At 40.5% G+C, this 144,179-nt stretch overlaps 1 protein-coding gene across 8 annotated transcripts; it reads left to right on the forward strand.

Moving 5' to 3' along the window:
• Positions 1-2,866: 2,866 nt before the first annotated feature.
• Positions 2,867-108,717, forward strand: ENPP2 (ectonucleotide pyrophosphatase/phosphodiesterase 2). 8 transcript variants are annotated; one of them, XM_059671824.1, is made up of 27 exons: positions 2,867-3,101; positions 26,529-26,631; positions 37,429-37,584; positions 41,352-41,477; positions 46,108-46,168; positions 48,615-48,712; positions 48,919-48,998; positions 49,705-49,824; positions 57,015-57,070; positions 62,922-62,987; positions 63,764-63,836; positions 68,280-68,435; positions 70,614-70,722; positions 73,787-73,912; positions 77,708-77,739; positions 78,437-78,564; positions 81,460-81,547; positions 81,707-81,794; positions 82,848-83,032; positions 85,010-85,061; positions 93,412-93,486; positions 94,811-94,947; positions 96,125-96,260; positions 97,112-97,189; positions 100,549-100,681; positions 102,647-102,803; positions 108,119-108,717. In XM_059671824.1, the coding sequence occupies exons 1-27, from the start codon at positions 3,081-3,083 to the stop codon at positions 108,287-108,289; spliced, it is 2,811 nt and encodes a 936-aa protein (XP_059527807.1). In that variant the 5' UTR covers positions 2,867-3,080; the 3' UTR covers positions 108,290-108,717. The 8 variants fall into 8 exon arrangements, with proteins under 8 accessions (XP_059527807.1, XP_059527804.1, XP_059527806.1 ...); XM_059671821.1 differs by lacking the exon at positions 2,867-3,101 and adding an exon at positions 26,177-26,316; XM_059671823.1 differs by lacking the exon at positions 2,867-3,101 and adding an exon at positions 26,177-26,316 and having other exon boundaries at positions 82,848-83,020.
• The last annotated feature ends 35,462 nt before the right edge of the window (positions 108,718-144,179 follow it).

Consider the following 144,179-nt stretch of genomic DNA (forward strand, 5'->3'; position numbering starts at 1 on the left):
GGAAGGGTCTCTTTGAGGTTATTTTAAGGCAGGTTCTGAAGGAAGGAGCCAGCCTTGACCCATGGGAAATATGTTTCAGGCAGTGGATACATGTGTTGTGTATTACAAGGAACAGCTGCAAAAATGAAGTTCATTGTATGGGAGAGACTACAATGTGTTTGTAGGTTGTGATGCTTTAGTTATCCTTTTATGTCCAGAATCCAAGATACTGACTGTATGTGGTTATTTTATAAATGTTAACTGAATAAGTGAACTAATGAGATCAGTAGAGAAGAAATGGAAAGTCAGGGGGATGGTTGATGAAAGATTGTTCTAGAGCAGTGGTCGGCAAACTGCGTCTCGAGAGCCACATGTGGCTCTTTGGCCCCTTGAGTGTGGCTCTTCCACTAAATACCACGTGCGGGCGCACATGTACAGTGTGGTTGAAACTTTGTGGCCCATGCGCAGAGGTCGGTATTTTGTGGAAGAGCCACACTCAAGGGGCCAAAGAGCCGCAGTTTGCCGACCACTGTTCTAGAGGAATTGGATGAGAGAGAGAGTCCATAGCACACAGAAGGAGGGGCATCCTGAGCTGAGAGGGAAAGAACAGAGACTGGAAGTAAGTTTTCCTGCAGGGCAGGAAGCAATGTTCCCTTCTGATGGCCACTGTGCTTTCTGCTGGGGAGAGTGAGTTACGTTGCTTGCTGAAACAAGGCCAGCTGGGAGTGGGCTCCGTGTTCTGAAGAGGGGGTAACAGTGACTTTGTGTAACTGCAGAGGCGGCTGCCCAGGGACACTTGTACAGAATACAGTGGTGCTGGGCACCCAGCCAAGGCTGCAGACCACACGGAAATGGTAGTGACAACGGACACGGTTGTGTGATGCTGTGCAGCTCTTCCAGATAGCTACCTCTTGGGCAGGGGCTTTATAGGGGTCTATGGCAGTGGTAAGACAGGAAATGAATAAACTGAGGTGGGAGGAGAGAAGGATTAAAACCGATGTGAAAATCTAAACTGGGACATAAAGGAAGCAGTGTCTCAAAGGAGCTGGACAATAAGTGGAAGAAACAAAGGACAAACTCTAATGAGTCAAAAGCCAGAAGTATGGTAGGAAGAGAGGAGTGAGAAAAGTGGAAAACCAGAGGGATTTCCTTGTTACTCCATGTAGGCACCATACACATTTAATTATTGTAAAATCTAATAGCTACTTTTGATTGAGTACTACTGTATGTCAGAGGAAAGGCAAAGGGTTTTACCTAAATAATCTCACTTAATCTTCATAGCATAGCCCGTAATCCTCGTTTTACTGATAAGAAAACTGGGGCTTCAAGAGGTTAAATATATTGCTCACATTCTGTAGGTAGAAAGATGAATAAAACTATACCTGTCTGATGAAGTTAATATGCCTGACCACTGACCTAGGTTGATTATCTATCTATCTACTTACCTATCTATCTTTTTCTTGTTGTAGAACAACATATGACTCCTGTATCATTTTCATGTGAGTTGGTATTATATTAACAGTTACATTAACCCACCTGGCACTGCAGGATGAATTCCACATTCCCTAAAGCGACACAGGAGGCTGGTCAGAGTCCAAACCCACACCCTCTTCTCTGGAAGCAGCCTCCCTCACCCTGTGCTCCCACCTGCAAGGACTATTTTCAGGTTGCCCAAGGCACAAGGACAACTTTTGTGCATAGTTTTGTCTGCGTTGGTGATATCCTTCTCCTCCTGACAGACTTCTAGTTCTTCTAAACTGAGTATATAACCCCCTTTTCCTTTCTCCAAACTGAAAAAAAAAATGAGAAGGATTCTACCTGACACCCCAGGTGGCTCCTGGGCATCTCTGCAGACCTCCATCACAGGTCTCTTCATCACACTAAAATTCAGGGCTCTCTTTACCACCCCACAGCTCCATTCCCTTTTGTTTAGCCTTCACCATGGGGAAGGACCCAGCAAACAAAGGGGAAAGGTTATGAGGGTGGCTAGGGATGGACTCTGATGGACTCTGGTAGCAGTCTCAGGAGTGCCTGGCTTGTACCACCCCTCAGAGTGGCCAGGCTGGTCCCCATGACTTCCTTTTAGTGGCTGGTAAAGACAAAAATTTAGACAATATGTATATAGTGAATAAATTCAAAATATCTGTGGGTATCAATAACCCAAACAGCTCTTATATTAAAATAACTCTAACAGTCATTTTCATAATTGAAAATGATAATTGAAATAATGATAGCGATGGTTGCTTTATAGTATGCACTGTAATTCTTTGTTGTGCTGTAAGTAGGTTGTGATATAGTTAAGTTAGTGTGGCTGGTCACCCAGCAGGGAGGTAAGTGGCCCGTGCCTGTGGACAGGAAGGTGGTTGAGGGCCCAGATTGCACTTTCTGGTTGGGCGATTGGGCAAGTATCTTATTTTGCTGGAGCTTCTGTTTGTTTATGTTGTAAAAATGCAGTAACAGCAGAGCCTCCTGGCATTGTCCCAGAGGCCAAATGACAGCGCGGTTGTGAAAAGCCCTTTGTAAACTGTAGCATGTTCTAGGAAAGAAATAAAATAATGGTGGTATTATTCCTGAGCGTGTGAGAGGAATTTATACACTATAGGCCTGCCCACGGTTAACCTGGAAGTGCTAATTCCGGGAACTCCTAAGCAACACAGCAGGAATCTTCTGCAGCGGAAACCCTTTTGAAAACAGGGGGGAAATCTACAGAATGAGGGAGAAATGGCAAATCAAACCTCCAGAGACTCTCCTTGAAAGATTGCGCGATGAAAAATTAACTTGGCGCTGTTGGGGGTGGGAATGTGGGCCGCTGCCCTGGATGCCCCGTCTTCAGCCTAGAGACACTTTCCTTACCCAAAGCCATTTTAGTCAAAGGTCATGTGTGAGTCTTGTCAAAGGCCAGCTTCCAATGGAATCATTGTCCCTCGGGACAGCGGCCCCCTGACTACATCTGCATTGGAAAAATCCCAAAAGCAAACGGCCCAGTGCAAACAAGATCAGCTGGGGCAGCCTTCCCGGGGCAGAGCTCACAGGTCCACGGCCGCAACAGAGGCCGCGTCCGCAGCTCCGAGGCCCCGACCAAACACCCAGACGCCCGCAGCATGACCCGCCGCGCCGATCGGGTACGGTAGGCGCCTCTCTCTTCCCGTCCTCCAGGGCTTGGGCCCCCGGGTCCGAGCTGTTGTCCTGTCAGCCCAGCAGCCTTGCAAAGGGCCCCCGGATTTTCAGGAGAGCGGTCCCCGTTGGACTGCGTTCCCGTGCACTCAGCTGGAACAGTTTCCAAGCGCGCAAAGCGCAGAGAGCTTAACTCATTCCTTGTGTTTGTTGCCAGAGAGCGTTTGGGTTTGTAAATCGGTGTCTCATGTCTGCAAAACAAGCCGGTAGAACTTGCAGAGAGCGGTCGCGGACGGGTCCCCAAACCCCGGAGCCAGTGGGAGCTGGCGTGGGCACGTCGGTTGCATCCTGTGAACCCTGTCCTACTGGGCCCCCCAGGCGCGTTGGGGTTATTACCTGTCTGACATGGGCTTTTTGCAAGAAGGAGGGCGGAGAGGGGCGGGAGGTTTAACGCCATCTGTCAGTAATGTTCCCTGGGATCCAAAGGCAATAGAATCATCCCGCAGCTGGGGGGAGCCCCGTCAGCGCGCAGGGTCCCCTCGCGGGCTCCACAAAGCAAAGACGGGGATTCCCAGGCGCAAAGCCTCTGGGCCCTTTGTTACTTAACTATTTGAATAAGCCTTTCAAATCAACTGCTAATTTTGGGTAAGAGTTGAAGGAGCCTGGAGACTCAGCAGAGTAGGAGGGCTTTTGATCTGGGCTTGGAGATCTCCCAGGGCAAACAGAGCAGGTGGGGAGAGTCGGAAGGGGCAGTGGGCAGGGGCGGCGGGTCAAAGGCTTTCCGGGATGGCTGCCCTGCCTCGCTCAGTTTCACTTTAACAGGTTAAGCCCAGAGCCTGGTCTCGCTGATAAAGACAATGAGAACAAAAGCCTTTCTAAGGCTCAGCGGGACGAGAGGGAAGCAGGCTCCGGTGTTTGTTTATGTGTTTATCACACACCCAGTTCCACAGAGGATAGGAGGTTTTCCACATTTCCATTCATTAGATGATTTTTGAGCTTCTGCTCCCCCTCTTCCTCCCGCCCCCATCAGCTGCTATCTCCTCCTCTTTCCCATCAAATTTCTTAGCAATGTCTATCTCCATGTCCTCACGACCCAGTTTCTCCACCCAGTTACCAGACATCTGCCTTCATTTCTGAAGACACACCTTGGTCAGGGCCAGCAAAGTCCTTGATGCCTAAACCTTGATAGCTAAGCCTTGCCCTCCCGTCTTCTCCGTGTCATTTTAAACTGTTGGTTATTCCCTGTCTAGTTTTTTTTTTTTTTTTTTTTGGTGTTTTTTTTCTTCTCTGTTCCAGATTCCATGATACCATGCTTCTCTGGTTTCCCTCTGACCTTTTGAGTTACTGTTTAATGCCTTTAAAGGACTTCCCTTCATCAGTGTTGGTGTGTCCCACTATTCCTTGACTTTCCTCCCTTTTCCACCTGCAGTCTCCCTGGATAATCTCATCTACTCCGTGGCTTTGGCCACGACAAACAATTCTATAGCCTATCCTACTTTTCTCCTCTTATACAGAACATCTTCACTTTGATGTCTCATGGAGCACCTTAAAGTCACCATATTCAAAATGAAATTTGTCTTCTCCCAGGCTAGCTTTTCCTCTTCCATTGCCAGTTGTCCAAGCCAGACACCAGAAACATCCTAGGTCACTTCCTCTCTTTCACTCATGACACCTTATCAGTCATCAAATCCTTTCTATTCTTCCTGCGTAATGCAATTCATGCACATACCTATGTCTCCCTCCATCTCTCCTGCTACTGTTTTAGTTAAAGTCAGTACCACCCTAAATTCTATTCTGCTCATAACTTCCCATTAGCCCCATTTAGAGCCAGTGCTGTCCACTCCCAGACCCCCTCTCTTGTTGCTATATTGTGTCAAATGGTCTTTTGTGTCAAAAGATCATGTGGATCTTTTTGGAACCATCTTCAGTGGGAATATATATATATATATATATATATATATATATATATATATATATTTGAGGATAATGTTGGTGTATACAGGTTTTCTGAGACTTGCCTTTTACTTTCCTCTTCAATCTCATCGCTTTGTCATTCACTCTCTCTCCACATTTTAATGCACATGCTATGGACATTGTGTACAAGTTTAGGCATAATAAACTAGTTACTAAACACAACTGTCCTCCTCATCCTTCTCTTAGGTCTATGTCTAACTTTGTATTTCCTTAAAGACTCAGCTAAGAGTCAACCTAGAACATCTGCTCCCCATCCTCTAGAATGGATATCCAACATGCTTCCAGAGCTTCCTTTATTCTATAAGAGCATTTACCATTCTTTATTGCAACTATCTACTTTTCTGTTCCTCACTGGTCTGTAAACTCAAGAGCAGGAATCAGCTCTTTTTGTCTTAGAATCCTTAGAACCTGAACTCAGTTGGGATATTCAATGAGGTCTTGTGAATTCTCGCACAATTCTTGTCAATGCCAGGCACTGAATAGAATGGCAATAATACAAAAGCATATCTGGAAATTATCATCTATAATAGAGTATGGTTAAGAAAAAAGAATGAAGATCAACCATGATTATCAGGAAAACTAACAATCTTCCACTAATTTAACAAAGGAAAGGTTTTTGAGATAATGCCCCAAGTCTCCGTGTTTACCAGGTCCCTGTCCAATTCACATCTCCTCTGATGGGTTTCTCCTATTGCTATCTGTACCTATCCTAACCTTGCTGAAAAGCTGCATGAAAGGCCTTTTGTAGTTTTGCTTTGACTTTGTAAAGGTAAAGTGATCCTTTTCAGGCTACAAACTGGCATGGGAGGAAGGTAGTAAAGGCTGAGAAAGGTGGCTTCTAAGAGAGCCCTTTGGTAAGCTAAGAGACCCTGTCTGTCAAAGGTAGATGCTGGTATTTTTTGGATACCAGAGAAGATGTCCAGGGACCTTCAAAGGGATAAGCAGATGAGATTTCAAAGGGCTTCTAGAGAATGATGAAGGCTTTGGGAGAGGATTTGAGAGATTAGAGATGAGAAAATTCAGTTTTGATTTTCTGTGCATCCTGAAACTATAGACAGAGAGGTGAGTGATGATTAAGTTCTATAGAGAGTTGTTTAAATTGCAAGTTGTTCTTGTTTGAAGCCATGGTTCTTTTGGAGATTTGGATGTACATTAATTAATCTCAGGGGAAAATACATGATATATATACATGATCCTTTCACAAACTTTCAGGGGGGTTCATATAAGTCTACCCTTGGGCCCTCTGAGTTGTCATAAACCTCAGGTTAAGAATCTCTAAGCAGCCCTAGCTGGTTTGGCTCACTGGATAGAGCGTCGGCCTGGGGACTGAAGAGTCCCAGGTTTGATTCTGGTCAAGGGCATGTACCTTGGTTGCGGGCACATCCCCAGTAGGGGGTGTGCAGGATGCAGCTGATTGATGCTTCTCCCTCATTGATGTTACTGACTCTCTATCCCGCTCCCTTCCTCTCTGTAAAAAATCAACAAAATATATTTTTAAAAAAGTATCTCTAAGCAAAGGATTGGTTCAATAGATATTTGGGACAGTGATTAGTAGGAGCCAGCATAAGTCCAATGAGGTATATTCTCTCTTTTGAGAGGATCCCAGTGGAATGTGTGGTATTGACCATGAACTTGGAGTCACAGGATCTGATTTCATGTCCCTGCTCTGGTATTTACTAGTACTGGTATTTCTCTGTGAATGATAGTTTTATTATCTATTAAAAAGGGATAACAGATGTTGGGAATTTTAGCTAATATAAAGTATGTGAAAGCACCTGGCACGTGGTTATACTCAACTCACATTAACCAATTTAAAACACTGATTACAGGAAGGGCCCAGATCTTGTGATATCTTTCTGAATTAGAAGGGTGTACGTGGGCTGAATTAATGGCTGGTTGAATGTATTCAATAAAGGAGAGATGATTAATAGATGGATATCTTTGGTGGTATGCTACTGGGCTCTGTTTTCATTCCTATTTTATTAAATATCCTTGACATCCATGGAGGCATAATACACTGATCACATTTGCTCAGAGAAAAGACATTGGAATTAGGAGTTCAAAAGCTATCAATAAGTTGTAGTCTATTTTGAGTTTTTATTTTTGGAGGACTGTGTATTGTGCATGGGTCCTAAAAATCAATTGCAAATTATTGGGTATGTGTTTGTATGAGAGAGAGAAGGGGAGGCAGTGAGAGGTAGAGAGAAAGAGGAGTAGAGAGAGAGAGAGAGAGAGAGAGAGAGAGAGAGAATAGAAATTGGCTTACAGAGGCTGAGAAGTCCCAGAATCTGTCATCTGCAAGCTGAAGAGCCAGAAAAACTGGTGGTATAATTCAGTTCAATTCCAAAGAACTAGGGAACTGGTGGTGTAAGTTCCAGTCTGAGTCCAAAGGACTGAGAACCAGGAGTGCCAATGTCCAAGGGCAGAGGAAGATGGATGTCCCAGCTCACGTGGAAGAGCAGATTCACCCTTCCCCTGCCTTTTTGTTCCCCTCAGACCCTTAGTGAATTGGATGATGCCCACCTGCACTTGTGAGGTCCATCTTCCTCACTCAACTGATTTAGATGCTAAGCTCTTCCAGAATCTCCCTCACAGACACACTCAGAAATGTTTACCGCATCCCTGAGCCCAATCCAATTGACACATCAAATTCACCACCACAGAGTCTTTACAGAGGTTATCAAAGTGAAGTGAGGTCATCGGGGTGGGCCCTAATCCAATATGACTCGTGTCCTTATAAAAAGGGGAAATTTGACACAGACACACAGGTGGAGGAAAGATGAAGTGAAGAGATACAGGGAGAAGATGGCCCACTACCAGCCAAGAAGAGAGGCCTGGAACAGATCCTTCCCCCACAGCCCTCAGAGGAAGCCCATCCTGCCAAGCCTCAGTTTTGGACTTTTAGCCTCCAGGGCTGTGAGACAATAAATTTCTGTTTTGTAAGCTACACTGTTTGTGATATTTTGCTATGGCAGCCCTAGCAAATTAATACAGATTTTATGAGAACATAATCCCCTTAGCATGGTTTCTGCTGGTAACACAACATTATTTTGCTCTTCAATTGCCAGAGATTTTACTGTTGTTCATGGAATGATAGATGACAGTGAATTGCTGTTTCTCAGCAAAGCATTTTCATATCCATTATCTCCATTGACTTTGACCAAAGCATAAGAGTTGGAGCTTCTTATATCTCTGTTTTAGGGACAGGTTCAGAGAGACTAAAGAACTTATTCAAGGTTGCACAGATGGGACGTGGTAGAGCTGACACTCAAGCATAGGCCTTTTGATACTAAATACTGTGCTATTTTAAATAGTTAAAACATGACACCTTTCACCTTCATGAACATGTCACATACCCTCTTTCTTCTTAAAAGTTTAAAAAGAACTGGTTTGTGGCATGCTGAATTCCTTTTTTTTCTAAATCCTTTAAAAATGATTTTATCATTCTACTTGTTGGACAGTATCTACTGCCTGAAGGCACCGACTCCATCCCCTTCTTCATTATCAAATATTTATTGGGAATTTAGGTGCCTGTGTTTATGTGCAGAGAATATTTCTTCTCCACTCGAAAGCTCTGTTGACTGACAAAATGGGCTTTCTCAGTACCCAGTTTGATTACCGACACATCTAACTGCAAAACGTTGGAGCCGTTGGACAGAATTGAATTTTTCCATCTTTAACATGGCTCCACTATTAATTCAACATAGTGACGTGAGGGGCACCTCACATTTTCCAGGAAGCCGCTTGACTTTAATCAGCAGGAACAAATGCAAGATTATTGCGCTTTTCCTTGGGTGACCTAAGCCTGTTCTTGGCACCCACGAGTGCAGAGCCCTGGCCGTCTCAGAGCGTTTCAGTGGCTCCTACCCAGGGGACTTATTATGTTTGAACCTTGGGGATAATTCCCTAAGAATGTAATCTTTTCTCCCCGAAAGAACAAAATGTTGCTTATGTTTTGGTTATTCTTGTTATAAATAAAAACCAGTGGTTCCCAAATTTTGGAACCATAGAGGTCTATAGGTAGGGTCGCCAGGTTTGGAAAAAGTAAACAAACGGACAACAAAACAGAACAATAACAATAACATAAACAAACTCAGGATCCTCCAGTTAAATTTCAATTTCAAATAATCAGTGAGTATGTTTTTAGTATAAATATGTCCCAAAGATATTAAAAATGCTAGAAAAAGTATTATCTCTGGCAATGCTACCTATAAGGTCATATTGGGGGGTTAAAGTGTTAATAATTTTTCAAAAGCCTATGAAAAGTATACATTTACCCGAAAAGGCTTCAGACCATCTTATGCTGGCACCAGAATTAAGCTACCATTTTTGATGACTTGATGTATTCTAAGGATCATGCAAAGCACATACATTATCTCATGTAATCTTCAAAACCAGGGGCTGGCAAACTATAGCCTTTGGGTCAAATCTGGTCACCACCTGTTCTTTAAAATTAAAATTTATTGGAACACAGCCACCCCCATTTGTGGCTGCTTTCACGCTACAATAGCAAGCTGAGGAGTTGTGATACAGTGATTGTGGATGGCCCTCAAGACTTACAATATTTATTATCTAGCCCTTTACAAGACCACCCTCTGAAGGAGTAACTGTTATTTCCATTTTTAGAATGAAAAATGAAGGCCTAAAGAGGTTTAACTGGGCAAGGTCTCAGAGTTCTTAGAATTCAAACCAAGGTCTGTTGAATTACAAAACTTCTGCTCTTACTACAGCTGACCTGAAGGTCATTGTCAATTGCATTTGTCTTAAATGGCTTTAACAGTGGGGAAACTGATTGGTGACTTCTTATTAAAAACATCCATCTGAAAGACAAAGCAGATGGGATGGTGCCTTGGTTACGTGCTGAGTCCCTGGGGCCACACTGGTGAAGCCCTAGTGAAGTCACCAGTTTCTTTGTACCTTAGTTTCTACCCCCCCCTCCCCTACCCCCGTGAATTACAGATAATAATTATACCTATTTGGATGATTGTGGCTGGAGTTTAATGAGATGATGTCTAAAGAGAAATTAGAAGAGTACCTGACAGGTACTATTTCAAATAAGCATTATTTCTAAGTAGGGACAAAGTAAAGGGTTTGGAAAGGTTGGGAGCACTGACAGTGGTTGGATGACAGACACTTCAACAAGGAAGCTCACGGAGCACGGTGGCCCTGCTTGTCAGGTGACAGCTATTGAAGGTGCTTTTCCAGCTTCTTTGTGAGAGAGGTCTTGGGCCTGAGCATGTCTGTTAGTCCTTGGCTGTCTTTGGAAGTCGTGTTGTGAGATGTTACAGGATGTTCGTCCCGTTTTTGCTGGACCCTGAACTGTTGCCGTGATATTTATAGTTCTAATTTCCACTCCCAATGGCTCCAGATTGACTACAAATGTAGCCAGGCTGCCAGAGAATGGCCTTTCCAAATAACACAAGACAAGCCTTTTTTTTTTTTTTTTTTTACTTTTTAAAAATTGTTTAAAGTATTACAAATAGTAGTACATATGTCTCCTTTTTTCCCCCATTGACCTTCCCCTGGTCTCCCCTAACTCCCGGCACATGCCCTCACCTGCCCCCCGCCCCAGTGTCTTGTGTCCATTGGTTATGCTTATTTGCATAAGACAAGCCTTTTTCCTCAGTAACACCTCAATCTATAATTTGATCCCAAGGCAAAATACAAGGGGGAAAAATCAGTTTTTACCAGTATCCCTCATCCTCCAAAGCATATTTTGTGTGTGGAATCACTAAGAATAAACTCTGTATTGCCCTGGCTGGTCTGGCTCAGTTGGTTGGAACATTGTCCCATGCACCTAAAGCTTGCCAGTTCGATTCCCTGGCAGGGCACATGCCCAGGTTTTGGGTTCAATCCCCAATAGGGGGCATGCAGAAGGCAGCCCATTGATGTTTTGCTCTGACATTGATGTTTCTCTCTCCCCCTCTCCCTTCCTCCCTCTCTAAAAATCAATTTAAAATCTTTTTAAAAAATCTGTATAAAGTGCATATTAAGCAGATTAGAATAGCCTTGATCTTTCGAGGAGATAAGAAGATAAGTTTGTTCCCTGAGAAAGAAGGGAGTGGAAGCCTTGAAAAGACTGGACAAATGTTCAACATTGTAACAAACAGTTCATGACTAGTCAATATGGTGGCCAAGATGTCTGTAGTCTTTGTTAAAGAGAAACAGCATGAATGTGATGATGTGGACATCATCAACAGGGTTTTACAATGTTCCCAGCATGTTTTGGGTGCAGGGGTCATGGGCCAGAAAGTGGCATTATTTTCTAGGGTTGGGGCTTAGCATTCTTCTAGAATCTAGAGAATTCTTGAGAACTGGGGCCCAGCTGAGGAGAAATGGAGGGAGCAGGCCCCAGAACACTGCTGCAAATTTCACAGAGTAAAACTGCAGGACAGTTGCCTGATCCCTTTTCTCTCTGCCTCAACCCTCAACATCGACACTCTGGTTACATTTTCTTTCCTCTTTCTTTATCATTGTCTTCCTTTCTTAATTTTACTCAACCGTATTTATTGAATGTCCCTGTGTGCCAGGCACTGTGCTAGGCTCTGGGGATACATGGAAAGGGACATAGACGTGTGGAGCTTACAGTCCAATGGGAGGGGCACGTATGCCAGGAATTAGGGTGAAGTGTTGCAAGACAGAAGGGTGGAATGAGAAAGAGCATACTGGGGTGGGGAGGCAGTGTGGTCAGGGAAGTTCTCTGGGCTGCTAACTGAGAAGTCCAACGAGTCAATTTCCGAAGCCAGCCAACCAGTAAGTGACAGGACTGAAGTTTGAGCCTACATTTGCCTGACTCTAAACACCATCTACTTTTCACTGAATCTTAACCAAAAAGAGAAAAAAGTTATACTTGTTCTCAAAATGTTTCCGTTTAACTGTGTTATACTCCCACGAAACAATTTGAGCAACAATGAGGAGACAAACCATTCAGCCATTCTGAGAATTCACCAGGGGCTGGCCACAATGTGCTTGTAAGTGCCAAGTGCAGCTGCGCACACCACTGCTGAGGAGTGTGGAGAGAGCATTGTTGGGCTGGAGCTGGGTGATGCAGGAGGAGTCTGCCCGCCCTTCAGATGCATCACAATGCCCCCTTTACTCCCTGGGATCGTGACCTTGATTACAATCCAAGGCACGTGAATCCCACTTGTTTATTCCTTTCATTCTTAGACAAACACAAATCTAATGAAGAAGCAAATAAGTCTGTCCAGGTCACGAGTCCGCGTGGAAAGGCAGGTGTTTCAGGGAGATTGAGCTAATGCTAGCAGGTTGCCATTGCAACATGCGTCACTCTGGGGTTCAAGGATAGTACTGCTTTCCATGCTAATTACACACTGCAAACCTCTGCCAAGGGAAGTTAAGAAGGTCTGAGACATAGAATGGGCAGCCATCTTTCTTGGGTATTTAGATTTCTGTGTGGGGAAGGCAGCTGGTCCAGATGCAGAAAGTCTAACACTTTCTATAAGAGATGTGCTAGAACTTGCAGGAGACGATGGAGATGCAATCCCTGTCTTTGAGGAACCTTCAGCTTAGTAAGAACAATTTCTGACCTGTCAAACTCAATTAGCCAGGGCAAGTATGGTGGAAAGATCAGGGCCTTTGACCCACTCAGACTGGATTCAAATCCTTTCCCCATCCCTACCACTTGCCCTGTAGCTTGGAGCAAATGATTTCATTTTTTGAGTCTTGGTTTCTTTACTCATAAAATGGGATTTGATAAGTAATTCATGCATTTATATAATCACCTTAAGATGTTATTATTTTTGCTGTATTTACTAATGTTATTATTAGGATATGGCCAATTCCTATTCTAATACAGACTGGGTGACTTTGGGCATATTATTCCAACTTTTCTTCTAAATAGGATTATTCTAATAGTCTTATTTGTGTGGCTCAAGAGCTAATGACATTCTTTCATCACTCACACCTCTCTATTTATTCTTTATTCATAGCTCATCACTAATTGATATAGTTATATATTTTGTGCCTTTTTCCATGTATTAAAATGTAAGCTCCACAGTCAGGTATTTAGGTTCTCTTATTAGTTGCTGCTGTCTTTTGGGCCTAAAAGAGTACCTGGAACACATTAGGTTCTCAATAAAATATTTGCTGCATAAATGGATAAATAAGCAAATGAATGAATGCCAAATCCTCTGTTATATGTTTAGCAACTGGAGGCTCCCAGCCCACAGTAGCTGTTCCTGTGCTTAGTGTCATTATGATTATAATATGGTGTGTGTCGCCAGAGGAATCAATACAGAAAGATTGCTGCCAGCTCTGTCAGGCGACAATCATTGTTCTTAGCGCCGGCATCTCATGCACTGTGCTGTAGTTGGGCTGAAACAACCAGGTCATTGTCAATAGTAAGGTCACATGAGACTATGTGCAAAAATAAGAGTTTCAGAATTTTTTTATCCATTCTCAGGAAGAAGTGGAAACAGCTGCAGAAAGGGAGGGAAGACTGGGCAAAGGAGAAAATAGCATCTTTTGCAAAATATTTTATCACATGAGGCCACAGGCTGTATACATCTGTGACCAAGACTTACCCAGTCCCAAACCTAAAGGCATGCAGAACCAGCTGCATTGCTCAGATGACACAAAAGAGTATGTGGGTATAAAGGCTCCAACCTCCAGTGAGTGCCCACGTGAAAAACTTGACAGAATCTCTTCTGTTTCTGAACTGTGAAAGGCACTAGAGAAAACCCCCTCCACTGGCCTACAAACTTGAGATTGGAGGACATTGTTTTAAAAGTAAGGACACAGACAATCGGATGGTGAAGGCTTTGGCAGGGGGTGGGGGCAGGCTTGAAGAAGTCAGTGGGGGGAGAAGGGGACATATGTAATACTTTCAATAATAAAGATTTAAAAAAATCAAAGGAAACTAAATGTACCACAATGGTGTGGACTATAGTAAGAAATGCTTAAAAGTGGGACTCTGGTTAGGCAGGCAGATCCGAGTTTAAACGAACCTTTGTGAACGTGGGCAAATGACTTAAACTTCTGTGAGTGTCTCAAAAAGAGAAAGCAGTATTCGCTGTGCACGATTGTTGAAAATTCAGTGAGATCATTCCTGTAGGATGTCTGACACATTCTAGGAGCTCAGCAGATGGTAGCTGTGGTTATCAACAATGAACCCTACATGGATTATTTTATTGAATCCCCACAACAACTTTCTGAGGAAGGCACTGGGATGATTCCCATTTTATAAATGAGGAACTGGAGGTCCAGAGTGGGTTCCTAACTCCAAGGCCCACAGCTAGTAACCAAGCCCAGTGGCCCAGGATTTTAGTAATTAACAAGTTGTATAACATCTCTTCTAAGAGTATCAGAAGCTTAGCAGGACAACGTGAGGGCCAGAACTTCTGCATTTTCTTGCATAATACTCTAGTGGCAAGCTGGGGTTATTGGATTTCAACTTTGAAGTGGCTCTGTGTTCACAAAGGATTATGAGCGGCCTATAAAGTTGGGAGAGGCAATATAAGGCCAACTTATCTTAGGCCCATCTTCTAGGTCAACCCAAAAGTATGTTACTTCATCTCTTGCTTAAGTCTATCAAATTATTTTATGAAAGGTGTTTCTTTCTCCTTAACCCTGGCCAGTGTTCCCTTTACTTGTATTAATTAAATAGCACACACTAATTATATATCAGTCCATACCTAGCTACTAGTATATCTATCTGTATATTTCCTTCAAGAGACGAAAGAGTAAGAACAAGCTGTATGTAAGGATCCTTCCCTTTCCTTTTGATTTATCCAGAAAACATGTGACTGAATTTTGGTTGTTCAATCATTTGAATAGCTCTTTGCTGGTCGTTACAGAGGGAGAATTCAGCTCCCTAAGAGTTTTAAGAAGAGAGGAAAATAATAGCTGCTCAGAGTTGGAAAGGACTTTACATGTTGTATAACCAATCTTCTTCTGAGTTTAGAGACTTTATAAGAATTCCTGACCAGCAGCACCCAGCCTTTCTTGAATAGTGACTGGGGATTTTTTTTGTTGTTGTAAGAGAACCCTGACTGCACTGATTGTTAGAAAGTTCCTCTTATTATGAGATGAGGCATGCTTCTCTGTAACTTTTAGTTTTGCCCAAGGAGATACATACAATAAAACTCATACGTCTTGCATTGCCCTTTAAATATTAAAGAAAGACAGCCACACCCACCTTTTCCCACCATTCATGCAGGGCACCCAGGTTGCATGGTTACAGGGTCCTTAACCACTTGCCAGAACAGGAGCTCATTAAATATCAGTTCTCTCAATACCAGTGAGAGTGAGCCTTTTGAAACACAAATTGGATGTTGTCACTGCCTGCAGGGCTCAGAGCCCTCCAGTAGCTTCTCATCACACCCAAAATGAAACCCAAAGGTTCCACTATGACCTTTGAGGTCCTGCATGAGCCAGCAGCCCCCATCGCCTCTTTGACATCATCTGCTATTCCTCTCCCCATCTCTCCCTCCACTCCAGCCACATTGGCCTTCCTGATCACACACAGGGCTACTGCTATCTCAGGGCCTTCCACTTGCTACTTCTGAAGACACCCGGTTCTTCCATCCACATTTGTGTTCAGATATCATCTCTTCAGAGAGACCTCAGTGCCATTTAATTGAAAATAGCTCTTCCGATTACCTCTGTTCTCTTGCTCAGCTTTGTTTTTCTTATCATTTTTCAACTACCCAATATTATATTTCTTCTCCCACTAGAATGTGGGACCCATGGAACAGAGCTTGTATTCTGCTCACTTTGCATCTCCAATGCCTGAAACATCCTAGGTGCTTAGTAAAAGTTGTTGAAGAAATAAACAAATGAGTGATCAATGACTGGATTGAGTACGATGGACTCCTCATCATTCTGATCATGCCCCTCTCGATGCTGTCTAGTAGGGTTGTCCTAAAATGAAACATCCAGAGGCGCATACAACCCAGATGGAATCCAGACAGTACCAGGCTTTGCTGAACTTGTCTCTCCTGGATCTAGGTAGTGATTGTTTATTAAATGGACCTAAGCTAAAACGAGGTAATTTAGAGTTCTGGTCAAGAATGGGCTTCCATAGAACTTGTAGGTAACAAAAACTCCCAGGTTTCTTTTACAAGAATTGCTGTCAATTCTGGACTCTCCTGTATTCTTTTTCAAGGGTGTTATCCCAGATAGATTGATCTCGTTCTCTCTCTACTTTTTTTTCACCTCTTGATTTCAACCTGTCAAGGTATTTCTGAATTTTGAGTCAGTCCATGGTACATAGTACATGGCAGTTAGCTGTCACTGGAATATTGAGTTCAAGAACATACCCCCCACATCTTTGATTCAGAAATCAGGAAGCTACTACCATGTATGTCACCTCCATGGATATCTCCTGATGCTTAGAAAGCTGAAGAATGGACATCGAAATAATAGTACAGAAAAACCTCCCATCCCACAGTCTTGTTTTCCCAGAGAAACCACTAGCAGGGGTAGGAAGATGGATTCTGTCTCAATTCTGTATCCAGATCTCTTCTTGCACATAATGACAATGTCAGGGGCATAATTGGCAGAGTCTATAAACCATATGTATAACTCACTCTACAAAAAAATCTGTAAGACAGGAGGGCCCTTGGAGGTGGGGTGGAATAAAGATTGAGTACGTCGGTTCTCCAGATCCTCCACACATACCCATTGCATAGGTGAATGATAGGATAGCATGTTTTAACAAACTGTTGACTTTCCAATCTCCCAATTAAAGTATGTTTTTATCTCAATATCCCTGATAGCAAGTAGTATGTAGCCCCAAGTAAGCTTTCAATTAGCATTAGCCAATGCAGTTAGTACTTACTAAATCTGTGTTGATCCAATATTATATGAATTTGTAAAATTCTGGATTTTCAAAGTTTAGGGCAGTTGTCTCACAATGTCCAGCATTCTCTTTTATCTACTGGGAGTTTTGAAATGACATTACATACTGGTGATATTTGCACATCCCTGAGACTATACTAAAACCCACCGAAATGTACAGCTTAAAGGGATGGACTTTACGGTTTAAGAAACATATCTCAAAAAGAGGAGAGGAAGGGGGTGGGGGGGGCATAACTAGTGAGATTATCACTGCAGGGAAGCAAATTCCAATGCCTCTGAACTCACAGGAAAGGAACATTAACCTTGGCCTTTGGCTCTCAGGTCAGTGCCTTCAAAGCTGTCTCCAGAGTCACCTCAGTTGCCCTCTGAACCTACCAACAGGAAGAAGCATTTGATTCGTGGTATGGACCTATTTTAACCAGCCTCTGTGTATGATGAAACCAGAACATTCCTAGAAATAGGATTTCCTGGGGCTTTCTCAGAGCACATCAGGCCCTCTGCCATACCACCTTCATCAGGTGTCCCGTTTCATTTTACTTTCAAATAAAATAGCTTAAGAAGAGAACCCAGTTCTCACCTACAGATCTCAAGGGGTTTGAATCTTAATGGAAAAAAAACTGTAATCAGAATTTGTGGGACAGTTGTGGGAATTTAAGAGCAATGCCTTGAAACTACATGGATGAACCTTGAGGGCATTATGCTAAGTGAAGTTAAATTGCTTCTTTTGTTAAATTGCTCCCCAAGTATTTTAGACATTTTTGATACTATTGTAACTACAATTGTTTTCTTAATTTCATTTCAGATTGTCCATTGCTAATGTATAGAACTATAACTGATTTTTAATTATTTATCTTGTATCATGCAACTTTCTAGAACATATTTATTAGTTCTAGTAGCTTTTTTATATATTCAATAGGATTTTCTATATACAAGATCATATCATCTATGAATATAGATAGTTTTATTCCTTTTTTATTTGAATGCCTTTTCATTGTTGTTATTGCCTAATTGCCCTAGCTAGAAATGCAATACTGCATAGAAGTGGTGAGAGAAGACATCCTTGTCTTGGTCCCAATCTTACGGGGAAAGCATTTAGTCTTTTACCATTATGGGTAATGTTAGCTGTGAGTTTTTTTGTAGAAGTCTTTTATCAGGTGGGGAAAGTTCCCTTTTATTTCTTATTTGTGAAAGTCTGTAGCTAGTGTTCAATTGCAATGGGAATCACAGAAATGGCAGTTTTGCTTCCTCCCCAAGAGGAAATCATTGTGCTGCTGAGCATGTGATTATTCCATTCCAGTAGCAAGCATACACTTCCTTTTAGGTTTGAGTTCAAACAAATGTCTTGAGTTGAAACTCAAATTCTTGGGGCTTTCCAATCCAAATAGAGGGTCTTTATTATTGTAGCTGAAACCTGTAGTTGAAAGCTGCCTCCAGAGTCACCCTACCCTTTGCCAAGTAAGTGCTGCTCATTTTCTCCTGAGGTTAGTGAGGGCGCAGAAAGAGTGATTCATAGCATTTTTAATTTTAATTTACATATAATCTCACCATAAGTAAAAAGGAATTTTCCTAGAACCTATGTCACTACTGAACACCTATTATGTGCCCAGCACTTTGCTAAATGCTGAGAACATGACAGCAGATGCAGTCTTTATCCCCCTGTAAATAATAATGGCTAATATTTGCGTGTTTTTTATGTTTCAGGCACTGAGCTACTTGCTTAACATGCATTATGCAATTTGGTCTTCATATCAACCCTGGGTGACTGTCATTTTGGTTGTTGTTAAAAGTCACCCAAATGTTAGAGAACTTAAGCAAGGTCTCATGCTCAAAAGTGGCAGACCCAGGATAGTCAGGCTCTAGAATCCAGGTTCTTAGTCTCTATATTAAGTGGTTTCTTTCTCCTGTTCTTTGGGCATTTATGCTCTTATTGTTAAGACAAGAAATACTCAAATAAAACAGGGAAGCCTAGAGAGACAAGAGACAAATGTCTTTGGGTAGAATCCAGGTGTTCTTGAACTGGATGATGCAGTGGGTGCTGCAGTTAAGAGGGGGAATGTTGTGAAGATGCTGAGCCCTGAGGAAGGCTATGGACTGATTAAGAATTGGATGAGTGCTTTGGAAAGAGGAGGACTTTGGGGCTGAGAATCAGCACGAGGCGAAGTGTGATGCAGATATGAGCCTGGACTCCTTGGAGAAAGCTTGACTAGAATGAGAGTATCCATGGCTCACCAATGAAAGATCTGACTTGAGACAATTTGGGTCAGATTTTGGGATGTGAATATTACAACACAGGGTTGGATTTAGAAAAGTATTTAAACAGTGGAATTAACTTAGTTATTTGTTGTTTTGTTTTCACAAGTTGCATTTCTTGAATTTCCAGGTTTCTGTGAAGGTGGTGTAGGTTAGAAGGGCGGTGTCTGGTTGGCTGGAATCCAGGCTCTCCACCCCCTTAAAGTACAGCCACTCTAAATTCAGATGTTGGTATTCCTTTTGAGATTTTACTTGATAATAGGGTTTTAGTGCTTAAAAAAGAGTTACAAAGCACCAAGTTAGCCAATAATTCTGCGTTACAGATGAAGAAATGTGGGCTTGAAGTGACACAGCCAGTTAGTAAGAGAGCAAGAATTCAAGTTCCAATTCAAGTCTCAATGCCAAGTAACTTCATTCAACAAACATTTATTGTCTGGCTGTTATCTCCCAGGAAAGATGCAAAGCTCTGTGGAGTACAAGGATGACTGGTCCCTGCATTCGAAGAGAAATCACAAGGGATAGAGGTGCCTAAAAAAGAGATTACAGATAATGTGGAAGCAGAGAAAAGGACCCCGTTGCTTTTCATGGGAAGGGGAAAAGCAGAGTGTGGGGAGGGTTCGCAGAGGAGTGACACAGGACCTGAATCTTCAGGACTATGTTGGAGTTTTTCAGGGAGATTTGGTGGAGAAGGGCATTCTAGGCCAAAGAAACAACATATAATAAGGAATGAAGGTGTGAGAAAACACAACTTAATTAAAGAATAGCAAATATTTTTTCTAATTAAGAAAACTTACCATTTATTAAGCATTCTTCTGTGCCACACACTGTGCTAGGCAATTTGCATGGATTATTTCATCTAATACTCTTAAGAATCCTATGAGCTGGAAACCGATGAGAAAACTGAGTCTTAGGATGGAGAAGGGTCATGCAAGGTCTCACAGTTAAACAGTGGTAGAGCTGGGATCTGAACTCCTGGGGGCTTAATGTCACCTTGAGAGTCCTATGTACTTTGCTAGGCAGTTTGGATTTTATCCTCTTGGCCAGTGGTTCTCAAACTTGTAACAGAATCACCTGGTGGGCTTGTTAAAACCTGGGTTCTGGGTTCTATCACCCCCAGAGTTTCTGATTCTGTAGGTCTGAAAAGGATTTGCATTTCTGGCAAGTTTCCAGGTGATTCCAACCCTGCTAGTTCAAGAATCACACTTTGAGAACCACTGTGATGGACAGCCTTTAGAAGGTTTCAAGTTTGGGAGGAAAATCATCAGATTTGCATTTTATGTAGGGCTCTCTGGTCAATGAATGGTAATAAATTACAGGCTGAGTAAGAGAGAACTCAATGAAACGGTGTTTGAAGGGGGCAGAGAGGACATAAAGAAGAGCAGTTAAGAGATGAATGTCTAATACCCAACCAAAAGCATGAAGATGAAGGGATGAAGGAAGAGGAAAATCATTTAGGTACTAATAGCATTAAGAAAGCTCTGATAAATGATGGTAATCATTGAAGTTAATAAATAGAACCTCTGGGTAGAGTGTCTGATTTAGAAGCGAGATGAAAGAATGGTTATAGAAGCAAAAGTAGTTTTAAGATTGCTTTGAGTAGAAATGAAGAGGGGAGGGTGAACGGGTTGTTTGGGTCTTAGATGTGTCGAGTTGAGGCCCTCGTGTGGTGCAAGAGAGACTTCATGTTATAGAGAGAAGAAGACTAAGCTGGCTGAGGGGACCTGGATTCTAGTCTTGGCTCAATCACTTATCCACCACTTTGGATATGACAACCACACTTTGAACTTCCAGTTCTTTACCTGCAAGTGGAGGTAAGAACAACTTCGCAGCCTGCCTATGTAAGACTGGAAGGTAAAGGGTGAGAGTCTTCAACCCTGTGGTGGAACTTGGGATAAAAAACACTTTTCTCTGATTATAAACACCCACCTACCCGTGCTCAGATATTCCACAGTCCACATCACAAAGTCGGCTCAAGATGAAAACTTTCAAGAGGTTCACCCACATGCTGGTGTGCCATCTGGCCGAACGGTGACAGCTTTCTTCCATTCCCCTCGATGTTTAGCATGCCGGTTTCAGGGCAGCTAAAAAGACGTAGACTTATGCTGGGTTTTGAGTTTTAAAATGTTTTATTACGCGCTAGAGTTAGGGACAAAGCTGCATAATTTCGCTGGGGTAATTCTTTTTAAAACTCAATCATGAACCAATGTATTTTCAGTGTTTAAAGTCAGATATAACTTTACTTTAAATCAACTTTCTCAGCTGATTTTTAAAACTACTGGCCGATGTTTTAAAGCTACTAGCCTATCCCTTATTTTAACTATGTAATTCTAGAATGTTAGCAAACGGATGTCTTTCTTATAAGCCAATTAAAAGTTAAGAAGTGACTTAACTGAATATTTATTTGGTCATCATAATGGTTGAATATTCATTAACTCAGGAGTCATACTTACTGCCTTCCTGCCCCTCAATGCCCATACCCAATTCATTAACAAGTCTTTATCCTGACTCACCTGGGTTTCTACCTCTCCATTACCCCCATAACCTTTTGGATGGGAGGTATCACTATCTTTCGCCTGGATCACTGACATTGTTTCCAGAATTATCTATTGTATTCATTCCTGACTCCCTCCAATTCTTATTCTCATAGTACAGAGATTAATACCTCAAAATCTGATTAAACTTCCACCTGTTTAAGCCCTTTTAAGCCTTTCCATTGCTTTTAGGATAAAGACAACACCACCTAACATGACCACTGAGGTCCCACGTGAACTGGCCTCTACTAATTTCTCCAGTCTCATTTCATCCCACACTAACTTTTGCTTTTCCTTTACAAGTCAAACTGGCTGTCATTTCACCTTATGCATGTGCTGAGGTCCACTCTACACTGACCCTTTGTGCATCCTGTTCCCTCTCTCTAGAGTCCTTTTCTCCTCTCTTACCTAGTTACTCCCACGTTTCTGCACATCACAGCTCAAGTGATACTCCACCAAGTCTTCTCTGACCCTGCCGACTAGATCAATACTGAATTACAGTAGTTCCCTCTTGTCCGTGGTTTTGTTTCTTACACTTTCAGTTACACACAACCAATGCTGGTCTGAATATTAAATGGAAAATTCCAGAAATAAACAACTCATAAGTTTTAAATTGTGTGCCTTTTCCTTTTATTTCTGTGTCTATTTGATGACAATGGAGAGCAGCAGACTATATCTGGTTCAGTTACCTACATAATACCAGTGACCAGAACAGTGTTTGGTGCACAGTAGCAGCTAATGAATATTTGTGCAATGATTGCATATTCTTAGCTGAGATTGTTCTGGTGTAGGGGCTTATGCTTAGATTCCATTGGCAGTAAATGAAATGCATGGAAGTTTATGATATAAATTGAAGCCCTTGAAAGATGTGACAGTGTTGATTTCAGCTCTCAATTGTGTAATAACCAATAGCACAAGCCCTGTTTGCATTTGAATAGGCATATGCTATTTCTCCACTGGAGAACCCCCTGGGGACATAGATTACTCATAGAACTTTGCATCTGTGGTTTAGAATCTTAAGTGGTGTCTACTTGGTACACATCTGCAGTCCTGGATGGCAGGAGCCAATTGAGCCAGCTTGTTTTCCTATTAGCTGTTAGAATGTCTTGCTCAATTTAGATTGGCAAAAGACTGCTAGCCCGTTTTTTTTCTGACTTTTCTAACAGCCCTCCACCACATCAGAATTGAAAACCAAGACTTAACTCAAAAAGTTTTAAAATAGACTCTGAAGAATACACCTGGAATTTGTCTTCTTACTTTCATAGTGCATGTGCTGTAGTTATTGCTAACTGATACCACTGAAAATCAGGTGGTCAGTGAATTGTCTAGCATCCTAGTGTTAGAAGTATTCTGGGAATGGTGTTAAAGTCAAGGCATGTTAATTCTGCATAACGAGAAACTGGATATAGATAAAGTTTGAAGCAGTTCATGAAAATGCCATAATTACTGCAGGAGGCAAGAGTGACAACCCTCAATTACATCTCTCTCAGATCTCACTGTTAACCTCAAGCCCTCTTACCTTAATCAGAGCTTGGGAACAAGGATTCACAGAGCCATTTCATGAAAAGGTAGACTGTGCATTTGTATAAATGCAACTACTGTATTGCAATTAAGCAACACACACACTGCTGCTTTGTGCCACCAGCAAGGTAAATAAAAGACCGTTCTGCTGCTTACAGTTTGGGGATGATTTCCCTGGAGGAGTAGCCATGGTTTGTCACCAAGAGATCTGAACTTTAATGTCCAATCCATAGTAAATGCTATTAATAATATATTAAAACTATATTATGAATTAGACCGAGCAAGTCAACTTTCAGGGCATAAAAAAATGAACTCAGAATAATTTATTCTAATGCTCTGTTTCTCTAAATGTGGTCCTTACATTACTTACACCAGAATAGTCTATTCTGCCAGTTCTTGCCTGGTCCCTAAACTCCCCCTTTCCTGTCCCCACCCCTTAGACCTAATGCATCAGAATCTTGGGGAGTAGGCCATAGGTATCAACACTTTCAACAAGCTCCCAAAATGGTTCTTTTGCTTAATAAAGCTTGAGAACCACAGAGTGATTTTTTAGGGCCTGAGACTTTCAAAGATTTGTTTATACTTCTGGGTTTTCTTCTGCCAGGGGGCAGTGTTTTCTGACATACAGCTAGATTAGTAAACCATCCTGGAAGTTAATTTCAGTCTGTCTCATACATTTTCTTGATTACTGACCCGACCGTGGATGACCTTATATAAAAATCTTATAAACACTAGATTAGGTGAACTTTCTTAATTTGGTTTTGTTATAGAACATTTTGGACCGTATTTCAGTCACTTTAGTTGAGTTTCTAGACTATGCATTATCAGATTTTTTGGTTTTCTCCGTTTTGGACAATGAGAGTTGTTTTTGTTGTTGTTGTTTTTTTGAGAGGTAATTGTATTTTGTAGTTGATTTGATGCCCAAGGTAGGGATTTTGGTCATCTTCCTGAGAATTAATATATAATGATGTCTTATAGTAAAATTCTGGTTAGCAATGGTTAGATGGTGTTGCGTGTGTGTGTGTGCGCGTGCGTGCCCATGTGCAGTTATGTGTATGTGTCTGTTAATGAACTCCATATGCACAATGACCTGGTAGAAGATAAAGTTCTTTGGCAGAATGATGAACAGAAATAGTGACTGAGTTCAATCCTCTTAGATAATTGGTAACAAGTGCTGTACAGAAGCCAATTATGGATCAACTTGGCTATTATACTTATGGTTTTTTCTCCCTGCACAGCTACCCTGCATGTCAAAAAAATTAAGAGATGGTGTTCAACTTCTGAGTCTAATTTTATTTTCAAGGGGAGCCTTCATTATTCTCAAACCGAGTTTCCACGATCAAATGTCAGACAGAATCTAAAGTTGCTGGAGTCCGGCAGGGGCTGGGGAGGTTGGAGGGACAGGGAGGCAAGATTTGAAGGACATTGGGAACATCGTGGCATAGGATATCATCAAGGGCTTCCTAGATGTTTTCCTTTTTGGTTTATAGTGTGTCTCTGTAAAAACTAGCCTGCATCTTGAAGTTGAATATAAGTAGGAGAAAAATCTTACCCAGGTTTTGTTTTTTTAATAAGCCCTGCTGAATACCCCACTCAAAATCATTTCAGTATGGCACACAGATTAAAGTAAGAGACTTCTATAGAAAAATTCATGAGCCAGCCCTCTCGCCAGAGTGCACAACTAAAGGGGTTTTAGAAAGGCAACGTAATGTTTGCCAGTGTTTTCTTTTTTTCTATGAGCTGTTACTAAGTTCTAGAATATATAATGCCGCCCAGGCCTACTGTGCAGCCCACTATAATAAACAAGTTCTTGCTTTTGTGCTATCCTGTTTTATTTAAGCAAAGCCACCGCTCCGTTGCATAGTGAGTGGTGTATTTGTTTATATACACGCATGTTCTCTGTGGGAGAATGATGGTCGCTGGGCCCGGGGAGAGAAAAACCAAGGCCAAAGCTTCTTCCCTCATTTGAATCCTAAAAGCATACAAAATTTAAATAACTTTCAGATTTAGATGCCTCGATTTCTTTTTGATGGCTCCTGGCTGCCAAATAGCTTAGTACAGAAACTTTAATGTTCACAATAGCCTCAAAGGACACAATTTGAGGGGAAGAGGGCTGGATGATAATTTAACCGGGAAATAACCAGGGAGACAGTTCTTCAAAGATAAATTCTTGCACCACTGAGATTTCCTTCCTAAATTCAATCACTAATAAAGCTTCCCCATCCACCACCCCCCACCCCCACCCCCCAGCCCCACATACACCAAGCTGACAGTTTTTTCGGGAAGAGGAGGCAGAAATAAATTATTTCCCCCCTCCTCCAGGGCAGAGGACTTTCTGCTGCTTAGCTGGCATTCCCAGTGTTGTGATAAAAGTTACTTCTCTAAACTCTCACAACAGGGGGAAAATAATGCTGTCTCTTGTGTTAGTTACAATCTGGGGAGACTTGGTCCTGAGAAATACTTGAGGAGTCGGGAGTAGCTGCGAATGTGGCAACAGGAACAGGTCATTTCAGCCGCCAGGAAAAGTAAATACACGAGACAGAGAGGGGAAGCAATTAGGCTTATAAATGATAAAACTTTCCTGTTTTTTTATGTGTTTTTTTTTCTTTTAAAATAATGCTGTGAGGTTGATGATCCCTTATAACTAGCTACATTGTAAACCTTCAAAGCTTAAAGCTGATAGAAACCCCTTGCCAGTTCTGTTTCATTTTTATCGGACAAAACACAGTTGGTTTCTTTTTGAAAGACCATGTTTTTGTGAGGGAAGGAAAATGAACATGAGCTGTTATTGGCCCCAGCAACCCAAGAAACCCTCATGTTAGCAGAGGAAACCACATGAAAGTGTGTGTGTTAGGGGAGGGACCGATAAGGGGGTGGAGAAAAGGAGGCTGATGTTTCCAGCCTCTTAAACTCAGGGCTGTGATTTGTGAACAGACTGTGATGCAATCGAGCTTTGGACAAATCAGAACAGCCTGTCAACCTCCCAGGTGGGATTACATGCAGTTAATAGACTGAGCTCAGAGCCCCAAAAAGCAGTGCATTCAGTGTGGGCAAAGAGAACACACTGCAAAAGGCTTTCCAAGAACCCTTTGCCATGGCAAGGAGCAGCGTGTCCCAGGCGCGGCAGGTAGGAGGAAGGTGGAATGGCAGGGCTTGGTCTTCAGAAGCAGCTCCAGATTTTGTTTTTCTTTTTGTTGTTTTGAGAAATGAAGACAGCGCTTGATGGTGCATTTTGGAAGCTGTGGAATTAGGTGGTGACGTTGAAGTCATTTGCATTTGCCTTCCTAGAATTTGATGCAGCCTTGTCTATTTGACAACTTGATCTCTTTATTCCCTTAGGTGATGTCCCTGTTCACGTTTGCTATTGGAGCCAATATCTGCTTGGGATTCGCAGCAAATCGAATCAAGAGGGAAGAAGGCTGGGATGAAGGCCCTCCGACAGGTAAGTGTTGCACCTACCTGCACTTTCAACCCTTTAAAAGTGTTATACACCAGGCCAGCAACAGAAGCTCAGTGCGAAAGGCATCTTGAAATAATGTTGCAGTATAACTAATTTAGTCCTTAATTTCTCCAAAATAAAATCAGCCCTGTGTATCAACCAGGTGAGAGAACGCGGTTTTAATTAGAGAACATTTATGATGTCTTCATGATAACTAGCCATTTAATTCTTTCTGCACTGCAATGCATACATATTAAGACAAAATTAAAATTCTTGTTAATAGACAAAATTAAAACTCCTGTTAATAGAGAAGGCTAAAATAGAAGTGGTGAGAGCAGGTGCTGCTTTAATATTGAAGATACGTGAATCGGATTGATTATCCTGTGGCGTTGGATATAATGCTTATCTCCAGAAAGTTCTGACCTGGGGGCAAAGAGGAGTGGGAGTAAAAAAGGCAGTGAGCTGACTTCAAGAAACTTCAGAAATTTAGAACTAGCAGATTAAGATTTACCTAAAATAGGAAAAAGATTTTTTTTTAAAAGGAGGTGCTTCAAATTTGAGCTCATTGGTTTTTCTTTCGGCCTAGAGAAAGGTAAGTTTTAACAGTGTGCCTCGACTCAGCTAATAGAACCGAAGTGAAAGCGTTTCCTTTTACAATACACTGCGCCCTAAGCAGTGTGGGAGTTCTTATAAAGGAGCTCCTTGTGCAGATGGAGGGGGCTTAACTGACCAGGTCTTAAGTAACGAGTTGGTTAATTTCCTGGAAATTGGAGCTGCTGATGGTTTTATAAATAAAAATTACATATTAAGTAATGCGTACTCTAGGGGGCAATATTTTCTTGACTTTGCCTGACATCTCAGCATGTTTGTCTGCCTTCCTGTGCATTTTGTATTTCTCTGTATTTCTTGACCTGGCTGCTATAAAAGGCTATCACCTGTCTCTAGTTAGCCAGAATGAGCTTGTATTCACCAAGTTATGATACATATATTGTTGGATTACTAAGTCTTCCTTCTATTGAGAAGTTACTTTTGTGTGTCATGCCAGAATTATATGAGAAGTAGTTTAGTGAGTTGAAGTGGGGTGTGGTTGGGGTGAAAAGTGAGAAAACAAATAATAAAAATTGCACCCCCAGGGAACCAAATGGACACAATGAGTTGTCTTCTGTTGGGAGGTGAAGGGAGAGAAGAGTGGATCACTGGGCTGTAGAATCCTGTTTTTATTGGTAACAAATGCTCTCTTCAAAGACCTCTCTTTCTTGTTCCAGACAAGTATAACTCCCATTAACACTGACTGTAACTGCACAGACTGGAGGGGGCGGGGTCTAGCCGATCCTTAGGATCAGGGGTCCTCAAACTTTTTAAACAGGGGGCCAGTTCACTGTCCCTCAGACCGTTGGAGGGCCGGACTATAGTTTAAAAAAAAAACAAACTATGAACAAATTCCTATGCACACTGCACATCTTATTTTGAAGTAAAAAAACAAAACGGGAACAAATACAATATTTGTATTTGCATGTGGCCCGCGGGCCATAGTTTGAGGACCCCTGCTTAGGATGGTCGTGTGGGCAAGCTAGCAGCCCGGCAGCCCACTGCTGTTTCTTTCCAATGCACCCTCTAGGGAACTTTCTCCTGTTTTGTATTAATATAGCACTTTGGCTAAAACTGATAATTACAAGCTGTTTCCTTAAGGAATGTGTAAAATCCAGCCACTCATTATTTTTGGGAAACAGTCATGAAAGTCCTGGACTTGGCAGCCTGAATTCATGTAACTTGCTGTGTGGTCTTGGGCAAGTCACTTGTGAAGTCTGTTTCCTTCACTGTACTATGAGGAGCAGGTCTAGATGATTTCTAATTTTTCTACTGGATTAAAAAAGAAAAAGCCCATGGTTCTATGTATTCTGTGCCATTGCCTCTGAATGTATGTGCTCTCTACTGGAGAACTTGGAAAGTGTAGGCCACAGTTATTAACAAACTATTTCCATACATTATAAGAAACAGCTACAAGAACTAATGCAATAATGCTACTTCTGGGAAAATAATATGATCTATATTCAAATTAATAAATCTAAGTGATCTTAAGTATACTACAAAATATTTGCTTCTTGAATTATTTGAGGAAATCATCTATTATTTTAGGCCTCTATGGTGTCTTCTAGAATAGTTTATTAGTGAAAAGTCTATCTATATGAAGCTTAGTCTTGTGATAGAATGCCATTTAAGTCTGAGTGTTAGGATTTTGGTATGCTGGCACACTTTTTTACTTTTCTACGGATGGAGCTTATCTGCTGTTTAGGCAAGACCAGAGATGCACTTTGGAAAATGAGTGAAGGCATCGTGCAGAGACTTGAAGTATTTTAATCTTGTTAAAGGCAATATGTGCCTAGAAAAGGCCTCCTTCAAATAACACATGTGACTGGTTATTTTGTCAGCAAAGAGTTCACATCAGAAAACACTGGGTGAACTTTTCTATACATATTAGAACAAGATCCTGGGAAGAAAGAGAGCCATGCCTGTGTTCAGCAACACTTTGATGTTCACAGAAATCTGGGAAGCTCAGTGCTTCTAGGTTGTTTCACAAAATAGAAGGAATACAAAGGGTATTAATGTATGGCCAGCTTCAGACTGATCAGAGCACGATCTCCCGTCCAGAAGCACACAGCGCCTTGTTTGGTAAATGTCGTTCCTCAGAGCTCTCAGCAATAGCTGAGGACATTCTACACACATGCAACTGCTGTACTATGGACTGGGCTGCTAGTTTCAAGGCTGTTGCAGTGCAAACAGTCTGTTATAATTAATTAACTAGCACATTTGTTAGCTGGATTTATTGTTAGGACCTGGTGATCTATTGGAAGGCATGGTGGAATAGGGTGTCCTCTACCAGATCATAAAAGATGTATAGATTTATTAGAAGATGTGAAATGAGCAGAGTCAGTTATAATTCTGTTGGGTAAATATAACGGGCAATCAGGTAAATGAGATGGCTGAAATACATTTTCAAAGACAATGTAAGTGATAAATGCCATTTAGCTTGACATCTTTGTCCCATACCTACATCTGATGCAGCCAGCTTGATTCACCTTTAAGATGACAAGAGAATTTATGTGTATACAAGTATGTGTGCACTCATGTATATGTGCATCCATGTGTGTTTATGGTGTTGTGGTAGAGTCTATTTTACTAAAGTTTGTGATAGATATTCTTTCAGTCTCCCGGTGAAAAATGGGATATCCTCTGAAGTATAAGAAACTTACTACTTGAAAAATGAAGGGAAATTGTGAGCTTGTGAATGGCTGGCTAGTAAACCTGAAAGCTCAGTTCAATTTATTATCATTTTTAGTAGCATGAAAGTTAAAAGTATGTGAGTGTGAATGAAATTCACAGATATAAATATGAAATGAATTTCTCTAACAACTTTATGAGCAAAGCTTTTCTTTGTGAATCATAGAGAAATCAGACAATAATAAGAGGAATGAGATGGTTCATGTTCATTTGATAACTTTAAGAATCTCTTTTTACGATGAGAAGGAAAAGCTATTTAAAAGATGGGCTAGTAGGAAGCTGCAAAGCTGGCAGATATATCAACCCTCCTCTGTAAGGAAAACAATCTCATGATGTCATGGGGCTTTGTGTTACACCTCGTGTAGAAATCAGGGGTGTTAGTCAACGGACTGAAATGACCTGAATTCAAATCTAAGGAGGGCACAGATATTTCATTTCTTTGTTACAGGGAGCTTTGGTGTAGTAATTTTTCAGTTATCTTAAAACTATACAGAATCCCCTATCTCATTTGCAAAAACAGAAATTTCAGTCCTCAATAAAGTTCAACATAGAATCTTGAGTCAACATAAAGTATCAATTCTTCCAAAATCATGTCTTAAAAAGAACATAATATAGATCATTTGGAGCCTATTTACAAAATGTGAAAAATCCTTTGTTAATGAAAACAGTCCTGTAATTATATTCAGATGATCTAAAATTTTAGCCAGGCCTTTGCAAGCTCAAAGTAGGCCTAGAGATTAGATTTTCCAAACAGAAAAGTGGGATAATGTTGCCTCTCTATCAGAAAAGAGTTTTGAAAACAAAATGCTGTATTAATGCAGATGACAATACAAGATGTTTGGTATTTGATGATATATTTAATTGACCTTCAATTATGTTTGAAGGCCAGTGTTTAAATTTTTTCTCATCAATTTGATAATAGTTGTGATTAAAAAAGGACAGTGTTGTCCTAGCTGGTTTGGCTCAGTGGATAGAGCGTCAGCCTGCGGACTGAAGGGTTCCAGGTTCGATTCTGGTCAAGGGCACATGCCCAGGTTGCAGGCTTGATCCCCAGTGGGGGACATGCAGGAGGCAGCCAATCAATGCTTCTCTCTCATCATTGATGTTTCTGTCTCTCTCTGGCTTCTCTCTTCCTCTCTGAAATCAATAAAGGCATATTAAAAAAACAAACGGAGAGTGTTTCACTGTGTTGCAGCAGCTTTGCAGATCATTCAGAATCACACTACTGACTACCATCACAAATGTGATCTGAGTGGTTTAGAACTTAAATTCACATTTTTTACTTTTAAGATTGAAGTTTATAGAACTCTGTTTTGTTGCAGCTTATGAGGTCTTTCTACATGAGGACGCTGCATTTATCCACACACGGAAAGTTCAGGTGTTTGAAACGTCCCAGGTGGACTTATTTATTTAACACGTTGTCTGTGAACTCTGACCCAGCACCTGTCAGAGGAGGGAACAGTGGTGCTGGCAGGAATGGGTATTTACAGACAGAGGTGAATTTGGGAAACAGGCCTGTATGAGGGTGCTGCTTGCTAAGATATGAGGTAAAAAATATCAAGGGAAAATGGCAACTTCGATGCAAGAAGGTATGCCCAGGAAGAATGAGTCACATGATCCAGAAGAGGCATAGACAGTGTTCCATTCTAGAGTTGGGTGACATCTTGAATGCCATCCATGTCCCCTGCCACCTTTCCCTGCCTTCCATACTTCAGACGGGGCCGGCATACGCAGGGGAACCGTTATGTTTCAATGCTCTTAGAAAAGGAGGCAGCATAATGGGCTGTGAGCCGGTTCAAAGCTTTAGTTGCTCTCACTTTCAGGAAACACTCCAGCTGAGAACCACGGGAAACAGGAGGAACAGATAGGGTCCCCATCTCAAACTCTGCTCTCAGGGCCAGACAAAACTTAGAAGGAAGAATCATCCAGCTTTGAGCTGAGCTAACTGTTTTCAAGCTTAAATACTGCCTCTCTCATCGGCCATCATCCAAATCTTGAAGTTTCTGCTCTGCAGGGAGATTTGGAGGGAAATATGATTGGGAGTCCAGGAGGAAGTAATGTTAAGTCACAACTCTTGTCATGAATTAGGTTCTTTCCAATTAGGTTCATAGCAATAGTATTTTTAACTGCATAGATGGCACCAGAATTCTACATCACTACCTCTGTGTGTGTGTGTGTGTGTGTGTGTGTGTGTGTGTGTGTGTGTGTGTGTGTGTATAGTAAGATGGAGTGCTTCAGAAATAAGGTCTTATTTAACAAAGTAAAAATAATTTCACTTGGTTTCCTAAAAATTGTGAATTTGGAGGAAATAAATCATGTTTCACATTGGTGTTTTTCCAAGTCATGCTACTGTGAAAAATAAGGGAAGCAGAACATTGTTTTTATGCATATCATAGATGTACATATATGCAGGTTTTAAAATTTTAAGTCCCTTTTAAAAACAAAAAGTGTCGCTAGAGACCTGTAACCTTTATATTTTAAGATTCTGGAACTGACGTGTATCTTTGAAGTAAAGTAACGTCATTTAAGTGTGTCATTAAAAAGGCAGCAGTAGACATTTAATCTCATGAAAGTATTGGAAAATGCCTCGTACAAAATTCCAAACCTCCATCATACTTACACACATTTCTGATTTGATTTTTTTGAGGGTTTTTTTCTTTCTTTCTTTCTTTTTTTTTCTGTATCTTTTTTTTTTAATTATTATTAGTTAAGGTATTACAAATGTGTCCTCATCCCCCCCCATTAACCCCCAACCTCCCCCCCACACACAAACTCATGCTCCCATCCCCCCGTTGTCCATGTCCATTGGTTTGGCTTATATACATGTATACAAGTCCTTCTGTTGATCTCTTCCCCTTACCCCGCCCTCCCCTACTTTCCTTCTGGGGATTGATATCCTGATTGCTGTTTCTCAGTCTTTGGGTCTGTCCCTTTTCATCAGTCTATGTTGTTCTCTATAATCCACAAATGAGTGAGATCATGTGGTATTTATCTTTCTCTGACTGGCTTATTTCACTTAGCATAATGCTCTCCAGTTCCATCCATGCTGTTGCAAAAGGCAAGAGTTCCTTTTTTTTTTACCGCAGCATAGTATTCCATTGTGTATATGTACCACAGTTTTCTAATCCACTCATCTGCTGATGGGCACTTAGGCTGTTTCCAAATCGGGTTTTTTTCTTTTATGGTTTTTTTTGTTGATTTTTCTTTAAGTTCCTTTTTAGTTTTGAGCTTTTATGGACATTCTCAGTCATAATCTCAGATAAAAATTATGGGATACTACAAGTTTATTGATCCTTCAGTTTTCATGACACCTTTCAATACATTATAGAGCCAAAATGCTCATGTCCATATTCTCTTGGTTTTTAGGTTAGATAAAGGAAGGCTTTACAGATGTTTGAATTCAGATTTGTAGTAAGGCAGGGAATCTTTCCATTTTTTGGCCATTGAATCAGGTACAATAAAAAGAGAAGTTCTGAAATCTGTTACTAGCCCGGAGTGGGGAGCAGGCTAGGGGACCTGGGCATAGAGGATGACTTACAAACCACAAAGAAAGTAGGGGCAGGAGCTCGTTATGACAGAAGATCCAAGAATGGACTCGGCCCTGCAAAGGCAAAGTTCATTCTGTTCTACTCTATCACTTTATACTATTAAAAAAAGGTGCAGCAGTTCAAATTCTTGGGGTTATTGGATTCGAAGTACTACAGGGCTCGATCCATCTTCCCACTTCTCTTCCTGCCTTTGTCACCCGAATCCACGTCAGCCACGAGTGGATTTTGACATCTGTGTCCCTCATCCACACACCCACCCAGGAATTAACTCCAATCCAAAAGCTGTTGGTAACCCAGTCTTGGGTACAATATTTTTTAGGAGATAGATATTGCCATTATGAGTGTAAGGACAGCTTTATTAACAAAGCTGTCTTCAGTTTAAGGCAGTGGTTCTCAACCTGTGGGTCGCGACCCCTTTGGGGGTTGAACAACCCTTTCACCGGGGTCGCCTAAGACCATCAGAAAACACATATATAATTACATATTGTTTTTGTGATTGATCACTATGCTTTCATTATGTTCAATTTGTAACAATGAAAATACATCCTGCATATCAGTTATTCACATGATGATTCAGAACAGTAGCAAAATTACAGTTATGAAGTAGCAACGAAAATAATTTTATGATTGGGGGGTCACCACAACATGAGGAACTGTATTAAAGGGTCGCGGCATTAGGAAGGTTGAGAACCACTGGTTTAAGGGTTGGAAAGGAGTTTTGTAATTGATAGGAGCCAGCTATTGAATGAGATTCAATTGTTTTCAAAAACAAAGTGCAGGACAAATTTAGAGAATGATTAAGAAAATAGAAAAATTCACATTGATAGAATGAAGAAAGTTTAAAAATGGCAAAAATTCATTAGGTATTTTCGAAGTAAAGAAAGAGATAGTGAAGAGATTAGATGAAGGAAAAGCAAAGGACATGAATAGAGGAAAATTTCAAATGCATGCTGGGGCACCATAAAGAAGAGGAGACGGGGCAAGTAAACCACTGTAAGCAATGTATTTTGAGATCTCTTATAATCTTAGCTATAAGCATAGCGAAGCATATTAATGTATGCAGCTCATGGGAATGAATGCTACTCAGAATTTATTAGATGACTGTTGGAATAATTCTGTCAAAGCAGTACTCTTAAAAATAAATAATTCAATCATAAGCATTTTCCTTCCTTTATTTTTATTATAAGACTTCTTCTAGTTTTCCTTTTTTCACATCTCAGTCCCCCTTGTCTAATCTCACCTCCTCCGCTCGCCTCAGTTAATTATGGTCCAGCATGCACTGTTGATAGGTTGGCCAAAGTCAATAGAAAAATGTGGTTTATGAACCAGAGGGAAGGTATTGCTTTGGAAACCTGACATTAGTTCCTAAACGGAACTGGCTTGGTTTGTATGCATTTCAACATCCCACAGTCAACCATGCAAAAGCGTTTCACATCTCATGGTCTAGTGAATCTGTTTGCTTTAGCTGAACCGATCTGATGCCATAAAGGCTAAAACAGGGTGATTCTGACTTCAAAGAGGACAGAGGAGTAAGGGATGAACAGGATGTTCAGATAAATGGCTTCGCTGAACCTAGAAATGTCATTTATCATCTGTTCTCCTCTGTGCCTCTGTTTTCTTGATTTTAAAAGAAATGCATATTGATTATAAAAAAATTAAAAGATTATAAACATGTAAATAAAGAAATAAAATTACAAGTAGCATGGCATAAACAACACTTATTAGGATATTTGTATGTAATACATATTATGTTATAAATATTATATATATATGCATATATACATAGACACATGAGAGACAGAAGTATGTACTAGTAAATAAGCAAACAAAAACGTTAAAAGTCTCTTTGTCTCCCTCTTTGTTAGTTATTTTCCCCAAATGTAATTTCAGTAAATATTTCATTACAGGAACAAAAAGATTATTTTTAAAAAGTTATGCATACTTGCACTTTTTCTCCATGCCTCTGCCCCCAACCTCTCCTTCTCCCTCATCACTAGCTATCTCTGGCTCTGTTTTTATTTTTGATCATTTTCCTTATTGCTCTTTGTATCTCAGTTATATGTAATATTATAACACTGTTTTGTACTTTGATCTTTTTGTTGTTATTGTTGTTATTATTAATCTTCACCAGAGGATATTTTTCCATTGATTTTTAGAGAGAGTGAGAGGGAGGTGGGGGGAGGGGGAGAGAGAGAGAGAGAGAAAGAGAGAGAGAGAGAGAGAGAGAGAGAGAGAGAGAGAGAGAGACATCGATTGGTTGCCCCCTAACATGCTTTCTGACCACGGTGGGGAATGAACCTGTGACCAAAGTACATGCCCTTGACTAGCTGCCAGCTGGCACTCTAACCATTGTGCCACACTGTCCAAGGCTGTACTTTGACCTTAAAAAAAAATTGTTTAGATATTTTGTAGATCTTTCCATATTAGCCTACACAGAACTGCTCATTTTTTTAAGGGCTAGGAAATATTTCATTTATGGCTAGAATGGTTCTTGTACATATGTCTTAGCAAATTTTTTCAAATATGTATGAGAGGTAAATTCTAGTAATGGAATTTCTGGATGAAAGACTCATATTCATTTTAAGAACTGATAGATATTTCTGAATTGTATTTTACAAAAGTATTTATCTCTAGCAACAGGCATGACACTGCTTATACATTCTGGTCCAAAGAAGGTAATTATTTTGTAAGCTAGGATGAAGATCCAGTTTAATTTTTTTTCAGACAGCTTGTTATTCCAGCACAACTTACTGATTAATCCTTCTTTCACTTACTGATTAAGTTTTCATTTTTCCTTTGATTTAAAATGTTACCTTTATAATACAAAATAATATTAAATATAAACTGTAATTTAAAATTTTTTTAAAATTAAAATGTTACTTGCATTATAAAATAAGTTCTCAGATATTTGGTCCTATTTCCTCTCTCCACCCCCAACACTGATCTACTTACTTTCCAATACCAATCTATGCTAATTATTTAATTTCAGAATATATTTTACCATCTAGTCTTCATCAAACTACTCTTTCTTTTCTATTTTTTTCTATATTTATTTTTTATAAACATTTAATATTCTTTCAAGTTTCAAGTAATCCTCTTTCTATTTTTATTGTGAATGCATTGAATCTTTAGATTTATTTAGGGAGAACTGATGTTTTTATAATGTGGATCTTTTTACCTCCAAGATGGTATAGCTTTCCATTTAATTAAGTCTTTTAAAATATCCTTATGTAAAGTTTTAATGTGTTCTTCATGTAGGTTCTACATGGGTCCTATTACATTTATTCCCAGATATTTTATCTTTTAAGTAGTATGATGACTGTAACTTCCATTTAACTTTTAGTTGATTCTTAAGATTTCTAGCTATGCAATGATCATATGAAAACAATGAATGGAAATTTATTTTTGACAAGCTGAGACTGTGGAATTTGTGTTTGTGTAACTCTAGTTACAGGTATAGGTTTTGTGGCTGGAAGAAATCTTAAATCTCTATTTCAATCCCCTGTGGTCAGATTGTTCTCAGAACATGTAGGCTCAATTTTCCTTACAAAAAAAGCTATGGATTTTCAAATAGGGAAATGAGCTCTTGTCTCTCAGTACATAGATCGAAGTTCTCTTCTGTCCTGACATCATTCACATCCACAGAGACACTAACCCTCACAGATTTGTAGTCATAATTGTAAAAAGCATAAACCCAATAGCCGACACTTGTTACACTCTCTATGTCTGACTGCCTGGTAGTGTTTTGCATGGATTGTTTCATTTAATTCTCTCTATAACCTTGAGTTACTTTTATTAATCCCCTCACTTTACAGATGGGGAAACTGGCACAAGAAAGTTCAATAACCTGCTAACAGGTGACAGAGCCATGCTGCTCAGCCAGAGTGTGACTGTATTACTGCACTGCACCGCTTCCCAGGGCCACCCCTCCACGGTGACATGACTCACTTCTTTTGTCTCTTGTATCTTGCAGTGTTATCAGACTCCCCCTGGACCAACACCTCTGGATCTTGTAAGGGCAGATGCTTTGAACTTCAAGAAGTTGGACCTCCTGATTGTCGGTGTGACAACCTGTGTAAGAGCTATAGCAGTTGCTGCCATGACTTTGATGAGCTTTGTCTGAAGACAGGTATGCAACTTTTGGGTCCTCTAGCCTTGATTAGATCAACCCCTACTGTTATACACCCTGCTTTTGCCAAACCAAACTCTGGGTTTGAGTTTTGTTTCTTGAATGACCGTCAATTTTATGATGCGTACACCCAGCGTGACTCTTGTTTCCATACAAGAAGGTTCTTAGCTGCTGCAGTCATTACCTGATTTTGGAAATATTTGTGGCTGGCATTTTTTTTTGTTTTTTTGTTTTTTGTTTTTTTTTGTCTTTAATCTTCATCATTTCTGTTTCTTACTGTCAATTCCTGCATTCACTGCCCGGGTACCTGGGCTGAAATTGTGCATGTTCATAAAGTGTTGGTTTTTTTATTTGCATTTATCTATCTATCTTGCACAGTTTCTGGCATTTTTTAATTTTATCATATCGTATAGTGACTATGGTCTACCTGGATTTTATTCCCAGTTCTCTGTGCAAGTGGAAAATTGCTCTGGAATCCTACTTGGGATCACCTGCTCAGGGTGGCTCTACAATTGCTTTCTGGCATATTTCTTCTATACTAGAACAGTCAGTAGAATAGACAGGCTTCTGGAGCACTTTTGGAGACTTTTGCCATCCCACCTGCTCTGTTCCCAAAGCCCGATACTTTACGTAGGACTTGGACGATACCTTGTTTGCTGCCCACCATGCCTCGGGGCAGCATCACATTCAAACTCTCTGAGAAAGATGACACTCAACCCTGCACTTCAGACCACTAGGTGCAGATTCCACAGCTCCATGGCCAAGTTATGACTTCTTTTGGACTTCTCTGATGAGCTGATTCTTTAAAAAAAATCTAGGTTCTATTGATTCTGCTCTGACCTTTCTAATAATATCATTAGAAACAGAGACATTATTCTCCTCTACTAAGGAAATAGTCCTTAGTTTATATGAAAACTGACATCAACTGCTTTATTAGTTCTGATTTGTTTGTCCCCTCCCCCCCCCCCCATAAGAAATGTTTTATTAGGTCATTTTTTGTGTTTTGTTGCACAATACATTTTCCAAACATTTTGGCATTTGGGGGTGGAGGGGGGAGGGTGCAGGGGGGGGGCGGTTACTTTCCTTTGGAACTCCTCCCAGTTTCCTTGGTTGTGAGTCTGCAAACTTAAATGCTGAGAACCTTGTAAACTACACGTATGGATGGAACAGATGTTCCAGCAGAGTCCGTTGGCTCTAACACATTCTTTCAAACCAGCAGCTGGTGTTTGCTTGGCAGTGAGGAACTAACTAACATTTTACGTTTCCTCTCTATGTTGAGTATCTTGTCCCTGACACGTCATGGCAGCCATCTGGATTCCTGATCTCAGAGCTCCTTGCAAAGTTTAATAGATCTCCTGACGCCAGCTTAGCCTTTTCTGAACATAGCTCATGCCTTTCTTCCCAGGTTTAATAAATATGGACTACAATAACATGTTTAAAATCATTTATTCTCCATGCATAAAGATAACATATGCCAAATGTGGAAGAATCAAATATCAATCAAATATTAAATAACCACAAAAGGCTAATGAAAACAGTCTTTGCAATTCTACTTTGCTGATAGAAGCACTCTCTGGAGATAAGCACAACCAATGTTTCAGTGTAAATTCTGACTATTTTGTGTGTATCTATATTTATACAAGTGTGTATATATATGCCGAATGCCTGCATAGTAGTCCATTGAACAGATATAACCTACTTCATTGAGAAATTGATCAGCACTTATATTTCCCTACATTTTTACTATTATTAATGTATCATTGAACATTATTCATGCATATTTATATTTTTGTCTATTTTCCTTAAGATAAATTCCTATGAGTGTGATAAAAATGTATATGCAAAAAAATGTATATGCATTTAAAAAATTAAATATATATTACAAAAATTACACTCTCAAAGTTTATCTTCCTGTCCAAGGGCACACGAGCTACTACTCTCTTTTCAGCAGTTCTCATTTTTAAAATGGATATCCTCATTTTTAAAGTCTTTTTTTTCAGATCTGATAGGTAACTTTCTTATCATCCAGTAAGGTTAAATGCTTTTATGTTTATTCCCATGCTTGCTTTGAAAATTAGGCAGTTGATTGACTCATACCTTGCATTATAGTTCACTCTGAACCCTGAATTTTTAAAAACTTCATTATTCTATGAAGTAAGTAGTTCCTCAATAAATCAAACTTGTTAATAGTGATGCTATTTTGCAAGCAAATGGATTTCCTTACGGAATTTGGGGAGGAATAAAAGTATGCTGGAGGGTAGAATTATCCTTGAATTGGGGGGAAAAAAACCTATGATCTCTATCAATCAAAGTCACCTTGGAAAATGGTTGATCCTTGGGACTAGGTCTGGATAAAGGAATTCCAAGCATTTAATCTTCTTGGGAAGAGAAGGCAGTGGAGATAGGAAAATGAAATCAGAAAATTGAATCAGGATGCAAAGGTAATGCTAAAAGAACAGAAATGAAACAGTAGTGGCATGATTCCCTAGAATGGCAACTATTATCTCTTTGTCTGTTTATTCACTTAACAATGGTGTGTAGTAGGCTATTAATAAGGAGCAGCACGGCTTTTTAAAATCATTGCCTTCCCCTTAGGATATATTTTAGGAGATGAAGACTTGAAGGGTCTTGTAGCTCAGAAGAGGCTTTCTTGATCATTCTCCCTCAACCAGAGCCCCACCCTGTCACTGTGTGTCAGTGCCTCCTGTTGCTTCCTTCCCAGCGCTCAGCACAAGCTGACATTATCCTGTCTTCTTGCTTATGGTCTGTCTATCCCAGTTGGAATGGAAGCTCCATGCAGACAGGATCGGGTCTTCCCCTTCTTCACACCTAGAACACGGAAAACATAGTAGAAGTATTTATTGAAGAAATGAATTTACTAGGAAGTGTCTCACTATGGCAATCCTGAATTTAAAGAGTCGTATTTTATTTTCATGGTAATTTTCAATGGGATGGAATAGATGTTCATGGAATTCCACATGTGCGCTAGGCACAGTCTCAGGCACTGAAGAGAGAATGGTGAAAAAGCGGGGAGGGTGTTTTCCTGCTTTGGAACTTACAGTCTAATGGACAAAAAAGCCAAAACAAAAAATAAAACACTCTCTTTAAAATGAAAATATTACTTTTCTGAAAATATTCTCTGGGGAGAGTTGAGTCTTGAGCTCTCAATCAAGTATGCTCCGACAGAAGTCCATAACCGGCCTCCTGGCCTTCAAGAATATAGGGACTCTGACCTCTCTTAGTGTAGGTAGCACTCCACTTTGGTTAATGATTGGAACTGTGAGTGTTTTTAATATCCCTTTATAATCTTTTTAGGATTTAACCTCCAGTGCATCTGGAAGTATAGGCCAGTTAGTTACATTATCATTTATATCAAGCTGATTAAAGTTAAGTAAAGCTACTTTGGAAATCAAGAGCTGAGCTATCGTGACTATGCCTACAATGGTATATACCCCTATTACAAAACTCCGATCCCATACATTTTATTGGGTCTTTTAGGAGAGTGCGCAATCAGTAAGGGTTCCACTTTTTTCCCCCTAAGGAGCCCGATCATGTTTGGCTTTGTACTCTGATTTAAAAATCAGGCATTCATTCTATGTGTAAGTCCTCCAAATATCATCTGGGCGTCAGGCCAACTCTAATTTCACAAGCAGATGAAATGATGTGGGGTTTTTAGCTCTTTTTGTTGGCAACCCTTGTGAGCAATTGTGGCCTCTTTCATTTGGTTTGCGTGAAGCAGCGAAAGTGTTTTCTTGTGCCGATTTCAGCTGGCGGCTGGGAGTGTACCAAGGACAGATGCGGAGAAGTAAGAAATGACGACCATGCTTGTCACTGCTCAGAGGACTGCTTGGCCAGGGGAGACTGCTGTACCAACTACCAAGTGGTTTGCAAAGGTACATGTTTCCTTGGATTGACTTGAGCTTTAAAAGAATAAAAACTGGTGTGGCTCAGTGGTTGAACATCAACCCATGAACCAGGAGATCACGGTTAGATTCCCAGTCAGGGCACATGCCCAGGTTTTGGGCTCCATCCCCAGTAGGGACTGTGAAAGATGCAGCCAATCAATGATTCTGTCTCATCACTGATGTTTCTATCTCTCCCTTTCCCTTTCTCTCTCTGAAATCAATAAAAATAAATATGTAAAAAATTAAAACAAAGGAATAAAGACTGGAGATACTCCAAGACATCCTGGCTATTGGGGATATAATGCCTTGGCTATGGGCTTTGAAGGAGGAAATGAGATGTGCCTTTACATTTCTCATGCTTCCTTCTTAGTTTTGCTTCCCTGCCTCTTACTGATCTGAAATAACAAGGAAATAACCCCAAATTTTGAATTTAGCTAGAACCACAGTGATGAAGAGATGTTTAAAGTTCCTGCCTTGGTTTCCTAGAAGCAGAGCCTGAGAAAGGAATGCCATATGTGGAATTTATTGAGGGAATATTCTGCAGAAAAACCCATGTGAGAGAGTAAGGGAAGTGGGGGCAGAGGGAGGCGAGCAAGGATGTGGTCCCAGGTAAAGTTTCACTTTGGGCTGCTCTACAGCAGTCGGGAAGGTAAATTTGAGTTCTTACCCTGAGGCCAGGGGTCCTGACAGTTGTAAGCCCAGGCACTAGCAGCCGCTGGACGAGGTAAAGAAGGTTGATAAAGAAGGTCAGGGCGTCAATAGCTCCTGTCCTACCCCAAAGCCATGCATGTGTGTGCACTGACTTTGGATGCCTGATGGTATAATATGATGGTTTTCTTCCAATAATAAATAATAATTAGTGGACTACCAAAAATATAAGTTGCAGTTTCTGTCTTTAAGGAGTTTCAGTTGCCATGCACCCACTTATAGAAGTTAATGGAAAGATCCAAGAATCTTTATGTAAAGTTTGCAAGTCTGCCGGGAGCCGGTCCATCCTTGCTGTTTCAAGGGACCTGGCATATATGGCATACGGTTCTTAATATGTTTGCTCACCTTCTTGGCGCTGTGTTTTAACCAAGGTCACCTCTCCGAGAAAGGTTGAATCCCCAGGTAGGGATTTTCCCCTGAAGTTAGGGAGGGAATAAAACCCCTCAACTAAGTGCCAGGCGGGTAATTAATCACTTTAACTACGAACAATCATGCTTAAGCTACATAATCTTTTCTCCCTGGAATGGAGATAAGAAACGCCCTAACCTTTGTAATAGAGATTGATAGGATTGAATCAACTGGTATAAATACAGATGTAACAAGACAGCAAGACACAGAACTCAGAAGACAGAACTTACACGGAGCCTAGAGACAGAAGAACTTCGCTGGAGAGAACATGGCAAAGGATCCTGGACAGAAACTGGCCTCAGAACGTAGAGACAGAACCTAGCGGGAGAACATGGCAAAAGATCCTGGACTGAACCTGACTATAGAACATGGCAAGAGAACCTGACTAGAACCTGGTGACTGAACCTGGCTGGAGAACCTGGACAGAACCTGGCTGGAGATCCTAAGCAGAACCTCTCTGGAGATCGAGACCAGAACTTGGCTGGAGATCCTGGCTAGGCTGCTGATGAACTGAACACTGTCTCCGAGTCTTTCCCTCTTCGCCGACTCCGTCCACGCCTTTGGGGACCCCGGGGCCCGCTGGGGCTGGACCCCAGCATCTGGCGCCCGGACAGGATTCCCCTAGGTAAGCGCCCCGCATTCGGGACGGATCTGACTCCACCGTAGGAAGAGGGTGGATAGTCTTCGCCGACTCCGTCCACACCTTTGGGAACACCTGGAAAAGGATTCCCCTAGGTAAGCCCCCCCCCATTGAGAACCCCCACACTCGGGACGGATAGGACTCCACCAGGGTGCTACAGACCCCCCTATAGAGGATAAGTAGGGTAAGAAGGTGGATAGTACAGAACTTAGATTGAGAAGATGTGCCATACTGAGTCCAAAGAAAGAAGACTCTGTATTGATCCTTAGATTGAGAAGATGTGCCATACTGAGTCCAAAGAAAGAAGACTCTGTATTGATCTTTAGATTAAGAAGATGTGCCATACTGAGTCTAAAGAAAAAAGACTCTGTATTGATCTTTTAACATATGTGCTTGCTAGCAGAGGAATTAAGGTTACTCCCAGTCAGACAGAACGTTTTATACAAGAAGTATGTCCATGCTTTTCTGAGGAAGGAAAGGTAAATGTAATGGCATGGGAGAAGGCAGGCCCAAGGAGCCTTATCCTTAACCCCACTGCAGCCTTTCTACCCTGGGAAAGTGCAGGATTGGCAAGCTCTCCCTGGGATGATAGATCAGGACTCAGGTAATAGTGGAAAGCGCCAATCCTACTCTTAAAATGGATATAAGAGAGCATTTGAGGTTTTTCTTTTTAATGCTTGCTTTTAAAAAATAAAAAAGGGGGAATTTGCCGGGAGCCGGTCCATCCTTGCTGTTTCAAGGGACCTGGCATATATGGCATACGGTTCTTAATATGTTTGCTCACCTTCTTGGCGCTGTGTTTTAACCAAGGTCACCTCTCCGAGAAAGGTTGAATCCCCAGGTAGGGATTTTCCCCTGAAGTTAGGGAGGGAATAAAACCCCTCAACTAAGTGCCAGGCGGGTAATTAATCACTTTAACTATGGACAATCATGCTTAAGCTACATAATCTTTACTCCCTGGAATGGAGATAAGAAACGCCCTAACCTTTGTAATAGAGATTGATAGGATTGAATCAACTGGTATAAATACAGTTGTAACAAGACAGCAAGACACAGAACTCAGAAGACAGAACTTACACGGAGCCTAGAGACAGAAGAACTTCGCTGGAGAGAACATGGCAAAGGATCCTGGACAGAAACTGGCCTCAGAACGTAGAGACAGAACCTAGCGGGAGAACATGGCAAAAGATCCTGGACTGAACCTGACTATAGAACATGGCAAGAGAACCTGACTAGAACCTGGTGACTGAACCTGGCTGGAGAACCTGGACAGAACCTGGCTGGAGATCCTAAGCAGAACCTCTCTGGAGATCGAGACCAGAACTTGGCTGGAGATCCTGGCTAGGCTGCTGATCAACTGAACGCTGTCTCCGTGTCATTCTTTCTTCGCCGACTCCGTCTACGCCTTTGGGAACCCCTGGACCTGCTGGGGTTGGACCCCGGCACAAGTCACTTTTTGGTGTCTGACTTAAGTCCTTCCAAGCTGTGGCATGGGATATTCAAGAAGAGTTTCTGTTAAGCATAGGGAATCTAGACAATAACATTGTAGTAGCTATGTATGGTGTCAGATGGGTAATGGAATTATCGGGGTGATCATTTCAGAAATTATATAAATGTCTAATCACTATGTTATACACCTGAAGCTAATATAATATTGTATGTCAACTGTAGTTGCAAATTTTAAAATACTAAACATAAAAGTTAAAGAAAAAAATTGAGGGAAAAAGCAAATCAGTTCTGAAACGTGTAGTATTCGGTTGTGGCAAGAAGGTGTTACATTAATATTAAATTAGGAAAATTTCCCCTATCCAAATAATCATTGTCACTGTTGATAAAGCATAACTTTAATTGAAAATTTGTTTCCTCTTCCCTTTTATTTCCCTATGTAGTAAATGTACCAATAAGCCACAAAGGCTATTAGATGAGAAAATAAAGAAAAAGTCCTAGGTATCATTGGTCATTGAATCATTAAACCAGCTTATGCTGGTTTAAAATTCTAGTTTTAATACCTTTGTGAGGCCCATGTGTGCAGGGTACCCTGGGTTATTACATTTTAGGGAGTGTGGTACTTACTTACACAGTTGTTAATACTTAGATTCTTGTTGACCAGGGAGATTTCCAATGCTATTTACATGGGAGCAATTTCTCCAAAGTCTTGGTCACAAATTTTACTTATGTTTAAGGCTTGTGATTTTTCTTTGTTTTACAACAATTTAAGGTAAATTATTTTGATAATTTTTATTTTCTCTAAAGAAGGCCACTTTTTTTTTTAAATCTGAGTTCTTTCTCTTCTCTGTCCTTAGAAGATGTAGTTTATGCTCTCAGATCTTGGTGGGAGATAAAAATGAAAGAAAGCATTGGTTTTTATTCCCAAATTCAAGGGCTGTACACAGATCCATTGGCAAATAATCTATTGCAATCTCCCAGCTATCGTCCCTGCATATTCTAAGCTTTTTCTCTCAACCTAAGAAAAGTGGTGCCATGCTGTCTCTGGCTTTGAGATGTTTAGTGGGAGGCGGGGAGAATGTTCCATCTAATGACCAAACAGTTTATTTCTGGAGGGAAACAAACATGAAATGTTATTCACTGACGCCACTGGTGTTTTTATCTAGAAACCATTTAGACTCCGAAGGCTCGCATAAACACCACTCGGGGTTATTAAACCTTAGATTTCCTGTTGTGTATGGGTGTGCTTTAGGAAGCCAAACCAGACACCAGGCTTTATTTCTGAGTTTCTTTTTGGATGGTGTCCCATAAGCAACAAATACCAACCAGGACACAGGTCCTGGAATCGTACTCTTAAAGGCTCTGGATGGCACCTATAATTTGATTCACCAATACATTGACCCATTTTCCTTATAGGAGAGTCACATTGGGTAGATGATGACTGTGAGGAAATAAAGACACCAGAATGTCCTGCAGGGTAAGTATATTTTATGAATAGCATGAAATTTTATGTATTAATTGATGAACTGTCACAGGATATAGATGGGCAAATGCTTAAAAAGGATGCAAAACTGAAATCCACTTATACAGGCGAACTTGTGAATAATAAGTCAAAAGCTACAATGTGCATCTTGAAGTAGAGAAATTCACAGAAATATTTTTTCTAACACTTCTGACATATCAGAGACTAGTATTCTCTATTCTCCGACTTAGCTGGAGGTTTTACAAAGTGTATCTAAATGTCACTGAAGGAGGAAAGAAACATTTCTGCAGAGACTTGTTTGTTTGTTTTTTTGTTTGTTTGTTTTTTAGTGTGTTTTGTCCCCCGCTAAAGTGCTGCTTTTGCCTTTTGGGGCGGGGGGGGGGGGTGGAGGGAAGACTCTAGAACTCAAAAATATCATCTGAGATGGTAACATCTACAAGATGCTATAGTAACCTGACCTACTACCAAAGCAGGATGACACCCCAGTACTCAAGTGGGACCAGCAGAAGGCACTTATGCTTTTCAGGAAACTGTTGAAAATTCATGGACCCTTAGAATGCCTGTCAGAAAAAAAATTTTCAACAAATGTGTTCTTATAAATGTATTTGTTGGAATGTGTTTTTGTTTTAAGCAAAGTTGGGACACCAAATCCAAGTATTTATTTAATTTAAGTTTATTTTTTTAAAATATATTTTTATTGATTTCAGAGAGGAAGGGAGAGGGTGAGAGAGATAGAAACATTAATGATGAGAGAGAATCATTGATTGGCTGCCTCCCACATGTCCCCTACTGGGGATTGATACCAAAACCTGGGCATGTGACCTTGATCAGAATCAAACCCAGGACCCTTCAGTCACAGGCCGACACTCTACCCACTGAGCAAAACCAGCTAGAGCTAAATCCAAATATTTAGTTATTGTCTTGATTCTGGCCTCCTGTTTAACTGTAATGGGCCACCTGAATGTCTTTGGACTGTTAGAATGGGATGGCAATGGTTTCTGACTTTAAAATGTGTTCAGTTATTTTTGAGGAAAAACCAGTCTAAGTGGTAGAAGCCTTGTTAACTGATAATAGTAATGATAATAATGAACTCTCACATAGTATTGCTCTAAATGCTTTATATGTGACTCATTTAAAATATGCCTTTTTATTATGTGGCTTCAAATAATCTCAAGCCTATATTAGCTGAATTATCAGAAACAGTTTTGCTTATAGTTTAGTAGTCTCAAGTCTGATTAAATAACTGAATATTTAGAATATAACAAAGGGCCTATTTCATCAGATCCTGCCCTAGTTAGATGTATAGTCTAGTCCTTTACTGATTAAATTTTAGAGATCTTCAATAATTTAAATTATTTTTGCAATTATTTTATAATTAAACCTAAAATAAATTTTTATTAGTGCTTAGTTCTAGTGACAGGAGTGCTACTGCTATTAATTTTATATCCATCCATCCATTCACTCATTCATTCATGTATGTATGTAATAAATATTTATTGAAGCCCTACTGTGGGTCCAGAAAATAAAAAGATGAATAAGACACAAACTATGCTTTGAAACTAGTGAAGAAGTTAAACACTTTAACAGATCTTTATGCTATAATGTAACATATCCTATATACTAAAAGCATAATATGCAAATCTACTGAACGGCAGAACGACCAGTTGGCAGGGGGCGGGGCTGGCAAGCAGGCGGTGCCAGGCCAGCCAAGGCGATTGCCAGTGGGCAGAGGGAGGGAACGGTGATGGGGGCGGGGATCAGTGTGGCTAAGGGGCAATGTGTGTGGGGGAGGGCCGGCACCATCCCCTGATTGGCCTGTCCAGTTGCCTCCTGCAGGGGAGACCAGTGGTGCTGCAGCGGTGTGATGGGGGTGGCGCCGTCCCCTGAGTGGGCCTAAGCCATCAGTAGGACATTCCCTGAGGACTCCTGGACTGTGAGAAGGCGCAGGCTGGGCTAAGGGACCCCCCCCCCCCATCCCCCAGTGCATGAATTTTCATGCACTGGACCTCTAGTATAAATGATAAAAGAGGTATGAATTGATATCTTAAAGGAATTCAGAAGTGTAAGCAACTAATATTATACAAGAGGAAACCTTGAGCTGGGTTTTAAAGAGCAAATAGAAGTTTTCCAGATAGCAAATGAGAGAATGCATATTCTAGGCAAATATAACAGCTTTTTACATTGTGAAAAACCTTGTTTGCGATGTGCGAGGCAGCCACGGAGGAAGTACATTAGGGGATATTAGTCCCTTCACTTGCTATTTTATGATTTTGGCCATTTAACTCTGGACTTCAGGTGCCACAAATGCTATGTGGCTGGAAGCTCAGCGGTATCTTTGGTTTCATCTTGGAAATCATTGGTCCCAATTATTGAGAATGATTCAGCATAATGGAAACTCTGTGGCAATCATTTTTCTAAAGCTTAATGTGTTATGTTTCAGGTTTGTTCGCCCTCCATTAATCATCTTCTCTGTGGATGGTTTCCGTGCCTCATACATGAAAAAAGGCAGCAAGGTCATGCCTAACATTGAAAAACTAAGTAAGTCATCTGTAATCCATGATCTGCAAAGTAACGGTTCAGCTATGGGCTTTGAGATCTCTGGACACATGGCTGGAAATGTATGTTGTTATTGGAAATATAAAAGTAAAGATTAACACGTGCCTTTGATGGTTTATAGAATGGGTTTCTATGCACGAAGTGATTCCTGCCAGTTCTTTTGTTCTGATCTTAACTTCTGTTCCCAGGGTCTTGTGGCACACATTCTCCCTACATGAGGCCTGTGTACCCGACGAAAACTTTCCCCAACTTATACACTTTGGCCACTGTAAGTATTTTTTCAAATGATATAAATTCAAAGGGCTGATTTCATCCTGAAATGACTTAAAGGGATATTTTTTTAAAGATGTTCCTTAGTGTACAAAGAAAATGTTTCTGTTTTCATCTTAACTGCCTCAGCTGTTCACAGTAAATGCCTTTTACAACGTTGTAGGTGACCCAATGTCAAAGTAACTTTAAAACAAACCATTTTTTAGGTACAGTTTTCTCTGAACACACACATTAAACCTCTGAATTTTCAAATAAAAATGTTGACTTAAGGGCTGCTATGTATTAATTTTCAGATACTTCCATTTCTACCTTGCTTTCTTCTTTAAAAACATCCTTAATTAGCTTAATTATGCTTATTAGTTTTTGTTTAGGGTAGAAATAGAACTTAGAAAAAGGAAAAATGGATGTAGACATAGAAATGTTTTTGGAGGTACATAAGTAAATTTCAATTAAAGATTAATTTGGTATAATAAAAATTGTTGCCATCTTATTAATTGCAACAGTTGCCAAATATTAAATTTCTTTATAATAATGTCAAATTTATCAGATGACTTAAAATCAGTCTGTAGGTAATATTTATGTTTGCTCAGACACATACTTTTAGAAATTGTTTCTATAAAACCTTTTATGATAAGAAAATTTATAATAGAACTAATGTGGGTGGATTATTGTCACTTTAGTGATAAATTTCCTTTTACTCAAAGGGGCTGTATCCAGAATCACATGGAATTGTTGGCAACTCAATGTATGATCCTGTATTTGATGCCACTTTCCATCTTCGGGGGCGAGAGAAATTTAATCATCGATGGTGGGGCGGTCAACCGGTAAGTTTTGCATTTTGGGGTGTGTGTCTGTGCATTGAAACATTTCATCCCCAAATTGGTTACCAACAAAAGAGGTGCATGTAATTTTCTCACACTTAGCAATGTTTCTTTCTTTTGTTATTATGTATATATTTGCAGGTATATGTATGTACATAATATACAGGATGGGGCAAAAGTAGGCTTATAATTGTGAGTAAATAAAATACAGTTTCTTCTAGTATTATTTTTATTAATTATTGTATTATTTTCCATACAAAAAATAATGCAAGAATAAATTATTTATGTACTCACAAACCTACTTTTGCCCCACCCTGTATATGTATATAATATGTATGTGTATCTGTATTTATACATGTATGATGTATTTCTATAGGCATGTATATACATGTGCATCTGTAATCTACACTAATAAAAAAAGAAAGATGCAGATTGACCGTACCTTTGCAATGCCCGCCAGCCAATCAGGAGTGAGTATGCAAATTAACCTAACAAAGATGATGGGTTAATTTGCATACACAGGCTCCGAGTAGCCAGGGGCAGGATGGGACACTTGCATTATCGCCATGGCAATGACTCAGGCATTCCTCACCACCCCAGCTGCTCCAGGCCTCTGGGCACCATAGGAAGGCGGAAAGGCTGCTCCAGGCCAGAATGAAGGCAGAAAGGTGGCTCCGGGCTGGAGTGAAGGCAGTGCCAGCAGTCAGGGGAAGGAAGGGCCATTCTTGCAAGAATCTTTGTGCATCGGGCCTCTAGTGTATATATACAGATATTTATGTGTGTGTACATTTATGTGCGGTTATGATTATAAAAGCATGAGATGATAAGTACCTTCATTAGGGTAATAGTGGTGGAAATGCTGACATAGGGATGAATTTTAGAAACATTTTGAAGAAGGAATAGTCAGGTCTTAATGATTTATTAGATTTGGGGGTATAATGAGAAAAAGGAGTGAATAACTATAACTACCCCAAAATTTTGGCCCAGGTGACATGTGAACAGAAATAGGGAAACTTGCTGAAAAAAGGGAACTCGATGAAACCCACAGTAATTTAATTATTATTTTTTTGTTTGTTTAGCCCATTTTTTCAAAATCTTGGAAGTTCCATATAATATGTGGAATCCTACCTTGCTGCTGGACCAGAAAATTAATACTTTGAAAGAAATCATCCTATTTACTTCAGATTAAATGGTTGGGCAAAAGTAAAATGGCTTTCCACATAATATTTTTCCTGTGACTATGTGCTTGGTTAGGCAATTGCTTTGGTCAGACATGAGCAAAGCAGCAACGCATGGCAATGGTTGTTGAAAGGACAGAATTGACTGAGGGTATAAGGGTGATAATCCTCACAGAAACACAACCTGGTACACATAGTCAATCAGAAACCTGTGGGAGAAGAATGGCAAACGGTTCCATCTCATGTCAACTGTGACTGGGGGCTGTGTCTCCCTGGGGCACTGGTTAGGAAAGAGGGCTGGCAGACCTCTGTGGGGTCACCATGGCAAGAAGAGTGGACAGGGGCTGCACACATCCGTGTGTTTACCATCCTGAAATGATCTCATACCTGGAAATGTTTGCTGCTATCTGTGGGCTAAATACAGAATATGAAGTAAGAAAAAAAAATGGTATTGCTCTATGAGAAAAGGTCATGGTGAAAAAATATTCATATCGCATAATAAGTCAGCATACAAGGCTAAATGTGGACTTTTCATTAAAAAAATAAACATTGGGAGACTTCCTGTATGTCTGTAGAAGTGTTTCTTTATAGTAGAAGGCCTGATTCTGCTGTCTTTATTCAGGCTGGGCTCCCAGAAGTCTATGATGACCTAGGTTGTGAACATTGTGAAATTTGTTTACGGGGTGGATTTCACACACAGTTTATGATAGAGGAACAGTGTATGTGTAAATAAAATGATTGAAATTAGAACTCCATCAAGCTGTTGCTCGTTGGTCTTTTGCATTAATTTTGTCATGGAAGCAGACTTGCCTGGAACCACAAAGGATATAGAGATAAATAGTAATTTTATCAAATTGGATCGCTTTACACCAAATGTTGACATTAGGTTTCCTCTGGGTCGACATGACTCAGAAGATGAGTCCACACATTCATTAACTTCTGCAGAAACGGAGCAGAGGGATCGCTGTTAACCGGCCCAGTGAAGTGAAGCCTCTGTCTCGACTGTTTGCCTGTTTCCTTAATGACGCTCGAAGTTGACACATTTGACCAAGTTTAGTCCTCTCCTAATGCTGACCAAGATTTGTGGTGAAACTGATTTTGCTTCTATCTTCTTGAACAAGACGCCACCAAGAATTCCAAGGAACATAGTAGCTGTAATTTAAAAACATATTTTATTAAAATTTGGCCTATAGGAAAAACATGGGCAGAAACTATAAAAAACTACAGGATAAGAGTATAAGATACTATAAATAGTATAAGAAGAGTTACGCCTTAATAAATATTTCTTAAACATTTATATCCTCCTCAAAGAGGCTTGTACATTTCATAAAACACCAGTAAAAAAAAATAATTGGTATAGAGAGAATATTTATAAAAATATAATTAAAATATTTATAAAAAATAAAAATCTTAGATAATTAAGTTAAGCTCAAATTATTTTTATGGAGTGATGAAACCAGGAAAGTCATTTGGCTAAATAATATAGAGGTCAGATTAAATGGTGAATAAGAATCACTCTTAACCTAGTTTAAAATTTAATAGATGGGATGAGGCGTTTGTACAATGTCTATTTGAAAATTTGAATAGAAACAAGCTTAGGCTCCATTAGGCTCCCCAAAATAATTTCTATAATTTAATTTCATCTTTTTAAAAATCTTGATATAGCCACTTCAGCAAAAGTTGAGTCTGCTTTTAATTTGTCAATCTTTAGAATGCACTGTTAAAAGTTGTCACTCACTCTATGATCCTACATTTCCCATACATATTTTAATGGAATTTCTTTTGTTGTTTTAAGATTTATTTACTTTTTTTCTCATTACAAATTCGTTACTCTTAATGGATTTTTTTTTTTAAGTGTGTTTGTTTCTTTGAAAAATCTCTCTGCTGTAATCCTGCAATTTCTCATACTGAGATATCTCAGTAGGCAATTCCCTGTTCAGTTTAAATCTGGACCTGAGCAAGGTGGGGAAGGAATGAGAATCCAAGGGGCCCGCTACATGTGGGGACCTGAGAAACAAGTCCACCACCCCACCAGATGTGCAGTCTTTTAAAGCCCTAATTTCTGGAGGAAGGCCTTTCTAAGAGGAGCGGATACATTATCATCACTTCTCCAGTTGCTAGGCCCACTGCCGTTTTCTGCCAGGATTGTGATATAAGGAGCTGGTCTTGAGGCCTCCCTCCACAGTTACTGTAATATAAAAATGCAGGAAAGATGGTGAGTTAAAGAAAGAGACAGCAATGAGAAGAATGACATTGGAATAGAGTGAACTTTGCAGTTAAAGGGATTGGCTTTTTATGTCTCTTTCATTATCCTGCTCGTGGGAGGCTTTGCTTTCTTTTCAGGAAAATTGTATCTTTTCTTTATTCTGTTGTTTCTTTCCCATATACTGTTAGAAATCTGTATTTCTTTCTTTTGACTATATCTGCACATGCTTAGGATGGACTCTGCTCACCTGACCCCTTGCTATAGGCTCTAATTTATCTTTCAAATTGCAGTTGAACTATCTGCCCCCAGGTAGCCCTTGCTAAGCTCCCCCATCCCCAGCTAAGCTCAGGGACCCTCCTTTGGGTTTTCCTATGATTTCTATCATAAATTTGACCATATCATTTTGAAATGATTCACGTGTCTGCTTCAGGGCCTTGATTTCTTTATTTTATTATTCCCAGGACCTAACCCACAGCCTGACACATGTAGATGTCCCACTACTGCGTTTTGGATAGATATGTTGTTCTGCACGCCCATTTGCCTGTACTTCCCTTCCTCTTCTTCATCACTCACCTTCTTTGACCCTAACCACCTGGAAAGAGCCACACTGGTCCATAGTCTCTTCTCCTGGATCATCCCACAGACTTCACATCCTTAGTTTGTTCTGACTCTAATCTCAATGATTGGTTTACTCCTGCTGGTACTGGACCCTCACCCTTCCTTCAGGTCTCCCTGAATTCAACACATCCCACGTTCGTGCCTTTGAATGCAAAGGAGTCATTTATCTGCAAAGAACTGCTTAGAACGACTACAACAGTGGTTCATGGTTTTGAAAAATGTGTTTTGCTTATTTTCTTTTTCAAAACTCCTCGCCTTCTCCCTCAGCTGCATCCTTTACTTAATTTGAGAAAGTGTTCGATTTCACATTTAAATCCTTCTGTTTGCAGTGGGAAAGCTCCCCCCCCCCCCCCCCCGCAATGATAACATATCAAGAGGGTACAATATTATTCCCACTTGTCTCTTTTTCAAACTCTAATGTCTAGGACACAAATGTTGAAAACTGTCTCTTGATAAAGCAGGGAAATGGAAGAAATATTGGGATTAAAGGCAGGTGTATCTAAACCCAGTGTCTTCTCAGCTATTTTTTTTTTTTTAGCTGTGTTGTTTTACCAACCTCTGAGGAAATTTACATTGCATTTATATTACGGGAAATCATAATCCCACTTCTCTGAATTAACAAGGAACTAGGAATTTGTCTCATTTCTCTCTTTTATGGCCCTATGGGCTCTACTTCACTTTTCTTCTTTTGGGCCGATGATTTAGTGCCTTTTTTTCTCTGTAATTACTAGATTTAACTTTAAATACATATGACCTGCAAAGGAACTTTTCTGGCTGCTTATGACCTGCCATAACTTAAGCACTCTCCATGTTTCAGTCTGGTGCCATTGGCCAACCTTACAGGTCGGCTTCATTACTGCTGGCATTTGTTTGAGATTTTTAAATGTGTTTGTAAAATTTTAAGTATTTGCTCTTATTTGTTCTCTTTTTGCATTTTTCTAACCATGCTGCCAATTTCCTTTTAGAAAAATTCTCCCAAAAAGCAGGGAGAAATATTTTGCTTCTTCTTCTTCTTTTTTTTTTTTTTTGAGAAGAAATAAACATTTGAACTTGACATTGTCTTCATCATGCACATTTCTCTTTATACGATTGGTTACCTTTTTCCCCCGATTACAAAGATGTTACTTGTCACTGTAAGAATTTGGGAAAGTTCAGAAAAGTACAAAGAACAAACGATCTTGGTTTTGCCATCGGGATACGTTTAGCACCCCCTCTTGTGTCTTCTCTCCCAGTGCTCTCTCCTTGCACCCCGTCGAAGCCCGCTTCTGATGATCTTGTCCCTTGAGTGCTACTGGCTGAAAGTTATTTATAGGGCTTCCTGTTGCCAAGATAATGCCAACATCAGCATGTGTTCCACAATACCAACATTTGAAAGTGCAGGGTCATCATTTGACAATATTGCATTAAAAAAAAAATCCATTAGAAAACCCCATATCGATCTTACATTTCATATCTGCCAAATATTGCCTAGTACAGCTTTCTTGAAAATAGCAAGCCACTCAATTTTCGAGAAAGTTGTTTGGAAATGAATACTCTAAGCTGTGTCCCTGAAATTAAAGGAAGTATGCAAACAGATCACTTAATGTGAGAGAATGGTCTCTTCAGGATCTGGTGTGGTGTTGAGGACCTGTGGGGTGCTCAGCACTTAGTTTGAGTGCATCTACTTGCTCACGGAGGTGCTGGAACATGAATGAATGAATGAAAGTCCAGGGCACCTGGGCATGCCAGAGTTTGTACATAAGGTGGAAATATACTGTGGACCAAACCCTGGAACACTGTTTGGAACGTTCTGAGATCCTTATCTCTCAGATCCATCCCCACGGGACCCCACCTCTGCCAGGCTGAGGACATCCGGGATCTGACAGGGTGCCTATGCTCTCCTGCCCCATCCCTTGCTTGCCAGCTGCAACAGCTGCAATTTGGGGGGCTGAGGATTTTCATGCCCCCCACCTCCGCCCTGACCCCCTAAGGAGCTGGGAATCTGCAGTACTCTCCCAGGCCAGCCATCTCAAACCATGGCCTTTTGAAATCATGGCCGAGCTCCTCTCTGCCTTACATCTCCCAATTACCGCTTTGATCACAAAAACCAAAGGTTTTCGCTGGGGTCAGTAAAACACCCTCAAAGTCTGGATGCAATGAAACCAGAAAAGGGAGTGGCTGCGATTCCTAGACCATTTTTTACTTCGGTCTTATAATAAACAAGCCACTCTTCTCCTTCCTGTTTGCTTCCTAAAGTGAGTGGGTTTCTTCTCACAGACTGCTCTTCAATGGAACACATCCTAAACTGTTTTTAACGTTTCTGGAATAACTGTATTATATTGCTTTCCATTATTGCATAATGCCAAGACACTGTTTTAAGGTCTTTAAATGTATTGTCCTTACAGCTTAGAATAAGCCTATGTGCTAGGGAGTATTACCTATATTTTAAAGGAAACTGAAGTTCAGGGAGCTTAAGTAACTTGCTGGAGGACTGCAGGCTGGTAAATGACAGGGACAAGGCTTAACATCCAGCCACCTAGCTACAGAGCTCAGGCTCTTAACGGCCCTATCTTCTGCCTGACAACCGCATGGGCTGGAAAGAGTATTTTAAAAAACTTTATGAAATGCTTGGTTCGCCTAACTTATTCCAGGAACTTATTCCTAAAATTCCATTTCCTAACAGGCTAAGTAAAAGATACAAAGGAAAATCCAGAATAAAAAATAATAACCTTTCTCTTTCTTTTCATTCACTTAGTTTAAAGCAAAATGAGACAAAGCTAGGTTTCGAGATCCTGACATCTGTGTGCCAAATTGGGATTCTCCCTCTGTAGGCTTTCAATAGTAAAGGAAACATATGGTCCACTCCTGGGTCCTTTGATGATTAGAGTTCTGCCACATACGTGCGATGTTCAGAACAATGATCAGACGAGAAAGGTACAGAACAGACTTTTGAGATGAAATAAGAGTTTTTAAAAATGCCACTAGAACCAGGGCAAAGCTTTTGAAAGCTGTTGCAGTGAACAGATCAAATAACATTTATGGAAATAATGATTCTGATTTCCAGATGTGAAAAAAAAAATCATTGCAAATAATGTGAAATTTATGGTGTGGGTAAAGTATCAGATAGCTGATCTAATATGCTTTAAAACTTTTTTTTTCTTCCTTGACCAAAGCTCAGAACATGTTATAAGACTCTTATTTTTCCTCATTAGCTATGGATCACAGCCACCAAGCAAGGGGTGAAAGCTGGGACATTCTTCTGGTCTGTGTAAGTTACCTTTATTTTGTCAATGTTTGTAAAATTACAGTGATGACTGTGTTTGTGAAACATTGATTCAATTTTATTTCATTTCAGTTAAATGGAAAAGTGCTTGAACTTACGAATATTTTCTGATTCAAAATAGCCTTCCAGTTATTTTTTCCAGAGATCATCTCTCTGTCCCCCCTTCCATCTCCTCCTCCCACCCTCTCTTCCTCTTCTATCTCTCTTTTATCCCATCTTTTCTTAATCAAATGTAAGGAAGATTTTCTCTTCCTCTTCTAGTCATTCCTTAAATTTCTCTGTCCCCTTTCATAGGTTTTTGATAACTTGCCACCCAAGGAATGTGTATTTGTCTTTGTTTATTGCCGTGGTTTGTATTATCATTTTCTATAAATACTAGAGTCCCGGTGCACGGATTCTTGCACCAGTGGGGTCCCTCAGCCTGGCCTGTGCCCTGTCACAATCTGGGACCCCTCAGGGGATATTGGATTGCCAGTTTCGGCTCAGTCCCCGCAGGCCAGGCCGAGGGACCCCACCGGTACATGAATCCGTGCACCGGGCCTCTAGTATGTATATAAGATCTTTGGTTAATCTCTTCCCGCCCTCCCTACTTCCCGCTTCCCTCTGAGATTCATCAGTCTGTTCCATGTTTCCATGCCAGTGCATTGAGCTTCTTCCCCCTGGTGGTCAGTGTGCATCATAGCTATCGGTCGAATGGTTGAACGGTCACATGGGCTTTTATATATATAGATATTCTAACCTTCTATATTTATTTTGACTCACAACTTTAAAAATGTAGTGTGGGCTCAGGCTGATATAGTGGTCTAGACAGTGGATATTCCAGACAGGAGGCAGGGAAAGCCTCTATTTTCACCCCATTTTCCTAGTGAACCCCAGGATTTCCCTAAGTAGGAAAATGGGACCACTTACCCCCTCCCCCAGGTGATGGGGAGATTAGTAGTTAATGTTCATAAAGTAGAAGAAACTTACCTAATAAAAGTGCCAACATGTTGATTATTTTTAAGCTCTTGGTAAGAAAAGGAATCTGTTTTGACTTTCATGGGGATTTTGTTCCTCCTGAGATGTTCTTTCCATCTTTTTTTAAAAAAAAACACCTAAAGCTGTTTCCATGTTTGCCCCATATTCCTTAACAAAAATCTGACTATTCTATAATAGTAGTGTGCTGACAGCAATCACAGGTTTAAATTAATCCAGAGTGGTACTGTCTATATTCTCCAAATTCAGGAATAAAAGTAGCTTTTTCAGATTTGAATGGTTAAGTTGTAATTGGGTTTGGTGATTTGAAGTGAAGACAGAGGACTCCTTTAAAAGTCTTTTTTAAAAAGAGGTTTTCTGAGTTGTGAAATACACATGGGCACGTCAGACACTTTACGTAAATGGCATGTTGATCTACTAGCTTAATCCTATGCATTACTTTTTCTATGACCCTTGACTGCCATAGATACTTATAGAAGTGATTTTTTCTGTTGGACAACATATTTGTCTGGCAAAATGGAGAGGAGCCAACAATGTAATTAATACTTAGTCCCTGACCTTACCCCCTCAAACTGCTGTAAAGCTTTATTGAAAAGGCCCAGTGTTCTGGTTTTGAATGGCCATTTTCTCCACCCATTTCCAACCACTTATAAGAAGGTGGCTTTTGAGTGCTCCAAAGATGTCTGTGGTTTTGTTTTGCTTCTCAGGCCATTCTTCTTGTATCTATATCTTAAAAATGATTTGGATTCATTTTTTGCTTTCTATTTAAAATATCTTTTTGTAACTTAAAAAAACATGATCATATTTCCAGTTATTTAATGAAATATGTGTAAAGGCACTACACATAGTGCCTTTAGAAAAAATTTTAATTTAAAACCAGGTTCAAGCCATAGACTTAGAAGGCCATCTTTTTAACATGATTCTGTGCTGCAACCTAGATAATTCTTGCCTTTTAAGTGATAGTATTTCATTTCAAAATCATCCTCAGCCGATGCTGTTACATTTTATAGAAATGTCAATTCATGTCCAAGGCCAGTAATTTCTTTTGTATATGAGTGTTTAGATTGATTGTAATCACAGCTCCGCCACTTAATAGATTGTTGACCTTGAACAAGGGATGTAATCTCTCACTAAACCCATGTCCTCCTCTTTGAATGGGAATGGTAGTGCCTTCATCATAGGGTATTGTGAAAATAGAATGAGTTAACTTATTTAAGTGCTTAGTAGGATAGTTAGCACATAGAGAACAACCAATAAATGCTATTTTTCTTTTTTACATTATCTCTTTTAACATGACCAGAAAATGGCTATGTATGTCCTAAGGTAATTTGTTTTCCTTTATCACTAAATACCTTATCTAGTCCTTCATTTTGCATTCTTTTTTTTTCTGACCATGTCCAATGTACAAGGTCTTATGACAAATTCTGTATCAATCAGTGATGATCACGATGGCAGCATGAACCCTATTTTCATTTCTGTGTGGACATACGTTCTTCCTTTGTCAGATATGTTTATGTTGACTCTGAATTGTATTTTAAACACTAATGGGTAAGGGCCATGTTGTGTTGGTCTGTGGTTATTTCATAAAGATAATCTAGAACTCCTAGGAAATTTAGACACCACTTTGTCCAATACCTCACTTTTTGAGATTGGAATACTAAGGCATAGAGAGGTAAAATGTTGTGCTCAAGGTCATACTTAGAATGAATACTCAGGCCTCCAATGTTGTCATCTTATACTCTTAACACACGCACACACTCAGTCCCGCTCAGGAAATCATAATGACCTGCTTATCTTTCCAAGCACAGAATGGTAACTCCTCTGTTTTTTTGTTTTGTTTTGTTTTTTTTGGGTTGTTTGTTTTTTTTTGTTTTTGTTTTTTTTTTGGTAGGAGTATCTTTTATCTTTAATTTTATTCCCACAAATGCCTTGAACATAATAAGCTTTTAACAAATATTTTCTGAATGAGTACATCATCTCTTAGGACCTGTGAATCCAGTACATATTTGTAAAAGGTAACATTTTTCTAGACTCTTTCTATGTGCCAGGCACTATTCTAAATGCTTTATATACATTATGTCTTTTAATCCCTACAACAGTCTGGTAATATTACCATCATTTTATAGAGGCACAGAAGGGTTAGGTAACTTGCCAGTCTCATCACCATCACATGTGGAGTCAGGATTCAAACCCAGACGTTCTGGCCTCTGAGTTGATGTTTTATGCCCTGCCCCCTACTGTTCAAGCACCCTGTCCAATGAAAGCCTTAAAGCAGTGGTTCTCAACCTTCTGGCCCTTTAAATACAGTTCCTCATGTTGTGACCCAACCATAAAATTATTTTTGTTGCTACTTCATAACTGTAATGTTGCTACTGTTTTGAATTGTAATGTAAATATCTGATATACGGTCTTAGGCGACCCCTGTGAAAGGGTCGTTCGACTGCCAAAGGGGTCGCGACCCACAGGTTGAGAACTGCTGTGTAAGAGCATTCTGAACTGGACACAATTCTTACAGCTTGTATTTTTCCACTAGCATCAAATGAGTTCATCAAAGTCCATTTTTATGACTTAACGCCGATTATATAATATAAAGCAGCTTGTATGTAGGTAGTGAAGTAAGATAAGATGAAAAGGCATTTGCTTTTTTTTTTTTTAATTAGGAAAGAATTCAAAATACGTAATTCTTTTGTTCAGGGGATTTCTAAGGCTGACAAATTAAATCTCTTATGCGATTAACCTAACTTTGCTATGCCTATTTCTAATTCAATTATAAGATATAATAAACGAGGTCACATTTATTCAATTGGAATTTGCTTGAATGAGGACTTATTTTATGGTAAACATGATTTTCTGAGTAGGATGGTTTACACCAGTGGTTCTCAACCTTCTGGCCCTTTAAATACAGTTCCTCATGTTGTGACCCAACCATAAAATTATTTTCATTGCTACTTCATAACTGTAATATTGCTACTGTTATGAATCGTAATGTAAATATCTGATATGCAGGATGGTCTTAGGCGACCCCTGTGAAAGGGTCGTTCAACCCCCAAAGGGGTTGCGACCCACAGGTTGAGAACCGCTGGTTTAGACAGAGAGAGACCCCTGAGAAGTGAAAATCCCTAGTCTATCAGAGAAGGCTGGAGCGGGTGGGGGTGAGGATGGGGGAGGCTGCTTGTTTAGAGATCCAGCCAACTCCAGACTTCTACCATGGTTCTGAAAAATTTGTCTTTCTCCATGCTCTCTCATGCTCACATCCACAATGGCTCACCCAACATTCCAGGATACATTTTAAATAGTTTTTAAGAAAGGTTTTAGGTTCACAGCAAAATTGAGCAGTTGGTACAGAGATTTCCTATATACCCTCTGCCCCCACTCATGCATAGTCTTTCCCATTATCAACATCCTTCACCAGAGTGGTACATTTATCATGAGTGATGAGTCTGCATTGACACATCATTATCACCCAGAGACTGCAATTTACACTATGGCTCACTCTTGGCCACAGTGATTTTTACTAACCACAGTTAAACTTGAGCTTTAGTTTGAATTCATCATAAACATGCTCTGATGCCCAGTGTTGGATGGCGGAGCAGAAAAGCATGCTGTGCTCCTTGCTAGGAAAGAATAAGCACATTTCCCTATGAATAAAGACATCACTCAGCTTGTGAGCATCTGAAGGACACTCCCGCAAGGATGCATTGCTGTCATGTTAGCCAAGAGCTCTTTAGGCGAGTGCCAGATTTAGGGTAATTACATTTCAACAGAAGAATGAGACTTAAAACACAAAAGTCATTGTGGATGAAGATTATACCCTTTTTGTCAGGCTCATAATTATATGTGCCCATTCCTGATAGATTTTTATAGAGCCCGAAGAGAATTTCAAGAATGCCTTTCTAAACCCCTTATTTGTGGAGGGGGAACGTAAAGATTCAGATTAAATCATGTTTCCAAAGGCATATATGTGTGTGTGTGTGTGTGTGTGTGTGTGTGTGTGTGTGTGTGTGTTTAGAGATAATACGATAACTAATTCTGATCATTAATAAAAATAAGGCTTCTTTTTATACCTACGAGGGGCTAGAAACTGTACATGCCCTTTGCCTATCTTGTCTCATTTCATCTTTACAGCCAGCTAGTGCAGGGTGTTTTGCTATTATCTTTATTTTACTGATAAGTAAACTGAGGCCAAAAGAGGTCAAAGAGGCTTAGAAGTCAAGAAAAGTCACACCACCTTCCAGAAGCAGATTGGACCTGGCCTGGTAGCTCAGTTGATTAGAGCTCATCCCGATATCCCAAGGTTGTGCTTTTGATCCCCTGTCAGTGCACATATAAGAATCAACCAATGAATGCATAAATAAGTGGAACCACAAATTGATGTTTCTCTCTCTCTCCAAAATCAATTAAAAAAAAAAAAAAGGCAGCTTGAGGATGTAAATCCTGGTCCCTCTGTGGCCACAGCTAACAGCTTTACCCACTAAATGGCAAAGATTCTGAGCCCGGGGTCCTTTCTGCCTGCAGCCTAGTCTCTGATCAGCAAGGCAGGTTCCTCATTTGATTGTGAATCAGTTTCCAGTCTCCTTTGTGGTTGAGCAATGTAATATGTTGCAAGTGGAAATGGAAGTTCTAACACTGATTTGAATGAGGCTCTTTTACGACAACGAAGTGAAAACAGATGGTGGTAATTAGAGAGCACATGGCCTGGGTGCAAGATCAAGTGCTCAACAGGCTGGAGCTTGTAGACACGCAATCTCCCATCATGCTTTGCTTGTTATTACCCTACAAAACTCCCATTATGCTTTCTTGATAATACCCTACAAAACTCCCACGTGTTCTCCCATCATGCTTTGCTTGTTTTACTCTCCAGGGTCATCCCTCACGAGCGGAGAATATTAACCATACTGCAGTGGCTCACCCTGCCAGACAACGAAAGGTATCTGTTTCCCTCTTACTGATTTTTCTTTCCCTTTCCTCCGTATATTTTAATCTTAGGTTAGAATTGGGTAAAAACAAAACAAAACAAAACAGGCTGTGGAATAGAAGCACAACCAAGGTTTGGTATTATTAAGTTTTGTGGTTCTTAGCCTTAAGCCTTACTTCCCTAAGAAGATACAATAGACTAGGTTATTGGGGAGCATTTAATTACATGGATTACTACATCTATTAATCCTGGCCTCTACCACATATTTTAAGGGAGTTCCTGGCTTGGATAAATGAACCAACTGCATTCCAAGGACTGGGGAAGCAGTAAGACTGACTTTTCCCTTTAATGGAGCTGCTGATTGCATGGCCCCTGCGAATTGTCACTGGGCTGTATTATCTTGAGGATCAAAGACCTGAGTGTGTGTTCAGATTTTCCTCTGTGACTTTTTTTTTGTGTGTGAATTTTGATCCCTGATGGTGGTACCAGGCAGTTACTGCCTTCAGGAATCAAAGGGATGGTGATGTTTTCTTATGTTCCTCTTTCATTATGGTGGTGGTGGTGGTGGTGGTGGTGTGTATTGGAGGTGTTGTGAGTGGTGGATGTGGAAGCAATAGAAAGCAAAACAAAACAAAAAACAAGAATGTGATGTTTTCCATGGTAAGATTAATAGTTGTTGGGAGATTAACCTGATATGAGAGGATTTAAAAAAAAATGTGTAAGGATGTTGGATATTCTTTGTTATATGTGGTTTGGGGGAGATTCTGAACCTTCCTATTTTCCTCTAGGCCTTCAGTCTATGCCTTCTATTCAGAGCAACCTGATTTATCTGGACACAAATATGGCCCTTTTGGCCCTGAGGTTAGTAGCTTACCATCTGCCTGCAGGGAACCTGTGTCCCTGGGCTACCTGATCTATGACCTTATTTCATGATTTGTACAAAGTCTCTCGGGGTGTATGTATCTGAAAGGTTTATACATAGTCAAAGAATTATAAGACTAAAGTCATTTTAAAAAATCTTCAACATACGTGTTTCTCTTGTAGGGATTTCATTTCAGATTGATTTGATATTCAAATAGATTTTAAACTTGGAGTTGATGGGAGGGGTATACCCAGCCTTGCAGGCATTTGTCAAAGGGTGAAGGAGGGGGAAGGGCTGGCATTTTCCATCACTGGGACAGGAATGAAAAGGAATCTGGAGATAAAACCTGCAGCATAAAACATTGCAACTGACTTTCAACTTCATTAAAATTATTATGCAGTTCAGATAGGGTACATCAGCTACAATCAACTAGGCATATGTTACAGCTTTGTAAACTTTTTATTTGATAAATTTTGACATTGGCATATACCTGTGAAACCATCACCACGATTGAGAGTATGAACATGTCCATCACTTCCAAAAGTGAAATAAGTTCTTAATGGAGAAAAATACTGTTGAATGAATCTAGTTAGCAGAGCAATGTGACACCCTTTATCAAACACTGATATGTGGTAGAAGACAATCTGTTTGTAAGGTAGTAGCCAGTATAACTTCAAATTCAGGAGGGGAAGAGGATGGTGATGTTTTATTATTTTCCTCTTTCATCTACAGATGGAAATCTTCCAGTGTTTCAGCAATTATCGTTTAAAAATTCCATGACATTTGCAAAGCTAAACCTTTTAATATTTTCAATATTTCCCACTACTCATTCTTAGTAGAGTGATGAGGACTACACCAACATAATAAAACTTGATTCTGGTTGAGAAATCATTTAAAAACTTTATTAATGGCAATTGCCTTCAATTCCCTGTTAGGCCATGACAACACTGTTGGCTATAATTAAGTTCATTGTGTTCAGCATAAGGATGAGTAGGATAACTGTAATACGGATAATACTTATTTTAAATATTTTTAGCAAAATGCAGCCTGTTTAAGCAAAGACAGTAAATAGCAGGGAGCCATAAGTATTTCTGAGTGCATTCACATTATGTCAGTGGTGATTTTTTAAGCACTGGAAACTAATGGCTATTTAAAACCATTCTTAGTTTGCCTTAAATCATTGAAGTCATATAAGTCTGATGCTCTTATTCCTATCCCTTTGATGTTCAACCAGTGTTGCATGATTATGAAACACAAATGATAAAATGAGATAAACATCTGCATGCATGAAACACAAACTTATTTTTGCCAGAGCAAGCCTGGCTGTTTTATCTTAGGATGTCTTTCTTTGAGATTAAAGTGAACAAATGGAACCACATTTTGTGAAAATGTTAAAAAACAAAAAACCTCTAAGCAGTTCCATGTGCCCTATTTAAAGGGTCGACTTTAAATAGATAATGATATCCCCCGAAAGACCCTGTGGCATAAGCAAAATAGGGATTTGGGAGCCACTTGGTATAACCATGCTTTTAAAAGCATGAGGCTGAAACTTAAAGAGGTTTAGGGCTGCTCAAGTTGCACGGCTGATAAGTGACCTTAGAGATAGAACCTCAGAACTTCCAACTCCCAGACCAGGGTTCTTCCCCTGGAATCATTTAACCCTCCTTCAGGCCAGGAGATAAGCAGAGTGGTCAGTTAATAGCTATGTTCAAATTATACAAGTCTTTTTATGTCAGAACTTGGCTTTTTACAGTAAGCTCTTGTATCCCTCATTTTCTTAAAAGTTGTATGGGTTAGTAATAAGCATCCTTTTTTAATGGACCTCTCTGGATTTCTAATATGTGTAGTTCAGTTATGATTACTTACTTTAGTGTATGTGTGTATGCTTTAAGAAATAAACTAAAAAGTTTTTTAATGTACTGAGCAATGATAAATGAAGCATAATATAGAATGTTTTAATTTGCTGTAATGATGGGTTTATGCTCATTTTGCTCATAAATATACAAACAGATTTTTCTTGTACCATTCTTTGAATTAAGAGTTGGAAGTATTCAGGAATACTATGTTCTTTTTAGTATTAATACTTCTTGTAACTAAGATATTCTCACATATTTACTGGGTAAAACAGTCTGAATTAGATCTATTGGAATATGTCTTCAGTTATGATAACCTAGTAACCTGGTCACTTTCTTCTCCTAATACAAAGGATATTTCCAGATGTCACTATTTTTTATTTGGTTCTAAGAATCTTATTTTTAACTGAAAGAAAATAGAGACAGTTTATACTTTAAAACACAAAACCAAAGCAAGCCAGCAAAATCTCTCTTCTGTTATAGACTAAATTGGTTTATATACCTATACATCCATCATATACATTTTTTGTGCATGTAAAGATTTTATTAGCTGCAATATTGTTATTAAAATCAGGTACGTGCTATCTTTTCCATCAATGAGAAATTATCTTGCGTTTGAAATTTCATTGAAATGATTCAGTCTAGCAAAATGGTTTGTGCTATACACAGTTGAAGTTTGTACTTTCTTGCTTAATTGAGTATACTTTTTTTTCAGGACCATTCTCAAAGACTATTCAATTAGATGACCAAACATTGGGCTAATAGTTTCAAGAAATGGTGTATTATTGCTCCTGGTTTCGTAGTGTAATGGTGAATGTTCAGAAATATGCTTGCTTTTGATTATTGGCGCAACCTTTTTCTCTTTTGACCTTCTATGCTTCCTCTGTGACCCCTCGTTCGGCTGCTCTTCCAGGCCTAGAGGCAGAGCTTTGGCTGGCTAGTGACTACCTTCAGAAGGCAAAGGATCCTGAAAAGCAGGGAAATTTGCCCCTCTTCCTCCCATCCTCTTAATAACCTCAGGCTAAGTCTTCTCAAGTCAGACTAAAGTATGGCTGGTCAGTGAACACTTAGCTTCCATCTACCTCTAACATTCGAAGAAGGAAATATATGCAATATAATCACTGGATGAAAACTCATTTTGACTAAATCCTGTTCCTCCCGCTGCTCCTCTAACCCGCTGCAATCGGAAGGGCCCGCCTTCAGAGTCTTCGGAATGTTGAGGTCTCTTGCAAAATGGCCGGGTGTCTGATAGGCAGACTTGAGCTCTAGCTGAATGTATTCAGTGACCATGAAATGAGAAACCCTCTTTCTCCTTTGCTTCTCTTCTCATGGAGAATTGCCTAAAACTAGAAGCATTTAAAAATAATACCAAACTCAACCAGAGTCTGTGGGGCTGTGTCTTTCAATCGCTCTACTGGAGAGCGAGGATGAGACAGAAATGGAAGTGCCTTTGCAGTTGCTTGCTCTGGGAACAGTGAAATCGCATGGCAGATGGCCTCCTCTGTGGATACACTAACATTGTTCCTCCTTCTGCCCCTTCCTGCATCTGAATGAGTCTCTGGACAGTCCTACCGAGAGAAATCAGCTAGGTAAACAGCAGAGCTTGCTGCTTTAATTCACCTTTGCACCATCAGCAAATCAGGGGCCTGGTTTTCTCCAACATCTGGGAAGTCCCAAAAGGTTATGTTCCCTTTTCAGTTTATGTGTTGGCATTTATTACTCTCTAGATTTTCACAACAAGATGCATAGTAGTGCCGCTCCCCACCAAATGGGTTTCTGATAGAGTATAAGTTTACTCTTTCTTGATATGTGTACTAAGATGAAGAGATATTGATGACTTTTTACATTTTATCTAATTATACGAGATAATTTTTTTTAAAAGACAGTTCTATTTATGGTTATCTCATGGCTTAGAGGTTCTCTGTATTAGAAACCTAAATTGTCAGTAACAAGTTCTCTCTCCTGCTGAAAGTCCTGATTTGTGGAATTATATTCATGACCAAGGAGGATTGCTTATTATTTATGTTTTAGTTTATCCTTGGTTTTAAATTTTTTCCTGTTCCTTGCCAAGAACACTGGCTTTGATATAGTTGGTGGTGTGAACAGATAACTATCAGATTCTGAACTGGAACCACCTACATGAATCCCACTGTCACCTTGAAATAACCACGTGACTAATATTCTATTTAGTTTTCAGCTAGTACTTTTTAGATGGAGAGCTCTTCATAACCAAGATCCAGTCTCTCCCTAAAGCAGGAGTTTTAAAATGCACAATTCTAGGTCACATCAGGTGTATCCACGCCTATCAGTAGGCTCCTCGGCCATAAGACATTTACATGGCCAGATTCTCTTAAATTCTATGCTTGTTCTCAGTGAAGAGACTGTGGCAGCAGCATCAAGGTCAATTTAGGGGGTTTCTCTTGATAGAGATCCCTGAATAATCCTTCATACCAACTTTTTCTCACTTAAGGAGCCTTAGTTTTTCTCACTAAGACTCTACTGACCCCAGATGGCAAAGTGTGAGCTTTATTATCTGACCCAGAGGGACAGACGACTTCTGAGTCCAGACATCTCTATCCGCCAGTACAGGAGAGTAGTTATGGCTCACCTCTTACTCCGGCTAAGAGACCTAAGAGGAAGGTTATCCCTAAGAGGAGGCAGGAAAGACCAATTGCTCCTCCAAAGAAAAGAAGAAGAAAATTACATAGGATGGATCATTATGCTGTGGAAACGCGTCAGGACAAAGTAAGTTTATCTATTGTTCCAAAGCTTTGTGGCGGGTAGGTCTGAGCTGAAGATTTCCTTCAGTACCGTGGCTGGAAACTCAGCTGAATAAGTTTCAGAAAAACTCTGGTGCAGCATCCTTTCCTTTGAGTCCAGAAGAAACTGGTCCTGCAGAGGTTAACACTGATGTGAAGACCTCCTAAACTTTCAGCAAGGCAGGAAAAAAAAAGCCTGCTACTTTCTTTAGAGTTAGTTGCCTTAAAACTAGTATTTACATTGAGGCTCCAGTGACTGTGAAGAAGGCTACTGGCTTTGCTTCCACTTGTTCACAGTGCTTCTTGAAAACAACCCAGCACAGTGTCTGGGGGACTCTTCAAAGATAATGGAGATCAGAGCTCAATAGAAAATTGGTTTAGATTTGTGGTCTGTTCTTTCAGAATTCTAAAACGGTCTTAGGTTATGGACAAGAGAATAGCTGAGACAGAAAGAAAGAGGAAGTAATGAGTAGATAAAATTCTGTGTGTTCCTGAAACCGGTTTGGCTCAGTGGATAGAGCGTCGGCCTGCGGACTGAAAGGTCCCAGGTTCGATTCCGGTCAAGGGCATGTGCCCGGGTTGCGGGCATATCCCCAGTGGGAGATGTGCAGGAGGCAGCTGATCGATGTTTCTCTCTCATCGATGTTTCTAACTCTCTATCTCTCTCCCTTCCTCTCTGTAAAAAATCAATAAAATATATTTAAAAAAAATTCTGTGTGTTTTCACATAGGGATAATAAGTAATGTCTAGTCTATTTAGTATATTCGTAGCAACCTAGAGGTTCATATTCTCAAAACCTTCAGATACCTCCAAGGCACATTTATGATGGTCTGAACTGATCCCTAAGAAGTAGGTTCCGCATTTTATCTAAGTTGTCTTGTTTAATAAAGGAAAATAAGTAATTGTCGAGGTTGATGTATGTTGTATATTTAGTATTTCTTTATCTAGGCGAAGTTCTTAGGGGAGAGCATGGTGTTCTCAGAAGCAAATACCACTCAATCCCCCATCTGTTAGCCCCTTCAGATTATGCATCTATCATTCTGAAATCTTCACTTGTGACTTCCTCCTTGGGACAGAATTTGAAATACTGACTCCCATCATGAAGAAAAACAAGTTAACAACTGACTTTACTGGTGACAGGATATGAGGAGAGGTCTTGAGTCATCTGAGAAGATGCTAATGGAAGATAATATTGTGTGTCGGGATGAAAAATGCTATGTAGATCCCTTCTGTTCTTATCTCAGTCATTTTGAGTGCATGTGTATAATTGTAGCTAAAATTTAAAATTCATCTAAAGTACTGTCAAGTCTTTGTCTGATGTTCTTGAAAATCTTTCCGTTGCAGAGATGAAAATGAAGGAGAAGCCACTAGTATGTGGGAGAATTCATACTGTTAGACACTTTCATTTGAAGCAAGAAAATAAGGGATGGATTATGTTTCTTAGACTTTGGACATGTTCTTCAGAGAACTAAGTTTTTGGGGTTTTGTTAGGCTAAATAAGATCAGTGGTTTACTTTTGTGTGCTAGGACTCTTGTAGATTCTTATTTTACTCAAAATCAGCTTGAAAAGGACTAAATTGATATGCAGAAGAGGTTCTTCTATTAAGAACCTATTATTCTCAGAAATTGACAGTTACTTGGAACATTAGATAGATTGCATTGTGTTAATGATGTTCTAATTTAGCATCCAGTGAAGATTACCTTTAACCTCAGAATTGCTTTTGATTCACTTAGCCTTCGTCTTCTTGCTGTGGTTCAAAGCCTAAATCTTCTTGCTGTGGTTCAATGCCTAACGTGACTTCACCTAGGGCACAGGAGACTTAAACAATCATCTGACTTTCTGCTCACTCTCAGAATTCTTGGATTTAAATAGTTACATTTTAGAAAGGCATTTTATCTCTTAAAAAAAGTTCCCTTAATATTTCTTTCATATTTTTTATATCAAAGTATCTTGAAAGGGATTGGATGAGGGGAGATTTTGTGCTCCTGAAAGAATACAAAGTGCTTAGACCAGCTTTCCATCACGAATGGCAGGCAAATCCCCCTAGACAAAGCTCTGCCTCTGGGCCTGAAGTTTTCTTTCCAGAATGTTCTAGGAGTAGAAGATCTATGAGAAACTGAAAGGAAAAACAACTTGTAAGGACTAATTTGCTCCTTTTTCCAGATGACAAATCCTCTGAGGGAAATTGACAAAACAGTGGGGCAATTAATGGACGGCCTGAAACAACTGAAGCTACATCGCTGTGTGAATGTCATCTTCGTTGGAGACCATGGTAAAGCTTTGTTTCTTCTTTGTTAATAGGATAGAGTCATTGATAATGTTTCCGATGGTGTAGAGGAAAGGAAGGAACCTTTTCCCTCAGAATCCCAGGTCGTGTTCTTCACCTCTTTCCCCATTTCATCAGAATGGGGAAAGATATCAAACCATGACTCAAACTAGGAGATGACCTGAGGTGACTCCAAGTTCATTTTGATCAAAACCAGGCACTTCCTCTATCTTCCTATTCTCTGTAGGAAAAGCCTTTCTACAGAAACCTTTCTCTTATTAAAATGTTACAGGCAATTTGCTTGTTATGTTAATATCTTCCTCTGTGAATATGACATTTTAGACAATAATACCCCATCTCTGATAGCCATATCCCCAAAAGGAGTCCACAGGGTTTATGAGACTAAAAAGTAAATCCAAGCATGATAAGGAGGCAGAGACATAAGATTCTTGTCAAAGTGGCATATAAGTAAAAATATGTCTCTGCACCCACTGAGGGAATTCAAGACAAAACCAGAGGACACTGCTTTAGTAGAGAAGACAGTTGAAAGAGAGGAAGAGGCAGTTTTTCTAAATCACAGTGTAAAGTAGAAAAATTCATGGCCCCTTTTTTGAGGTGATCAAGAATGTCATAAACATTATGTGATTATAGGGCTGGCTGGAGGGAGTCCTCAGAGAGCCTTCTTATTTCACAAGTGCTCAGACTGAGTTCCGGAAAGTAGCTGCTGCATTCCAGAACTCTTAAATTGACACAGTGACCCTGGAATATGGAGCTGCATTCTTCTGGAACTGGAACATTGGTTGACTCTTTAATAGTTTGTTAAGAATGAATGACAGGCAAATTTCCCTAGTAAACAGCTCTGCTCTGGGCCTGAAATTTTCTTTCCAGAATGTTCTAGATGATCTGTGAGAAGGTTTAAAAAAAAAAACAAAACAAAAACAGTGGACTGACTTGCTCTTTTGCAGGGACTAAATGTGACCCTCTGCAAAATCATGGTCCACAGGTTTAACCTGGTGGAAAGCTTCAGATAGGACCGAGACTTTGGAGCATGGGACACAGCTGATTCAATTGAAGTTGCCCAGAGGGTTCAAGAGCATTTGGTTACATGTTGGAGCCAGATGTCTTAAGAAGTAGATGGGTCCTGATGGAGCATTGTAAAAGTCTTGGGTAGATTAAACCTTGTGTTGCCATTGTGTAGGCTTCTGAGATGAGTAGATTGCTTTGGTTTGGGGAAGCCACAGCATCTCTTACATAAGAAGTAGTATGGTCCAGTGTTTCATTGGTGTTCATATTGCACTGCACTACTTAAGAGCCATTTGATGTGGCAGACGTTATGTGACCTCTCGAAGTCTCAGCCTCCTCGTCTGTAGAATGAGAACATTAATGCCACCTACATGGGATTAGTCTGGAGGGTGAAGGATTATGGCGATTCAGCACTTTCCATATGGTTTTCAAAAGCGAGAGAGTGATGGGTCACTACTAAGGTGGGGTAGGTGACTTCGTAGAAATGTAACAAATGGAAGATCCTTCCAATCTTCCATTAATATCTTTTTGTAGATTTCCCCTTCCTGGGTTAACATTGTACTAGAACATATTAGCTGTTTATTGTTTTTATTTTTCTTCCTGTTAAAAAGCAAGATATAGAACCCTTGTACTATATTGGGATATGTTGTTTTTTTCTCTCTTCATTTCAATTTGTTTATAAAACAGAAAGGTCTGGATCTGGGATCCCAGAAAGTGATAATTTGAATTTTATTAGATCCAGGGCACTTTGGGTTATAATTGTTTATTACAAAAACCTTAGGACATTCTTTATAGAATCACTTATTTCCCCCTCTTAGAGAATATGCATCAAATGGATTGTGCAAAGCAATGTATTAAACTTTCGCTGTTCCATGTCATCTCATACATTCTGAAATGACAATAAAGGTCTCTACCAGCTTCCATGGTCTATGATTCTAAGACTTGAGTTTGTTTTTATTTATATATTTTAAACATTGATCAAAAAATTATCCTTGTCGAGCCAGGAAACAAATCTTGTGTCTGGAGGGATATTTGTTGGTTAAAAACATTCCCTACCTAGACCCTTTGTGTCTTCTAGTTGCTAACTTTCAGTTTTGACTGATAACATTGTTTACCACTTGTTTTCAGTCTTACTTCGCTTTTCACTGTTATTTTGTTCTTCGGTTTGGGTGGTCATTGGAGATGACATTTTTCTTTCTCATCTGTTGTTGCCAGTATTGTTTTGTCAGTTACATCCAAGGCCACCAGTGGAGACAGAGTGAGGACTGGTGATTATGTACTCAAGTCAGGAGATATATTAGAGAGAGAGAGGGTTGGAAAATGACATTTTGTAAAAGAGACTTGGAATTATATATTCCAGTTATTTACACCACCCCCAGCTGTGGGAAAAAAAGAATAAGATGCTTTTCATAAGGATTGTGTAAATAGATTTTTTTTTTAAAAAAAAGACTATGGTTACTTCCTTTTCCTTGCTGTTCTTGCTGAATGACATAAAATGATAATTGAGATGATGCATTTTTTAAAAATTTTTTCTTTATTGATTGAGGTATTACATATGTGTCCTTATCACCGAGATGATGCATTTTTAACCACCTAGCGCTGCAAGATACTATTCAATCAAAGCCTGGTGCAAAGACTATACAAAGAAGCATCAAAAAAATGCAAAGTCAATTGAAAAATCTCAAAAGAGAGAGATCCTTGCATGTAGCTGTTAAAAACTAATTAAAGAGCCGAAACCGGTTTGGCTCAGTGGATAGAGCGTCGGCCTGCGGACTGAAAGGTCCCAGGTTCGATTCCGGTCAAGGGCATGTACCTGGGTTGCGGGCACATCCCCAATAGGAGATGTGCAGGAGGCAGCTGATCGATGTTTCTTTCTCATCGATGTTTCTAACTCTCTCTATCTCTCTCCCTTCCTCTCTGTAAAAAATCAATAAAATATATTTTAAAAAAAACTAATTAAAGAGATGCCTGGATGTTATTAAGATGTGGCTGTGTTAAGATTTTAATTTTAAGATTGCCTGAAAATCTTTTTTTTCCATCCCTGTAGGAATGGAAGACGTTACATGTGATAGAACGGAGTTCTTGAGCAATTACCTGACCAATGTGGATGATATTACTTTAGTGCCTGGAACTCTAGGAAGAATTCGACCCAAATTTAGCAATAATGCCAAATGTAAGTTGATCCTTAAAATACTAAGTTGTTGGGGCAGTAATATTATAAGGGTTTGCTCTCTGAAGCTACTCTGAATACCTTGGTAAAAATCCTGGCTCTGCAAAAATTTAGAATGAATTTAAATGAATAAGTCATTTAAACTCTAAGCCTCAGTTTTGCATCTGAACAATGGGAATGATAATTGACATCTACCACCTGGGGATGTCATGAAAATGAATCTATGCATATCGCTTAGATTGGTTGCTGGCACATGGGAGCATTATATAAATATTTGCTCTTGTTTTTATTATGTAGAAATACATTTCATTTGAGGCATGTGTATAACCATAAACTTCTGTTTACAAGAAAATTACTTTTCAGTAAGAGGTTCAGGCTTGCTCTTGAGCTGGAGCTAGGGAGCCCATGACAAGGTTATGGAGACCCTGAGCATTCCTGCAAGTCCGGTTGAAGAGGAGTCTAAAAATGGTTGACAGAACCCAGGAGGAAAAACTATTATGCCCTTGGGAAGTGGCTGCTGCTTTGAAAGATTAGAAATAAACAGGAATAATCTTATCACTTAAGTTCTGCACATTCAGGTTCTGAGATACCACCGACAAGAACTTTAATTTATGAACTCAGATGTTTTAGATGCTGCCTGCCTTGTTTTTGGGAAGGCCATAGTTTTATTGGAGACATGCTGCATTGTGGGGGGGGGGGGGGGGGCGGAATACTTTTAAAGTTTTTAGCCTTGGGCATAACAAACCATTGGCACCAAGCGTAAAGCTTTGGAAAATTAAGTTTTTCTCAAACTATGTTCTTGAGTCAGCACAAACAGGAACTGTTCCAAGGTCAGCTGCAGGCAACGTTGTGAAATCAACAAAGCATCAGTGTTTCCGCCCTCTCTTTTTAATGTCCTTTCTGCCCTCCACATCCTCCCTTCTCTGCCCACTTGACGTGGGCAGGTCCTCTCCAGAGACAGGGTATAAGTCACTAGGGCACCTGTTGAGTTAGTATTTGCCTTGCAGCACTTATGCACAAATGCTTTTATCTATTTTGAAGGATATCTCAGGCCTCAATAAATGTAATGGGGACGTTGTTATGGGGGGGAAGAAACAATAACTACCAAATAATTGTTTTGTACATGTGATTTCATTTTATGAGAGGCATTAGAGTGGTGGTTAGAGCACAGACAATGGTGACAGGATGTCTGGGCTCAAATCTCTGGTCAGCCATGGGCTCACTGGGACCTTGGGCGGGCTGCTTAAACCCTCTCTGCCTCAGTTTCCTCATCTACAAAATAAGGATTGTTGGGAAGAGTAAATGAAAGATTACATCTCACTTAGATTTGTGTTTAGCAGGCAGTCCAACCAAATAAATGTTAGCTATGACGATGATGTCTTAGTGGCATCACTATTTTAGCTAAATCAATGCACCATCTTATTTAATCCTCCCAATGGCCCTGTGTGATAAGTATTATTGTCCCCTTTTACAGACAATAGAAATCAAGGCTCATAGAGAGGTGAGGAAATGGGCTTAGAGTATGACAGTAAGTGGCAGAGCCAACATTTAAACCCAGATTCTCTGATTCTTAACCACTATCCTGTGCTGGGGGCCTCTTCTACTCACACAATGTGAGAACTGTTAGCATGAGAGGACCAAGTACTTCGGAAATGATGGATTTGTGTCCCAAATGTGGCCTCGGGCATTTGTGACTTTCCATGCTCTTTATTTTCCTTCATTATCAAAGAACATGAACTTATTCTGGTCCTGCAGAGAACTGTGGTCAAGAGGCCACAGAGTAAAGAGGTTCAAAGCATGGCTTGCTCAGTCAGTGGTAGGGTCCCAGTATATAAGCCCCTCCCTCCACCTTCTAAATGCCCACTGGTTTAGTGAAAGTTCTAGCACTTACCTCCCAGAGTTGTCATGAATGATCAGAGAGAAAGTGTCTGCAGAGTCTTACAGACAGAGTGCACATGGTCTGGACACAATTTGGGTTAACCATTATTGCTACCCTCATTACAGTTACACACTGCTTAACAACAGGGATACCTACTCTGAAATCCACTGTTAGGTGGTTTCATCATTATGCAGCCATCATAGACTGCACTTACACAGACCTAGCTTGCTACACCCTGGGGCTGTATGGCACACCACTGTCACACCACCATCATATATGTGGTTCATTGTTGACTGAAACATCATTACACAGCATATAACTGTATTTGCTTTCCATAAAAATATGCAAGTAAAATTTAGCCCCAATTTAAGTAGAATGGAATCCTACTTTTTAGCTTTGGATTTCATAGCTTTAGAACTATGATTCTGAACTATGATTCTGTCTTTGATTGTATATGTTCATATCACAAGGCAAGCTTATTTATGCATTTTCAACAAATATTTATTTACTAGAGGCCTGGTGCACAAAAATTTGTGCACTTAGAGGGGTCCCTCAGCCTGGCCTGTGCCCTCTCGCAGTCTGGGACCCCTTGGGGGATGTCCACCTGCTGGCTTAGGCCCACTCCCCAGGGAATCGGGCCTAAGCTGGCAGTCAGACATCCCTCTGGCAGCCTGGGAGCCCTCGGGGGAAGTCCACTTGCAAGCGGGGAGCAGACCTAAGCTGCAGTCGGACATCCTTAGCACTGCTGAGGAGGCGGGAGAGACTCCCGCCACCACCGCTGTGCTGGCAGCTGTCAGCCTGGCTTGTGGCTGAGCAGAGCTCCCCCTGTGGGAGTGCACTGACCACCAGGGGGCAGCTCCTGCATTGAGCATCTGCCCCTTGGTGGTCAGTGTGTGTCATAGTGACCAGTCATTCCCAGTCGTTCTGCTGTTAGGGTCAATTTGCATATTACCCTTTTATTATATAGGATATCTATTACTAAACATTTATGGAGTGCCTACTGTGCACAGGCCCTGGGATACAGCAGGAAAGGACACGGACATGACCTGTCCCACTGATGTTTATATTCCCGGGAGGGCTGTGTCATGACAGTTGGTACCTCTTCTGAACTCTGTTTTCCTTTCTACTGATTCTATAATAACATACTAAGGCAGATTTTTTGAAAACAAAACAAAGTCCAACTAACCTACAATCTCCTCTTTCTCTCCCCTCGACCCCCCGCCAAAGGGACCTTTAGATATTATAATCCTGTCCACAGTTTATACACAGCCATCATTTACATAGTTTTGCTTTTAGCTAGTTCGGGGTATTGACTAAAATATCCTTTGTTTGCTGGTAGTGAAAACAAAGGAGGTGCATCCATGTGTGTGTCTGTGGCTGGAAGGGGCCACTACCTATGTAATTAGACCCATGATATTTATTACCCAGGAAACCAAATCCCCTCTAAAAAACATAACTCAATGGATTAGACATTCATCTCAAAGTGGATGATAGCTTGTTTCAAAGATCCGCAGATAAATAGGAAGTTATATGAAAAGCCCCAAATGCCCAGTTTAGTTCCTGATGTTAAATTGCAAATAAACTAAATCTAGGCTCTAGAGGGACCATTTGGAATAACTTAAAGGAGCAATTACTCAGCCACATCTTGATGCTCTGGAAGGAGGAATTCCCTTGTGGAAGAGGAGACCCACACCCAGCAGGGAAGTTCACTGTATGAATTGTGCCACTTATTTAACTGCTTTCTACTTATTGAAATATTCAATACCCACACGCAATGTAAATATATTTTAAACAAAACACTAAAGGGACAGCCCTTCTGGAAGTGGGGTAAAAAAGGATTGAGTCTCTTGCTGCAAAAATGATTCCTCTCATTGATTCTTATCATCTCTTTTTGACATTTTTCTCCTCTCTTTGAACAGATGACCCTAAAGCCATTATTGCTAATCTCACGGTAAGTACTGCATGTGACCAGGCCTCTGCTATTAGAGCAGCTTCCACATGCTCATCTCCTGTGTTCACCTCCCCTGTGGGGCCGGAGGAGCACTTTCCCCATTGCCCTGTATCCTGTATATTTGTTCTCTTTAGAGCTTTCAAAACTCCTGGTCTGTGGACAGCTGCAGGCTCCCTAATGGTCTTGGCAATGATACAAACAGACAATATTTGATCTTTCCTCATTAGTACTGAACAGTATTCATTCAAGATTAAACAAATCCTTACTCTCTCTGAACCAGATCTGCCCACCACCCTGTTCCATCACTCCCCCATCCAGGATAGAGTCCTTAAAAGCACATGAGGATGTAATCACATGGGCCTCAACATGTGTCCACCTCCCTTTCTTTCCACCCCCCACACCTTGATTGAACCTGCTGGGAAAGGCCTTGGAGCTTGAATTGCTTTTAGTGAGTCAAGAATGTATCTTAAAAATGCCTTACTCCCCTCTGACGGTAGCCTTCCATCTCCAAAGTTACCTGATCCTCTTTGAACCTATTTGTTTCCAGTTTATATTATTTGAAAGGGGGTAACAAATTCCATTTATTCACTAACCTTTTCTTTGGCTTAAAACTTCCTTCAGCTTTCTAGAGAGAGACTATCCACACCTTTTTCTAGAAGACACTCCGTCTAAACTCCAATTTTCACTTACATTTCAGTGTAAAAAACCAGATCAGCACTTTAAGCCTTACATGAAGCAGCACCTTCCCAAACGTTTGCACTATGCCAACAACAGAAGAATTGAGGACATCCATTTATTGGTAGAGCGCAGATGGCATGTTGCAAGGTAACTTGGGCTTGACTGGCCCCATTTCTTACCTGCATAACCAGCTCTTTGACAACTGGAGTGCCTATAAGGTCGTCAGCCATCCTAAGAGGAAATATCACCCTTTCCAAAGGGTTTTCTATGCTAAATAAACAATCAGTGCTGAGATAATAATACATTTATATTTCCTGGATCTCAGCATCTCAGTGTCTCTCTCCTTTTCAATTTTTGAATTTACATTCTAGCCTCTATTCTTATTACTTGAGTAAGTCAAAAGTGTGACTGGGGCACTGCTTTGCCACACGGAACAGATTTGGTCTCAGATGACAAAACTTAGCCCATAGCAATGGGCTAAGAGGAGTTCAGAACATGTTGTTAATCTTAAAACCTCTGTTGCTGTGGACTTGTTTTATTTCAGCTTAAAAGTTTTCCGTTATTGCCCTGGCTGGTTTGGCTCAGTGGATAAAGCGTCGGCCTGCGAACTCAAGGGTCCCAGGTTCGATTCCGGTCAAGAGCATGTGCCTTGGTTGTGGGGGTGTGCAGGAGGCAGCTGATCGGTGTTTCTCAGTCATCGATGTTTCTGACTCTCTATCCCTCTCCCTTCCTCTCTGTGAAAAATAAGAGATATATATATATATATATATATATATATATATATATATATATATATAAAGTTTTCCGTTGTTTATCTTTTTTTTGAACTACCAAAGACTCCAATATTGAAGAGACCATTTCTTGCTCTTGAATATTTTGTAAAACATGTCCTCTGGAAGCTCTAACCCAGGGGTGGGCAAACGTTTTGACTCGAGGGCTACAATGGTTTTTTTTAAAAAAATATATATTTTATTGATTTTTTACAGAGAGGAAGGGAGAGGGATAGAGAGCTAGAAACATTGATGAGAGAGAAACACCGATCAGCCGCCTCCTGCACGCCCCCCACTGGGGATGTGCCCCCAAGGCACACGCCCCTGACCAGAATCGAACCCGGGACCCTTCAGTCCGCAGGCCGATGCCCTATCCACTGAGCCAAACCGGTTAGGGCCACAATGGGTTCTTAAACTGGACCGAAGGGCCGGAACAAAAGCATGGATGGAGTGTTGTGTGAACTAATATAAATTCAAAGTAAACATCATTACATAAAAGGGTACGGTCTTTTTTGTTTGTTTGTTTTATTCATTTCAAAAGGGCTGGATCCGGCCCGTGGGCCGTAGTTTGCCCACGGCTGCTCTAACCACTTCCGAAGAGTTAAGCATTTAAAGTTTATCAATTTTCCACCCAAACTAGACAGCAGCCCCTTCCCCCTCTCACTCTTATTCTGACTTTCTCCATTTAAAAAAGTGCTGAGAATCAATCTGTAGTAATAACTGAACAGCTTCTATATGCACATGCACTCTAGCAGAACACTTTAATGAGTTTCCAAGGGAGAGAAGATAATGAGAAAATGTTTATTCTCTAGGAACTTACATCAATATGGAACACATGGAGAGACACATGACATAATAGCCCATTGTTACTGTCAGGGGGGTACATAGAGTTAAATATGTAAGATTATGCAGAGAGACGTATGAAGACCAGAAATTATCGAAATAATTTAGGGCAGACATAGGGAGTCTTCATGGAAAAGTTACAAAGATATGACCAAATGGCTTGGCTCTGAGTATGTCCTCTTTAGGACCATTTATGTATGGGTGGCTTAGAAGAGAGAGCAAATTTGGCACACTTGGTAGATTTATATGAAGTAAATGTGGTTGTTGAGTGGAAGTTAAATGAAAGATGACAACAGTTAAGCAAATTAGCGCAGACTAAAGCCAGACATTTTAATGTCTGCCTTTAGCAGCAAATCTTTTAACTCTTGCATTGTTGTGTTATTATATGTGCATATCTTATCAACCCAAACTGAAAGCATTTTTCCTAAGGGTGGACACCCAAATGCTTAATTTCTTTATTTTCCCCTAAGCATTTTAGTTCAGTGTGATGTACTTAGGAAATATTTGTATTAATAAACATGAGCCCTGGTCAGTGGGAGTCATCCCATGCACTGAAAGGTTGATTGATGGTTTGATTCCTGGTCAGGGTGAATGTCTGGGTTGCGGGCTCCATCCCTGGTAAGGAGCATGCCGGAGACAGCCCATTGATGTTTTGCTCTCACATCATTGTTTCTCTCTCTCTCTTCTCCCTCTCCCTTCCTCTGTCTCTAAAATGTCAATAAAAATATTTTTAAAAAATGAAAGTTCTTTGGAAAAGTGCTACATGACACTTAAGCAAAAGGAGTCTTCTTGTCACAAAGAAAGTCAAATTGTTTTGATGTATACAGAGTGATGTTTCCATTTTCTGTTTATGTATTGAGATAATTATATAGGTGAGGCTGGGCTTTTGCTAGATATGTCACTATTACCACTCAGTTATACTCTTTAGTTGTATTATATCATAGGTAAAGTTGAATGCAAACATTTTTATAGAACGCAGATCTTCATTCATTGATTAAACATCCCATATTTAAAAGTGCCTACCATGTGTTTGGCATTGAGCCTAGTGAGGAGTATAGAAAAGTGAGCTGGAAAACATGGCCCCAAACTGGAGAATCTTACGATCTCTGAGCTGAAGCACCTGGGCAGACAGAACATTGCCAGTGACAGGTGCTTTGCTTCATCCACATGTACAAAGCACAAGGTACAAGGAGGGCACCGTGACTTCGGTTCAGAGGTACACATTTGTCCTGGGCTGATTGTCAAAGCAAAGGCATGTGGGAGAAATGAACAGCATTGCCTTTTATCACCACAGGGATGGTGCAATTAAAATAGAGATAAATATGCTTGGAAAATCTCTTCTTAGAGATTCTTTGAGCACTGAACTTGGCTTTTTATCAGAGTGATTTCATGTGAAATCCTGACTGATTGTGCAATTATTTCAATGTAGGAAACCTTTGGATGTTTATAAGAAACCATCTGGAAAATGTGTTTTCCAGGGAGACCATGGCTTTGATAACAAGGTCAACAGCATGCAGGTATGAGCAAATAACTGGTCTTTAAAAATGTGTTTTGGTGATTTTCAGGAGGGATGGGGAATGGAGGTGTGAATGAAGGTACACGGTATTCATAAGTAGAAGGGTTACTGCTGGATATTAGCAATGTCTAATTGTTCTTCCTTTTCTTATCTTTGGAAGACTGTTTTTGTAGGTTATGGTCCAACGTTTAAGTACAAGACCAAAGTGCCTCCATTTGAAAATATTGAACTTTACAATGTTATGTGTGGTAAGTCACTTACTATTAATCAAAACCAATGAAACAATCTTGAGTTAACATATGAACTTCCTCAAAGTCAGAGAAAGAAATGAGGTGACTTCTTTTTGGGACCACCTCATCCCCCTGCAAAAAATAATATTGCCCATTGGTTTGAAGGACAGAATACCATTCCCTACTATGGCTTCTTTGTCTTCCTCCACCCGTTGACTAATGAGGGGTTTTCATCATGTTGCTGTTGGCAGCCTTTGGCTGATCCAACATAGCATTACAGTTTGACACCACCGGTCAGAGACCTAGTGAAGCAAGAGTTCTGCACAGAGCTTTCTCCCACCTCCATCTATCGTATTGCAGTTCAGTTAAAATTTTGCCAGCTTGCATCCTGGCCAGCTATTTATGTACTCCTAATTATTTTTCTTCCTTGAACTTCTAGTTGCTGAATGAGGACAACTTTTCCTATTTAGTAAGGGAGTGCCAGTCTGGTGGTTAAAGGGGGAGTCTGAAAGTCGGGTCTCCTGGGTTCTTTTCCCAACTTGGCTGCTAGCTCTCCCCTCTCTGCCTCTCAGCTTAGGCAAGTCACTGTGTGCCTGCTTGGCACCCATTCACTTGCAATGAAGTCAGCCTGTTCATTTCACAGTGGCACTTCAAGGCCTAGGGCCAAAGCCTCCTCTTGTCCCTGTACTTCTGTGGAGTGCATTACAGGGCAGGCCAGAGGTTATTTATTGATTATAAGACTCATTTCAACATTTGGGATACAAAGTTTCATAGAGATGCAGAACAGCATGACACTGATAGTCTTTGGGTTCCTTCACTTTTTCTTTTTGGGAATGTGTGTCTATGACCAAGCAGTGCACATGCTATTTCAGAAAGCTGTGGCAAGACATGCCAGGCTAGAATGATTCAGGGAGTAAGAACGGAGTGTCTACTATCTAAATTTAGTTTTATCCCATTTTGATTTGTGTTCAGAATTTTCAGACTCTTGGAAGGTGAATGGTTTTGGCTCCCGCCGTATATCATCCAAAAATATTTACAAAGCCCCTGGCTTCTTTTCTTTCTTCTCATCAGATCTCCTGGGATTGAGGCCAGCTCCTAACAATGGGACCCATGGAAGTTTGAATCATCTCCTGCGTACTAATACCTTCAGGCCAACCATTCCAGAGGAAGTCACCAGGCCCAGCTATCCAGGGATTATGTACCTTCAGTCTGATTTTGACCTGGGCTGCACCTGTGATGATAAGGTAGAGCCAAAGGTAGAAATAATAGTTATGTTTATCGTGGAGGAGGTTGTTGGGTATAGAGCAGTTTTGTCCACTAGAACTTTCTATAATATGTAAATGGTCTATATCTGTGCTGTCCATAATGGTAGCCACTGGCCAGATGTGGCTTTTGGACACTTGGAATGAAATTTTTAATTTTGCATAATTTAATTATTTATTTTGAAAGAGCCATATGTGACTTATGGCTACCATATTGGATCACATTTCTGTACCACTATAGGTATAGAAAGTGAAGGGCAAAAAGTAAAATTTATTAAGCTATTTTGTGGGTTCAGAATTCCCAATGAATGACTTTTTTTCTTTTTTTTTTTAGCCTGGATTATGTGTCTATTAGTCATGTCCCAATAGGAAATACATGGCCCATGCAAAAGAGGTTTTTAAGAGTTTAAAGGGTCAGTTTCCATCATGTTTAATGAGAGGACTCTTAATAAAGGCTGAGCAGTATAGAGGGATGTCATTAAGGGATAGTGAAGAACCAAAGGGGCAACAAGGGACCAGTCCTAGGCCTGAACAATTAAAGGCGGAACAGTTACGAAAACATGGAGGGAGAGCTATATGTAGGAAGGAACTATGGAATTTGGTAGATAGGTGCAGCCTACTATAACCTTGTAGGGAGTAAAGTTGGGGAATACATACCCCTGTTGTCTTTCCTTTAAACTCCTGCTTGTGCCTCCTATTGGTAAAGCCCAACAAGATGCCAGAGAGCAAGCTTGCTCTTCTGATGCTATTCTGAGAGGTCAGTTTCTCAAGGCACAGAGAAGAGAAGGGAAAGGTACAACCTGGATGGTGATGGTGGTGGTGGGGGGTGCAAATAGAGACTACCCATCACATCATGCTTGGACAGCTTTGAATACCAAACTACTAGTGTTAAGCAATAATTTGTTGAATTTTGTATTGATCAAAGACTTTTATATTTGCCAATCAGTGCTTCTGACAGTAAGAAATTATGGTGTTGCCACACTGAGTTGATGTGATTCTAACACAAAGCAAAGAAACGGGTTATTTTTGCATGTGTGATTTTATTATGGGTAAATCTGTCATCTTTCTATTAGACCTCAAAGAAATGTAAACTAGTTCTTCTAGTGCCCTATCCCATCCCCTACCATTTGTTACTTCCCAGAATTCCTACAGGTTTAGGAGCCACAGTTTGGGATCTCACCACTGAAGGAATTCAATTTGTCCTTTATCCCCCACCTCCTTTTTTGTTGTCCTTAATTTTTGCTCCTGACAAGAACCAATGAGGATAATTACTCTCAGACCTCAGCTGGAGAAGTTGCATTGCCAAAGTCAACAGGAAGTGGTTTTGGAAGTGGAATCCAAATATAACCTTAGAGGAACCTATTAGTTGAATCTTGTTTTCCGAATTAACTTTCATGTAGAGAACAATAAATATTTTGGATATGTTATCTTAAGCCATTTGAGAAGAATAATGAATTGTCTTTATTTTGTCTATGGGTTTCCCCAAAAGACTACCTTCCTTTTCTTAAAACACAACAACAGCCCAAGCTGGTTTGGTTTCAGAATTGCTGAGGCATTATCTTTTCAGCTTTGGAAAAAGCGATTCCATAAATTATTTGAGGAATCACTTTAACGTACCTAGGGATTAATATGAAATATTGAGGCACTATTTGAATTAATTTACCTACCTGTGCCCAAATAATCATCATTACCAGCATGGAAGGTTGGTACCATGATTATTCAGTTTAAGAAAAGGAAAACCAAAGTCATGGAGAGATTACAGAAGATGCCCATGACCATAGGACTTCTAGGAAGTAGATGTCAATTTGCGATAAAATTTTAATTCCTCTACAGAGTGTATCATATTGATGGCATTGAGAATCTTGATTTGAATTTAGCAGGCTACTAAGTAGAGACAAGGGTGCAGAAAAGAAAGAACATTTCTGATTTGCTTTCTTTTCTCTTTCCTTTTTCTGGATTTCACACATGAAGAACAAATTGGATGAGCTCAACAAACGCCTTCATATAAAAGGGTCCACAGAAGGTAAGGGGTTGATGGAAAAAGCAATCAGATATGTTTTGTTTTCTAGTTTTCAAAAATTTAAGAGACTTCTTTACTTCATAGTGTAAGCACAATCTTTTTTTAAATTTAAATTTGGATTGCAAAATGACTTCAATATCCATCTGGCAAAGGGTATTGGTTTATTCTATGTACACAGATGCCAGCTGTGTAATAGAAAATCACATTATATATTTTTTCTTCAATAACTTTTAAGCCCTTTAAAAAACAAACATACAGTTGTGTAGCTGATGGGTCATAAGTTAAGGTGCTGATGAGAACTTCTATGAAGGGACTGAAAGTCACAATTACAAATAGTAGCCGCTGGTACCTACATTGTAGCTCACTTACATGGAGAGTCAAGTGTGTCTGTTGTGGTGGGGAGAGATAGACAGAAGGAACCAAATCAGAACTCCCTTTTCACACAAGGATCACCCTAACTTATTCTCTCATTTTATGGATAATGTTAATAAACATGTGTTAGTCAACTTTTGCAAGCTTGTGATAAAAAAAAAAAACTTCAGTGATTTATACCAAGAAAGCTGCCTTTTTGTGCCCACATTTCAGCATGTTGACTATAGGCTAAGTGTGGGTATGCCTCATTATTCTGGAATCCAGGCAGAAGGAGTAGCCCCTAGCTGAGACATGCCCTTTTCATAGCTGGAGGAAGGAGGAACGACAGAACCATGGAACAGGTCTCAGGCTTCTGCCGTTATGAGGCATTTGTGAACTTCACAGTTCACTGGCAAAAGCAGGGCACATGAAAACAGTGGAGTGAATAAGTATATTCTGTTGATGGAGAAACGGTCCTGAAGTCACATGGCAATGGGCGGAAGTAATAATTAAGGACAATAACGCATCTACTCCACAAGCTCTTTTATCTGGTTTTGAAATTCCAGAAAATTAGAAGAAATCAGAAGGGGAGGAAAATGCCTCCATGCAGTCAGTTTATTGCAGTAGATGGGATAGTATCTTGCAACAGTGAGGGAATGACTAAAAGTATATTAAAAAGTAAGTAGAACTCAAGCACAGCAGCCCCCAGTCATGCAGTAAAGATGTGGAGTCGCTGTCTCCTGAGAGCAGTACTTGAGTTACTAGCTGACATGTGGTTCTGTTTATCACATGTGCTGTTTCCAATCTGATGAAGTCAAGGTTAAGGAAACCAGTAGAAGGTTTTATTTACTTATTTTCCCTCTTTATAAAGATCTTCATCTTGTTTCTTCTTCCCTTTCTGCATCATCCCTCACCGCCCCCGCCCCCCCAATCCCCCTTCTTCTTTGATCATAGAACACAGACTCTGACATATAATTGGAAGAAAACAGCTTTGAAGATAGGGTTTGTTTGGTGGAAGGTACACAGATCCTTCACACACTCGAGAAGTGATTTGAAATGTTTGACATCTAACCTCTAGTGGACTTCAATGTCATTATAATTAGAAATACAGTCAAACCTTCCTTCTCAAACATCTCCCATCTCGAACAATTCGGCCCTTTATCAAGATATTCACAGAAAAAAATGTCTGGGTTATTGAGCCAAACTTCAGTTTTTGACCTGACAGTCCTTTCATACTGATACCTCAGCACAACAAAAATTGTCTCTTAGGCGACAAACAAAGGAGAGAATGCTGGTAAAGTCAATGATGAGCACCATTTTAAAACATAAAGAGGCCATCAAGAGTGCTAATGTTGCCAAGGGTGTGAAAGAAACAATGACCACAGGCAATTGGAGGTAGAAAAACTGTTGTTTGAATAAACAAAAAGCTGTTAGCCAGTGACAGCCATTTCAGAGGCAGTGACACATGAACAAGTTAAGATGCTGCATGCTGATCTGAAAGACACCCCTGGAACAAGTGCTGAAAGTGATTCCTTTAAGGCCAGTAGGAGGTGGCTCGATCAGTGTAAGAAAGGAATTGTTTATTATAGATTAAACAGTACGTTAGACATGTACTGTATATAAGAAAGGTAAAAATGGAATTATTTGGGGTCTGGAACAGATTAATTAAATTTACATTATTTCTAATGAGAAAAAATGATTCAGTTTTCAAACAAATCACTTCTCAAACAGCCTTTGGGAATGAATTAAGCTCGAAACCTGAGGTTCCACTGTATTGGAATGTTGCCAGGGTCAAGGGTTGTGGAAGCTCATGATTTGAGTCTTTCAATATATCATCACCAAGACAGAGAAAAAATACTGAGATGCTTCTCTCCAAAGTCACTAATGAAACAGGGAATGATGATAACTTTAAATTGAATCCCATTTTTTTGCTGATTCAAGTTCTGGCTCTTCCTGGCACTAAAACATTTCCATCTGGGGGGGAAAAATCTGCATTTAGTTTGTTGGTGGCAGTGTGCTCATATGACAAGACCAGCCCAACAACTCATGCTCAGTAACCTCAGACTTCTGAGTGTGAAAACCAGAGGTGTGTCTCAAGGTGAGTCACTACCTTTCAGAGCTGGAGGACCTATAGTTAGACCTCACCCCTCCATCAGAGGTGAGCCTAAGTGTCTTATTTTAAGATGATTTTACATCACTCAAGCTTAAAATGTATATACTTTCATGCAAATGGACCCACAAGGGGATTTGTAGAGTTCTCACCCTGGGTTGGGAACCGATTTCTCTGAAACATCTGGTTCCCATCCGTTGTGTCATCTTAGTTTAGATATGACTTCACATTGCTGACCGAAAATATTAGCAGAGGATCCTAGTGGCACATCTCCTTTGTCTGTTCAGGGCCTATTGGGATAGCCTTTAATGATACAAGAGAGACTTTAAAACTTACATGCAATAAAAATATATTTCCTTGTCTTACTATGTGCAAAGCATGTCCTTGTTTAGTGTCTAGAATGTGTATAAGCCTCAGTAGTCCCTTTCTTGTCTCCTTCTGTCTCTCCGTCTCTTGGTCTTTGCCTCCTTAAGGATCCTACCTCCGTCATTTCTTCAGCTGCATAGTGACATTTTTCGTGATCAGAGTTCTTTCTGATCTTCATGGTGTTTCCTGGGTCCTAAATCTAGTCTCCAACCTAAATTATTCAATGTCTGCTCCACTAGAGTAGAACCTCTTGAATACAAGTCAGTGTGTGTGAGAGTACACGTGCATGGTAGGAGTAATTGCTTCCCTTTTCTGGATATCTGTGAATATATATTGAAATCTTTAGGCATTTTTCAGACCTAAAGTTCTATCCAAATATCAAGTTTTATAACTTTTACTCCTAGTTTTTTAAAACACACATATAGGGAGCTGATTTTTTTCCAGAATGAATGATGTGCTATGCACATTCCATTTGTAACATTGATATGTGGCTATTTTAGTGTCATCTGCCAAAAAACACACACACATACATCTAGTATACAATACCCATGTGTAAAAGCTGTACGTAAGAGTAGTGAAACAACCCAGGAGTTCTATTTGAGGTAACAAAAGAAAGGTATAGTAGATTAACCTTAGGCAATATTTTGCCATAAATATTTTGCTATAAATCTTTAAACTATCATAGAATGAAGTCCTTTACTAAAAATGAAGAGGAAGAATACATAATCTTAAAAAACAGTGATCTAAACTGCTTGCTAAAGCCTTAATATTTCTAGACATGTGGTGAATTCTGGATCTTAATTAGATGACTGTTATTTCTGAATCACATGTAGTTAATGTCTTGGCAAACTTACTGTGCAATCAGAACTCACTTTTTTGAGAGGTTGAGTCAATGGATGAATGAATGGACAAAATGGAAATTTAAAAACTCTCAGCAAGCAATCTGGCACTCAAGCCAGGTAAATTTTCACTGTAAGAAGAATTGCACTATTTATTTTTACCTTAATCTTTCTCTATTTACATTGCTATAAAAATGTTTTATATTTCTCAGTCAGTTTGACATATACTCTTATCTTTGTGAAAAAGGAATTAAAAATCATTATACCTATATATGTTTGGCTCTCTGTCACACAGAATAGCAATTCATTTGGATAAGATAAATGACTTACACATTGGTCATTCTTGTTAACCTTAAAGCACAGTCTGAATATGACTAGAGAGGAAATCTCTGTTACTTGTGCTAAAGTGTTTCTCTGTGTGTGTATCCTTGTGTGTGTTTTGGGGGAGACTTGGGAGAAATCATTATCCTTATCTAATAAAAGAGAAACATGGTAATTGGCGTACGACCGCTACCCTTCCCATTGGCTAATCAGGGGCGATATGCAAATTAACTGTCAGCCAAGATGGCAGCCGGCAGCCAGGAAGCTTAAACTGAACATGAGGCTTGCTTGCTTCAGTGACAGAGGACTGCAACATTCCCCGCCTGCCTTGCTGGCCTCTCAGCCTGAAGTTTAAGAAACATAGTAACAAATAGAAGTTAAAAAAAAACCCAGAAACCAGCTATCAGGGAGCTGGGATCTCAGAGCTGGAGTTGATACAGAGTTTCGATTGTAGAACCGAAACAAACCAGATACCTGCTTTCAGAAGCGGAAGCCTCAGAGCTGGAGCCAGGCTAAAGCAGGCCCAGAATAAAAAAAGAAAAAAGAAAAAAAGGAGCAGTTGGGAGCTTCAGTCACAGCCTGAAAACAGCCCTCAGCCCCTCACCCAGACTGGCCAGGCACCCCAGTGGGGACCCCCACCTTGAAGGGTGTGTGACCAGCTGCAAACAGCCATCATCCCCTCATCCAGGCTGGCCAGGCACCCCAGTGGGGACCCCCACCCTGATCCAGGACACCCTTCAGGGCAAATCAGCCAGCCCCCACCCATGCATCAGGCCTCTCTTCTATATAGTAAAAGGGTAATATGCCTCCCAGCACCGGGATCAGCGGAGCCGCGAGGCCTCCAGGCACCGGGATCAGCGTGAAAGGGGGCAGCGCCCAAAGCCCCTGATCGCCCTGTGGCTCTGTGTGTGACAGGGGGCGGGGCCACATCTCCCTGTCTGCCCTGCTCTGTTCCTGACAGGGGAAGGCGCCCCAACCCCCTGATCAGCCCTGCTCTGTGCCTGATAGGGGGGAGCTCCCCAACCCCCTGATCGCCCTGCGGCTCTGTGTGTGACAGGGTGTGGTGCCCCAATCCCCCCACCCCATGGGCCCTGCTCTGTGTGTGACGGGGTAGAGCCATAACCTCCCCATCGGCCCTGCTCTGAGTGTTAGAGTGGTGGCGCCCCAACCCCTTGATCGGTCCTGCTCTGTGTGTGACAGGGGGCGGTGCCCCAACTCCCCTATCGGCCCTAATCTGTGAGTGACAGGGGGGAGCTCCTCAACCCCCTGATAGGCCCTGCTCTGTGCATGACAGGGTACGGAGCCCCAACCCCCCTGATGGGCCCTGCTCTGTGCGTGACAGGGGGCAGTGCCCCAACCCCCTGATTGGCCCTGCTCTATGCGTCGTGATGGGGTGGCGCCGCAACCTCCCCATTGACCCTGCCTTGAGTGTGACAGGGGGCGGTGCCCCAACCCCCCAATCAGCCCTACCCTGAGCGTGACTGAGGGTGGCATAGCAACCTCCCGATCCGCCCTGCTCTGTGCATGACAGGGGGCGGTGCCCCAACTCCCCAGTCGGCCCTGCTCTGAGCCCGACCAGGGGCTGCACCTAGGGATTAGGCCTGCCCTCTGCCACCCGGGAGCAGGCCTAAGCCAGCAGGTCGTTATCTCCTGAGGGGTCCCAGACTGCGAGAGAGCACAGGCTGGGCTGAGGGACCCTCCCCCCTCCCCCCCCCCAGTGCACAAATTTTTGTGCACCGGGCCTCTAGTATAGTATAATTGTTTATGAATTATAGTAGGATTCAAGGTGAATCAGATGGAATAGACATTGAATTTTAATAACCTTTACCTACCAATATTTCTTTAACTGCAACTCTAACTACTACAACTACTTTGGGTCAAGACTAGCTTTACATATTTGTCACCAAACAGTTCAACACCTAGGGAGAAATGAGACCTTGGGAGGTTAAATTATAGAATCATAAAGCTATTAGGAGCTGAGATGTGTTTTAACTCTAGTTCTACGTGACACTAAAGGCCCTATACTGTCCTGTGAAAAATTCTTCTTACTCTAAGAGACTATGTCAAGGAGAAAATCTGGGTATTGCTATGTAGTTGAATTATTTTATGCAAATCATTAATCTCCAGTTCTTTCTCAGTAAAGTGGAGATGAATTCATCTGCTTAGTCTATCTCTTGGGGTTATGTTTGGCAGGTCATATTAGAAATCTACTTCTTTATAGTCATAAAGAATAGTATTTTAAAAAATAAAACAAGCATTCAACAAGTATTTACCAAGAAGATAGTATGTGGTTGATATTATTGGAGTTAGAGAGATAATAAACAAAATGAATGAAATGATATTCTTGTTCTTCTTCTTATTTTATTGTGAGATTTAGCCAGTTAATGAATTACAATGTAGTGTCTTAAGGGCTGAGGTAAGCAAGAAGAAGACATGAATAGAGGCATTGAATCTAATCCCAGAGGCGGTTGACATGGTAGTAAAGGATAGTAGGCCCTTGCAAGGCAAGGAGGAGAAAGGGAGGCAGGAAAAACAAAGATCATGGGTAGAGATTTTGTGGTAAAATGTAGAAGTACATTATTGTGGATGTTTTAAAAATCACAAAAAGGAGGAATTTTCATGTGGCTCTTAAATTAGCCAACTAATGTCTGAGACTATGAATCAGGAAGCTGAGGAAGGAGAAGAAACACAAGATCAAGTCTAGGTGGCCAAATTTTGGAAGACAAGAAGAATGAGCACTGGGGAAGTCCACACCACTTAAAAAGATTTGACTCATAGTATTTTGCCAAGTGTGGTATCTGAGGGAGAACCTTGGCATGTACCCAAAATGCCAGAGACTATTGTAAACAGGGAACTGGGGTGTGGTATGAAGGCTCTGTCTGAAATTTCATGGAGTAGGGACCTAGCCTAGGAAGATATGGACTGTGCTAGATCCCTATCAAAAAGTCACAACAAATATATTTCCAAAGCAGAGGCTCTTGGATGTGTCTCCAGGTAGCTGGTCTCAAGATGAAGAGTTTATGTGTCCAAAAACTGAGATTCAGTCTCACTCTTTATGGCTCACGTTAGGGACATTTGCTAAACAGAAATGCAATGGGTGGCTTACCAGAGTAGCAGAGTCAGGCTGTGACCAAGAATCTGTGGTTCTTTGAAACTGATAAACTGGAAAAGGAAAAAGCTAAATTTTGATTCTGGATTTTAAAGTTTGTGTTTCTTGGTTGGATTTTAGAAAACTGTTGAAACCACCACATTGTTTTTTTTCTTCATGACATATTTGCCCAGTTAACAACTGAGAAAAAAGTAGTCCATATGATATATTTGTGCTTCAGCTGTGTGCCAAAAATTGCAGTTGTGCATATTTTGGAAGCTCTGCAGCACACATTTCTTATAAGTACCGCGCGCTAACCGATTGCGCCACTGGAGCTCCTACAGCACACATTTCTGAAGAAAATTGAGTCTTTACATGAGGAGCAGAAGAGATGGAGTAACCTAACTGGGGAATCTTTCAGGAGAAAGTAAATCTTAAGATGCCTCTTCCCTTTTTGTACCCCCCTCCCCCCCTTATCATGTCTCTTCCACGAGGGCTGAACAATGTGACCATATTATTTGTCATCCACTTTTGAGTATGGAAAGAAGCACTATTAACAGTTATGCCAAGGCAATGGCATAAACTGGGATGTGGGGTCAACCTGGCTTAGTTTCCTATGTTCTGTGAGGACTGTACTGATGCCACCTCACCCCATCCATGGCATTCATCACACTCTGTGTTCCCATTACGCTCTGTAGATATCTCTAATATAGTGTGCCATGTTGGTCTCTCCCCTTGAACTGTGAGCTTTTTGAGGGTAAGAGCTCTATCTTAATTATCTTTGCCTAGTATCTCTATTCTATAGCCTGAGGGCTGGCACAAAAAATGTACTCATTGATGAGAAGGAATATATTAATGAAAAAATGTGAAGGTAGATAGATAACAGGATTGGTGGAGAAATTATTCCTGATAGAGAGAAAGGGATCACATGTATAAAAGCATAGCATTCCTAATGATTATGAGCTGAGTGTTGCAAATAAATCAGCCTTCGTGAAATGGAGTGTCATGTTGAAAATGGCAATAGGTGACAAGGACTCGGGGGGAGGGGCGGGGAGGGGGAAGAGTTGGTAGAGTCTATTGATTGTCCAAAACTATTATTTGGTGGCTGCTCTAAGGAGGGGTGTTCCATGGAGAGACATGGCTGCTGCCACCCCTTAATGGAATAGACTGGACACTAGGTTTGCATTTGAATTTGGAAGAATGTGTTTGGTAAGCATTAAAATTTGCATGATAAAGAGATAATAGCTTCTCAAAGAATTTTGATACTTCTGCTTCCAGCTGAAACCAGGAAATTCAGAGGCAACAAAAGTGAAAACAAGGAAAACGTTAATGGAAATTTTGAACCTAGAAAAGGTTTGGTTTGAGTTTTGAAGGAAAGTCTGACTTTGTTTACTGCCCCCAAGTACTACTGTTATGATTTGCTGGCTTTTTTGTTGTTATTGTTCATTATATTTCATTTATATAATACGATCATATTATGTCCTAATTCTTCCGGATGGGTCCCCAAATTTAGCTGCTTAACCAAAAGCTTCTATGTTTACTGCAGTGCTGAAGCCAGACTACCCAGAATGGGCTTGTGCAGTAACAGTGTGGGCCGCTTTGCCTCAAATCAGCAGTTCTACTTGGGGAGGGTCTCGCAAAGTATTCTAGGAAGAGATTCCTCTGTTACTCGCATAGATGGGCAATACTTTAATTAAAGCAACATGTATAAATAATTTAATAAGTGACTGCCAGAACTGGTTTTCTCTAATAAAAGTAAGCATAAATATTTTTTTTTTTTTGATGATCGCTTAGGGAATTGTGAATTGCCTAACACTCAATACTTCAATCTTTAAATATTTTGGTCTGTAAGACCCCAATTTCCAAGAATCTATGGAAGTGCTGACTTCAGCCCATCCAAACCGGGCAGACCAAGCTCCAGGCAGCTATTGCGGGAGTGGAATGAAACTGCTATCTCTTCCTGGAAGAGTGAGATTTCAGACCTTATTTTTCCCTAAGAGAAGAGCTTTCCCTTGGAGGTCTGGATCTACATTCTGGGGTCTTACCTGAGTTCTTTAGTAACTGATGACCTCCCCTCTTCTGCATTGAAAGGGTGCTTCTAAATGCCCACTTATTTTATCTGTACATGTTTCTTTAAGTTCTTACCTAAACAGTTTTCCTCCATGTGATGAAGCTGCTTACTTTAAATGCTCATTACTGCTCACTGTTTATGCTGAAATCATGCATATTTGAGTTGCTGTTTGCAACTAATGATCAAAGGGTGCCTTCCTCTTAATTAAATCATTGGTTAATTTGATGAGCCTTTTCAGGGGTCAAATGAATTAATTCCACAAAAATCAATCCTATTGACTGCTCATTCTGCTGAATCATTTCAAAATTCACTAACCATGTTTCCTTCCTATACAGATGAAAATCCTTTACAACCGAAAAAAAAAAGCATTAAAGTAAATATGGCACTTGCATAATAGTTTTGATAATTGTAAGCCTTGACCCATACTTAGGTAATCAGATAAACCACAAAGTGTTAGGAAAGTACTTGATTCAATTAAGGAGAAGGAGCTCTATGTTATTAATAAGTAAGCAAGCAAATTTTGGACAACTGGACTCTTCCAATATTTCTTTAACATATGATGTAAAGTTTAATTTGTGTTTAACACAGTTTATTTTTTTCCCCTAGAGAGACACCTCCTCTATGGACGCCCTGCAGTGCTTTATCGGACTAGATATGATATCTTATATCATACAGATTTTGAAAGTGGTTATAGTGAGATATTCCAAATGCCACTCTGGACATCATACACTGTTTCCAAACAGGTCATTGAGGAAATTGGGTTTTATATAATTCTTCATGTGATTACATTCCTTGCATTCATATTATAATTACTTGCTTAACAGAATTTTGCCTTAGAAAAGAGTTTAATTTTTTTTCTGATGAAAAAAACAGCCTATGTTGAATCTATTGCAAGATATTTTGAGCTGGACTTTATGCAATGTTCTAATAATTTCTTAGTAGTATGTTAAATATTAAAGGGGATATACTAGTTATTTTGTTACTTTTACTATGCTTGTCATTGCCCAATAGTTACAGAAGTCACCAAGATTTGTTTGTTTTCATAGACTTTATTTTTAGTGTAGTTTTAGGTTTATAGCAAAATGCAGTGGAAAAGACAGAGAGTTCCCATATATCTACACCCTTACATACACACAGCCTCCCCACTATCAATATCCTATTTGTTTGTTTTTTTATAAAATATTTTTTTAATGATTTCAAAGAGGAAGGGAAAGGGAAAGAGAGATAGAAACATCAATGATGAGATCACCCTACTGGTGATCAAGCCTGGAACCTTGGCATGTGCCTTGACTGGGAATCAAACTGTGACCTCCTGGTTCATAGGTTGACACTCAACCACTGAGCCTGCTGGTCAGGCCCTATTTGTTTTTTAATAAAAGTTTTATATTGGAGTTTCAGTTGTGATATCAGGAATTAGACACTTTTATTTGACAATTGAGGATATGTTTTTAATTCCCAAAAACAACTGAGCACTTCCACTACCCCAAACACAGCTTCTCATTGATTTGTACTGTGTGCGTGTGTGTTGCTCTGGCACTACAATATGCATGTGCAGTCTTCCTTTGCATAGAGACCAAGTTTATATTATTTCTCTGAGTGTTATTTTTTAACTGTCTTCTGTGGAATCCCATTTATTATTTCAACAGTGGGACTCCTGCTGTATATATTGTTTTAGTTAAGATTTTATCACGAGAGTTCTGCTGATGAATAGATAAGTGTTTGAAAATTACTGGCTTACTGTATGTAAAACTGAGGTCTTTTTTTATTTTTAAGGAGTCAGGATATCAGAATATGAGCTACAATAAAAGCTAGAGGGGTTTGGATGCTGCTGTAACAGAATAGACTGGTTTCAGCATGGCACTGTTGGTTTGATGTTGTCTTTGTGATGACATTACTGACCACCTCTGACTCACCATGCAGGCGGAGGTCTCCAGCATCCCCGAGCATCTGACCAATTGTGTCCGGCCTGATGTTCGTGTTTCTCCGAGTTTCAGTCAGAGCTGTTTGGCCTACAAAAATGATAAACAGATGTCTTATGGATTCCTCTTCCCTCCTTGTAAGTTACCAAGTATCAGGATCTGACCATTCTAGAGGGGTGTAATTATGTGGAGACTGGAGTGTGCGACTTGGTATTTAAGACTTCAGTGGTTTTAGCTTTTCTTCAGGAGAGCTGCTCAAGAGACTGAAGGGATGACCTTCTATGGGATCCTTCCAAAACTGGCCGGAAAAGAGACCAGCTTTCACAAATCCTATTCTCCAGGGGAATTCTAAACTGCAAGGGAATATTCTGTGTGCCTCCTCATATCATTAAATGGGAATATGAAAGTGAAATAGTAAATCATTAAGACATTATCCTATATAATAAAAGGGTAATATATAAATTGATCAAATGGCAGAATGACTGGTTGCTATGACGTGCATTAACCACAAGGGGGGTAGACGCTGGAACCTTGGCATGTGCCAAGGACATCCTAGACTGCTAAAGGGCACAGGCTGGGCTGAGGGAACAACCCCACCCCCAGTGCACGAATGTTGTGCACTGGGCCTCTAGTTATTTAAATAACACATGAAGCCCTTTAATTATCTCTCATTAGCTTGATGACATTTTTTAAAGTCCAAATTACACTATTGAAATCAAGGACTTCTTTTCACAATATTTAAGAGATCCAAGACTAGGTAGGAAGAAAAAGCATTATAAAAAAATTTTGAGAGAGAGCTACTGACTGAAGGAAAGAGATGGAGTTGGGGGTGGGAAGTAGGAAATTCTATATAAAGTAAGAATTCAGTAGGAATAAAAGAGTAGATTCATCCACTTCAGGCTATTTGGATTATTTTAGAGGATTGATTTTTTTAAATTGATGTAGGTTTTGGTACGTAATGGACACTGTTTGTTTTTCTAATGTTTAGATCTGAGCTCTTCACCAGAAGCTAAATATGATGCATTCCTTGTAACCAATATGGTTCCAATGTATCCTGCTTTCAAACGTAAGTCCAATATTTACCTAGTAAACTATTATTTATGAAAAAATATTTTCAAATTTACCACTTAACTTTTCTACCTACATATTACCTTTGTGTTTAGCTTTGCAACATTTGAAGACATTTCATGTAAATTCTCTACTGTTAATCTAAAATATGAATCTGTAACAGCGGTAAGCAGATTCTTTATCTATTGTTTAAAATTAAGAAATTGAGTCACAAGAAGTGACCCAGATCGCCTGGCAGGTGTGGCTCAGTGGTTGAACATCTACCTATGAACCAGAAGGTCATGGTTTGATTCTCAGGGCACATGCCTGGGTTTCGGGCTCGATCCCAGGAGGCAACCAATTGATGATTCTCTCTCATCATTAATGTTTCTATTTCTCTCTTCCTCTCCCTTCCTTTCTGAAATCAATAAAAAATACATATTTTTTTAAAAAGTGACCCAGATCATGAATGGTAGAAGGTGAACTAAACCAAGTTTGAGTTTTCCTTTTGACCTGGTGTTCTTTCTACTTCAGTGCTAATTATATGGCTGGTTAAAAGGGGGTTCTCTGTATTTTGGAAGCTACTTGACATTCAACAGCATCTATATATATATATATATATATATATATATATATATATTTATTGAATGTTCCAGTAAAAGCTACTAGTACCTCTCTCTTTCAGGATGATGGTGACCATGTATTTTGAATGTTGATGGTGAAACACAGTAAGAGCTTAGTTGTCTTCTGAATCATCAGAGTATTGAATTCAGATGTTTTTTTGGAGCTCTGCAAATTACCTTAGTTTCTCTGAACACTCATTATTTCTTTGCACATGGCATAAATATTTGTGGATGACAGTGATATGACTGATATAAGCACAATAAGCCCTGGACCAGAAACTGGGTTCTAGTCCCAGGAGGGTGACCTCTAACTATGTGATCATATAGATGTCATTTAACTTCTCATTTGTAAAATTAAGAGATTTAATTGCATGACCTCTATGGTGTGTATGTGTGTGTGTGTGTGTGTGTGTGTGTGTGTGTATAATGACTTAATTGGCCAAAACAATCCATTTTCTATTTCTGATAACAAAGAATTCATTCATTTTCTCATTTATGCATCCATTTGCTTATCCATGCATGTATTCAAACATAGAGAAAGCAGTGTAGAGTAGCTTTTACCTCCGTTCAGTTCATTTACAGTGAACAGACCTATATGCTTACAGGAAAGATAGGAAAAGGAGGTGTCTCTCCCTACTGGGAACGGGAGCATTGGGCTGTGTTACAGGACTCTCAGGGCTGAAATAAAGTCTAAAAATAGGACCCATAGGGAAAAATGATTGTAGAGTACCATTGACAGTGGCAGGACTCCCCAACTTGACTTTGGTGAAATGGCCAACCATGGTTTAGAGGGAAAAATATTTATGTGATGCCCTACATACTAAATGAAGGTTTATTTAAAGGTAAAATCCACTGTTTATGCATGAAAAATTAAAGTATGCTCTTAAAAGCTTTCCTGGTTTGTTCTCCAATCCAACTGAGAAATGTTTCAGAAACCCATTTTGATATATGTCATAATAATACATGAAATGCAGCTTCATTTAATTTCCAAAAATCATGGTTCCCTGGATTTCTTTATTCTTACTGATGCCTTTTGACCAAGCAGTAATAAAGGAAACACTTAGTACCACGCTGAGGCTGGCATGACAGAAGGCCTTTCACAGAGGGCTCACTGTTCTTCACTGGGGAAAGGCTTTCTCATATGCCACAATTCTGCGGGCTTGGCCTTTTGACTGTTCTCATTGTTATTTCTTTCCCTATTTGCCTCTCCAGTTTTTATGCTTAAGTTAACATTTGAACTTCTCTCCTACTGTCCTCCTTAGTTTATTGCAAATAATTATCTGTAGTGTTTTGGCTCTGGGGGCCTGCCCTTTCCCACTCAGAGCATCAGGAGATGTCATATGCAGTGGAAGTTCTGTGGGCAAAATGGCCAAGTACTTTTGAATGGGAGTGGTAAGAAGTGATAATAGCCTGCACCTTACCACCTCCGTGTGGAATAGAGCGTAGTAAGTTGAATCCAACTTTTCAGAACCAATGCATTGTTTGCCTTTCCTGTTTCCTTCTTTTATTTCCTTCTTTTGCCTTCTGCTTTCCTGCCCCTAGTAATGCAAATGGAGCTAGAGTGGACAATTAAGTCCTCTCTAGCGTGAGCTTGAAACCAAGAAATGAGTAATGGAGAAGAAACCTGACTTGCACGGATCAGGGAATGACTTTTCCAGGCAAAAAGGAGATCAAAGGCAAAAGTTTAGTTGGAAACAAGTTGGCAAGGTTGGGGACAGGAAGAAAGCCATGTACCTGAGGGGAAAGAGGTAGTAAGCAAAGCCATGGAGGTAGACAGGGTCTACAGTGGATAGTTGGGATTTTATTCTAATTATATATAGTGAGAAATCATCTGGAGTGTTAGAAATGCATGTAGGGGGTAGTGTGATGCAGCCTGATTTATGGTGTAAAAAAAATCTGTCTATATAGAGCATGGGCTATAGGGAAGTGAGAGTTTCTTACAGAGAGCCCAGGAAGTAGTCTTTTGTAGCAGTTTATTGAAGAGAGGCTAGTAACTTTGATCAGGGTGGATGGGGTGAAAATGGTGAGAAGTGGTTAGATTGGATGACTGGGATGTATTTTAGAGATGACACTGTTGGGTCTTGTTCACATGTGTATGAACTAAGGAGAGAAGCCAGGGATGACTCTGAGGATTTTGACCTGAACATCTGGGTGTGAGTGCCATTAACTATGATGGAGAAGATAATAATTGGGGCAAGATTAGATAGGAAAATAAAGAATTCTGTTTGGATACATTTTTGCTCTACATGATTATTAGATTTTCAAGTGGACCATGAGATGGGTAGTTGGATAGCATATCTGAAAATCTGTCAAGGCTGGAGACATGAACAGGGGAACTAGCATGCCTATGAGATTATGAAGGAATAGATAATAGAGTAAAGCCTTTTTTTCCATTTCTCACAAGTATTGCACTTCTTCTTTTGTACAAACTATCCCCCCTGCCCGGAATGTTCTGTCACCACCTCTTTGCCTAGGAAACACCCAGTTGTCCTTCAGATCTCAACTCAGTAACCACTTCATCTGCAAATTCTTCCCTGAGTTATTGAGATAGGGTAAACTCCCTACCAGTGTCTCCATATCTTTCTCTTTGCTGGCCCATAAATGACACACACACACAGCTAATACTTTAGGATGGATTCTTCTCAGCTCTATTGTCTCTTGGTTTGTGACATTTGACTTATAGAATGTACTCTAGAAAGAATTTAGCCAAAGCAAGGAGCTTTATTCATGAAGTACTGATTTTGCCTTTGCACAGGAGTCTGGAATTATTTCCAAAGGGTATTGGTGAAGAAATATGCTTCAGAAAGGAATGGAGTTAACGTGATAAGTGGACCCATTTTTGACTATGACTACGATGGCTTACATGACACACAGGACAAAATCAAACAGTAAGCTTTTCATCTCCACTTGGTGTGTGTGTTTCTAATTCTCATATATCACTCAAGACTATTCTTCGAAGATTCACATACTGGAGAAGAGCTAATACCCCTTAAATCTTTTGCTCTTTGAATCTCCTTGTGATTTCTTTAGTTATGTGGACTTTTGATTAAGCATGGCATTGGTGGTTGGAATGAAATTGGGTTTTGTGGTAAATAAATGCACTTTTCCATTCTAGGAAAGAAAATGGATCTAAAGATTTAAAATTTTTTGTCACTCTTCAACAGCTCTTCTGTGTGAAGATGATACTTTTCACATATCTTCATTATTTGGGGGACTTTTAAAATTTTTTAGATTTTCTGAGTTAGTACATCTCAGTAGGAAATTGCATATAGACTTTCATTGAACCTAGTTTCTACCTTCTGTGGTGTTATTGGGGATATAATAGGATACAAAGAATATTCTGCTCACAAGGAACTTATAATCTAGTGATGAAGGCAAGAAGATACAAATAGAACAATTCATACGTCATTTAATTTTATATATACGTGAAATAATCAGGAGCACAAAAATTAAGGAGGTTTAATTGTGATTTACAGATAATTAGAGAAAATGCTACTTTTTACATAGATAATTAATAAATTAGAAGTTATCTTACTCCATTTCCAGTCATTCATTATATTTCATCATAACCGTACAATTACTTTATTGCTGATTGTTGTTATAGTTTTTAGCCAAAATTATGTTATCAGTTCAATGATAATTTTCAATATTTTGAAAATGATTAAAATTAGGATAATAGAACACCAGGTAAGGAATTGTGATTTGTATACTTCATTCTACTGGAAAAGATTTTTAATACCTCTAGGTTTATCACTAGCACTCAGTCCTTAGTATTTCCTTTAGTAAGTTCTCTGTACCCAGTTCAGGATCTTATTATGGCTTGAAAGGACTATTATACACCTAGCTTCAGTGTGTCCTCTCTCTGACCCATTTTACACAACTATGAAAGTTACCTTCCTGAAACATGGATTTCACAATGATTATTCCTAGTACAGAAACCTTCAGTTATGTGTTATTGCCTAAACAATAATGCTGTAATGTAACCGAACGCAGTTTTGGCTGCCTGCCACAACAAAATCTAAAATCATGAAACAGATGCTAGAAAAAGTAAAGTGGTTTATTTAAGTGCCAGCAACCTTAGAAAATGGAGGACTCTTGTCCCAAAGCCCATTTTAACATCTCAGTGCAGGCAGGTGTTTTTATCAGGAGGGAGAGGGAAAGCAGGACAAAGAAATTAGGGGGAGGGAAGGTTGAAAGTTCTTTACATGTAAGTCAGAAGGATCCATTTCAATGATTATATTAAAACTGGTCAAGCTTTTTATGGTTGAGAGCAAGTCTCCTAGAGCCAGAACATCTGGTTGCTGGAGTCAGCTTCCTTCCCTGAAGCTAGTTCCTGTAATATGCTCAAAAGGCTGTTAGCGATTTATGGCAGACATGACTAATCAGGCATTTTTTTTTTTTGAAGGCATATACCCCATTTCCTGATTTGGAGAGAAGCATTGTTCAGTATATTTTACTTAATCAAGAAGGTTATTTTGTTAGTTAGCATAAGATTTCATATATCCTTTTTAACACAAACTCCACAACTTGGCACTCAGAACCCTTCATAATTTGAAATATGTTGACCCAGCCTCACTTTTCTACTATATTGTTCTATTCATCATGTCCAACATCAAGTCTTGATTCAAGCTGTTTTATTTTCCTGGAATATCTTTTTTACTCTGCCAGGTTGAGAGAGGGGGAGTTGAAGCAGCTAAAACACTATGTTCAGAGATAAAGAAGTGGGCTACTCCTTAGAAGAAAAAAAATAATTCAATTGAGTGGGAAATGTTTTTAGTGACCTAGGCAATGAGCGGGTACACCACTTGAAAAGGAAAGCTACTACAGCAGTTGTAAATATCTTCCTACTTCAGGTACGTGGAAGGCAGTTCCATTCCCGTTCCAACTCACTACTACAGCATCCTCACCAGCTGCCTGGATTTCACTCAGCCTGCAGACAAATGTGATGGCCCCCTCTCTGTCTCCTCCTTCATTCTTCCTCACAGACCTGAAAATGAAGAGAGCTGCAATGTGAGTTCAAAGAGAGCTCTTTAGAATGTGGTTACATAATTCATCTTTACTTCTCAATCTATATCCCACTGTTGAACCAGAACATACTTATTATAAGACACTTGGACTATACAACCAAGTGGAAAGAAGAAAGGATCCAAGCAAACTTTGCTTAACACTTGGAAACTGTGTTCCAATGGCTTTTTGTTTTTCAGTGTAAGGGTGTGGGTGTATGTGCGTGTGTGCATTTAATGAAGTTCTATTTATGTATTTGAGTTTGACAGATGATAAAAGTGCCCAAATGCTTTGAGTTTTGCAAAAGACATACAGATTTTATAAAAAGAAAGAGGAAAGTAGTAAAATTTTGATACTTATTGAAACTAGTTAAGAGTTCTCTCTACTTTGATGGGTGTTTGAAAATTTCCATAATAAAAACATTTTTAAAAGACACACAGGGGAGCCCTAGCTGGTTTGGCTCAGTGGATAGAGTGTCAGCCTGTGGACTGAAAGGGTCCCAGGTTCGATTCCAGTCAAGGGCACATGCCTGGGTTGCAGGCTCGATCCCCAGTAGGGGGCAAGTAGGGGGCAGCCGATCAATGATTCTTTCTCATCATTGATGTTTCTATCTTTCTATCCCTCTCCCTTCCTCTCTGAAATCAATAAAAATATATTTTTTTAAAAAAGACACACAGGGGAATATACTCTTTACAAATCAGAATTCATTTGCTACTAGTTATGGGAGGGGGTCACCCCATTTTCAAATAGACAGGTGACTCCTGACTCTCTTATTTCCATGTAGAGGCAGGATGGCATGATGAAAACTTCCCAGGCAGGTAGACATGAGCCATGCTGTATGCTCTTGGCCCTGAATGGATTCTACACTCAGGGACAAATAACAGCTATTCCAGGTCTCACTAATGCAATTGAGTGTCTGTGCTCCAAGGCTGACTTTAGAAGTAATACTCTTTATGCTTTTGTTTCATGTAATATAAAGAGCAGGGATAAAGTCTACTCAAGAGGATTTTTTTGTCAACAAACACGACTCAAATTCCTAACTTGTGTAAAATACTCTGGGAGAAACAGAAGTCTATTCAACAGTCACTACCCTAGGCAGCCTTCAGTGGGAGAGAGCAAATGAAATGGGGAGAACAAATGAAACGGGTACAGAAATTGCTACAGTAAAAGGCAAAGTGCCATAGAAAAGCTTCAACAGAGATTATCAGCTTCATGGCCAAGCTGGCTTTTGGACAATGGTTTCAACTATAGGAGAAGATTGAGGCTATGAATATCCAAAGCAAAATAAGGGATTCAGGAAAAAAGAAAGAAAATTGAAATGATGGCCAAGAAAGCTAATTAAGTTCAGATGGAATATTGGAAATAAGAGTAATAGTGGGAGGTAAGGTTTGTTTTTTTAATTTTTCATTAAGTTAACAGCCTAACTACATTAGTTTCAGGTGTACAACATAGCAATTACACATTTAGTATGTATGTTATGAAGGGATCATCCCACTAAGTCTAGTACCCCTCTAACACCATACCTAGTTGTTGCAATTTATGGACTATATTCACTACACTTAACGTTACAGCCTCGTGACCATTTTTTAACTGGCAATCTGGTTTTAAAACTTGTTTAAAATCAAATTTAAAATAAATAGTAACAATAGTCATTTTAGCAGCAGTAGTAGCTGTACCATTTATTGAGTACATGTGACCAGCCAAGTCCTGTGCAAGCCCTTTATATATAGGGTATCCCAAAATTCAATTGAATTGCAAATCTTGCGTGAGTTTTGGGATACCCTATATATATTATTTCTAATAATCTAATTACCCTGTGAGGCAGGTATATATGCTCTCCCCCAATCCCTTTTTATTAACTATTGAGAAACCTAGAGCTAATAAAGGAAACGTATGTTAGTTGGTACCCTGTTTAGTCAATAGGAGAGCAGGACTTTAGAGTCAAGACCTGACTCCAAATGCCCATCCTCTTTCAAATTGATCAGATTTTCCTGGTGGAACCTTGGGACCTTAGGAATTTTTCTTACTGCATAGGCATTAACAAGCAATGTGAAATGTTTAAGCATAGGAGAAACATTGTAGGCTCTGCTTTAGGGAGATAAATTTGAATGAAAGGGTGTCAAGCATGGTACTCAATGGCGTTTGGCAAGATTCATTTCATGGGATTGAGGTAATAACTTAAGCTGGGGTTGTGATCTTAGAAATTGAAAAAGAAGGGTGGAAGGCAGCAATATTATACTGAAAGGATCATTAAGATCTTAGAAATTATTGGATGGGAAGTGGAGAAGCAAGAGAACTATAAGAGAGGCGAGTTCTCATCAACATATTGGCTAGCTAGACCCTCTCAATTTTGATTGTTTATAACCACAAAAGTAGCTAATGGTCCACCAGAAGAGTGTATAACAGGATATGCTTTCTTTGAACCTCAAATTTACTAAAAATTTGTTGTGGGGAGGTAAATTTTTTGCAAAAAAAACAAACACATACAGGTTGAGGAGTGAAATTCAAAATTGCCATGCATTTTTAAGGTAAAGTGGAAACTAAAAAGAACATGTAAGACTCATAATAGGCTATTTAAGGTATATGTAGGTTCCTAGGGAATACATGCTCAAGTTCCTCTGTCAGTAGAGGAATTTGGTGATGGGAGAGTTTGAAAATGTCATTTTAAATTCAGGTCAAAGCAATTCTTTAGTCACTGCACATTTTTCATCTGACAAATGAAATCGACTAATGTTCTTATAGGTCTTTCCTTCTTGGTTCCTGGCTCTGCATAGAGCTTAGAGGTATTTCCTGTAGAGCTCATGGCCAGCAAGCTTCTTATTGAAGAACCCCCTGTCCACATAGAAACCTGTCCTTGCTTTGAGGTTCACCTTAAAACTGCCAGGGCTTGAATTCAAACTCAGTTGGGATAAAATCAGGGAGAACAGGCAGGTGAACAGTAAATTTTCATAGTAATAGAGACAATAAGCAAGTTCATGGGTTGTGCTTTTGGTTGCATTAGTGTTCTAAGTTATTTATTCTTAAAGTTTTTCCTTTCCTTCTTCCCTCCCTCGGTACACATGAACTTTTATTTTGAGTTTTATTAGTTTTGCATTTCACACTAGAGTCTCCCTCAGCAAATGTTTCTGTAGATTGCCTGCTAATATCAGGTAGGAGACATTAATTGGAGGCTAGATTTTAGCATGTTAGAACCAGGGGAGAATGTCTGTCAAATGAATTTGGTAAATCACTTCCCAAAGAAAGAAATAGCAAAGCACAGATTTTCCCCTGAATTCTTATAAATTTAAATTAGGAAAAACCTTTTCACCCATGTCCACACATTCAAATGGCTGTATTTACAAAGAAACAAGTAGACTTACTGACCATTGAAAATCAAATAAATGAGTTGAATATGAAAATTCTCCCAAAATATAGCTTCATGCTTACTCTGCTTACTCGGAGGGGGTCCTGCAGGGTTTGGAGACCTCCTACTTCGTTAATTATATGGTCGCACTGAGGACTGGTCAGTACCGTTGTGGGTAGAGTTATATTTAGGTCTTTGCTGTGAATCTCAGAGATCTTGGTTAGCTTGGGTTAGGAGGGTGGGGCATGGAGTGTTAAAATCCTTACTCCTCCAGTCTGCAAAGCAATTTCTTCCTATTTCTTCATTTCACCTGGGATGGCCGGGCATCAGTTTCCTGAACCAACACCCTCACGATACATATTTAGCACTGGCACAAACTGCTTAGCTCCCTGTCCAGGTCGCTGTGGGTTGGAGCTTTACGAGAAAACCCATTGCAGGTTCTTGGGCTTTGGTTCATTGATCCCACTAGTGGTAAAAGAGTTGGGTGAGGGCAGGTCTGAACATTCTCAGCCCTGGGACACATAGCCACCCTTCATCTTGTAGAAAGACTTTTGGGAGCCATTGCACTGCTGGGGCATTTGGGAATAAATTTATTTGCAAAGGTTCCCCTGCTTTGTGCCTACCGATGAAGGTAGGTATTCTATATACTAAAAGCCTAATATGCAAATTGATCAAACGGCAGAACGACCAATCATTATGTCGCACACTGACCACCAGGGGGCAGACGCTCAATGCAGGAGCTGCCCCCTGGTGGTCAGTTCGCTTCCACAGGGGGAGCGCTGCTCAGCCACAAGCTGGTCTCATGGCTGGCGAGTGCAGTGGCGATGGAGGGAGCCTCTCCTGCCTCCACAGCAGCAATAAGGAGCAGTGAGCAGGTAGGCGGTAAGGAGCCAGGGGTCCCGGACATCCCCTGAGAGCCGGGCTGAGGGACACCCCCCCCCTCAGTGCATGAATTTCATGCACCAGGCCTCTAGTTTCTCCATAATTCTCAGAGCTCTCAGACTTCCTTCTTGCTCTCAACTTCCCTCAAAAGTGAAATAAGTTGTTTTTAAAACATAAAGGACTGCTTCTCCTGAATTGCTTTTTGTTTTCAACTTAGACACGAAATAAATTGATTGGTGTGAGACATCTGATGGTCCTTCTGATATATGTGCTGGTGGGGCTATTGTAAACAAGTAGCTAAGACAGAGAGAGATTTTCTTTCTTTTTTCCATGGTGCTATTTTCTTACTCTCTCCCCACCCTTTCTTCCTTCCTCTTCTTCCTACCCTGCAGGGAGTGCTGAGGTAAGCATTTCTCCTTGTGAACCAAGGGAGAAACTGAGGACTAGAGAGATCAACTAGTTTAACCAAAGTCTCTCAGCCAGGAAGTGGTATAGCCACAATTCCAACCTAGGTCTCTTGGGCCCCAGAGCGCCAGGTGTATCAACTGAGCTGCTTCCAAGTCAAACTCACTATTCAAATGTCAGTTCATTAGAGCCTAATAGATGATGTAGCTGATGTAGTGAGTTCTTCTGAAAGACTAGGAATGCACACACATAATGTTGTACATTGGACACAAACTTCTTACTTTCCTGGGGAGGCAGAGGAGCACTCCAATCACTTGTGCTCTGTGCTCAACACTGTAATTTGACAGGGAGGGAGTGGGGGGACAAATTACTGAATTCTCCAAGATCTTTGGTTTTCCTCATTTTGATTTATGTTCTGAGAACCTATTGAGTCAAATGCCCTTTCATACCACATGTCTCGTTTATTTAGCACAGCTAATTGCTGTTGAGAATGCTTATAGCCAAGGGCAAGTATTTGTGGTACATTACTGACAGGAATGTGGTAGAGTGGCGGGGAGGCCAGGAAGGAATAACGCACTGGCTCTGGGTGCAGAAGTGCGTAGAGGTCATTCGTGGACTTGGGACAAACTGAGCATTTGGAGAACCTCCTCTGGAAAATGCTGACTCTGATTGTGTACTATTTCCATTGCAGAGCTCAGAGGATGAGTCGAGATGGGTAGAAGAACTCATCAAGATGCACACAGCTCGGGTGCGGGACATTGAACATCTCACCAGTCTGGATTTCTTCCGAAAGACCAGCCGCAGCTATTCAGAAATCCTGGCGCTAAAGACATACCTGCATACATATGAGAGCGAGATTTAACTTTCTGATCATCTGCAGTGCCGTCTTATCAACTGGTGTATATTTTTATATTGTTTTGTATTTATTAATTTGAAACCAGGACATTAAAAAAATGTTAGTATTTTAATCCTGTACCAAATCTTACATATTACGCCTGAATGACTCCACTGTTTTTCTCTAATGCTTGATTTAGGTAGATTTGTGCGCTGCGTAGAGCTTGTAAGAAATACTGCAGCTAGAGATTTTTAGTGGAAGCTTCTAAATGGTGCTGCAAATTTGATACATGCATTGAGGAAATATTAATTTTCCAATGCACAGTTGCTACATTTAGTCCTGTACTGTATTGAAACACTGATTTTGTAAAGTTGCATTTATTTCTGTTAATGATAACAGACATATTTAAGCCTTATAAACCAATCTTAAATATAATAAATCACACATTCAGGTTTTTTTCTGGTTTTATTTGGCCTTTATTCTACTTAAGAACTAGAGTGTTTGCTGCAGGTGTGTTCATGCATGAAAGGTATACATTTCTTGCATTAGGTGGGCCCTCTTCCTAGTTGGATGTAGTTCACACAGTCAAAGGGGCATGTTTGATGTTCAGCTACAGTGGCCTGTATAAGATAGTTTAGGTACATATCTATGGGAAAGCAGAAGGGAAGAGGGAAAAGGAAACCAAAAAAATTCCTTAATACCCTTTCTCACTTACCTCTTTTTAAAATACATTGATGTTTGGAAGAATAGGTTCTTCTGATCAAGTTGGTTCAAAGCTCTAAGTATTAGATTCAACTGAGACTGGATTAAGCATATATTCTATATAAGGTACCAACTTAAGAATCATAGAGGATATGAAGAGAATTAAGACAGTAGGATGAGATACAGACAAAAAAGTATAATTGACCAACCAAGGTAGATACTAATAAGTGTCAAGTAAAAAGTTCTAATAATACACAATGACAGAAGGGTCTGGATGGTAGGTGGGGTGATTTTAAATGAACATTCATGCCTTTAAATAATAATGAATCACAGAGTAAGGAAGTCATTCAAACATTTCTGTCCTTCTGATTGTGTCATGGGGAAAGACTCACAGTGTTGACATGTCTATAACAGTTCTAATCCCCCCCTTTTTTTTTTAAAGAAAAGAGAACAGCATATTGTTTTGTTTACATTGTGCTAATTTTAATAGTTTCCCTTTTTATGATCAGTGAAGTGGGCTTTACATTCCTATAAAAATTTAAGAAGGAAGACATTGTGTCAAAAATGCATTACAACAAAAGTAGAACAGATGCTACAGGGATACGAGAGAAATCATGAAAGTGCTAAGAGAAAAACTGATGTTTGGGATATAGCTACAGAAATACATTGGGAGGAGAGAGCATGGTAATACTAATGATAGCTGTGTTTATTGAGAAGCCATTATGTCCCAGGCATGTCTAGCACTTCATATGCCTTGTCTCCAAACACTGAAAGGTGAGAAGCTCAGGGAAGATTTTATGAAAAAGAGAAGAACAAAGATGGGAATGGAGAAGAATGCTTGAATTGGACTTTGTAGTTTGGGATAGGGTAAATGCTTGCTAGACGTGAATTGGAATATGACTTATTCTTCATTTAATATTCAATAATGATTTATTGAGCATTTGCTATATGCCAGTACCTGTACTTGCCATTCAGTAAATAAGATAAACATGGTTTCTAATGTAAAGCTTATACTTTAGCAGTGGTTCTCAACCTTCTGGCCCTTTAAATACAGTTCCTCATGTTGTGACCCAACCATAACATTATTTTCGTTGCTACTTCATAACTGTAATGTTGCTACTGTTATGAATCATAATGTAAATATTTGATATGCAGGATGGTCTTAGGCGACCTCTGTGAAAGGGTCGTTCGACCGCCAAAGGGGTCGCGACCCACAGGTTGAGAACCGCTGCTTTAACGGGAGAAAGAGACACCTTCAGAAATCCCCATGATTTAACTGTGATATGTGCTTTGAAAGAATTAAGCAGGCATAGACTGACCAGGGGGTGGAAAGAGAAGAGCCCTGTAGATGACATCATAGCCAAGACTTGGAGGATAAGAAGAACTGGCCTCAAGAAGAATAGGGACAAGAAAGAAGAGCACGGCCAAAGACTGAGGTTGGAAAGATGGTGGGATGTGTGACAGTCTGAAAGAACACAGGTATGCCTGAACACAGTGGCGAGATTGGTAGGGACCAGGTCAATAGATCCCTCTAGACCCCATTGCAGCATTTGAATTCTGTTTAAGTGCGATGGAAAATAATTGAGAATTTTCAAGGAAGGTCAGACAGGATCTAAGATTTCAGTACATTGACTTTGATATGCAATAATTACATAGCTTGATTTCAATATAATTCCACATAAAATATATCTGATAAGAGAGGGTTCACCTATTAGATGCTATAGTTCTGCTTTTGAGAGTAGCATTACAAGGGAGAAGGGCCTATCCTATTTTTCTTAATAGTAGCAAACTGTTTGCTTAGCTATATTTCTATATCACCTCAGATTGAACTCTTTTCCAAATTGGTTACACCCAAGGTTTTGGAGGAGAGCAGTTGCAATTTTAGTTGAGTACTGCTGCTCTATTTTTATTCTTAGGTCAAGTCTTTCTCATAAATAAACTCCATATTCAGAGAGAACATCAACCACTGTGTATTTCAGGTGAGTGGCTTTGTAGATAAACACATGTCATTAATTGTGGGGGTTATTTATGAAAGTCTCTGAATGGACAGGGACTCTATTAAAATGAGGTCTGGAAAACTATTTTAAGTTGGGGGTATTTTCTTTTTTAAATATTGAGACCTTGGTCCATTCATGATTTCATTGAGCAAGTTGCCAACTGTTTGCTAGCATGGTGGTCCTGCTCTAGTGGATGGATTCAGAAACCACCTTTCTAAAATGAGCTCGTAAATAAGGTCAACCAGGAAAACAGCCACATCGTTTCCCAAGGACAAAAAGATTCTGAATTGTTTTTAGGAAAGTTGGCTTGCAAAAAAAATCTCTGAATAAAAGTAATGTTTGGTGCCATTTAGGTTTGCATGACTCCCCAAGAGCCACAGCCCCCAATTCCAGTTCCCATTATCCTTTGTGGTGGCTAGGAAGAGGGTTTGAGGGGTAGGGGTGGGGAATGAAGTCGGGATGATTCCTCCTGTTTGTATTGGTCTTATTTCATCTGTCTCTCACTATCTCTTTGCTGAGTCAGGACCCAGCAGCCTTGTGGGTGGGAAGTGGTAGAGGTAATGGGAATGCTCCCAGGGCTTTGAGCAGAGTGACTGTGTGAAACAGTGAGGAACAAGATTAAGATGTATGAGTTTGCAGGCTGGATAAATACAGCCCTGTTGGAGGCCCAACTAAGAGTGGTGGCGGCAGTATTTCCTGTTGGAGCTGCATTTCTTCCTTTTGGGGGGTGGGGGTGGGGTTTGTGTGTGGGGGGGAGAACTGCATTTCTAGGAAGCTCTGTCAACCATAAAAACAGAAGTGACTAGGTATTCCATCACCAAAAGGATTTATTGTGGGGCGGGGGGAGAGAAGGATTGAAATCCTGTGTGTGCAGACATGTGTGCACTGCACTGGAGGAAGATGTACGAATACTTTACAGAGGGAAGAGGAAGTACAGGGGAAGAGCTACTACTACCATAGAGTTCTGTTGTAAACAGTTCTTCCTGTAGGACTCTGGCAGGACAGTGTGAGAACTCCTCCCATAAGCTCTAGCTCCTCCCCCAGGCCCTCCTGATTGTTATGTCCAGGTTCAAGACTCTCATAATTTTATCAGCATATGACCTTGACTCCTCTTGACAGGGATGCCCAGTTTTGGTTGAAATGTCAAAGTGGATATGATGTCCCTGCCCTAGAAAATTTTGCACTCTGGCTATTTGGAACAGGCCAAAGTCCAATCCCGGAGTGAGCTCCGGGCACTGTTCCTTCAGGTAGTTCCTCGCCTGCCTAGGCAGTTTGCTCACCCCGAGCCTCTGGGACCCACTGCAGCATCCGGAAGGGTAGGACCACCCGTGTTTTAGGAGGGAGTGCCGAGACAGGCCATATCAAGCAGTGGTTAAAAGCTAGAGATTTGTAGTTACACACTCTTGGGCAACTTAAACTCTAAATTTTCTCATCTGTAAATAACAATACCCACTTCTCAGCATTGGCTTAAGAATGATGGCAGGAGACCTTGCTGGAACATAAGTTGGGAATATTTTTCCTCCATTCTTATCTCCACTTCCCACCAAGGAAGGCATGGCCCTTTAAGGTGTTTTCTTGGCTTTGGGGCATTTTGCAGAGTGGGGATAGGGAGCAGAAGCAGTCTGAGAGTAATGGGTTTCCTGTCTGTGAGGAAGCCTAAACGCACTGAAAAGGTGGAAAGAAATAGCCATTAGAGTGTCGAGAGAGGGACCTTTCCTGGCCTCAGAAGTGGAGAGTGTGTGGGTCTGAGCAGGTAACTATACCTCAGGGTGTGCTGTATGATCCTCTAGGGAGGTGGAACCCTAGGCCCTGGGTGCCCAGCCATAGCTTGGAAACAGGAGATTAGTAAACCTCAAGGGACCTGGAGCCATTTATAGTGAAGACATGCATGCTTGTTATACTCCTCCCACCATTTCCCGCTTACCAGATTCCAGTGTGACCCTGGGGAAAGATGGGAGCCTCAATAAAGACTGATTTAGAACATCACATAAGCCTGGGCCATATTAGGCAGTGGTTAATCTGGAAGCTTAGATTAGAAATAAAATTTATTGTAAGGAAATGACGTTTTATTTCTTGTCGAGTGAGATACCAGCTACATTTGGAAAATGCTTAGCACTGTGCTTGGTACAAGTCAGGTGTTAAGTCAATATTAATTAAATGAAACCAAGCCAGGAAAAAAGAAAAATAAAATAATGGAAGGAGCTGCCCAAGAGGTAGGAGAGAAGCTGGAAAGGGAGGGAGTATTGTGAAACCCAAGGACAAAGACACTTCAAAATGGAGGAAGTGGTCAGTGATGTCAAACTCCAGAGGGAAATTAGCAGGGAATTTGAAGGCATTCATTGAATTTTGCAAGAAGGTGGCCATCTATGACCTTCCTGGAAGCGCTCTTAATGAAGTGGTCTGAAAAGCAGCCAAGCTGCACTGGACTGAGGAGAGAATGGGAGACCACACTGGAGAGAGGGAGTGGAGGCTGCCCTTTGAAGAAACAGGAAATAGGAGACATAGACAAAAATTGCAGGATGGGGGTGGGTGGTGGGGGGTGGGAAATGGCGTGGGTAGTGAGGGTTTTATTCTATTTAGGATGGGAAACAGCTTTTATAAGCTGTTGAGAAGAATTGATGATCCCCGAAAGGCACTAATGGGTAAAGCAACGGAATTGTAAACAAATTTGGAATTGAAAGCAATCGATGAATAAAGAGTCAGCTGTAATAGATTTGCCTTCAAATTAAGGAGCTAATGTAATTATCTCTTTAGTAGAGAACATATGATGTTTATCATGCTTTGCAAAATGGTGGCCTGCAGGCTGGATACAGACCACAGATGTCTTTGTTGTGCCCACATGATATTTTAAAAATAAATGAGATGCCAACATTTAAAAATCAACAAGTTTCACATGAAAAATCCAAATTTTTGGCCTCTCTCAAAATGTAAAAATAATTTTTTACTTTGTCATTGTTCGTACGCTATAGTTCCTATCAACAATTAGTTGGCTGCCCTTAGGGCAAACGTTCTCTAGACTAGGGGTTGGCAAATGTTTTCTGTGAAAAGCTTTGCCATACAGTCTTTAATTACTCAAGTCTATCCTTATAGTGCAAAAGCAACCATAGACACTACCATAAATAAGTGGGCTTTGCTTTGTCCCAATAAACTTGATGTGTGGACACTGAAATGTGAATTTCACGTAATTTCCACACGTCAAGAAATACGTTCTTTAGATTTTTTTCTTAACCATTAAAAAATGTAACTAAGCTTGTTGGCCAGATGAAAACCGGGGGCTGGCTGGGTATGGCTCTTAGACCATGGTTTGGGATTACTGCTCTAGGTCACCATCTGTCCCATTCTTTTCACTCTATATGGAGTACAAGTTGCCATTTAAAAAAATTGTGTTTTCACTTTTGTTTTTCTCACACTTACCCTAGTAAATTAATCTGCTTTGTCTATCTTTAGGCATTTGATTTTGACCCCCAGCTAGGATGACCAGATGCCTTGGACTGAAAGACTTGCAGTGGTAACACCAAGAAAGTCTTAGGTAAATCATGATCAGCCTGTCATGATAACCGTCTTTTCTATCATTTTACATTTCTATTAGTACTTTGCCATCAAAGAGCATTGCCATTTTAATGAACTAACTTAATAATCTTTAATAACCTTTTATCCCTTTCCTTACTTAGGGCTTCTTCTTCTTTTTTTTTTCCATAAAGATGATCTAATATCTCAAGCCAGTGTTATACTTTAATGTCTTGTTCATCATTATTTTCAGAGAACTTTGCATAGTGCCTCACACAGATTTGATTATCGTAATGTGATAAATGAGTGGCTGATGAGCCTTGTTTTCTCTTCACCCCGGACAGTCCCAAGCACACGGGAAAAATTGGTCACCTGAAAGCCCACAAGTGAAGTGTAGTGATGGGCACATTTTATGGATGAGGAATCTAAAGTTTAGAGAAGTGAAGTAACTCGCCCAAGATCATGTGTCTGTGGCAGAGTTGGGACCCCAGCCACATCTCTTCAAGGTCAGGTCTAGAGTTCTCAATCATGACCCACTGTTCTTTCTTCTCTCTTTTAGCTATACTGAAAGGGGGCGGGGGGGGGGGGGCGGACAGCTGTCAAATCCCAGTAGGAAGATGGTTGAGTAGTGTTATAGTACTATGTTTAGGTTTTTGGTGGGCTGGGAAGGAGTTTGATTTAAATCCTATCCAATGGGAAAGTATTTTAAATTGGGGGTTAGGAGGGAGAGTAGAGGTGGAGTCCGACCTCTCTCTCTCAATCTCTCTCTCTTTCTTGTTTTTTACACTCAGTAAAAGCACAAGGTAAGTTCAGTCTTGTCTAGCTCATAGTAAACTGTTCTCTGTGGCTTGTACAAACCCACATCACATACAGAAGTTCCTAAAATAACATCATTTTGAAACAGGTAGAATAAAATGTTCTTCAAAATTGCTCCATCGAGTCAAGCCCTGCCAGAACAAATTGCTCCATTGAGTCAAGCCCTGCCAGAACTATGGCAGTTATCAATATGCAGTTATAAAACAATGGTCCAGGAACTACCCTGACTTCTTTTACGTCTGTTTTTCAGATATAAAGTCAAGCCACCAATTACAGAGACAAACAATACCTTGTTGGGAAAAGTCCCTTCCTGCATCCCATAATAAGTGCTGCACAATCCCAGAATGCTTTGCCTCGCTGACTTATACCGGACATGTATTCTATACCGAGACATCAGTGTTCCCCAAAAAAGGAAAAGCCTGTTAACCTACTCCCTGACTGGCTGACCGAGCAACTTTCAGGTTCCCAAGCCATAAAAACCCCTAAGCCCCACATTTGGGGTGCAGAACCTGGGACCCGCTGAAGAGCCTCAATACATCTGCCTTTGCTTTTATCAGTGTCCCAGGTCTAAATTCTTTTATCTCAGGAGACAAGAACCCAAACTTATCAGTAACAATGTTGTTCACGGTTGTTTCATTATAAGGTTAATGAGATTCCATAGGAACTTAACTCTTGTTTATATCAATTAGCCTATGGTAAAGTTGGTTTCATTATACGTATATTATTTTGCTTAAAGTCATAAGACCTACCAATATAAAGTGAGGATTTACTATATATCTGTTGACGTAGTAAAGAGTTCTGTTGCTCTGAATTTGGGTAAAGCATCCCTTTCTTTGCATTTACAAATTAGGTTTTATCCAAGGAGTTGTACACAGTTCTACAAAATCTGAATATAGAAGTGCCAGTTTGTTTTGACAACACGTGACAAAAGTCCAAGTATTTGAGAACAAAATGAACTCTCCTGAATTCAGAAATATTTTGTTCCTAAGTAATATTTATTAACAGTAATAATAATAATAGTGATAACATAGCTTTTGTAGGCCCAGGGGTGGAAATACTCAATGGGTGATTCTGAAGTGAAATGTGCCTTTCATCCATGTGTTATACCTGACATAGGCCAAATAAGAGTGATTTCAGAAAGTGATCCAAAGACTCCAAGTAGCCTGAAGAGCAGGAAACAACTGGCATTTTTAAAATATATTTTATTGATTTTTTTACACAGAGGAAGGGAGAGAGATAGAGAGTTAGAAACATCGATGAGAGAGAAACATCGATCAGCTGCCTCCTGCACACCCCCCTATTGGGGATTTTCCCCGCAATCCAGGTACATGCCCTTGACCGGAATTGAACCTGGGACCCTTGAGTCCGCAGGCTGACGCTCTATCCACTGAGCCAAACCGGTCAGGGCAACAAATGGTATTTTTATGGCATTTGCTTCCAGGTCCCAAGAAGCAAAGCCAACTGCGGACTAAATCTTGGGGGTGTGGCCAAGTTGGGGACTGTGGCATAGGCTTTCAGATTGAGTGAACTCTTCCATTAAAAAGTGCCCCTTTCCATAACTTTTCTATGTGTCTTCAAGTCTTGTGTTCATACAACTTCTGTTGTCTTTATCACCTTAATACATTACCTTTAAAATATTATTAGCAATTATGTTTGAGAACGTATTGGCCAGAAAACGCTTGCTCCTGTTCTAACTACCCTTCCCTTCCACAAGCTGAGCTTCTGGAGTTGGACTAGTTTCGCTTATTAAAGGTCTTGGCTTCCACAAGTTAGGGAGCAATGACACTCCTTGCCTTGTCACCCAGAGTGGATTTCCACTTGGGGTGACTAGAACCTGACAGTTTGAGCCAGTATGACCTTGGTAGTCAAGAAAGTATACGGAGGAAGGACAGTCTTCATTTTGTAATACCTTAGCTATAATCATAGCTATGTTTCACACTTTAAAATAAATAATTGCTGACCTTGCCAGTCGGAGTGGCTCAGTGGCTGAATATCGACCCATGAACCAGGAGGTCACAGTTCATTTCCTGATCAGGGCACATGCACATGTTGCAGGTTCTATCCCTAGTGGGGGGGTGTGCAGGAGGCAATCAATTCTCTCTCATCATTGATGTTTCTATGTCTCTCTCCCTCTCCCTTTCTCTCTGAAATAAATAAAAAACATATTTTAAAAAAATAATTGCTGACCTTGAAATGGAAAGGTTTTTATACAGGAAACATAAGTCGGCATTATGTTCAGTTCAAAAAGATGGTCATCTCCAGGTTTGCTTTTTTGTTGTTCTTCTCTTCTCGTCCTCTTGAGGTCTTCTTTGGGGACTTCTCCCTAGGGAGGAGGTGGAGATGACTCATTTCTGCTATTGGTCTGGCCTGGTAAGAAACAGACGGCACTCAAAGGGGATGGAGGGAGAGAGTTAAATGAAGGCATCATTTGCAAGGGTTAAGGCAACCCAGTCACTTGTTTCAAAGCACTTGCTTCAACTTCTAACTTTTGCCACACAACCATATTCACTAATTTATCTTTTCTATGTCCCACCTGATCACAATCCTACCCACCCACCTGGTTTCTGTGCTTTCCTCACTAGCTCCCTCCCAGCCCTGGCTCCCTCGGTCTGTGGCTGAGTTTAACCTGGTCACCAGCACCCTGAAACTGCTGTAATGAACAAATACACAACCAATACTAACCTAGCAACTGGTCCTTATCTTATTCCTCTGAACTTTCTCAGCTCCAAGGATAAATGTTGAGTGTTCCAATCCTGTGTGAGGCTGGGGGGAGACCTAGTTCTTTCTTTTGAAAACTCACAAAACAACTCCTTCAGCTGAATTAGATGAGAAAGGGAATAGCTCCACAGGCCTCCTCTATTAAGCTGTAGATTTCTTACTTGTAGTCGCTAGGGGAGAAGGCAAAAGAGAGTGTGGTTTGATTACAGTATAATTTTCCTCCCTCTGGGAGCATTTCAAGCGTCTTTTACAAATGTCAGGGAACCAATGACTCATCAAATAGTCGAGTGTTGGTTTTGGAAAGGGGAGAGGAAGTCACTGCTTTGGAGCTTGGTGATGGATTTGCACTAAGGTAAGATCTCATCGCACCAGAGGGACTGAAATGTTGGCAGTAATCCCTTCTCTTTTCTGAGCCTGGGACAGGTGCCATGGCCCCCAGGTCCCAGGAGCAGGGTGACGCGCTCACAGTCAAAAATGGTTTGGGCTGAGCCTTCCAATGGCAACACTTCCTGTGTCTCCAAGGACCAGGGAGCTGTGACTGTGAAGGGAAACCTCAGTTTTCTTAGGACAGAGAGGAGACAACGCTTGCCTTCTGTCCCACGGGGTTGGCAAAGGTGAGGTGAGCAGAGCATGTGTCTCTTGGCTAGTCTGAGCAGACGTGAGCTGTACAAGAAAAGCAGCTGAAAGAATCCTGTCAGACTTTTCTACACTAGGTCCTTATCTCTGTTCTACTTGTTGGGTTTGGGGAGTGAGAAAGCATTGATGGGGAAGCATGAGAGAGAAACGCAAGCAGAGAGAGGGAGAAACAATGATGGATGGGGTTACTCAGCATAAATCTCAGTTCTTTAGGTAACACGTATTCACGTGAACTCATGTTATCCACATGTTACAGGTAAAAAATGTGACTAATGAGGTTGATGTGTTGAGCCCTGGCTGGTGTTGCTCAGTGGTTTGGGCGTTGTCCCATGCACTGAAGGGTTGCTGGTTGGATTCCTAGTAGGTACACATGCCCAGGTTGCTGGCTCAATCCCCTGTGTGGGGTGTATGGGAAGCAGCTGACAGATGTTCCCTCTCACATACATGTTTCTCTTTCTCTCCCCCTCTCCCTCTCTCTCTAAAAATCAATAAAATATTTTTAAAGAGTGTGGTAATCTATGTCTAAAAAAATTGATGTGTTGAGGTGAAGATAACACACTGAGATTGAAACACCTATGACTCATTCTCATTTCCTTTCCTTTTAGTCTTGAACAAAGACCATAATTTTCTGACCACTTCTGCATCCTCCAGAAAGTTTAGACCTCTTCTGTTCAGTCTTTTTTTGTGGTTGTTGTTTCCTTTTTAAAATCATGATGAGGTGTGTGAAGATGCTTGTGCGTGTTTGGTGGGAGATGGGGTTTTGGAATGAAGTCCTATGGTCATAGGGCCTGTTAAACCTCTTCTTAGGAAGTCCTGGCAGTAGAAACTGCAGAAAGGAAGAGGGGCAGGGACCTCAGTAGTTGGCATTCAGTATGGGAGGCTCCCTTTGAAATGTGGCTTATGCATGGCAACTTAGTCCTTGACTTTTGGCCTTTGTTATAAATCTGGGATGCCACTAAGCAGCCTGTAACACCAACATGCAGAGAAAGAGCTTTAGTTGCAGTCCTCAGGCCCACTCTTATTTGCCTATCTTTTTCTCATGGTGACAAAGGCCAAAATTCTAATATTTTCTGCTTCTCCTGGTCTATAGCTGGAGAAAACCACACAATGGACATAATGATATCACAAAAAATTCACAATCAGATCCACGTATGGACCCTCCAGGTGGTTCATCAGCTCTCTCACTCCCTGTCCACAGTGGCTGCTATCACTCTGGCCCGATATCTGACCATGTTTTATGCACTTTTTCTCTGAGCTTCTGACACCTCCTCTTTCAGAGGAAATGAAGCCGTCAGAGCAGAACTTTTTCAAACTTGAAAGTCTATGCCTGTCCTTATAGCAAAACGGAGACTTACACAGTAATAAATGGTGGAATCGTGTGGCCAACACAAGTGTATCTGACTCCAGAACCCAAACAGTACCTGCAATAATTTGTGGAGTTACTAGGGAGTAACACTAGTCCCAGTGCTGTGTGTGTTTTGTGTTTATTGTTGCTACTGTTTTAAAATACAGAACTAAAGTACAACATAACTTCTTGAAGGCTCAAATCACCTTACTTATACCAGAGGTTGTCATTAGGAGAAAGATAATGTAGAACTCTGTTAAACAGGGCCCATGTGATCTTAATATAGCTTGAGAAGGATTAGATTTAGGTAGGTTGACTATATGTCTTGATTTACTCTTGTTGTCTTGGCGTAGTTATTAATAGTGCTCTTTTTTTTTTTTTAAAACTCTTAGAGCAGTGATTCTCAACCTTGGCTGCACATCAGAATCACCCGGGAATCTTTTTAAAATCCTGATTTCTGGGCCTCATCCTCCGGAAATTCTGTTTCTTTGTTATGGGGTGGGGCCACAACATTAGTAACAAAGAAACAGAATTTCCAGAGGATGAGGCCCAGAAATCGGCATTTTAAAAAGATTCCCAGATGATTCTAATGTGCAGCTAAGGTTAAGAACCACTGTCTTAGAGGTATGCCACATTGAGCCATACACAATAAGGTCATCCTGTCTATAGGTGAGGTGACTAGACCAGTTAAGGAGGTCTAAAGTTAGGAACCTTAGTTTTAGTTCTAGTTCTGCCTTTAGATTTGACTGTGGCAAATTACTTTAGTAAATTGGACAGACTGGGTTCTTATTAGTCTGATTTTTGTGAGATCTTTAAAGTAACACATTAAAGCCCTAGCTGGTTTGGCTCAGTGGGAGCGTCGGCCTGCGGACTGAAGTGTCCTGGGTTCGAATCCAGTCAAGGGCACATGCCCAGGTTGTGGGCTTGATCCCCAGTAGGGGGCATGCAGGAGGCAACTAATCAATGATTCTCTCTCATCATTGATGTTTCTCTTTCTCCCTTTCACTTCCTCTCTAAAAATCAATAAAGAATATATTTTAAAAAAATAAAGTAACACATTAAAGATAGGAAGGTTCTCAATAGACAGATATAAGTCAGTGAGCCCTCTGAGCTTAAGAAAACGTAAGTTAGGCCACAGAGACATCAATAAATGCATAAATTATTCTGGAGTACAAGAAACTTGGGTAGAGGGAACAGAAATAGGTTTAAGAAGGTAAATTTGATTACATATATATTTTTACTGTCTAATTAGGAAAGGATATTTGATGAATGGAGTAAGATGGTTGGACATGTACTACATATAACACTGGTAGGCACAAAAATGGATTTGAGATGTGTGTGAATAATACATAAAAAACTTATTTGAAATAATTACAGTAAAAGGTGATGAAAGGCCAAAGTTTGGCAGTAAAAGTTGTTCAGGAAAGGGATTTGGAGAGGAGAGCCATTCTGGGGTTAGAAATGAAGTGTTGGGCTGGTAAATGATTGGACTGGGAAATCATTTATTCCACAAATATTGTGAATGCCTTTTTTGTGTGCCAGATTCTATGCAGAGTATTGGGTTACAGAGATAAAAAGACTAGATCATTGATTCCATGGGAATCTGTAAATTAATAATTATAATAAGTGCAACATAAATATTAGAATGGAGTATAAAGTTAAATCATAAAGAAGAACCTTTTAAGTCTTTCTGGTGAGTAAGGATGAGTAAGCATTGTAGAAGAGGTATTTGATCTGAGACTATAATAATGACCAAATGATTGGGCTGAAAGCAGAGTATTCAATGCCAGGGCCCATGTCTTACTCATTGCTAGAGGCCGTTATGGTGTCCAGCAAATAGGAGGACCAAAAAATGTTGGGGTCTAGCAGGAGGTGGCTACAAAGGGAGGTAGAAACTTATGAAGGAAGGAAGGAGAGGAAGGAAATGGTGACAATTCAGAGGTTGAACTTAAAGACTGCTTTGGTATCTTCCACATCCTGAATGGTGCCCTGCTAGCTTGAAAGAGCTGATCCTGCCTTTGAAGTTTGCTAGCCTGCAATTAGGAGAGTTTTAGCCATCAGGGAATGACTCAATAAGCAGAATTAGAAAATTCTATTCTAATTACTTTCAGAAACTTAAAAGATTTTATTGTATTTCAGTCTAAGGGACAGGCCACAGATTTAAAGGAGTCTTGATATTTTTCTGGAATCTTTTCGCTCCTCTTTAACTGGAAAGGATATTTACTTGTAAACTGAGTTCGCAGGGCAATCCAATTATGCTTCTCTGTAACACAGGCTCTCATTTCACCTTGGCAGATTGGTTTCATTAGCAATAATCCACCGTGGGGGTGATGGTAACATAATATTGCTTCTAAACTAGGCACAGTTTGATGAAAGATTTGGATGTACTTGGTGGGTTGCCATTCCAATTTCAGACATTTGCTGGCATTCCCTGATAGTCTGCCAAGAGCAGGGGATGACAGCTAAATGGGCTTTTCATGCTCTGAATGTGGCAGTGGAGGTTGAGCCTGCGACTGTCTTTAAAAGCCTTGGGGGACCGATGATCGAAAGTCCTGAACTCCTCTGAGAAATGTTATTTCCAATGACTCTTTGCCAATTCCAAATTTACCAGTTAAAATGTATAGATGAATGAGGTGATCTCTCACATTTATTCATTGTTTAATCCAATTTGCAATGCAATGTTGCACTCATTGTCCCATTTGATCTTTATGGTAACTCTGGGTCGTAGTTAGGAATGACCTTATTTTGTCCATTTTATGGCTTTCACAGATGACGACTAGGTTTAAAGAGAGTAACTTATTTGTCCTTATTTGCACAGGTAATTAAATGTTTATGAGTTCTGGGAATCAATTTGGTCTACTCATTCCCAGTCTAGTGCTTATTATACTTAATCATGAGGACTTACTTGGTACAATTTTAAAATATACTCATGGAATGAATGACAAGCCAGCCTTCGCAGTAGGTAAAGTCCATACCACAGATTTAGGCAGGCAGGCATAATGAAGATAGAAAAGGTATGAAAGGCAATGGCTTTTCTCTTTGCTTGAACTTTGATGCATCTTCTTGCCAGCACAATGGTTGTCTTACTGATCCACTAATCCAAATGTGTGTCACCTCATCATACATATGTCAATAATCCCCTCCCAAGATGTACATAGAGGGCTCCGTAAAGAATAGGGTGTGCCCAAACTGGTTTGGCTCAGTGGCTAGAGCGTGAGGCCACAGACTGAAGGGTGCTGGGTTCAAGGCTTGATCCCTGGCCCTGGTCAGGGCATGTGAGGGAGGCAAAAAATTGATGTGTCTCTCTTACAACCATGTTTCTCTCTCTCTCTGTCTGTCCTCCTCCCTTCCACTCTCTCTAAAAATCAATGTAAACATATCCTCAGGTGAGGATTAACAAAACAAACAAAGAATAGGGTGTGACTATACTGGAGATATTTTATGGACGTTCCATTTGATTAAATGTTCTGCCTCACCAGCTTCATGGTGCACATGAACTGCTCCTTTAATTTTTTTAATATTCAAATTAATTGCATCTTAAGTTACTTTAGCAAAATGACAGCACTGGTCCAGATTCCTGCACCTGCCACAGTGATTCTTCAAGGGAGAGTAATCTGATGCCTCCGATGTTATCTGTTGCCAAACAACTTGCCATTTTATAACTCTTTGGTTTAGTCTCATGCTAAGACATGATTCTCAAAGTGGTCACAACGGCTGTTGGATCAAGCACGTCTACATCAGCTGCATGGTCAGCTAGAATCAGTCCTCTTCCAATGAGCAGTAGACCTTGGCTTTGAATCTATGTCATGTGTCCAGGCTCCATATTTGTCCATGGGAAAGCCCCTTTTAAAGGCCTTTGGTAGATTTAAGTTGAGATCATCCCATTCTATCAAAGAGGATTTAATGCTGAATATCAGAATGGAAGTTGTTGAAACCTCTACCATCTAGGTATTCCTTAACCTGTATGCAAATTTTCCCATCTAACCACAGTGAAGCTTTTGGCACAAAAAAGAATACCAGGAGGGGGAGGGCTTTGGTAAGTACCCCCAAATGATTGCAATTAATGTTCACTTGCTTTACCTACATATTTGAGAGAGGCATTTTAAATGATTCTTTCTGGAACCAAGAAGTCAAGAGTTTATGTCCTCAACATTGTTTACATAGCAAAACCAAGAACAAATTAGTGTTTACCTATCAAAGCAACTTGATATAACTATTGAAAAACTTGAAAGCCTTAGTGTGACATAAATATTTGGAAAACCTTCTGTATGGGAACAAACCTTTGTCCTGACATTTGAATACTGAATGATCTAAGAAAAAAGTCAATTATATAGAAATGATGAATGTATGAATATCTGACTTGTAAACCCTTACTCAAGCTACATTTCACTCCATTACCAGAGAAAGGGAACATAACGAACCATTTTATATTATAAAGGACAATAATGAGGTAACAGGATGGGCAGGAGAGTTCGGGGTCCAAGAAACCTGAACTATATGTGAACACTAATTTCAGGGTTGGTCTATGCCTGATGTGAAAATGGTGGGCCCAATGGACTAGAGAAGGATGCACCATAAAGTTAGAAGTCAATGGGGCAACTGCAGTGGAATTGAGTAGCCAATGGCAGAACCCATAGAACCAGCCAAAGGGTTCAAGTTCAGTGGTATTGGTGCCCTAAACAGTGACAAGTCCGAGTACTCTGGCAATGACATCAGTGGTAACTGTGGTGGTCTGGTTATTTTTCATTTCATTTTACTCCTTTTGGGATATAATTTTCCAGCTTTCCTGTCAATTCTGTGAACCACCAATTTTCTTCCAATAGTTACTTTTTTTATGCTTATGAAGTTATTTTATGTTAGTTTCTGTCACTTATAAACAGGAATTCTGACTAGTGCAGATATTGGTACTAGCAATATATGCAGGTATACCTCAGGAAAATATGAGAAATACAGAGATACCTGAATTGGTTAGAATTAAAAATGATGGAAGTTCAGCTCAAATTTAGAAATGAGAATCTGGAAGCTTATGGCACATGGTTGAGAGTCTAATAATTAAACTATCATTCCTGATAATTTGGATTGAAATATACATTAAGAGGTCAGTTTAGTGTCCTACAGTGGAATAAAGACCCCTAGAAATTAGAATCTATGTGTTAGGGTATTATTTGGGGTTCTGTAGGAAAGAGATGTTTCACTCATATGGAGTATTTGAAAAGAGTTTATTTAACAAAAATCTTATTTACAATATTGTGTGTGGGACTGAGGGAAATCAACAAGGGATGATGAAGTACTTTAGGGATTACAAGATCTTTTACTGTCCCTTAGGCCTATAAGAGAAAGGAGAAGGCACAATGATAAGAACCTGGAGGGAGCTGTACTTGCAGCTGTATCTGTGGAAGGTTTTGAATATTAACTGTCGACTCTGGGAGAAGAATTCAGCCACTGTTAACTTATGACCTGGCAGGTTGGTGGTCAGGAAATAAATTCCTCCTTTCTTCACCTGATTCTCTCCTCCATGTATCCAATTGGCTAAACCCAACCCAAAGACGAAGGTTAAGGTCACCTAACAGATATAGTAATTGAAGATCACCTCTCTGGGGTAAAGAGCAAGGTGGAAAATGAAGGCATATGAGCCAGGATGGGCAAATGGAAAGCATCCATCACAGGGCAGCTATTTCTAATGACACTAGATAAGTTTCAAGAGATTGACCAATTCAAATTCCTACATTCTTGGCTCAAGAAACAGCCTGAAAAACAGGTATTTTCCATGACTCTGTCAAAAGAATATCTTCTCTCTTAGAGGCTTAGAGCCAGGATAGCAAAAACCAAACAAATAGTGGTTGTGTGCTTTGACAAGTTACAATATCAGTGCAATTCAAAGTCTCATCAGGCTTCTAAAGTTGGGCCAGTGAAATAGGATGTGACCCCATGAATTAGAATGTAAATATGTGGGAGAACTTAGTGTGTAAACCCATAATCCCTGTGACCATCTTGGCCACTTGAAACAGCTCCTCAGTTTCCAACCTGGCTGGAAGGCTCTGTAACTAATTTCCTAACTCTTGCAGGGGAAACCAGTTCTCCCTTTGTCCTCTCTCTACCAACCTTACTGATTCTCAGTTTATACATAAAGATTGATCCTAGAAGACCTGGTATGGGACATTTAAAAAATTCAATCTGAGGGAAGGAATCTTATACTCCGAAAGTATTACAGGACTACTAATTTGTGTGGACAAAAATATAAGATATGTGTGCCAGAATGAATTCTGAGGGAATTAGATTAAGAATAGAAGGAGTTAGTTTTATTTCAGGCCGCATATATTGATATTGGTTCATTTTCTGGTTATTTAGGGTTTAACGTACAAGACTGAACAGCTGGGAGTGGTTCTAATTGTTTGTTCACTTAGTTGAGTGAAATCTGGACCTACATGAAAAAGATGCCAATATCATCGTAGTGATGGAATCCAAAGAATTTCAGAGGCAGGTTGAAATGGATTAATTATGCATGACTCACCCACTCATTGCCTCACCAAGGTCTTCCCTTTATCTATTCTGTTTCCTTCTCCACTTTTCCACTGGTGTTGTCCTGAGAGATTTTCTAAATAAATATCCTGTCTTCTTTACCAGTAATTACCAGTGAATTGAGGAATAGCTGTGTCATAGGCTTGGGCTGATCACTGAGTAAGTTTTGCAGCAGCTAGAAAACTAAATGCCACCTCAGAGTCTACTTTCCAAAGAAGGAAACCTATAATATCAGTTATAGAGTCATCTTTGTTACAAAAGTGAGGAATATAGCCTCAACCCATATTTCTTTCCTTGGTGTGTGTGTGTGTGTGTATACTTTTCTTCCTTCTCTGCTCTATTGCTCTATCCCCTTTTTATATGCATGTAGATATCATGTATTGTTAGGGGCTGACTTTTAGTTAGTCTGAGTGGCAGAATATCAGGAAGGAGAAAGGACATCATCCCAAGACCCTGGACCTGCAGCTGCCTAAAGTACCATATAAAGCACTGCTTTGCCTCCCACCAGGAGACAGTGAGAGGTTAGTTGTCCTGGGGTTAGTGTCATTGCGTTAGACAAGAACAGTGTTTTTGGAAATGCTAAGAAGGGAAGGAGGATCTGGGAAGATGTAGCCAGAGTGCAGGACTATGATGTATGTTAATCATTTTGACTGCCCACAATCTGAAAATTTGTATTTCGGGCAAAGTCCTAAGAGAGGTGGGAGATTATTCTTCCCACAGAACTGAAAGAAGTGGGCCATTCTCTCCTTAACTCTGCTGCTACCTATTACCTGGGGCATTGTCATGTGACTCATGCATAGCCAATTAGATTCTCCAGTATCAACCATTGACTGTTGAGGGAATGAAGCAAGTAGCATGGTCAGTTAAAAATTATTCCTGGAGCCTGTGGCAGATTCATAAGTCCAGGGTCATTACAGCAGGAATTTGGTGGCTGAGGAACATTCTATCTAGATGGGTGGCATTCCAGGCAGTTCATCACTGGCAGGACCATAGCTGGGTTTCCCTTGGTTCCTACCACACCTGGTAAAGTATTTAAAACCTCTGAAGTCTGCAAATATCCCAAGACACTCAGAGGTTCTTGGAGTACAGATACCTAATGGGATGAAAAATTCAGGCACTTGAACTCCAGGGAAAATCAGTGCAAGGTAGATGGAGATAGAGGGGAATGGGCTCCTCCCCACTACTGAAACTCTTGGGTGAAATAACTTACCTGTTCTTTGCCCTTAGAAGTCTGGGTCTTTGCAGTGAGAGAAATATGATGGCAACAGAGTCACAACATAAGCAACAAATATAAGCAACAGGAACCTACTGTTCTTCTGTGGCCTTGACTTGGTTCGTAACAGTCTTTACTCTCTGTTCATCTGTGACTCCAACACATATTTTGTTGACAGGAATATCTCCCAAATACCCCCACCACCTACAAATGAACAGAAACCTGTCTTCTTTACCAGTGATGACCAGTGAATTGAGGAAGAGCTGTGTCATAGGCGAGGGCTGATCACTGAGTAATAGGCCCTGGGCTACCTTGAAGAGCCCCTTTCCAGTTCTGCAGCAGCTAGAAAACTGGCAGAAACAAAGAAGTGTGTTGGATCCCCCAGTCAGAGCTAACTTTCTGCCCCTCAGAGGGACCCTTTGATCATTCACTTACATGCATTCTCGAAGCTATATGCCAGACCTGTGAATACCATAGCAATGGCAAGAAAAGAGGTTACTCTTGGCAAACCTTGTCAGGCTGCCAAGGCAACCACAAGCTGTTACACATTTCTTCCTAACTCTTATGGCATTTTCATTGCAAGAAATAAGTATAAATCTCCTATTATTTAAATGGCAGATATTGGAGAGTATTATGTTTTTTTTAGGTGACCCCATAAAAGGAGAAAGTTAACTCATAGCATCTGGAAGGTGTGGAGTAGGTTGATCCCAGGAAGGGGTCAAGAAAGGAGGTCTGAGCTCTCAAGATCACCTAGGGATCAAGAATAAACAGAGCAGAGCTTCTCCTGCAGCCTAAAGGGGGGACACTGTGAGCAAAATACCAACATTCCCTTCTGCTATGGACTGAATGTTTGTGCGCCCCCACACTCAAATATCTATGTTGAAGCCTTAATTCCCAGTGTGATGGTATTTAAAGGTGGGACACTGGGGAGGCAATTAGGTCATGATGGTGGAGCCCTTGTAAATGAGATCAGTGCCCTTTTTGTTTTGTTTTGTTTTTAATCCTCACCTGAGGGTATTTTTCCATTGACTTTAGAGAGTGGAAGAGAGGGAAAGACAAAGAAAAATACTGATGTGAGAGAAACACATGGATTGGTGGCCTTCTGCAGGTACCCTGATCAGGGCCCAGACTGGGGAGGAGCCTACAACTGAACCTAGTATATATGTGCCCTTGACCGGAATCAAACCCTTTGGTCCACAGGCCGGTGCTCTATCCACTGAGCCAAATGGGCTAGGGCTAGAGCCCTTTTAAGAAGAGACATGAGAAAATACACTCTCTCTCAGCCATGTGAGGACACAGCCAGAAGGTAGTTAACTGGAAACCAGGAAAAGTGCTTTTTTTAGGAATCAAATTAGCCAGCACCTGGATCTTGGACTTCCTAACTTCTAGAACTATAAGAAATAAATGTTTGTTGATTAAGCCACCCAGTTTATGGTATTCTGTTATAGTAGCCTGAGCCTACAGCTTCCCCTAGGAAGCATAGGTATCTCTTGGTGAGGTGGGAAATCACTTATTAGAGGAATGGAATTACAGTAATGGTTTAGATATCATATACAACTGAACTATACTACTGCAGCAGGAATTAAGAAAATATGTAGAGTCGTAAGAGAGTTTTAGACAGAACCTCCATCGTGTTACTTGTTCACATTTTTTGAGCACCTGCTACATGCCAGCCACTGTGCTCGGTACTGCATGTATATTTCCTCATTTCATTCTCTCTTCCATGCTCTATGGTCAGTTCTATTTTACAGACGAGGCTCAGAAAAGATAAAATCCTGAGTCAAAATCTCTTGTTCTGTGTGACAGGATAAAGTCAGAACCCAGTTTTGTCTGATACTGATTTTACTAGAGATGGAGCAAGACATCCATAAAGCATCAGCCCACAGGATAGGCATTTGGCTGATCAGGGCTCATGCCTGTCCTTTTGAGGTTAACAACAACCAGTGTGTGTGTGTGTGTGTGTGTGTGTGTGTGTGTGTGTGTGTGTGTGTGTGTGTGACACATGTCTATGGGTACCACTGGCAGAGTCAGAACCCCAGGCTGCCCTGAAATTTGATCCTGCCCAGTGGGATCTTTCGTATTCCTCTGTTCTTTGGCCTCACGGTTTACAGAAAGCACAGCATCAATCCAGTTTACCTTGGAATGAGTTCTAAAAGAAAGCACATTACTTTACATGCATGGGCAACAGAAGATAAGGGAGTGAGGTTTGAAACAAACTTTGTTTGTGAGAGTGCTTTGTTTTGTCACAAGGGCCTTTGTCACGTGGGGTTTTAAAAGAACCTAGACACAAACCACGGAAATCAAGAGTGGTTTTAAAGACATACGGTTTGAATCACCCCTGTTCCATAGAATAACAGAAATAGGAGATGAAAATGACCTGGGTGGCCAGCTTGCTCTCTGGAGTCCGTGCAGATGGTTCCCTGTAGACCAGGCTGCCTCTGTCCTCTGGGGCCTGATGAGCTATGCATGGTGTGTGTGTGTGTGTGTGTGTGTGTGTGTGTGTGTGTGTGTGTAATTTCTCATTTTCCTCCTCCAGGAGTCAGTCCCCTAAGTGTCCTTTCTACTTGGAAATTTTCCCAACCCAAGCCAGAGTTTTCTTTTGCTCCATTTTTATCTTATTATTTGTCCTTTGGGCCTCTGAGTCATTCTCTCTCTCTCTCTCATTGCTTGATTCCTGTATGTGTCCTGACCGGGATTGAACCACAACCTTGGTGTTCCAACCAACTGAGCTACCCAGCCAGGGCTGAGTCATCCTTTTGTCTCTAACAGCTTTCACTCTAACCAAAGGCTGGCAGTCTCAAGGAGCTTCCCCAGGGCCCTGGCTCCTCAGAATCCTCATCAGCACTCCGCCTTTTCCAGGACCAAACCCAGACCTGCTGCAAGGAGTGGGCTCAGGGGCTGATGTGTGCTTCACCCAGTTTTCCCCAGATCTTCTTCTCATAACCAGTGTTTCTTAAAAGTTGCTATTAATGGATCCTTAGTGACAGAGAAGAATGGACGCATATCTCATAGGGATTTGCAGGTAGCCTAAGTGGCTTGAAATTTCTTTGACGTCACCTATTTTGTCTTGAGCATTCATATCTTAAAGGCATCTGTTTTAATGAGAAAATATTTTTAACACGAACCAATTGAAACATTCAACCCTTCAACCTCCCCCACTCAGCAGCCCAAGCCCAAAAAATCCTCAAGTAAAATTGTCATTGTAGGAATGTGCTTTATTCTAAACCTAGGACCCAAATACCCCCAAACATTTTATAATGAGAATATAAATTCCAATCTGAGAAGCATGACTCCAAAAGTAAAGTGACTATTGGAGTAGGCTGAGAAATAAGGATTCTAGGATAAAATAAGGGGTGAGAGAGTGTAAGAAGCAGAAAATGGCTGTGCTCTATTTTCTGATAGAGTTTGAATCCTGAGTGAGAGTCAGGATTATTTAACATCTGCATCTCATGCACTGAGGACAATGAGGGCAGTAGACTTCTTCATGAGGTTTTAGAGAGAGAATATTGGTGAAAACACTTAGCTCTGGTTTAGTATCATCGGCAGGAAATAGAGGTTACTTGCCTTTATTTTGGGGAGGGCTCTGGAGGAGAGCCCTGGGTCATTTTTTTTTTCTCAGTGTCACCCTCTCTAACCCCACTCATTTGCTGGAATGGACAACTTTCATCTCGGTCTCAGACTCTACTTGGTGTCTGAGTCAGTTCTGGCCACATGTGGCCATATTTTAAGGACCCTCCGTTTACCACTGGAAAGAACCTGAATTCGTCTTGTTGCCAAGGATGTGGTGGGGGTGGGTCATGGGTATCTGCCCACTCTCTGAGCTTCAGTCCTCTCGAATCTCCATCTTCTGACTGGACTAGGCCTTGGCTTCCTGAGTGCGTTTCTGTTACTTTGCTGAGCATGGAGCCTTCTGTCAACACCACATCTATCTTGCTGGGCCCAGCATCTCCATAGCTCTCACCAGTGCAGAGCCCAAGTGATGGTCTGGTCTTTAGTGTTTGTTGCTTTATCAGCCCATTCTGCACCCCTTTATATGCTTGTGGGCCCTGACATCTGCATGACTTTTATTCATCCTTTCTCATGAGTGTGGAGACATTGATTGTCAAGTCTTAGATAAATAGACAGACAGACAGACAGACAGACAGACAGACAGATAGATAGATAGATATTTTAAATCAGTTCAGTGTGCGAACTCCTTCTGACATTTGAGGGTACTCCTTTTCATGAGTTGAGATGGCAGCAGGTCCTCACCTCCTGCTAAGGATGCCTGAAAGACCAGCTGCTTCCTCCCCCTCAGCCCTGGCAGCTAGAATGTGGGACCCTGCCTACTCATGGCCAAACAGATGCTTCTGCCTGGGTCTCTGAATTTGGAGCCAGTGACGAGTAGTAGGGAACAGGTGAAGGTTCTTTCCTGAAAGAAGTGGTGACACCCATTCTGTACTGGCCTCAGGAGAGGCAACTAATCCAGGCTGCCCCTATGACAGGACCTTGGTTGAGATTCTGGACACCCACCCTCTCTTTGCTACTCCTGCTTATTTTGGAGCTTGTTTCCTGGGCTTTCCCATTAATTTCCTGAGCTTATCCATGTCCATCTGTAAATCCTTTAATGCTTTCGGTAACTGGAGTTTGTTTCAGCTGTTTTGCATTTAGTTAAGAATCCCGACCTAACAAATCCTTTAATCCAGGCTGACCAACCTGAATCGTAATGCTGCCACCTGCTGGATTAATCGCTTCATGTCTGTACCTCGTGCAAGACCATGCCCTCCTGGAAGCAGAAACTGTATTGTTCTTTGGGGTGACACTGTACGTGTCCCTCAAACCTCCCATCACTGAAAGACTTGTTTCTTCAGATGCCGGGAGCGCTGTTGGGTGATGAGCTCCAGCTGTCAGCCCCTTCAGCTGTCAGCCTCATCAGCAGACAGCCCCTTGCCCAAGGCCACAACCCCATATTGGCTTCCTGGAAACAATCTGTAAGAGTCTTTTTGATAACTAAGTTGTCAGGACCTAGCCCAGTTTCTAAGAAAGGGTACATGCGAATGTGTATTTGCTGAAAAGCTGAGTAATTCCTTTTATAGATGGAAAGGCTACCCTTCTCTTGCCTAAGATTGATCTTCACTTCTTCTCTGGATCCCACCTGTTCTCACCTCCTCTCGTTTTTCTACAGACCTCTCTTCACCCTCTTCTTCAAGTTTCTTACCTGTCCTCCATCCTTAAATAGAGGAGTATCTCAAGGCTCGGTCTCAGACCTTCTTCTCTAGGTGGTGTCAACTGTCAACATGGGTTATAGGTTCTAAAGGGCAGTTGACAAGTTCATTTGTTTGTTACATTACCAACACCTATTACAGTGCTTGGCACTTAATAGTCACTCAATAAATAATTAATTTTGGGCTGAAGGCCCATGCCCTCTGCATTTCTCTGTTGGGAAAAGGAAGTTAACTTACTATCAGCAGGGGAGAAGTTTTGAAGAAGAGAGAGTTTATGTCAAGCCTCCTAGGGGACCTGTTATTCACTTTCTTAGTATAGTCGAACATTTTTGCTTCTTAGAGCCCTTCCTCACTCATTTCTCCTCCCTTTACTTTTATTATTAATTCACATTAAAGTGCAAAAATTTTGGTGTGGCTAAAGTATTATTCTCAAAGGGAGAAACAGTTTGAACAGATACCAAGAATGCAAATTAGAGACGTAATGAATAATCATTATAACTATTTTAATATTAACCATACTTATTTTGTTTGGTTTGCAAAAGAGAACTACATATGCCATATCATTTGATATAGACAATGCCTAATAAGGCCATTCTTACTATTTCCATTTTTTAGTTGATGAAACAAACTCAGGGAATGTAACCTTCCCGCCCCAAGTTACATGGCTAGTAAGTGGAGAGTCAGGCCCTGGCTGGTAGCTCAGTTTGTTAGAATATCATCCTGTACACCAAAAGGTTTCAGGTTCAATTCCTGGTCAGGCCACTTACAGAAAGCAACCCATCCATGTTTCTCCCTCTCTCTCTTCCTCCCTTCATTTTTCTCTAAAATCAATACAAAATATATCCTCAAGATGAGGATAAAAAAAAGGAGGATCAGGAATCAAATTCTCATCTGTTTAACTCTAAATTGCATCTCTATTTTTTGTATCATGTTATTGAAGCTAAAACCTAGAAATGTAGGCACCTTTGGGATGCCCGGTGTGGGAGGATTGGTCAGATTCTAGCTTATGCCACTTGTCAGTACGACTTGCCCTGTTCAGCAAATCTGCAATGCACTTCCTTTCTGTGATGGCTCTTGGAAGAGGAAGGCTCCCCAGGCCCACTGTCTAGCTGGCTAGCCTCTTCCAAAAGGAATCCTGAAGGAAATAGAAGCTGATCTTCATGCAGAAAGTACATCCAATTCATAGGCTTTAGGGACAACATTTGTTGTGGGAATCACAGTATCCAATAAGGTAGGAAAAGCAAAACCAATTCATACAGAGCATGGATGTGCTACCTCTACTGATACAAATTTGAGAATTTTATCCAAATTATATGGGGGCAAAAGTGCCATAATCAAGCTGCTTCTTTAAAATGGAGGATGGGGAAAAGAGTGAGCCTTTCTTAAGAGAAGAACCAAGTTGCACCCTGATAGTGATCTGGCCCCCAAACCAGTTCATTTCTTTCTAGAGCATGGTCTTAGCTACAGAGCCCTCCTGCCGGACACCAGCTGTGACTACACTATACTTTTCATTTGGAAACAAACCTTCCTTTCCAGTTTTCCAGGCCTCTCCGTCTAACCATGTTCTTGGCACATTATTTGATCATAGCTCAGAGATCTTAACCTGCCTGAAAAATACTGTGAATGGATTTTCCAGGAATGCTAACCTAGACTTGAAAACAATGTTTGATCCTAAGTAATAGTTTCTTTTTTCTTTGTGCCCACTGTCATGCACAAAATATACCCCAATAAGCTGCTGAATGCATATATGTGTGTGTGTGTGGGGGGGGGGGGAGGTGTTGGAGGGGTTGGGGTTGGTTAGGGACTGGAAAAGCCATTTCAGCTTATTGATGGAGAAGGGAAATGCCTGAAAGGTTTTGTCTTGGTCTGATTGTTCACAGATGCGATAGGCAAACTCATTATTGATAATGTGGAAGAACTGGCAAAGTATTAGGCAAGAAAATGCAATAGTACAGGCTCCTGATGAGGCAGCTGAGTAATAGTTCTTCAACATCTGTGCTCCCTGCTTCTTTATTTTTTTATTGATTTTTACAGAGAGGAAGGGAGAGGGATAGAGAATTAGAAACATTGATCAGCTGCCTCCTGCACTCCTCCTACTAGGGATGTGCCCGCAACCAAGGTACATGTCCTTGACTGGAATCGAACCTGGGACCCTTGAGTCCCAAGGCCGATGCTCTGTTCCCTGAACCAAACCAGTTAGGGTGCTCCCTGCTTCTTTGTTCATCATCTGAAAATCACCCTTAAACACATTTTTAACCATTTCAGTGGAGCTTGCCTAGGTTGTTATTATGGTTTCTGCTTCTCCTACATTCCCCCCACTTCATTGTATTTGTTTTAAGGGAGAGGGAGGGAGGGAGGGAGGGAGGGAGAGAAAGAAACATCAATCTGCTGCCTCCTGAAGGCTCCCTACTAGGGATGGGGCCTGAAAACATGTGCCCCGACCAGAGAATCGAGCTGGTGGCCTCTCAGTGCATGGGGCGACGCTCAACCAACTGAGCCACACCAGCCAAGGCTGCTTTCCCTACATTTTCATAGCTTTTCTCTTGAATGCTCACTACCTGATAAACACTGTGTTAAGTGATTTATGGAGATCATTGTGTCAAAGGCTTACAACCCTGAGAAGTGGGAATCGGGTCTCCATTTTACAGGAGGATGCTGAAGGATATGCAGGGTAACACACATGCCCAGTGTTCTAGAATTAGTAAGCAGCAAAGGCTGTGTTCAAACCCAAGAGTGTCTGGCTCCAGAGACTGCACTTACCACCATAAAACCAAACTGTCTCCACCTAGAAGCTGCTGAAGGTGGCTTGATTGCCGAGGATAACTTTCCAAACTGTCTGCAGGTTCCAGCCCTCCAGCCGTGGCCTCCCTGCCTTCCGGGGGAGCTTGGTCAGTGGGTGAAACTTAATGAAGTGGGGAGCCAAAGAAAAGATGACTTTAACAAACACAGACTTGCCCTCCCTCAGAATGGTGTTGCTGGCGACAGGCTGCTATGTCTATTAGCAGTGGAGACACGGATCTGCTCTGCTGAAGAGTTTATGATGTACAAGGAACTGTGTTTGTGGCCTTTCCTATTTCAGAGAAAAGCAAATGCCAGGCAACAGGGTTTGAGTGATAAAATAGGAAATCTGATCTAGAGCGCTTCCCAGCTAGTGTACTGCCCTCTGCAGGTGTCATCACTAGGGAAAGCCATCGTGGTCTTGCCATAGTCCAGGTTTTGTTTCTTCTTTGTTTCACCTGAGTTGGGCACTTTCATTGAGGTGGTTTAGGAAATGCCAGTGTGTTCTCAGTAAGAGAACATGGATAGGTAAGGCAGAGAGTGAAACTCAAAAGAAAATATTACTGAAGCTAGGCCAAGCTACATATGAGTGAGCTGAGGGAGAAACACATGGGGGAGAAAAAAATCTAGGAGAGGGAGAGAGAGAGAGAGAGAGAGAGAGAGAGAGAGAGAGAGAGAGAGAGATTGGAACTACAACTATAGGATAGGAGAAAAGAAAGGAAATTTTAAAGAGTTTTGCCTTGCGTTATTGACTAAATTTCTCTAAGAGATGAAAGTACTACATTGAATTATTTTAGGAATTAATTTTATAACTAAACTCTTTCTCTGCCACATTTAGTTGAGCTTGGGCTATATTAAACCTTGAGATTTAGTTGGGATAAAGAAGTTGTTGAATATTGCTTCAAATTGATCCATTGAGGATCAAATATTAATTATAATCATCTTCCAATTTGCATATGCAAGCTGTGTAGCTATTAACTAACTTGGCCATGTCACAATATTGGTAAGTGATAGCCTCAGGGGTTGAACTCAGATTTGTGCGACTCCACAGCCTCCGAGTTGTCTGCTATCTAAGAATGGAACAGCTTCAATGAAAACTTATTTCAAGAAATAATAGCCTTGTCTGTGTGTGACTACCATGGAGGAGCAAGTAGCTCACTGAAGCTAGGAAAATGGGACAAATGTCAAGCCTGCAGATGTGTAGATGGTGATATAGTGGCAGATAGGGGGTAACAAAGAAATGATGAGCCAGACTTACAAAGCATACATCCATTTCTCATCACACAATCATCACTTACTCAAATAAATATTCCTTCCTGATAAAAATGAGATAAAATAATGGGTTTCTATTGATGGTTCAGAAAGATGACATGAATTTATCAAGGGTGGGATTGTTAGGCAACAGTGGGAGAAGAGCAGCAGAACTGTTTTCTACTCCATGAAATAAGGTAGGGTGAGTGGGAAGTAAGTGGGAGAAACTACCATTTATTGTTTTGATAGTGCAGGGCTTGAGATAGTTTCTCCGAATCGTTTAAATTTTCTGTAATAATATCATATTAATTTTTTACATTGAAGACTTTTTGAAATGAAAGCTATCACATGGGTTTCAGAGGTTAAGTCTTCATTCTGTTATTTACTAAGTGTAGGGCTCTCCAGTTGTTGGCAGTCTGGGGTTCTTGATCTGTAAAATAAGGCATGATGGTATCACCCTGGTGAGGTCATTGTGAGGTAATACTTATTATCTTACTTAGGTAATAGCTACATAAAGGACTTCGTAAACTGAAAGGCATTCTGAGAATGCTTTCATTGACAAAAGAAATGTCATGTTCCTATAGTATTGTAAATATTTTCATATTTCATAATAATCATTCTGTCCAATACATAATGTTCTATCAAATTGATGTATCATAAGTTATGTAGGATGTGGAGGTAAGTGATTTGACTTATGTTGCCCAGGAAACATTGGCATCAGGATATGAACACGATTCTCTTTGACCTCAAAGCTTGTCATTCATGCAATATTGAAATAACTTTGCTGTAGTTATCCAACATCTGTGAAAGGTAGCTTTGCAAGGATAGGGCATAAATCTAACACTGTCCATATTCTTGCAAGGGAAAGAAAGAAAACGTGTGTTTTTGTGTGTGTGTATGTGTTGGGTGTGGGAAATAATAAAAAGTATAAAAATAAGTTCTGCCTGGATTGGTTGACCAAGGAAAAGTGGACAAGGAACTATCCTCATTTTGGAGTCAAGGCTTCATTTTAGTTGAACTCAATGTTTAGGGAGCCTCCCCTTAGACAAATATGGAGGGGGGTGGCTTATTAATGCCAGGGCTGGTCAGAGAACCATGTGCTCATCGGGGCTGTATGGTCAGTAATGGGGAACACCTCTGAAATAACATTTGTTCTCCCTCAGCTGTTATTCTGTTATTCTTAGGAGGTTTTTCCTCTGCTTTGGAAAGCCACAGCCCAAGTATTCTTCTTCAATAGTACAGACTAACTTGGCAATGAAATCAGGCAGACTACAGTTCCAGGTTTAATATGACACAGTTACCAAAAACTTCAGCTCTTTGAGGAAACTGATCCTCAGACTTGGTCTGTTCTCCAAAGGGAAAGAAAAATGTCATCTTTTTGGAACGCAGAATATTCTATATATTTTACTTCTCCTAATGGTGTTTAGAAACTCTGGGCCAACCTTTCATTCACCAAATACTCAACGGTCACGGAGTGGGGTGACCCGAGCCACAGCCGCAGGGATGCATTAGCTTGCCACCTTTCTTCTTTACAGTTCTCTAAAGCGTCCCCACCTCTGCCCTCCTTCCTACTTGGCCAGCCTGTACAGAGGCCCCGGCCCAGTCATCTTGGTCACCTTCATGGGGTGGTGGTTGAACTGATCAACAGCGTTTGTTTAGTTAGTACCCTCAAATGCAGAGTGCTCTGCTGGGCTCACCATGGCCAGCAGGAGGAAACAAAGTGTGGTTATTGAGCTGCACTAAGGATAGAAAAATAAATAAAACTCCACCCCCCTGTTCTTAGGAAGCACACACTTTGTTGGGGAGATTACAAAGTCAAATGCCTACATGAGGACTAGGCAGGTAGGGTCATGTGGGGACTGTGGCATTTTGGAGAGCAATTCTTCTGTGTAAAGGGGTACCCATGACTCAACTCCAGAAAATTCTTGCTATTCAGAAGTTTGGAACAGTTTTGTCCTACATTTCAAGAGATAGTAGAAATCTAGAATTTTTTAAAAAAATATATATTTTAATTTTTAGAAGGGAGATGGAGAGAGAGAGAAATAGTGTGAGAGAGAACATCAATTGGCTGCCTTCTGTATACCCCCCAACCGGGGATTGAATCCACAATCTGGCATGTGCCCTGTGTGGAAATCAAATTGGTGACCTTTGGGTGCATGGGATGACTTTAACCAACTGAGCCACACTGGCCAGGACCAGAGTTTTTTTTTTTTATTATTAAGGAAATTCTTCAGATTTTTACTGTTGGCAACTAAAAAACATATATAAGTTGGAATGCAGTCTGTGGAAAACCATTTTGTGACCTTCAAGGGGAAACAGACAAGAAGAACAGGTATTGCCCAGCAGGCATGGCTCAGTGGTTGAGTGTCAACTTATGAACAAGGAGGTCACATTCGATCCCCAGTGTCAAGGCAGCATATCAATGATTCTCTTTCATCATTGATGTTTCTCTCTCTCTCTCTCTCTCTCTCTCTTTCCCTCTCTTTCCTTCCTCTCTGAAATTATATATATATATATGGAAGAACAGATATTCTAAAGCATTTTTGACAGGTGTTATGATAGGAGAGGTTTGGGTGCTGAGTGAGCAGAGGCAAGGCACTAGTCCAGATAAGGGAAGCCAAAATAGGCTATCAGACATGTGTATGAACCATGTGCCCAGTACTGGCTGGTTAGAGGGAGGTGTAGTAGAGTGTGAGTTCTTGGCTAAGGAGACCGCATGCCCAAAGGCAGGGACTTGATTGAAGCAGGATTTGCTGGGGTAACTGGAGATGATTTAGGGGGACAGAAGCACTGTATACAAGTCCAGGGCTATTTAGGAGTTAGCCTCAATAGGTCTTAAAGAGAAGGTGAGGGGCAGTCCAGGTTCATGACTTGGGAGTCATGGTGAGTCCAGGTTCATGACTTGGGAGACTTAGGGGTGAGTTGATGGTGCCCAAAAAGAGAAGGGGTGCAGGAGGAGTAGGTTTTGTGTTTGAAGCTTAGAAGTTCAGGTTTGGATATTATGAGTTTGAGATGGACAGCAGAGATGCTCACTGACAGGTTCATCTAGAGAACTGAGTTTCAGGAGTATGAGGTAGATTTCTAGGAACAAGAGGTAGATTTGGGTTCTGTGGCTGCATTTGTCATTAGAGACAGGGGAGTGAGTACATGTGACCACTCAGAGGATAGAGGATTGAACCCTGGTGAGATTGAACCCAATCAGGGATAGGAGGTAAAAATGAAGGCAACTAAGAAGGAACAGCCATAGAGGTAACAGGAAAGCCAGGAGGGAGTGATGCTCTGCTAACCAATCACAGAGAGACTCATGAAGAAGGCAGTGGTATACTGAGCCAACTGCTGTGAAAAGGCTAATATGTAGAGATTGATAAATATTTGTCTATTGGATTTAGCAACAGGATGGTCATAGTTGATATTGGCAAGGGCAACTTTAGGAATGGTAGGGAGAGAAGCTGGCTGAACATTGAGAAATGTGAATGGAGGTGAGAAAGTGGAAAGAGTGAGTATTGAGTACCCTTTTTATAGTAGTTTCGCTGTGAAGGGATGAGAGATAAAGGGTGATAATAAAAGGTCCATAGTGGTAAAAGAGGGAATTTTGAACTTGAAAGAAGCTTATAAATACTTATGTATTGACACAAAAAGCTATTATGAATAGGGTAGCTCAGCTGTTAAGAGAAGATGATTGTACATTGAGTGGCCCAAAATGGGTAACCAGATGGTCCTGTAATATGTTTCATTCACAGTCTATTGTCCTCATAGTGCTTTGGTCATCTTGCCCACTTTGGTTCTTATGAATGTTTGCTGGCATTTTTATATACCTTCTCTGTTGTGGTATCTAGGAGTGGCTAATAAGGACTAGAGGCAGGCAGACACACTTATATTTCCATACATAGGACTGTTACTTATGAACCAAGGACAAACAGGACCTATGTAACATGTAGTTTTACAACTTTTAATCAAAGAATACTAAGAATATTTTTATTTTTTCCTGGAAGCCAATAAATGCAGTGGGAAGCTTGGTCCCAGGCCACTGACAATCTGCCAAAAGCAGCAGTAAATGTACCCTTGGTTGTCATTATTATTTTAATTAAATTGCAAATTGAAATGCAAATTTTGTGTACCATTTTTCTAAGTGACCAGGGTTTTCTAAAGGAAGGAGAAAGGAAGGAAAAGTTCAAGACTTGGTCAGGGATTGAGAACTGATTCTCCAACTTCCATCATGATTTTTTATAGCTGGCATCCACACAGCCCAGGAGCTCTGTTTGGGTTGATTTTATGCTAAAATGTTTCAATTGCCACCAATGCCGAAACCTTCTCACTCACACACCCACCCATACCCCCAGCCTAACTTGGGCTGGACACTGAAATCTAAATGAAGCTTTTATCAAAGTGTGGTCCTCAAAGGCCAAGCAAGATGAAAAGTATAGTGTGGAAAGTATTGGAGGCTGAGTGGATCAAGGAGGGTGTCTATGGGGGGCAGAGTAAGGAGGGCATCTAGAGGAGGTGTGACCTAATGGAACATGGGGTGAAGAGGGCACCCCACTTGGATGAGGGCAGCCTGGTGTGGGAAATCAGACCCAAATGGGATGAGGAATGTGTCTGCATGGGGGTGTGGCCTGTGTGGCGTGTCAATGCTTGAGAGGGAGGGCATCTATATGGGGAGACTGCAGATGAGAAGATGGCAGATTTGTTACATAAAGTGGGTTTGATCATGTTGGTAAAATATATCAAACTTAATGGGGAGTGTCAGAGAAGGGAGTTACCCATCTAGAAAGGAAGTAAGAATACCTGAATTAACTTGATATGGTTGAATTGAAATTTAAAATATAATTATAAACTCATGTTTTTCAATATATATGTAGATAGAAATAAAATGGTTGTATGTGGTGTATCTATATACATTCCCATATCTGTGTACTTTGAGGGTCTGGAATCAGGGACATCCCTGTAGCAGGAAGCATGCCTAGTATCCAGGTCCTAGCTTCTAAATTCTCCACTAAAAAGATCAGAGTTACTTGAAGAAGTGACTGATTCCAATTCCGGTGCAGGGAAAATGCAATGTGAACCTAGAATGTCTTCTGCAAGTAAGCAAGGGAATGCTTGAACCAGGATGAAGACTTGTCAAAGAGACAAAACTTCTTCAAAAGAATCAAGGTCCTGGAAACCGAGAAAGAAAGCAGGAAAGTCAAGGTCAAGAAAAAGGAGAGAAACTGTTAGGACTGAAGGAGTCTCAAGAGACTTGATAACTAAAGCAATATGTGATTCTTTTCTGCATAGAGAATATTATTGGGACAATGAAGCTTAAAGAGTAATGGTAGGTTCAAATAGGGAATTAGCCTCCTGTTTTTGATGGTTGCACTGTGGTTATGTAGAAGATATTCCTGCCAGTAGAGATGCAGACTTGGGAGTTTGGAATACCATACTTTCTGAATCTTAAATGGTTCATAAAAAATGTTCTTTGTACTGTATTTGCTACTTTTCAGTAAGTTTGTGATTATTCCAAAATTATATGTATAGATATGTAATTTTATTAAGATTTTTGAAAAAGAAAAGTTCACAATAAGATTGAGGAGATGGTACAAAGACTTCCCACATATGCAGTTTCCCCATCATCAACATCCCCCACCAAAGTGTTATTCTTATTACAATAGATGAACGTACACTTCATTATCATCCAATGTCCATTGTTTACATTATTGTTCACTCTTGGTGTTGTTCATTCTATATGTGTAGATAAGTATTTAATTACATGTATTTATCATTATGGTATCATACAGAGCATTTTTGCTCCCCTAAAAATCCTCTGTGCTCTGGTGATTCAGCCGTCTTCCCATTCCAACCTCTGGCAACCACTAATCTTTTTATTGTCTCCATAGTTTTGCCTTTTCCAGAATGTCACACAGTTGGAATCATACAATATATAGCCTTTTTAGATTGACTCCTTTCACTTGGTAGTATGCATTTAAGTTTCCCCCATGTCTTTTCATGGATTGATAGTCCAAGTGTTTTTTTAAAGCACTAAATAATATTCCATTATCTGGAGGTATTGATACTGTTATAATTAACCTAATTATTAAAACAGGGAAATAGCAAGGGGAAGGCCAAATATTATAGGCATGGCATTTGGGAAGCTTCACCAAGAAACTACAACTTTACCCTCCCCAGGGGTCCAGCAAAGAAAGATAAACACATGCCCAGTAAACTGGGGGGACTAGTGAAGGTGCTTGCTCTCAGTCATACCTGGGAACAGGTCATAGAAAAGCATAGACATAGCCACTTCAAGGGCTCAACATTTGAAATATTTAATCCCCTAAACAAAGAACTCACTCTCTTGTTCTCCCTTTCTTTCTCTCTCTCTCTCTCTCTCTCTCTCTCTCTCTCTCTCTCTCTCTCTCTCTCTCTCAAACATATTTTTATTGATTTCAGAGAGGAAGGGAGAGAGAGATGGAAACATCGATGATGAGAGAATCATTGGTTGGCTGCCTCCCGCAGGCCTGGAATTCGAACCATGACCTCCTAGTTCATAGGTTGATGCTCAACCACTGAGCCATGTCACCGGGCATCTCCTGTGCTCTTTTGGTGCTCTTGGCTCTCTTGGGACTCTTGTTGCAGGGGGTGTGCTCTCTTGGCTCCCCTACCTTTGCCCATATGGCCTACGGCCATGTGGACCCCACATACAATGGACTAATGGACTACAACTGGCCTGATACTGAACTGGACCCAGCTGCAACATGGAATGGAAGCTCTGGACACTGGCCTTGCTTCTGGCTCTACTGAAATCCCAACTACACTTCTCTGACTGGATTAAGGGAAATGGGACTTTGGAAACCCAGGGATGTAATTCCATGCAAATAAAAAACACTTATCATCCCGTGCAAGCCTCAGAACATTCTTTTTCTTGAGCTATCATAAGAACTCCACCCCTGGCACTCAGTAGGGAAAGGGATACCCCTATTTCCCTGATAACAGTCCTGGGCTAACTCCCTGATCCTGTCCTTAAGGCCCCCTTTTCTCTGACTTCCCCGAGAGCTAAAGCAGCCCAGCCTAATCTCATTTCCCCACCTAGTCTCTGTCCCCTTGCTTCTTCTCTCCTAAGCCCTTCCTTGTTTCACTGTCCCCAGCCTTAATAAACATCCTCTTAAAATCACCTGGACTCCTATTGTGAAATCTTTCCTGTAGGAAGCCAAGAACCTGAACACTACCGGGCGGCCCTAGGCAGACCCGCTCAGGGCCA

The sequence above is a fragment of the Myotis daubentonii genome, chromosome 17 (assembly GCF_963259705.1).
Source record: "Myotis daubentonii chromosome 17, mMyoDau2.1, whole genome shotgun sequence".
Lineage (NCBI taxonomy): Eukaryota > Metazoa > Chordata > Mammalia > Chiroptera > Vespertilionidae > Myotis > Myotis daubentonii.

What these genes read in the sequence shown, in the direction of transcription:
- ENPP2 (XM_059671821.1), top strand. Translation starts at nt 26,284, where the DNA reads ATGGCAAGGAGCAGCGTGTCCCAGGCGCGGCAG. An exon ending in ACCCTGCCAGACAACGAAAG is followed by an intron (nt 62,988 to 63,763) that starts GTATCTGTTTCC and finishes ATTTTCCTCTAG; the next exon opens with GCCTTCAGTCTATGCCTTCT. An exon ending in TGGATTCCTCTTCCCTCCTT is followed by an intron (nt 96,261 to 97,111) that starts GTAAGTTACCAA and finishes TCTAATGTTTAG; the next exon opens with ATCTGAGCTCTTCACCAGAA.